Source organism: Rhinolophus sinicus, chromosome 17 (genome assembly GCF_057876585.1).
Source record: "Rhinolophus sinicus isolate RSI-liver-muscle chromosome 17, RSI-T2T, whole genome shotgun sequence".
NCBI classification, from domain to species: domain Eukaryota; kingdom Metazoa; phylum Chordata; class Mammalia; order Chiroptera; family Rhinolophidae; genus Rhinolophus; species Rhinolophus sinicus.
In genome coordinates this window covers 130,640,535-130,770,755 of record NC_142517.1, presented here as the reverse complement: position 1 = coordinate 130,770,755, position 130,221 = coordinate 130,640,535, and the positions used below count along the sequence as shown (strand labels likewise).

At 36.0% G+C, this 130,221-nt stretch overlaps 1 protein-coding gene across 9 annotated transcripts; it reads right to left on the bottom strand.

Annotated features, from left to right (window-relative positions):
- Positions 1-12,513: 12,513 nt before the first annotated feature.
- On the bottom strand, positions 12,514-124,183 carry R3HDM1 (R3H domain containing 1). Of its 9 annotated transcripts, XM_088794108.1 has the most exons (26): positions 124,045-124,183; positions 122,364-122,574; positions 108,215-108,256; positions 107,661-107,750; positions 102,778-102,892; positions 101,477-101,555; positions 94,813-94,872; positions 94,589-94,729; positions 92,816-92,929; positions 90,888-90,996; positions 90,697-90,792; positions 88,650-88,687; positions 88,520-88,570; positions 88,187-88,413; positions 85,860-86,114; positions 82,834-82,979; positions 77,006-77,293; positions 71,214-71,337; positions 54,300-54,454; positions 51,712-51,863; positions 29,009-29,112; positions 26,784-26,956; positions 20,417-20,561; positions 15,146-15,228; positions 14,598-14,682; positions 12,514-13,857 (listed from the first exon to the last, which is right to left on the bottom strand). In XM_088794108.1, the coding sequence occupies exons 2-26, from the start codon at positions 122,532-122,534 to the stop codon at positions 13,502-13,504; spliced, it is 3,399 nt and encodes a 1,132-aa protein (XP_088650234.1). In that variant the 5' UTR covers positions 122,535-122,574; positions 124,045-124,183; the 3' UTR covers positions 12,514-13,501. The 9 variants fall into 9 exon arrangements, with proteins under 9 accessions (XP_088650234.1, XP_074191726.1, XP_074191727.1 ...); XM_074335625.2 differs by lacking the exon at positions 92,816-92,929 and having other exon boundaries at positions 77,006-77,296; XM_074335626.2 differs by lacking the exon at positions 92,816-92,929.
- Between the last annotated feature and the right edge of the window lie 6,038 nt (positions 124,184-130,221).

The following is a 130,221-nucleotide window of genomic DNA, read 5'->3' as shown; positions in this document are numbered from 1 at the left end:
GTTTACAATTTTATGTGAGAATGTTCTCTAATGAAGGTATGACACTTTATGGTTGGTTGCCATTAAAATGAAAACTGATCTATATTTCATACTTTCAGGAAATTACATGGTCTCTAGTAACTACTAGCTAAAGAGGCTTGTACGGTTTATTTAAAGTTACATACACTAGTCTCTTATACATTCTACATCAAATAAATTTCTCCACCAGTATAACATTTGACAATCTTTGCAGGATTAAGGAGGTGCTGTATCTGAAAACACCCCTTTTCTATAAATATTTAACCTAAAAATAACTAACAGATTGCATTCCAATTTTTATTTACTTTTTTCCAATCAGGCCTCTCATATAATGTTGTTATAAACTGAAACACAATACTGATTACAGACAGTTGCTACTTATATAGGACACCATTCCTTCCTCAAGAAGAATTAGAGTCCATCTTCACCGTCACCTTTAAATGGATTTCTTAAAATTCAATCATCCTGTAAATTCTTTCAGTAGAGCAATGTCTTTAATTGTTCCTAATGTTAGAATTAAATATAAGAATCATTCATAGCCTTTCATTCATCCATCAAATGTTTATTGCTCTTCTGTGAGCTAGGCCTTTTATCTGGCATTGATAATAGGAAGATAAGGCAGTCAGATAAAGGCCCTGCCTTTGTGACTTAGGACTATTCTAAAGAGGAAGGCAGACCCTGAACAAGTGATTGTGAGTGATGATGAATGCCACAAGAGGGGTAATTCTGAGCACTTCAGAAGTGTGATGATTGACTAAACATGGATTAGTGGGGTTAGAAATGGCCTTTCTGGTTGACGACATAGGAATGGCGACAGCAAGGCGGACTTCTTGAGTTCTCCTCCGGAGCATACCACAAATTGAACATCTATAACCCATCAAAGGACTCTGCTCATCACACAGAACAGCTAAGAGACTCAGGATGATTTGAAAGTGGACAAATTGGGCGAGCAGGGGAAGAGGGAAGGGAGCGGAGAGGAGACGTGGTCCAAATCCACGGCTGTGGAGAAGCAGGGTGTCCCAGGATGGAACAGAGACTACAAAAGCCAGGAGGTGGGCTCTTTCCCTGTGTCCCACAGCTGATCTCTCCCACAGAGAGAGCAGCATATCCAGCATTTGAGGCAGTAACCTCAGGGGAGACCTCCAACTGGGCCCTAGGTTGGACAAAGGATGTAAACTCCATACCTGGGCCCCTCCCCCCACTCTCCCAATCCTACCCTCGCCCTTCCAGAGACTTAAGCTGGCCCCTGAACTGAGGAGTAGTGTCCGACTGCAGAGGAGCCATAGTGCTCAGGATCTGGGAAGATAAGGCATGCAGTGCAGCTCTGACCCAGGGAAGAGGCTGGGAAGAGTGTGATACTACTGGGCTGGGAGAGAAGAGGCTCCTCCACCCCCAGCCCCCACCTTTTCTGGCCTGAGGGAAGAGTGTGACAGGGCTGGGCGGGGAGAGAGAAGACCCCTCCATCCCCAGCCTCCACCCTTTCTGGCCTGCCTAGGGCAGGGCAATTATAACTGCAGACGAACTCCCAGGGATCAGCAGTAGGTGGCAGATGCAGCTCTGGGCTTTCAGCAGCTCAGAAATCTCCCGCCCTAGGTGCGCGCGCGCGCGCGCGCGCGCGCGCGCACACACACGCACACACACGCACTGAAGAAGTGCCCTAAGACTCAGGAGACCTGGGCACTGGGCTGGTTGTGTAATTCTCAGTGTGCATATGTGCAGGCAAGAGGAGAAACTGCACTGACTTTGTAGAAACTACCATCCAGACCCCTCAGCCCCACGCATCTAAATCTGCAGTCCCAACGTCACTCTGGACACCAGGTGACCGGCTCTGCCTGCACAATATACAGAGGACTCTTTGGTACAGCAGAGGACAACCTGGAGATTACTTGGTGGGCTTAAGCCAAGACTGGCGCTGCTTTTTTTGTTTTGTTTTATTTTTATATCTTTGATATTTTTGCCTGTGTTGAGTGTGGGTGGTCGGTTGTTTTTACATGTGAATGTATTTGGTTTTTTCTTTGTTGTTGTTGTTGTTGATATTGTTGTGCTTGGTGATTTGCTTTGTTCTGAAATTGCCCTAAACCAGGGTCCAGTTCAAGAGGCACAAGATTCAACACACCCAGAGGCCAACTCCAGACCAAACAAGAGTACTACCGCTTTGACCTACAAGTGACACACCCAGAGGGAATTCTCTACAGGCACAAGAGCCCATAGAAGCCAAACCACATTTAAGCAGTCAACCCTCACACAGCAGAACACCCTGCGGTGGGCAGAGCCAAGTCTCACAACTAGTCAGCCTAGGAGTCAATCCCACCTACTTATGAGCTAAAAGCAATTAAAGATCAACTTTAACAGGACAATATACACAACACAAGAGTCACCTTTGGAGCACATGCAGAGGAGAAGAAGGAAGTGGTGCAAGTCAAATATAAAGGACACATACTACATAAGATAACCCAGCAAGAACTAAGAACTCTAGGGTATCTACTACATCGAAGCAAACACAGAGAGTCAGCCAGAACGGGGAAACAAAGAAACATGTCCCAAATAAAAGAACAGAAGAAACCTCCAGAATTGGAACCAAATGAAATAGCGGTGAACAACCTATCAGAGACAGAGTTCAGAACACTGATGATAAGAATGTTTAAGGAGCTTAGTGACGACATAAAGAAGTGATGACTAAAGAATACAATAACTGAAATAAAGAACACACTTGAAGGAATTACCAGCAGGTTAGATGAAGCAGAGGATCGAATCAGTGACTTAGAAGACAAGTTAGCAGAGATCACCCAAACGGAACAACAAAAAGAAAAAATAATAAAAAACAATGAAAGTGATTTGAGACCTCTGGGATAACATCAAGTTCAACAATATGTGCATCATAGGAATACCAGAAGGTGAAGAGAGGAACCAAGGGATTGAGAACATATTTGAAGTAATAATGTCTGAAAACTTACCTAACCTGATGAAGGAAACCAACATACAAGCCCAGGAAGTGCAGAGAGTTCCAACCAGGATAAACCCAAACAGGTCCACACCAAGACACATTATAATTAAAATGGCAAAGGTTGAAGACAGAGAGAATCCTAAGAGCAGCAAGAGAAAGACAGCGGGTCACTTACAAGGGAGCTCCTATAAGACTATCAAATGACTTTTCTACAGAAACATTGCAGGCCAGGAGGGAGTGGTAGGAGATACTCAAGGTGATGGAAAACAAAGGCCTACAATCTAGATTGCTTTATTCAGCAAGGTTATCATTTAAAATTGAGAAGGAGAGATAAGGAGCTTCCCAGAAAAGAATAAGCTAAAGGAATTTATTACCACCAAGCCAGCATTGCAGGAAATATTAAAAGAAAGATGAAAACAATCTATCTACAAATTTAAAAAATGGCAATAACTATGTACCTATCAAAAATCACTTTAAATGTAATGTAAATGCATTAAATGCTCCAATCAAAAGACATAGGTGGCTGAGTGGATACGAAAGCATATGCTGTATACAAGAGACTCACCTCAGATCAAAAGACACACACAGGCTGAAAGGGAAGGGTTGGAGTAAGATATTTCATGCAAATGGAAATGAGAAAAAAGCTGGAGTTGCAATACTTCTATTTGACAAAATAGAGTGCATGAAGATGTGAGTTCAATATTAGACATGTATTTGGAGTGCTGGAGAGATATTAAAATGGAGATGTTAAGTAGGCAGATAGATAATAGATTTGGAGTTCAGAAAACATTTCTTAGTAGAGATAAGGGTTTGAGATTTCTGTCCATACGGGGGATAATTGAGGCTGTGGAGGATGCCGTCACTTACAGAGCACGCCAAGTGAGGTTAGAGAAGAGTACTTGACTGAGTTCTTAAGATTGCTAATATCTGCAGGGTTGTATAGAAAAGCAGAAAAGGAGACTCAGGAAAGTTCGGGGAAGAGGGTATGTGGAAGAAAATGGGAGAGTATGGTACCAAAGAAGACTAGGATAGAGAAGTTTTGAGAAGAAGGGAATGGGAAGCAGCTGTACTGAATGCTGCTATTGGGTCAACTTACATAAGATTTTTAAATGGCCATTGTTTTTAGCAACATAGAGGTGATTGTCAACTTAGCAAGAGGGGTTTTGGTGGGTTCCTCTGTGTGGAAGCCAGATGGCAATGGGTTGAAGAGCAAGGGGAAGGAAGGAAGGATTTCAGTAAGTGTAAGGGAAGGAAGAAAGGACATTCGATGGTCAGGGATTTGGACTGGGGAAGACAGCTTTTTTAAAGATTGGAAGGACTTGTACATAATGAAACTGATGGAAAGGAGCTAGTCTTGGAGAGTGTTTGAATACACTGGAAAGAGGGAGGTCCCTGGGGTGATGGAAGGGAATATGGGATATGTGGCACATTCTGCTAGTAGCCCACTCAACAATCCTTCTTCTACCACACTCCCATTATTCTTTGCCAGCAGAGAGGGGAAACTGAAAGGGACTGTGTTTTTTGTTTTTAAGATTTTATTGGGGAAGGGGAACAGGACTTTGTTGGGGAACAGTGTGTACTTCCAGGATTTTTTCCAAGTCGTTGTCCTTTCAATCTTAGTTGCAGGGGACGCAGCCCACCATCCCCTGCAGGAATTGAACCCGCAACCTAGTGGTTGTGGTTGAGAGGACAAGCTCCAACCAAGTGAGCCATCCAGGAGCTCATTGACAGCTCAGCTCAAGGTGCCATGTTCCATCTTAGTTGCAGGGGGAGCAGCTCACTATGCCTTGCGGGAGTTGAGGAATCAAACTGGCAACCTTGTGACAAGTTGAGAGCCCACTGGCCCATGTGGGAATCGAACCTGCAGCCTTCCACATTAGGAGCATGGAGCTCCAACTGCCTGAGCCACAGGGCCAGCCCCTCCTTTTTTTCTTTTTCTTTTTCTTATTTAACTTCCCCTTGCAGCCAGGAGGACCTTGTGGTAAGCAGGGGAATCCCGTGGTGGAGGAAAGCACAGCCCTTCTTTGCTGGAGACGGCTGTGTGCCTGTGATGCGGGTACTGCCGCTGCTCTCTCCTGACCACGAGGAAGACATTACCAACACTCTGAGACGGTAGGATAGAATGCGGAAAGCACTCGTGTCCTTGATAACACAAGTTTCATGAGATAATAAATGTCCTCATTGGTTAGGCTGCTGTAAGTTGGATACTGCTTCCTGTAACCACCACCATTCGAAACAAGCGGGGATGGGATCAACAGCACAGGCAGATAGAAGAGAAACCCTTTCCATTTTAACAGGGACAAGAGAGGAAAAATAATTTTTTTTTAATTTAAATTTATTGGGATGACAATTGTTAGTAAAATTACATAGATTTCAGGTGCACAACTCTGCATTACATCATCTATAAATCCCATTGTGTGTTCACCACCCAGAGTCAGTTCTCCTTCCATCACCATATATTTGATCCCCCTTACCCTCATCTCCCACCCGAAAAAGAATTTTTGACATAAATAAGTTTGTAAGTTGCAAGACAATAAGAAAACGGTAAGTTTTCATCTAAAGGCTGAACTTTTTCCTATGAAGGAGAGGTCATTGGCTGAGAGTGATTGGGGGAGGTAAGGAAATTGGCACCTTGAGGATAGGGGACAAGGTTTGAAATAATACTAATGCATGTTGGAGAGCAAGGACAGGGTGGGGGGGCGGATATAGTGTGCCAGGCAGTGCTAAGGGCCAGGTGAAATTGGTGACCCTGAATTTGCCCAGTGGTGTGATTTGCTCCAGTGGCCACTCGATCCCTGGGCACAGGCACTAAGCAAGTGGAGACCTGGACTTATCCAGGGCTGGGATGAGAAAGAACAAAGGAACAAAGGAATTCAGGAGATTAGCAAGAGTGAGCAATGTAATGGAACACGGAATCTAAACTGACGGGAAGAGAAGTGAATGCAGACGGGACAATGGATATAAAAAAGGGTGGAGGGGAGGCAATGACTTGGAGGGCAGGGCGGGGAAGAGACTGGGAGTTTAAAAGGTTAAATTTTCTGGGGAAAAAAAATCAGTCAGGAAATAGAGAAATTCCTGATTTCTTTGAGACTCTTCAGTTTTGAAGTCCAATATTGTCAAATTCAATTAGAACGTATTCCTTCCTGAATCCATACATCCTTCTTTCATCCATCATGTAGAGTGAAACCAGTCTCCTCCTGTTACATTTGTGTGCAACCAGCTAGAGCAACCTTTCAGTTCTTCTGTATTATCTTAAATCCTTCTAATTTCAATGTAGTGGATATGAGGTGCCCCACCCAGAGCCCTGCATCAGAGCAAGGGCACACACTCACCCCGACTGCTGGAATGTCGTTTGCTAAAGGCTCAAATCGTGCCCTTCTCTGAAAGTTTCACTCAGCTCAGGGCACAAAGGCCCGGGTTCCTTGCCTCGGTTTGGCTTCCAAAGGGCCTCCTATCTCCAGCTGTCCACCCGGGGTCATCCTGTTATATGTGCATTTTACCAATGTTATTACCAACATAGTTGAATTCATTCCTTAATAAACTTCCTGCAAGCAGATCTCTCAGTGTGTTTCTGTGAGCCCAAATGAGACAGAAGCCTAATCACTTGAAAGATGCTTACAACTTTCCTAACTACTCTTTCCATCTTCTCTCCAGTCTATCCAACAAAATGATATCATATCCATCTTTCCCCCAAATTACTTTCAGTGTGTTGGTTCCTGCTTAAACAGCTTTACTGGCTGTGTAGTGCCTCCAAAAATAAAAATTCTGTAGTCCAACACTCAAAATCCTCTACAATTTGGTTCTGACCTACTTTTTCAACTTTCATTTCTTTTACTTCCCCACCTGAGCTCTCTAGGCCAACCTGATTAATTTACTCACTGTAAATAAGTATCAGGCCCTATTTCTCACCATCTCTATTTTTGTTTGCACTGTACCTCTTGCATGGAATGCTCAGTTAACAAATATTTAGTAGATCAGGTGCTGGGAAAAAACTATGTTAGTTCATTAATGACAGATACTATTTTTGTCCTCAAACAGTCTTGTTTGTCAGTGGGAGAGACCAATATAGGAAGAGGAGACCATGAAGTTGCTTTGAGTAAAATCAAAGAACCATGTACAGGGATTGCAGAGAGGAAGGGAGGGACAGGGATGGCCTCCTGGAAGAAGTTTTTCAAGTGGACATGAATCACTGATGGAAAGTTAAGCTGTTTTACAATCAGACCCTTCTAACAGAAGTTGGTTTATTGGTGTGCAGCAGGCAAACTAAGAAATGAGTTATATCCTGTTCTTTTCCTTCTCACTACCACCCCTCCGTTCGAGAGATGAAAGATTTCCCATGAGCTGGGCTCCAAGGTTTTATGGGCTGCTTTGATACAAAAGAGTGGTTTCATTGCAATGAGCTCTTCTTTGAAGGATCTTAGATATCAGATCTAAGCCTGTTACCAGATCTAGAGGCAGTGAAGACGGAAGGTCAGGTTTCAGCTGGTGTGTACTTGACCATTGGAAGAATTCTCACCACAGCAACGTAACCCACCTGCGTGATCCTAGTGTGAAGGCAGAAACTTGAGCTTCTTGTCATCAAAAACGTAAGAGGTTATTCACAGTGGCTCTGGGCTGAGATGGGGAACCATCTCATTTGGCTGACCATAAACCCTCTGGCCTTCCACCTCTCAAAATCTCGTCTGTGACCGAACACCACTTAAGGTTTGATTAACAGAGATCCTGCAGGACCCAAGAGAGGACCCCGAACTCTTCGTCTTGGCAATGTGGATCTTTGGACGTTTTGCTTCTGCATTTGTGCTGGAGCCCATGGACTGTATCTGGTCTCCTGCTGTGTTTATTAGGCCTGTGCAAGGTTTTAGAAAAGTCCCGTGCATTCTAGTTTTCCACCTCCCCACCTGCCTCTAAGCTTCACTTTCTTTACTCTCTGGCAGCATCAAGTATTTGAGTGAGTCTGCTCTGTTATACACATTCAGTTGGCATCAGACAGACGTAAGTGTCCAAACAACATTGGCCGGTGTTACACCAATCTGCTCAGTACCCCTTCTACCTAAGAACCTGAGACAATTGGTCAGGTAAAGTGACACATCTGGAGACAGTGCACAGTTCCTCATGGTTGTTTTATCTTGTGAACACTTTATAGAGTTATTTCAATTTCTGTATAAAATATGAAATTTAAATTTCTGTATAAAATATGTCTTCTTTCCTTCAAAAGATGAAAAGCAGCAACTCTACTTAATGTTCTTTCTATCCCCCACAATGCCTTGTTTCCTTTGCAAACCGAATGACTTATTAGTGTCTTGAGGCCCAACGTTCGCTACCACAAAGGTTCTATTTCAATTTGCACAGGTCAAAACCCATCACAAACTGAATCCTTAACTCTGGTCACTCAAACATATTTAACGTTCATAAGAAGGTAAAGGACGCAGTGCCAACCCTTTACCATTGCTTGAAAAATAAATAAAAGGGCTTTTTTTTAAAACTTAAAAGGGCATTTCTCACTGATGTTGGATTGGTAACGTCACCTTGAAATATAAAATCCTACACCATGCTTTAAAAAAAAAAAAAAGACATTTTTTTCATTCCGTAGAAGTTTGTTCTTATTTACCACTAGAGGAGGCTCTATGACTTAATATTGCAAAACTATTTCTATACAAAACATGATGCAAAGGAAAAATAATATTCTCTGTTCTTTTTTCTTGAGTAAAGGAGTGAAAAGTGTAGAAAAAGTAAATTGTTTATAGAAAGCATAATCACTCACCTAGTGACCAGTAAGAGAGTAGTTTAGTTACTATGTAAGGCTTATGGATGCACATAAGATTTTAAAAGGAGGGAAGGAACATTTAAATATATTGTAAACTTCACTCATAACAATTGAATTTTCTAAGTAAAGATAAGATGGCACTTCTCTCTGGCTTCTCTTATAGATCGAGACAAATAAAACAAATCTTTTATCCTTGTACGCCAAGATAAAAAACATTTACTTTTAGTAATAGAAAGCCATTGAGGGATTTTTGGGAGAATGACATGAGCTGATTATCTTTCAGATCTTTTTGCTCTGTGCAGGTAAGGGGAACAAGAGTGGAAGCTGGGAGATTGGTTAGCAAGGCCATTTGTAGTTCAAGCACAACGGTGGTGGTAATGGAAATGGAGAGAATCCTGGATATCCTGAGAGAAACTTCAGGATTTGGTTTGCAGGCAGTCAATGGGACTTTTCGTGTTATTTCTTCTTGTGTTAAACTGTTTCCAAAGACGGCTGCAACCAAATTCTACATGCCTTTTATCCACTTCTCTCATCAAGAGATGGGGTTTATTTCCTCTGCTGTGGGCTGGCCCTATGATTTTTTTTTAACCAATAGAATGCAACAAAAATGACATTCTGGGACTCCAACACTAGATTTTAAGAGGCCTTTACTTATTCAGCCATTAAGGAAAAAAAAAAAGGGAAATCCTGCCATTTAGAACAACATGGCTGAAGCTTGAGGAAATCATGCTAAGTAAAATAAGTCAGAGAAAGAAAAGTACTACACAATCTCATTCATGTAGAATTTAAAACTTACAAAAACAGAGTAGATAGTTGGTTGCCAGGGGCAGGGGGTTGGGGAAATGGGTGAAGGGAGTCAGAGTACAAACTTCCAGTTAGAAGTTCTGGGGGTCCCGAGTGCATCGCAGTGACTATAAGTAAGTCTGGGCTGTGCCACTGGACAGAGAAGCCACGTGGATAGAGCTGCCTTGGAGGAGACAGCTTGAGCAGTGTCCCCGTAGGGAAGGAGGCATCATAGCTGAGTCAGCACCTGGCCCCAACGTGTGAGATCCCAAGCATGTGAGTGAGGTCATTTTGGAATTTCCAGCCCAGCCCAGCCTGGCCCAGCTGTTATCAGCTGGAGAAAAGCCTAGCCACACTCTGAGCCCTGCCCAAATTCCTGACTCACAGGATCGTTGCTTTAAACCACTAAATTTTGGGTAGTTTGTTAAATAGCAAGAGATTGCTGCAACAGTGCTGCTTTTTGGGGGGTGGGATTATGTAGCTAATGACCTATTTCGATACTTCTCCTTCTCCCTGTAGAGACAACTTTCATCAGTTTTCTGATTCTGAAGTTCCTATTGTCTTTTCCTTACACTCCTCCAATTGTCTTATGCTGGTGAAATCAAACCAAACTGAATCCAAGTGTAGACACTAAAGGGGACAATAACTAATAAATACACACTGTGCAGCTCGAGCCTATGTGGGCTTGGGGGTAAAGGGCAGTTGTTACCTACTTGTGGGTTGAATGGGTACACGTGAGCCTTTCGTGCTTTTTCAGCATCAGCTCATCAAACACTTCTAGAGTTCCAAGAAACATGGGGCCAGTTTGAACCATGCCACCATGTATAGAGCACCTTCATGCCAGCACGGCACTGGGCACCGGAATAGAGCATCTGTGCTCTCGGCCTTTTGTCTCCATACACATCTCACTACTTGTTGGGCGGGCAGTAGACCAGGATCCGGGGATGTGGCCACCTTCCCAAAGGCCCTGTGGCTGGTCTCTGCTGAGGTCTTCCACTTGGGTTTTTCTCTATTGCTGACATGGGAAACTCTTCAGCTGCTTCCTGAGGTTACCGCAGCTATGCTGGCTTAACTCTTCCCAAGCCACCGGCACTGTGGGTTCTATTGAGACTTGTGTTTCTACACTATTCACAGGCCACAGGTCCCTCCCTGGTAGGATCAGAAAAATTTTTAGCTTGGTTGGGGGTGGGGTGGGGTGTTCAGATCTTTGTCGTCAGCTCAGATGACAAGCTAGTTATTTTTAATCGCTGCTGGCATCATGGCAAACACACTTTGTGCTCTAGATTCACAAACATACCCAATGTATCCATGTTCTCTGTGGATCAATGGTATAAACACCCTAAGTCATATTCTCAGTTTTATAATGTATAAAGTAGCAGAAGTGGACAGAAAGTTACGAAGTGACCTGTCATTCCCAAAGAAGGGGCTGCTGGAGCTGCTAATAGGCACAGGTAATAGCCCATTTTATTAGTGAAAGTACTGTTGCCCCTAAATGTGGTCAGTGCTCTGGGGGAAACCACAGCTGGGGAGGTGGGACATTTGAAGCTGTCCTTAGGAACATTTACAGTCTGGGTCAAATCACATCATAAATGCCTCCTGTGTGTGCCTCCTCTTCCCACCAGTTTTCTATAGGTGAAATCAGATTCTAGAAGAACAAAAAGAACAGGGTAATATAGTCTAGGGTATGTGTGTATATTTTTGTAATTTTTTCTTTTTTTGGCAAGTTCATAACTATTTCCACATGATTATCAGGAAATGGGGTGGGGGTAGTGGTGGTAGCTAAGAGCTGACTTAATAACCTCGTTCTGATTTCCTCTGGGAAGGTTTAAACTCCTACAGGGTGAGCCAGGGGTCTAAAGCAAAAATTTAGATTTTAATGTACAGCATGGTAACTATAGTTAATAATACTGTACTGTACATCTGAAAGTTGCTAAGTGCAGATCTTAAGAGTTCTTATTACAAGAAAAAGTTGAAACTGTGAGGTGGATGTTAACTAGTCTTACTGTGACCATTTTGCAATGTATACAAATGTTGAATGAGAATGTTGTACACCTGAAATGAATGTTATATGTCAATTATACCTCAGTTAAAAAAGAAGTCCCATTTAGGTTTACTAGGATTCTTACTGCAGGAGGTAAAGAAAATATTCAGAGAATTGAAATAAACCACAGGGCTGTGCTTTTTTTCCCCATCTCCATCCCCATGTGTGACTGAGTAATAATTTTGCTGCAATGTTGGCCCTAATTATGTAACCTTTTCCATCTTTGACTCCCTACAGGAAAAATAATAAAAATTCAACAGATCTTGGGAATGACTTTTCAGTCCTCACTCTTCCTCCTCTGTGTATGGCTCCCTAACCCGACATGGTTCAAAGGCAGTTCCAACGTGCTCTCCCAGGAGTACAATATTCATAATCGGGATGCACCACCTTGTGGGGAGGCCTGGGGTTCCCAGGGGCCAAGTGGGACTTGACAAATACTCTGCAGTGAGTGAACCTCTGGGCCGGTCTGATAGCACCTGTGGGTCTTGAGCAGCAAAGTCAACTCGCCTCCAGGGCTGGAAGCAAACCAGGCTCCAGGCAGGTTGCAGAGGGCAGACGCGCCCCACCTCTTGGGTTTCCCAGCACTCTCTGCAGCTCACAAAAGGGGGAAGCTCCCCATGGAGCATTTGAGATAAACTGGACAATTGGGTGCTCAGTCTATTGGCTAAAAACACAAACGTGTTATCTCACCAAACAACGTTCTATTTTTAGTTATGTAAGTATGTTCCGACTAATAAAAACTGTTTACAAATGACTGGTATTAACTTTGAGAGAACAAAATCACACGGGTCATACTCACAGGATTCACTCCCACAGAGAAAGCGATGCTCTGTAAAACATTTGTACAATGAGGGGTTTCCGGTCATTCTTTAAGTCTGAAATTGAAATTTTCAAGACAGGTTAAGTCTTTAATGCTGACACTCATTTAAAAAGGTGATTTTAATTTACAAAAGACAAAGTGGGTCTATATTTGTAAACATTTATTCTCTTGAACTGAAAAAGGCTTGCATCAGCACACATTGTACAGCCTTGCAAATTACACAGAAATTGAAAAAAAGGTTCCTTGTTCATAAGTGCAATGAATCTTTGATGTCCAGTGATCCGCTGCAAACAATGAAAACATTTTAAACCACTTAAGAAGTTGCCAGCACTCATCAAATGTATTTTCTTAGGTGAAAAGAAAAATCCACAAGGAAGGGAGGGGAATGCAAATAAGTGGCAGTTATTGGAGGGACACCTAAAAAAAAAAAAAAAGTGGATTTTCCTGCCTAGAATGATTCCTATTCCCCTTTGAGTCTAAGTGGTTTGATTAAGAGGCATTAAGAACATAATTTACTTTACACTTAATGTTCATACCACCTAAATGAATAAGGAAAGGACCCTATGAAGGAATTCTGTATTTCCTGGAAAGCGTTTCTGTGTTTAGAGATACAGGGGAAGAGTAATCTATTTGTGGGTTCTCCTTAGTCACCCCCTTCAGCCCCCCAAAAAGATAGCACATGGTTTTGACTTGGTTATCCCACTGCTGCATTCTTTTCCCCCCAAATTCTATGTTGGGTCACACTGTGCTGGATGCAAAAAAGAAATACAGGTTGCAACTGGTTGTATCATTTTGAAGAATAATTTGCTGTACAATAGAGCTTTGGATCTGATACAAGAATTCAGAAATATAAAACAAAATAACTATAAAAGTTAGGAGGCATTTGAACAGCATTTCCTCAGAAAAAGCTGCTAACTCTGTATCATTCCGATGTGGATTCCTACAGTCACTTGGGGTGAAGTGTGTATGCCCTCCCTTTGCTGGAACACTGGCCTGTCTTCAACAAAAGCTGTAACGCCGTAACCGCACATCCTAGGCGTCTCTATTATGTTAACAGAAGCTCCAATACCAAGCCAATTAAGGATGGGAGAGGGCAGGGGAGTCACAAAGGCCAAGGGTCCAAGGTGGCTGTTACTGAGAACTCGCCCTTTCCAGGATGTGAAAGTCATAGTGCTTCTTGCTTGTTCTCAGTTTAAACTTGTTAACCGAGTTAATTTGTTTCTTCAATGCATTCTGCGCAGCGGAAATGGAGGGGAATGTGGCTAAAACGGTATACGTGGAGGCCAAGTCACTGGGTTTGGAGCGTTCAGAACTGACAGCATTGTCCCCACTGCCACAGCACAGGGGGTGACGACGCGGCTGGGACTGGGGGTCCCGCAGCCACCGGATCTTGGCGCCAATTTTAAAGAGTTCCCCAAAAAGCTTCTCTGCTTCCATGCGAGTTATTCCATCAGGTAGTTCAGTAATTTCCAAGACCTTCCCAACAACTAGAATGGAAAAGGTGTACATTAATAATCCCTGTTACCAAGGAGGTGGGCAAAAAATACTGTTGACACAGACATAACATAGAAATGAAGAGAATATTATGAAGCCATTCAAATCCACCAAACTGTAATAGTTATGGCTGCCTTTTAGTTCATTGCTACTTATCCCTTAGGCAAGGGGTGCAGAGCTCATGGTGCTAAAGTACCCATTTCACAGTCTTCAGTGATGGCTGCACATGTGAAAGCCAGCACTATACTCATACAGTGGCTTCTCTAAACAAGGCGTGTGATCTTGGGCAGTTTCTTGAACTTCACATTCCCACTGTAAAATAAAGACAATAGCACCTACCCTAACCATAGCAAGGAAGTTAAGTAGAAAATTAAGGTGATATATCTGTTCATTCAGTCTGTCTCCATATGGGTGTAAGCACTACTTCCTTTCTCTAAGAATACAGGGGCAAAGTGGCACACTACCTGTCCCTCTCACACACATCTTTTCCCTTTGGTCCCTTCAGGCCTCCTGAACCCACCTGTACCTGACTACACTCTGAAACCTGAAATGAGATAGAATTAAAAGAACATATTCAAGAACCCTGCATTAGAGGTGGCATAATTTTCTGACATTTCGCAGGACTCTGGGAAGAAGAAAACTCATCTCCGCGCTGTGGTATGATTTTACAGACAGACCATCAAACTGGTCAACAGTTCATAGAACCGCCCCCAGCTGCCTCTCAGGGACACACCTGCTTCTCCTGCGCCAAGATCAGTGGATGCAGCTTTTTTAGCTTGTTTCCGTCCTCGGCTTCCATGCCGGTTGCCAGACTGACCCTGAAAACCCACAAACAGATGAGAAGTAGTGTTAATAATACTGAAAAATGTGTTTGTGGACTGTTTAAAACCTTACCACCTAACCATATACAGTCTAGATTTTGTATTTCAGCAGAAGGAATTCAACCCCAGGCTTGTGAATCGTGCCTCTGTGGTGATGGCACTCCTGTCCGTCACTATGACCCGTCTCTTGCTGAGTAGCTGTTGTGAGCAAGAGTCCCTCATGCCCGGTCACCACCCGTCCCGGGCAGCATGTGCACTCCTGCGGAGCTGAGCAGTGCACCACCTTCTGCCCGTCTGCCCTCGATGGGGTCAGGGGTAGCACTGATAAATTAACTGGCTGAGGCACAGAGCCCTCCCTGTACAGCCCAACAAGGAGGGCCCAGGGCGCCCACGCTGGGGAGCAGAGGGGGAGGTTCTGCCCACACGCCCGCCTGGGAGGTCACACAGCTGGCTCGCACACCTGCTGGGCTGGAATATGTCCGTGCAGGACGGCAGAAGGGTTGTACTGCAGTGGCTGGCCAAGTAACGGGTATCTGGCATCTCCTGAAAGTCAACAGAAACATTTTCACATTTTCCTCTACTCAATTATAAAGCATTTCTTACAGTTTCCTAAATTGTCTCAGTTAACATAAGTAGGGGACATATTTGGTAGGATAAAAAAGTGTAGGCATTGACATATTTAAAAAAAAAAATTAAAAGTTCCATATATCCTTTAAAGAGGTAAATTTCTGAAGGACTAAGGAGTAATAACAGTGGTTATGAAGGAGGGTAAGTGGTGGGAATTGGGTAGACAGGATAGGATGAAGAGAAACCCCTATATCCATTCACATTTCATATGAAATCCACCAAAATAACTATACTACCCACTCCACCCACTTTTTTAGCGATGCTGAAAAAAACCACATTTTCTCTGATGATTACAAATTAATATAACTTACATTCCAGGGGAAGGAAAGGACCCTGAAAAAACATTAAGCTCTCCATCTCCCCAAATTCATGATTAACTACTACGAATATATACATGTATACTTATTTACATATATGCATACAAATATTTTTACAGTCTTAACCAATGGGTATATTTACATTCTAGGTTTTGGGTCAGCTCTCAAGCTCTCTTTAAATGAAAATTTGTGTTTATAACTTCAAGTTGTTTAGAAAGAGTGGCACAGTTCTTAAGTGCTATTCATGAGCAAGTATCCCCTTCCTAAGTCAACAAGTGTGGTGCAGTCAGAGTGGAGACCCTCCGATTATTTTCTCTCACTCAGGGGTGCCTGAAGTCATTGCGTGATAAGGGCTTAATAAATGCTGACTGCAAAAACCTTGTTCTGGAGAAGAATGTTTTCATTTGTTATATTCTCATTTTATTTTAACCGTTAAGTCCCCAAACTCAGCACATTCTGTATTTGGAGGAGGGTTATGGGCAGGTGCTAGGAAAGCATTTTCAGGAAACATATACCCCACTCTCTCAATAGTTTCCTAACAGAGAGAAGCGAGGCGAGAGCTTCCTACCACTGTACGGACTCTCTTGTGATGAATACCAGGTGGGTACGAGGGCAGCTCCCTGGCAGGGCACACCCATGACATGTTTGCTCCTTTCCAAGCACTGGCTGAAGGGCAGATATGACAGGGAGGCTTAGCCCTGAGATCAGAGATGCAATGTGAAGCGTGAAGATGCATAAAAAAAAGCTGCAAAGAAGTAAGAGTTAAGTTGAGGTCTATGGAGCAGTATTCTTTTCAATACGGAGATGACACTGTAGTCAGGACTAACCAGGGACCCAACAGACCATGCTATGTGCTTCTCGTGGGGCATCATACAAGCCCACGCATCTCGATATGACTATATTGCCCCACAGTTGCAATCCACATGCTGTTTAATTTTTTTTTTTTAATAACATGCTTTATTTTTCTAGATTATTAAAGTCATGGTTTTGTAGAAAATTTGGAAATACAAAATTACAAAGGAGAAAGTAAAAACAACACTAGTAATTCTATCACTTCTAACATTTGGTGTGTATTTTTTTTTTTTTTTGGTCTTTGTTCTATATAGGTGTGCTCACACGTGTGTCTATGTATATATTTTATAATTCTTTAAAAAAAATTGGGATATAATTAACATAAAACAAAATGCACATCTTTAGTGTTAAGTTTGATGAATTCTAACAATTGTAAAAGTCCATGTAACCATGACCTGAAAAGATAATGAACATTTCCCTTTCCTGAAAAGTTCCCTCAAGCTCATTTCCAGTCAACTCCATATCTCATTCATACCATTATCTGATTTCTAATATCATAGTTTAGTTCGCCTGTAGTTGTTTTTTATGTAATTAGAATCATACAGTATGTCTTCTTTTTGTGTATGGTTACTTTTAGGTTTAACATAATTCTGGGATTTATCTATGTTGTTGCATGTCAATAATTTGTTTTGTTTACTTTCATTGCTTAGTATTCCATTGCAAGGACACACTACAAACTACAATTTTGTGTATCAGGTCTCCACTGGTGGACATTTTGGGTTATGTCCAGTTTGGGCTATCATCATAAAATAAGGTTGTTGTAAATGTTCTTGTTCAAATCTGCATAAACATGTTTTCATTTCTCTTGGGTAAATACCTAGGAGTGGAATTGCTACATTGTGAGGTAAGTGATTAGCTTTGTAAGAAACAGTCAAATCTTTTCTCTGAGTGGTTTTATCATTTTACACTCCCCCACCAATGTGTGAGAATTTCAGTTGCTCTGTATCTTCATTAACATTTGGTGTTGTTAGTCTTTTTGATTATAGCCATTTTAGTGGGGACAAAGTGATATTTCATTCAGATTTTATTATTCCTTTCTCTAATGAATAATGATGTTGAGCATCTTTTTGAGGGCTTATTGGACACCTTGTTTGAAATGTCTATGTAACTTGGTTTTTAAAATAACTCATGACACTGTGACTATTTCTCCTTTTAATGATTCTTTAAAACATGGTTTTTAGATAACTGCATAGTATTCCTTCTATGAATACACCACAATCTAACTAATCCTTACTGATGGACATTTAGGTTGTTTTTGGATTTTTTTGCTATAAACTCTTCTGTGCTTAAATCAATGTGTGCATAGATTGTGTGCATTTGTCCTGACGATAAATTCCTGGAAACAAAATTAATGGTTTCAATATTATTTTATAATCATCCACTTATGTGTCTGTTCCTTCAACTAGTCTGAGGATTGGTGATGATGAGGACTTCACCTTATTCACTTTGTACATCAAGGGCAAACTGTATTTCCCCGAAAGTAAGACCGGATCTTATATTAAGTTTTGCTCCAAAAGACGCATTAGGGCTTATTTTCAGGAGATGTCTTATTTTTTTCATGTACAACAATTACATTCATGTACAACAATCTACATTTATTCATTAATTCATGTACAAAAATCTACATTTATTCAAATACAGTCATGTCATCTTCTTCTGGAACATCGTCATAACTCTCCAAACCCCGAATTCCGGCTTGAATTTCTTGTGCTTCCATTTCCTGTAGAACCATTGGCCCCAATCTCTCATGTCCAGCAATAGAGCTCTCCTTAAATGAGCACTTCCTGTCCATGTAGCCTGCTCGTAGTGCATTGGCAACACAGCTGTCAGTGATTTTATCCCATGAATTCTTCACCCAAGTCACAACCTCTTGCAGGCTAGGCCTCACAAAGTTTCCACGCTGATTTCTTTCCATTCTGTTTTCAATGTACTCATTGATTTCCATGCGCAAATGGTCCTTGAATGGCTTGTTTATTGCAATATCAAGAGTCTGGAGATAGGCAGTCATTCCCGCAGGAATCATTATTTGATCTATTCTTCTCTCTGCAAGGAAGTTCTTCATGTCTTTAGTGCGGTGAGTGCTGGCTGAATCCCAGACTAGCAGACCTCTCTGGCCACCTCGCAAAACAAGTGGCAGCATTAAATCGACCCACTTCCTTATAACTGCTTGTGTGCACCAGGGTTTTTCGGTTTCAAGAACATAAATGCCTGAAACACGTTCAACCTTATCCTTCTTGCCCTTTGTGATGATTAGAGGTGGGGCTTTCTTTCCATCCAGACGAATTGCCAAAATACAGGTAACACGAGCACTTTTGTAACCAGTGGAGGGAATGTAGATTGACGAGGCACCCCTCTGATCAATTGCCATTTGAGATCCTTGGCCCATAAACACTGCAGTTTCATCCATAGCAATCATGTTGGAGAGCTGGTATTTAGAAAAGTCGATGCCATCAACAAAGGACTTGAATGCAAGTGCACGTTTAATAACTTCAGTATCTTCCAGCTTGAACAGTGTTGTCGATCTTAGCGACAGTTCATATCGCTGAAGGAAGCCATCCAGCCAGTGCTGCGATGCTTTGAATTCTTCTGGGGATACTTCTAACTGTGGTGCCAATGCAAGGGCAAATGCTTGAATATCAGCCCTGCGTACAACCAAAGCCTTTGCTCTCCTGTCAGCAATCCATTCACAGATGATGTCTTCCAGCTCAGGAAATAATGGTTGACGACCTGATCCACACTTGCGCTTCTTAGCATTTCCCTCCTCCACCTGTTGACTGAGGTTATCGTACTCTGCACGCCATTTTCGGACCATTCGGAGATCCAACTTCTTCTTTTTGCAGAAAGCTGTAAGATTCTTGCCCCGGGAGTCTTCCACAATTCCTTTCTTGTACTCGATGGAATAGCTCTTTCTTTTTGCACTCATCTTGTCTGGGGGTCAAAATATTATTCCCTTTAAATCTACCATTAAATCAATTGTTAATTGAAGACTTACGAGACAGGAATGGCAACAAAAATGATGACAGTTAAGAATGATGGTCCACACAAAAGCGACGAAAAATTGCAGGCACCAAAATTCAGAAAATGTTTCTTTATTTCACACGAGTACATTAAATACATCTGTTACAACACACGACGTATTGAATTATGAAGATTCATATTAGGCACAACCACGTCAGTTCATTATCAAGTACGCACATTATTCGTATGTTGTGTCTACTCCAATTGGTCACTCGGCAATAAGTCTCGCGTTTGTCTGTTTACATAGGCTTTTACCTCTCATCCAACTGCACCCGTTTGAGTATTTACAAATACTTAATTATAATTTATCATATCATTTATTTTAAGTATTAATGTCAATATTATTATTTATTTATATTCAGTTATGTATTATTTTATAATTCAATATGTCCGTCGTGTGTTGCAACGGACACATATGTCCGCCTGGCTGACGATCTTAACCGGGGCTTCTTTTTGGGGTAGGACTTATAATTACGAGCATCCTGAAAAATCATGCTATGGCTTATTTTCCGGTTAGGTCTTATTTTCGGGGAAATACGGTAGTAAGGCCTCAATAAATGCTTCTTAAATAAATTTTTGAATTAACTCTTGATATATATTACTCTAATATAGAAATTAGAAATATGGAACAAATATTGCATACTACTACAATAGAGGAAAGGAGTCTAAGGATAAGTTAAAGTCATTTTAATTCTGTTATGTAAGTAATTATTGAATTAAGTAATTACCAAATTATTAATTAGTGATGAAACACTAAGGTTAGGAAAGTACATGGTAATAAACAAATATACCCGGGTGGAGGTAAAAATGTCGTCCTATGGAAAACTGAAAGGTAGCAGTACCAAGTAAATCACAAAATTGCTGAGATTGATGTCTTAAAATTGTATGAGGCTGTGACTGGTTTTGGGCACACTTACCTTGCCCAGGAATAAAAGGTCTAGAAAACTGGGGTATGATGGAAAGTGGCGGTCCAGAAGGACGGACAGCTTTCAGGGTGGATAGCTGAGCTGGTGCTGGCGACTGAGCTGGTGAAGTAATGGGGCTGCAGAGTTGAGGGCTGTGCTGCAATTACATCAAGAAAATGGGTCAGCATTTTAGTCAGGCTTTTTGCAAATTTCCTTTTGCACAAAAAATTTTATTCTTTCTTTTTACAAATATGTACTTGTTATACTATTGCAACATATACTTGTTATTAAAAGAATTAAAACATTATAGAAATTTATAATTTCCAACTCTCAAACATATGCATAGATTGCCTCTATGCATATGGAAATAGACTATACAGTCTATTTTTGAATCTTGTTTTTGTGTCTTGACAATAATGTATTTTTCTTTTTTTTAATTTATTTTTAAAAATTTATTGGGGTGACAATTGTTAGTAAAATTACATAGATTTCAGATGTACAATTCTGTATTACATCATCTATAAATCCCATTGTGTGTTCACCACCCAGAGTCAGTTCTCCTTCCATCACCATATATTTGATCCTACTTTTCCATGAGAGAATATTTACATCTACGTCATTCTTTTTTTCACACTAATTATTTTAACATTTCATTTTTAAACAATTCATCCTGAAGAACAGAGCAAAAATAGCACAAAGAATTCTCAGACTTCCCAAATGTTAATATTTTATTATACTGGTTTTCTCTCTCTGTATATACTATTATTTTATTCTGAACTATTTGAGAATGAGTTGGTCGTGATACCTATCTATCCCCAATTATTAGTGTCTATTTCCTAAAAACAAGAAAATTTTCTTACATAAATAAATACAGAATTGTCAAAATCAGGCAACTAACAATAAGGTAATATTATGTAATTACTGTCATAATAATATATACGTTTATTATAATATTATATATATTTACTGTAATAATAATATATCATGATATATATTTGGGGAAGGAATACCCGGGAAGTGATGTTGTGTAATTTACAGAGTTCATTCAAATTTTGCCAACTGTCCCACTAATGTACTTTATAGCAAAAAGAAAAAAAAGAAAGAAAAAATCCCCTTCTAGTCCAGAATCCAATCTAGAACCAAGTGTTTCATTTATTTGTCATGTTCCTTTGATATTCTTTAATCTGGAACAGAAACTCAGTCTTTCTTCTCTTTCATGACTTTGACATTTTGAAGATAAGTTATTTTGTGAAATGTTCTTTAATTTGGGTTTGCCTGCTGTTTTCTCATCAAAAGGTTCATGATATACATTTGGGGAAGGAATACCAGAGAAGTAATGTTGTGTCTTTCTTAGTGCATCATATGAGAAGGAACATGCTGTCCATTTGCCATCACAGTATTGGTGATTTTTTATTTCAATTACTTGGGTAAAGTGATGTCTGCCAGGTTTCTCCATTGTCACATTACTATTTCTTCCTTTGTAGTTGTGTCATGGGGAGATCATATTATCTGCGAACAGAGATAATTTTACTTCTTCCTTTCCAATTTAATGTCTTTTATTTCTTTTTCTTGACTAATTGCTCTGGGTAGAACTTCCGGTACGATGTTGGTTGAAGATACTTTGTATGACATCTATCTTTTAAAATCTATTGAGATAATATGTGGCCTACTATACAATCTATGCTAGAAAATGACCCATCTGCACCTGAGAAGAATGCATATGCTGCTGCTGTCGTCCGGTAGAGTATTCTGTATATGTTATGTTTGTTAGCTAATTTATTGTGTTTAAGTTCTCTTTTTCCTTACTTATCTTCTGTCTGGCTGTTCTATTCATTATTGAGAGTAGGGTGTTAAAGTCTCCAACTTTTATTGTAGAACTATTTCTTTCTTAAATTATGTCAGTTTTTGCTTCATATATTTTGATGGCCTTTTATTAGGTGTGTGTTTCTAATTGTTCTAGCTTGTTGCTGTATTAAAACTTTTATTGATATACAATGCCCTTTGTCTTGATAACACTTGTGATCTAAAGTTTATTTTGTCTGATATTAACATAACTACCCTTGCTCTCTTTTGGTTATGATTTGCATGAAATACCTTTTTGCATCCGTTCACTTTCAATCTATTTGTGTCTTTGGATCAACAGAGTTTCTCGTAGACAGCATATAGTTAGAACATGTGTTGTCCCTACCGTTTTTGGTTGCTGGTGTTACAATTACATTTTTATACATTGTGTATCCCAAAACATAAACTAATAATTCTTTTAAATGCATCAGTCTCTTAAATTATATAGAAAACAATGTGGAGTTACAAACCAATGTTATAATAATACTACCTTTCAGATAATTTTAAAAATATATATTAGTCTCTTAAATCTTGTAGAAAGCAAAAAAGTAGAGTAACAAATCACTGATACGATGCAAGTAGCTTTTATAATTGACCATGTATTTAACTTAACTGACTGCTTTATTTCTTCATATGGCTTCGTATTACTGTCTAGTGCCCTTTTGTTTTACTTTGCAGAACTCGTTCGAGAATTTCTCACAGGGAAGGACTCAGCTTTTACCTGGGAATTCTTAATTTCTCCCTCTCTTTTGAAGGGAAGTTTTGTCAGATGTAGGATCTTAGTTGACAATTTTTTTTTTCTTTTAACACTTTGAATATATTGACCTGTTGCCTCTAGCGTCCAAAGTTTCTGATGAAAAATCTGCTGATAATCTTTTTGAGGATCATTTGTATGTGACGAGTCATTTCTCTTGGTGTTTTGAACATTCTCTGTCTTCGTTTTTCAAAAGATTGATTATAAAGTGTCTCAATGTAGGTCTCTTTAAGTTCATCTTAGAGTCTGTTAAACTGCTTGATATTTACACTCATGTCTCTTACCAAATTGGGAAGTTTTCAGCCATTATTACTTTAAATATTCTCTCTGCACCTTTTTCTCTCTCATCTCTTTCCGGGACGCCCACAATGTGTATGTTGGTCCACTTGATTATTGTCCCACATGTACCTTAGGCTCTATTGGCTTTTCTTCATTCTCTCTTCTGTCTCTTCCCTAGACGCGGTATTTTTCATTTTTTCATTGTCCTATCTTCAAGTACTGTGATTCTTCCTTCTGCCTGTTCAAATAGGCCACTGAATTCCTTTAGTGAATTTTTTTCACTTCAGTTATTGTATTTTTAACTCCAGAATTTATTTTTGGTTTCTTTTAGGTTTTATCTTTATTGATATTTCCATTTCATTCATACATTGTTTTCTTTTTTGTTTTGTTTTGTTTAATTAAAGTTTATTGGGGTTACAACTGTTAGTAAAGTTACATAGATTTCAGGTGTACAATTCTGTATTACATCATCTATATATCACATTGTATGTTCACCACCCAGAGTCAGTTCTCTTTCCATCACCATATATTTGATCCCCTTTACCATACATTATTTTCTTTTTCCACATCTTCTTTTAGTAGTTTGAGCATCCTTTAGATAGTTGTCTTAAAGTATGTCTAGGAGATCTGCCATAAGATATTTTTTTAGTGGCAGTTTCTTTTATTTTTTTATTTTATTTTTCCTTTGAATGGGTCCTAATTTCCTGTTTCTTTCCTGTGAGGATTGTTTCTTGTTGGAAATTGGCTATTTGCATCTAATAATGTGGTTAACTGTAGAAATCAGAGTCTCCCCCTTTCCCAGGGTTTGCTTTTTGTTGTTGTCATTGCTTTCTTTTATTGATTGTTGTAGGCTGCTCCTGTACGAAGGATCAGCCTGAGGTGTAACCTTCTTCTCAGAGCCTGTGTCTCTCCCTGGGCTTGTGTAGTTACTTTCAGAGCCTGTGTCTTTCCCTGGGCTTGTGTAGTTACTTTCTAATTCTTCCTATATATTCAGTTCCTTTTGAATGTCCTAGTCCTTAATGTCCAGTTCCAAAAAAGGGTTAAAAGAGAAAAATGAAGGGAGGAGAAAAAGGGCACTAGCCCTTTAAATCCCCGCAAAGATGGAGGGGGGCAGGTTTGCAACAATGTGGGGAGGTACAAAAACAATGGCACCGCCTCTTTGTGTACACCTCTGTGATGAGTAGAAATCCATGATCAGAACACAAATCCTCTGTATTTGGAGGACAGGGTCCTTTAGGCCCACCCTGGCTCCCAGAAGCTGCTCCAGGAACATGTACACAGCTGCCCGTCATGGGGTTGGGGGGTAGGGGATGGGTAGCTGCTACTGTGCTAGGAGCTGAAATTGACTGAAATTACTGCAATTTATTGCCCAGGCTTTTCCCTGGCAGTTGCAAGCCTTCTAGAATAGATTCTAGAGTTCCAAAGTAGTTACATCAGACAGATTCTGCAGGTGCAATTATTTCTAGGTGGGGAGACAGATTCTTTGTGCTTCCTACTCCACCTTGCCCGAATCCTCTCTCCTCCAGTGATGATTCATACCTGGTGATTTTCTTATTCCATCATTCCTTCTATATGTATCCGTCCACATTCTACTGTAAAAAAGAGCTTCACACTCTCCTCCTTTTATTCATTTGTATCAGTAGGGCCTTGTGGATTCTTATTTTATCCGATGGTGATTATTCATTTCCTAATTATTTTATGCCCAAAGCTTTCAAGCCTGATGCTATCCTTTGATACATCCCCATCATTCTTTGGGTACTTCATTACTTTCTGGCATAGCAACATGTTCCACGGTCATCTTGTACTTTCCCTGATTGAACCCAGGCAACAGTCATTTCACTAAGCAGCCCTGGTTGCTTTTAGTGGAGAATGGAATTTAGAAAGTACCAGCTGGGCAAGTCGGTGTATCCCATTATTTTTAGTACATACACTTAAGAGTTATTTTCCTAAATGGTATAGTAGTTTATTCAATCAGTTGCCTACTGCTGAATATCAAGACCATTTCCAGTTTTTCAGTGTTACAAAAGGGAAGAAAGAAATATCCCTGAACACATGTTTTGTACGGTGATTCCACAATTTTTACTGCACAAAGTTCTAGAAGTAGATTTATGAATCAAAAGTTATGGACCTTCCACATTTTAAAAAAATGTCACTAAACTGCACTCCAAAAAGTACTTTATCAATTCATAAAACCACCAAGACTATACAAGAGAGTTTATAACTAGATATCTGTCAACGCTGTAAATTATCCTAAATTTTCCCAATTATATAGATAAAAAATATTTTAATATTTTCACCTGTTTAAATGCCCAATGGCCATTTATAGTTTGTGAGCTAGCTTTTAAGTGACCTTTGACTTTTAATTCTGTTATGATTTTGTTATACGCGTTGAAAATATTTTCGTTTATCTTTTAAAAAAATTTCAAAAACTTTTTAATGCTGTAAACTTTCAACTATATAAAAGCGACGATAGGCAAGTATAAAAAACTTCTATGTACCCATCATCTAACTGTGAATGTGATTTCCCCTGCTTTTTCCATCCTAAAGTATTTAAAGCAAATCTCAGATGCAACATTTCACTTGAAAATATTTCAGTATATAAATATTTCTAAGATATAAAAACGATTAAAAAAACCCACTGTTATCATACCCAAAATTAACATATTTGAATATTGTCTTTTTTGCTCAAAAATGTCTTTGGATTGTTCAGTATCTAAGAAAGATTCATACGTTGCATCTGATTGTTATAACTCTTCAGTTTCCTTTAATCTATAACAGATTTAACCTCCATTTCAAAATGCCATTTGTCTGTTGAAGAAGTGGGGTCAGTTTGTCCAGTACAATTTGTCCAGTTGTTTTTTTCTCCCCCTTCGTTTTCTGTAAATGAACAGCTAGACTTAGAGACTTGATTAGATTCAGGTTGAATATTTGTTGACAAGTACATCACAGAACACTGTATATTTCCTCTACATCACAGTAGGAAGCAAATGATGTTTGGTCAACCTACTTTTAGTGATGCTACAATTGATCAATTGTTTAAAGTGTTGTCTGCCTAATCTATCCATTTTAAAGTTCCCCATAAACCTTTTCCTATTTTTGGCATGTGCTGATGATTTTTCCTTGATCCATGATTTTCACAGGATTCTAAAATGGTGATTTTAAGTTCTACCATTGCTTTTACATTTATTAATTATATTCTATGATGAAGAGCATTCCCTCATTAACTTTCTGGTTACACTAAAATATAGTTTATATGGAAAAGGTAGGATAACTACTTAATTCTTTTTCTTTATTACATTTCAGATCTAATTTATCTTCTGATTTTTAAAAAAAGTGTTTTGAGCATGCAGAAGTTGGGTAATAATATTTAAATACTGAAAGAAATTGCACATAAATATTCAAACTTTTTTACTAATCTGTTTGAGATTTCAAATTCACTGTCAAGCCTTTTAGGTCAATCGTCTGTGACTAAAATATTGAAAGTTTTAAAATCAAGCATCTTACCTGAACAATATTGTCTACATTGCTAAATTCCACACACTTCTGTCCTCTCTGGTGATCACTGTAATACTTGTTTTGTTTCCACTGAGGGGGTGAGTGGGCACGAGACTGTGGATTGTTTGGTACATTGAGCTGCATCATCACCATTCCTCCACCAGGTGGCGGAGGTGGCACAGCTGAAAATCAGAAGTAGGATACTGCAATCAGTATGCTTGAGCAACTAGCTTTGGTGGTGTCTTTAAACACCAAGACAACGGCCATAATTGTACATTTCTGAACAAAATTTTACTATTATATATGTAAGGCAGATTTCAACTCTAGTACTTCTTGTTTAAAAAGGCATTAAAATTGACTCTGTAGACCTAAATGTCTCACTTACCCTAAAAATAATAGGTTTATAATTATTCAGGGAAGTCCAATTATTTACTACAGGAACCAGTGGAGAGTATCACAATTGAGGTATGATTTATAAAAGTACTTAATTTTTTAAATGAATTAATTTTAAAAAGGACATTTTTCTAAAACACAAATAGAAGTTCTGGGAAAAATTAATATCCACAGAAATGTTGACATACAGCAAAAAGTCTTTTTTATTTCACGCAGTGGAAAAGTTTGGGACATGGGAATTAACAAAACACGATTTTAGTACCCTGAAATGTCCTATGACTGGGAAAGTTATTTAATCTCTTTTATTGTGTTTTCTCATCTGAAAAAGGAGGCTGGCCAGATCTCCTTGGCTGACTTGAAAGATCACATGTAACTCTGCTAACAAAACACTCTGCTAACTGTACAGTAAGGACAAGGGGACTCCTGTATCTACCTTCTTAGCTAATTTCTTTCTCTCATGTAGCAGGACTGCAGCACCGCTAGTAGTAGGCTTGTACTTTGCCTGCGACACTCTCCACTTCAGTGCAAGGTAAGGGAGGTCCTGTGACCTGTCTGCAGGCCCACAGTTTGCACTGCAATAACCACGGCAGTTTCCTGTTTCCTAGAAATAGAACCAGCCTGACCTGGCTGGGCAAACCACAGAAGGGCTGACCACTCAGGACATCTCAAAGTTCTCAGCCAGAGCAGACCATGCAGGATGCAGTCACTGTTAGTCATTTATTTGATAATATTTATTATTTCTGTTTCTCATAGATGACATAACAAATTACTACAATAAAATATGGTGTTATGAGAAAAGGACTGTTTAAGAAGCTACAGAAGGACAGTAAAAGAAGCAACGAACTGTTTTAAGGACTGGGGAAACCTTTGTAGAAAAGGTAATTTTTGAGTCAAAATTTAAGGATGATCAGGATATTGGCAAACAGAGGATGGTGGATAGGCATTCCAGGCAGAGGGAAGAACAGGTACAAAATATCTTTGGTGTAAGAAAGCATAGTATATACTGGAAACATAAGTATAAACAGGAGGCTAACTTGCTAGACAGTCTAGAGAATCCATGCAAATTTATTTATTCAGAGGAATGACATGAAGAGACTTTGTTTCAAGACAATAATTTTTGAACTGTCTGTATGTGTGTTTGTGTGTTAGTGAGGAGAAAAGTTGGGTGTAAGGGAAACACGAAATAAGCAAAAACCTAAGAGATTACTACAAGTAAGACATGAAAAGAATTGACCAAAAGGAATAGCAGTGAGGAAGGAAAGAAGATATCAGATTTGAGGAAATGGTGATGGCATGAATGTAAAAGGGGAGAACAGAGACAGTTTATTATGACTTTGAAATTTATTTTAGTCCCGAGATAGAAGGCGAGGTAAAAAATGCAAGAAGAGGAAGAAATATTAAATCTAAAGTGCCTTTGACACATCTGGCTCGGGATGTAGTAGGCATGTGTGGCTATATGGTCCTGTCTCAGCGGAAGTAATATTTGGGAGGTGTTGGCAAAAAGCTGCCTAGGAGGTGCTTGGATTACCCAGGAAGAGCTTGAAGAGCAATGACACACTGCCTAAGAAAGGATCCTAAGAAACATCAATATTTATGAGGCAAGGAAGGAAGAAGAGCCCGAGGAGGAGACACAGATAGCAGTGTGGTAATGGCAACGGTAGAAAAGGAAGAAATGGACTGAACCTGTTAACTCTGATTTTGCATGCATCCTAAATATCCTGGGTATATCTCGCACCATAACAAATCGAAAACCTTTTTCTAGAAATGCCTAAGAAATTCAATTATTTCTCAAATGGATAAACCATTATCTTTTTATTTTTCCCCCAATTATCTATTCATACCTGCACACTGGTGGCTTTGAAGCTGCTGGGAATTGCATGGTGAAGTAGTTCGAGGAAATTGTACTTGTTCTGATCCGGGATGTTGCAAGTAACCTACGGATGAACTATGGGGGGCAAAAAATCAAACAAACACAAAAACACAGCACAATGAGATGGAGATGACTGTAAAGATACTTTGAACAAACAGTCCTTCATATTTATTTAAATGAAATATTGGTTAGCAGTACAAGTCAAATGTAACTCTTTTCTTTGCGAGTTATAAATGATTACCTTTTGGATAAAGTTACTTATGTTTATGGCAATAATACTGATTTTTTAAATGATGAAAAAACAACTAATTCCATTGCTCTTACTCTTTTACAACTTACTCTAAACATGGCTTTTGTATTGTTCAAATAATTATTTAAAAAAGAATAAACTAACTTACTGACTTTACAAAATAAAAAGATAATTTATTTGGATGTCATGAAGCTGTATTTTAGAAGAGAATATGCAGTTTGACAATGCTGAGACTCAGAAAAAAATAGTTTATTGCTGAAAAATGTATTATCTAAGAATAAAATAAACAATAGAACATGATTCTGACATATTCTAAAATAAATACTGACATAAACAAGGCTGTTAGTGTAAAACCATTAAGTTATTGCTGTATTGTTTTTCAAAAGTGAGTCCTTGAGACTAACATACAATTTATCATAATTACGTCTGAAGTTTTCTCTTTTTAGCAAATTCTTTCAGGAAAATAGTTTCAAATCAGAGAGTGATACTATTAATTCTTTACGGGACTTCTCAAGTAACCAGCAATCTTAAATTATACAAAACATCCTATCAGTTACCATTCATTTCTTCATCATTTAAATAAACTTTCTTTACATAGTATTGTTTCTTAATCTAGCTTTAACGACTTTTTATACTCACATCTCAGGTAATTACATTAAAAATACTACGCTAAACGCAACTACTGAATTACAGAGAATACAGGGAGGCATGTTTAACACCATGATGATACAATCAGGAAAGTCCAGACTATGGGACGCTCCACAAGACAAATGTGTAAAAACATAAGCGGTATTTGTGGGATAGTTGGAAATATAAATACCAACTAGAATTTGATATAACTAAGAAATTAACTTAATTTTTTTAAGATGTAAAATATTGTAATTACGTGGGTTTTAAAAACACTTTAGGGATACGTAAAACTGAAATACTCAAGAATGAAATGATATAATATCTGGAATTATTTCAAAATCAAATGGGAGGATGATGAAGTTTAGCTAAAAAGAGATCATTGGTTAATAACTGTAGAAGCTAAGTGATGGGTACATGGGGAGTCAGAACGCTTCTGTTTACATGTATGTGTATTTAAAACTGTTCACAATAAAAAGTTAAAAAATGATTCTCTAAATTCAGGGTGACAATTCTTTAATTAGTAAGGATTAATAAAATTGTTTTTTAATGGATAACTCAGTGCGTTTCAATGAAAGGGAAAAGAAATGTAAAAGGAAGATTTCATAAAATGATTTTTGGATCATATGACAAAAATGTAAAAATAGTACTTTCTGAAATGGATGTTACTTATGATTAGAATGCATTTATGAATATTAGCTATCTGTGGAAATAATACAGCTTAAGACATGGTTTGTAAATGTGCTGTTACTGGGGAGAATAGAAAGTTTTACCATAGAGTGAAACGATTTTTAGGTTCTGTTCTAACTGGGACATGTGCCCTGGGTCACGCAGTGCCCCTCACTCTGACCTGGTTCACTAAGCACATTCTAATGACCCACTCAAGTGCTGAGGCATATGGGTGACAGGAAGCCACCCTGAGTAGAATATTCAGGTCACTGAGATGAATGATATACCCCATACTACTAAACTATAAATTGTCACTTCAGTTTACCACTATAGTGGGTTTGAGTTTTATAGTTAGGATAAGTTGGTTTTCCAACACTAGATTATCCTTTAGGTAAATAAATTACAAAACTCAGTTCCAAGTCTCTACTAATCTCTCCCAACAGACAAAAAGACACTTCAAGGGACACAGAGTGGGCAAGGAGCAGCCCTCTTAAGTCTCTTAAATGCTCTATTTTCAATTATCATCTAATATGCCTTCTACAAGGGCAGAACTGTAACACATTAGAAAAAAGAAAAGCATAACACTCAGCTTTTAAATACCACTCTCAGTTTAATAATATTAATACTTATAATATACTCGAAAGATATTAACTTCAAAAACTCCTTTGGGGCCGGCCTGGTGGCTCAGGCGGTTGGAGCTCCGTGCTCCTAACTCCGAAGGCTGCCAATTTGATTCCCACATGGGCCAGTGGGCTCTCAACCACAAGGTTGCGCCAGTTCAATTCCTTGAGTCCCGAAAGGGATAGTGGGCAGCGCCCCCTGCAACTAAGATTGAACACGGCACCTTGAGTTGAGCTGCCACTGAGCTCCCGGATGGCTCAGTTGGTTGGAATGCGTCCTCTCAACCACAAGGTTGCCGGTTCGACTCCCGCAAGGGATGGTGGGCTGTGCCCCCTGCAACTAGCAACGGCAACTGGACCTAGAGCTGAGCTGCGCCCTCCACAACTAAGACTGAAAGGACAACAACTTGAAGCTGAATGGCACCCTCCACAACTAAGATTGAAAGGACAACAACTTGACTTAGAAAAAAAAAGTCCTGGAAGTACACACACTGTTCTCCCATAAAGTCCTGTTCCCCTCCCCAATAAAATCTTTAAAAAAAAACAACAACCAACTTCTCCTTTGGAAGACAGGATAGAAAAAGAAAGGGGGACATTATAAAGTAAAACACCAGGCCTAATCCTTGAAGAAGTATTCTACCCTTGAACAGAAAAATATCAATTTCATGAACCCATTTGGTCCCAAATTTTCTGAAAAGTCCTGACTTAAAACTATGAATGTGTAAATTAAAACTAATTAATAATATCAACTTTCAAAAGTATTAAACATTGCAACAAATATTAATCTGGCCACTTATACCAATTTTCTGCCATACTTTTTAGGAGCTGCTGCTTCTCAGAGTAGGGAATAGCCTAATTGCTGCAAATGCCTCTCTAGGATCTATGGAGATTGATAAATGACCTGATAAAATACCCAAGTTTCTTCTTCTGGGTTTTCTACAATGTTCACTTTAATCCTATAATGTTCTATGATAATTCATAAGTAGAAATTCCTCTTTCCTCCAGTTATTTATTTCATTTTTACTGTATTTTGGAATCAAAACCATGATGGAAAAAATGATAAACATATTACATATTTTTAAAACCAGAAACCTACTATAGTCTACCAAAGCGTGAAGAATTAAAAAAAAAAAAATGTCCTGACCCTTCATGAATACTTAAAATTGGTCTTTTAAGGGGTAGTATTGTTGCAGTTTTGATTAGATCATAGTAATGTATCTGATATACATAGTATGAGTGAAAACTAATGGTTGGTATTAAGACATATGCACTAGATAGTCTTGCAAATTCAAGTGACGTTACATTGCTATCTATTTTAATGGCTTTTGACATTTAATACCTAGTGGAAAGTACCAAAGATTTTGGTGTCAGAAGGCAGCACAGGTTTGAGTCCAAACTCCACGTATTTGTTATAAAAGTTTAAACATGTTATTTGAATGAGTTTGGACATATTATTTGAATTTCAGCTCTTTCATCAATAAAACATGTGATTAACACCTGTCTTACCCAACTGTGATAAAAGACTTGGTCAAATAATTCAAAATACAAATAATCAAATGAAAAAATATACAACTTCGTTAATAATCAGAGTCAAGTTAAAACAAGATTTGTCACTATTTATGAAACATGAAAACAATAAAAATGAATCACTTGGTCAAAATGTAGCAAGGACCTTAAAAACACATATCTTTTGACCTATTAATTCCCCTCTAAGGACTCTATGCGAAGGAAGAAATTCAAGTTGCCCACAAGATGTTTCAATAAAATGAAAAAAATGTGTATGATCTATATTTTCTACAACAGGTTAACTAAATTATTGTATATTCATAAAATTGAACATTATAATCATTGAAAATTATATTTAAAAAGAAATTTTTAATGACAGGAAAAAACACTATAACAAATGAGAAAAATATATACAATAAGATCTCAACTATGTTAAAACTATAGGTTGATGCAAAAGTAATTGCGGTTTTTGCAATTATTTTTAACTTTTTAAACTGCAATTACTTTTTTACCAACCTAATATACAGGAAAAGAAAAAAGACTGAGAGAAAAATATGAACATGACAACAGCAGTCAACTCGGGGTTGTGCAATATGGCTGATTCTTGATAATTTATACTTTTTTGTATTTTCCGAAAAGGCATGCATGCATTTTGTAATTATAAAAAATATACACTAAAAATATCCTATGAAAACTGCCTGAAGAATTCCACTTTTAAATGTTGTATCAGGGATTTAATTTCAACTAATAATCTGAATCTCCTTCAGAAACCGTAAGCAGATGTCTGAGTGTGGCCCGAAGATAGTTCTACTGATTTTCTACAATATAAACCTTCATTTAATTTAAGGGTCAGATGCTTGCTATCTGGATGCTTTCCAGGCTTGCTGTCTTTGTAAAAAAAATATCAGCTTTCTGCCTTATAATCTTTTTGCAAGCCAAGGTGATTTCCATCTTATATATTTTAGTAATGAGAGTATCTATTCAGGACAATATAAACTCTCCTGGGAGAATGACTGATTGTTGAGAAGGGCCATATTCTGTCCAGCACACTAAGATGAACTAGCTGTCATCAAGCAGCTGTGTTTGTGGACCTGTTGGATATATAACTTTTGTAGCTCACTGAAGTAGTGGAAAACATCTGTCAAACAATAATTTTAGTTTTAGTAGAGCTGAACCTAAGCTGCTCTTTTGGGCAATAATTTAGCTACTTATTAGATCTGCTCCTTGAGTGAGACCATAAAATCGCCATTGGCACCAAGGATGATGCTCACACACCTGCGTGAGACAGCCAAGGAACAAGCATCCAATTCCCCAAACAGCTTCATCAAATCTTTTCAATATAATTTCTAAAGATAGGATGCCAAAATACTATAATTTCCTAATTTTAGAATCAAAATTTCACCTATTAGAGACTAACTTCTGGCATGACAGCATAAATTTTGTTGCCCTGCACCCCAGTGAAACTAGTGCAAACTATCAAAATGCAATTACTTAGAGTCTCTGGAAATGATCCTAAGGATGAACAGCAAGTAAGAACATCTATAAGAACCTGGTAAGAAAGGTGAATCTGGTATTCAAACCAAGACTGCTCCCTCTCGCCCCACCCCAGTTTTTGCCAGGTGCAGAGGCTACTGCAGACAGCTGCAGCCAGGAACACAAAGCTCCCTCTCCCCGCAGTACCCAGGTAAAAGGCTTTCTTCCTAGGAGGAGTGACATGTCAACTTTCTCATCCTGCCCCCAAGTACCTGTTGCTGCAGCTAAGTCCAGGGCTAAGTGAGACTCATAGTTGGGAACTCCTTTTCCCATAACCTCTACTTGTGGAAGAGGTCGACTGTGGGTATGACATGCTGAGAATCCTGGGGACCGGGCATGACAACTTTTGCCCCAGTTCCTGAAGTGGTGAGTCTATGCCAGGAGAGGTAAGCGGAAGATCCTGGGCTGTGTTCTCCTCACCCTCCACCAAATGCTCAGCTCATAGGAGAGGGTGCCACTTTGAGAGAAGCTTACCACTGTCCCTATCGCCAGCTCCAGATACCTGGCTGAGATTTTTCTGGGAGAGAAAACAGGCCATAAAACAGATAGCACCTAATGTCTTCTGAAAAGAACCATCTTCAGCTGCAACAGAGAGGGAAGAAGTTCAAGCCTATAGGTGCTCTCAAGAACAGTATAGGTTGTAGGAAAGATTCTGGCTAAACTGTAGGCTTGTTAGTTTGAAGGCGGGAACTAGGTAAAAAGACAGCTAGAAGGAGCCTTCCTGAGGTCAGAATAAAAACCAAATACTGACCCCAAAAACTTTTCCTTCAAAGGAGCCATATTTTAATTGGATTACTTTGTACAGCAATTTACCAACCAGGGAGGGCATTGTTGAAAACAACAGAGCAATCAGCTGGCAGTTAGTGGAGTTTAACAGTTGGGTGTTGTCAAGGAAGAGAGGGAGAGAGTACTGCCAAAACCACTGTCATCCCAGGATGACTGTGAGAATATCCAAAGCTTTCCCTGCTTGAGAACAACATCAGAGGCTGGTGGTGGTTGTGGTGGTGAAAGGGAGGTTTAAATAGACTTCACTAAAATAAACTTAATTTGACTTCACTGCTTGTGAGAAAGAACAGATTTTTCACATCAGAAAAAGACCATAAAGTAGCCATTATAAGCATGTTCATGGAACCAAAGGAAGCCACGGTTAAGGAAGCAAAGAAGGAATGTTGCATTGACAAATACAAAATATTAATAGATAGAAATTACATATCTTGAATTGATAGAGATTATATAAGCTGAAGAACAGAGAGGAAAAAAATGGATAGAAATAACAATCTCAGAGAAATGTGGAACATCATGAAATACACCAACACACGTGTAATGGGATTACTGAAGAAGAGAGAAAGGAGCAGAAAAAACATTCCAATAAATAAAGGCTGAAAGCACCCAAATTTATTGAAAAACAATAAGCTATTTATCCAGGAGCCTCAAGTAACTCTAAGCAGAATAAAAGCAAAGGAATCCAAAGACACATCACAGTAAAAATGCTGAAGGTCGAAGACAAGCAGCAAGAGACAAATGACTACTTATAATGGAACCCCAAAAAGGTTAACAGTTGATTTCCCAGTAGACAAGGTGGAGGCCAGAAGGCAGTGGGATAACATATTCAAAGTGGTCAAAGAAAAACAACAACTGTCAACCAAGATTCCTATATCCAAGCAAAGCTAATCTTTCAAAAATAAAGCTGAAATAAAGACTTTCCCAAGTAAACAAAAACTGAGAGAATTTGTTGCTGGCAGTCATACCTTACAATAAATAATAATTAGAATCCAGACAAAAAGATAAAAGACTAGCAGTGTTATGGACTGAAGTTTGCATCCCCCCGCCCCCCATTCTTATGTTGAAGCCCTAATCCCAATGTGATAATACCTGGAGAAGGGCCTTTCAGAGACAACTAGGGTTATAACTAGAGGTCATGTGGGTGGGCTCCTGGTCCTATGGGATTGGGGCTGTTATAATAAGAGACATCAGAGAGTTTGCTCTCACTCTCTCTGCTTATACATACTGAGGAAAGGCCATGTGAGCAAACAACCAGGAAGTGGCTGTCTGCCACCCTCGGGGAGATCTCTCACCAGATACCAACTCTGGGCACCTTGAGCTTGCACATCCAGTCTCCAGACAGTGAAAAAATAGATTTCTGTTGTTCAAGACACCCAGTCCATGGTACTTTTTTTATTATTATTAGTTTCATGTGTATAAAACAATGTAATAGACCATTTCACCCCTCATAAAGTGATAACCCCTCCCCCAATCTATTGCCCCTCTGACATCATATATAGCTGTTACAATTCCACTGACTCTATTCCCTATGCTGTACTCCCTATCCTGTGACTATATACATTAAATTATAGTTGACATACAATATTATTCAGCTTGAGCTTCAGGTGTACAGTGCAGTGGTCAAGCATTTAGACTGTTTTGTTACGGCAACTTGAGCAGACTAATACAACCAGTACAGGTAATTATGTAATTTATTGAAAAACAAGTAGTAAAAGACAGTAGACATTCATATTTTCCCTTCTTTTTTCTAATTGATTTAAAAAGCAACTGTATAAAGTAACACATATTAATGTAATGTTGGGCCTATAACATATAGAAATGTAATATATTTGCCAATAATAGTACAAAGGAGGTGGTAGGAGCAAAACTGTATTGGGCTAATGAAATTAAATGCCTACAGATGATAAGGAAATAATTAAAACAACATATTGTGGTATATAACATTAATATGTATAACAATAATACCACAAAAAGGCGGGAAAGAGAACAGAGCTGTATAGGAGTAACTTATCTATGTATTACTGGAATTAAGCTAGTATAAATCAGCAGCTGATTTGGATTAAGACGTATATAGTAAATTCTGGAGAAACCACTAAAAATACTCAAAAAAGGTAAAAAAATCGTGCTCGCTTCGGCAGCACATATACTAAAAGGTAAAAAAATCATCAAAAAAAATTAAAATGTTACATTAGGAAATATTCACTTAATGCAAAAGAAACCAGGAAATAGAGGAAGAGAGAAAGAAAACAAATAGAGGAAGAGAGAGACAGAAAACAAAAAGCAAAATGCCAGACATAAGTCAACTTCATTAACAAAAACATTAAATGTGAATGGATTAAACAATTCAATCAGAAGACAGGTTGTCAGAAGGATAAAAAATGATCTAACTATATGCTGTCTACAGGAGACACACAGGCTTAAAATAAAAGGACAGAAAAAGATATATCACGCCAACAGTAACCACAAGAAAGCTGGAATGTGTTAATATCAGACAAAATAGAATTTAAAACAAAGAAAATGTTTGAGAGGTAAAGAAAGCATTTCATAAAGAAAAAGGGTCAATAAACCAGGAAAATAAAAGTAATAAACATATCAGTCGCTAATAAAGAAGCACCAAAATACATGAAGCAAACACTGACAGAAACGGAGAGAAATAGACAATTCAGTGATACTAGCTGGATACTTCAATAATGGACAGAACAACAATACAGAAGACCAACAAGGAAATAGAAGACTTGGACAACACCAGAAGCCAACTAGACCAAACTGACACCTACAGAACAGTCCATTCAGCAACAAAAAAATACACAATCTTTTCAAGTGCACACAGAACATTTTGCAGGACACAGCATATACTAGGCCATAAAACAAACCTCAACAAATTTAAAAGGACAGAAATAATACATAGTATGTTCTCCAACCACAATGGAATGAAATTAGAAATCAAAAGCAGGAAAAAAAATTGAGACAAATACAAATAAGTGGAAATTAAATAACACAATCCTAAATAACCAATGGTTCAAAAAAATAAATCAAAAGGGAATCCAAAAACTACATTGAGATGAATGAAAATGAACATACAACAAACCAAAACTTACGGGATGCAGCTAAAGTAGTGCTTAGAAGGAAACTTACAGCTGTAAATGCCTATATTAAGAAAGAATGAAGATCTTAAATTAATAACCTACACTTCCATCTTAAGACATTGGGGGCGGGGGAAGAAAATCAAGACTAAAAAGCAAGTGGAAGGAAGTAAATAATAAAGATCATAATGGAAATAAACAAAATAGAGAACATAAAAAGAGAAAAAGCAATTACAACCAAAAGCTGGTTCACTGAAAAGATCAACAAAATTGACAACCTATTTGTTAAATTGACCAACAAAACGAGAAAACTCAAATTACTAGAATCAGAAATGAAAAGGGGAGATTATTACTGACTCTACAGAAATACAAAGAGTAATAATAAAGGAACACTGAAAAACTGTATCAACAAATTAGATCAAATTCCTAGAAATATACAAGCTACCAAAATGGACTCTAGGAGAAATAGATAATCTGAATAGACCTATAACAAATGAAGAGTTTAAAGTAGTAATCAAAAAACAACTTACACACACATACACTCCCTGCACAGGTTTCATCACTGAATTTTATGAAACATTTTAAGAAAAATTAACAACAATTCTTCATAAACTCTTCCAAAGGATAAAAGAGAACACTTCCCAACTCATTCTATGAGGCCAGTATTACACTAATACTAAAACCAGATAAAGGAATCACAAGAAAACAAGACCAATATTTCCTTCGAATACAGATACAAAAATCCTTAACAAAATATTAGCAAACCGAATCCAGCAATATATAAAAAGAATTATACACCAAAACCAAGTAGGATTTATCCCAAGAATACCAGGGTCATTTAATATCTGAAAATCAATTACTGTAATACATCATATCAACAGAACAAAAAACAAAAATCATGTGACCATCTCAATAGGTGCAGAAAATATACTTAAAATTTAACACTCTTCCATGACAAAAATAATGAACTAGGACTAGACAGAAATTTCTTCAATCTGATAACAAAGTATCTATGAAAAATCCACAGCTAACATCATACTTAAGGTGAAAGACTAGACGCTCTCTCCCTAAAAATCATGAACGAAGCAAGAATGTCCCCTCTCACTACTTTTATTGAACAATGTACTGAGGTTCTAGCCAGAGCAATTAGGCCAAAAAAAAAAAAAAAAAAGAAAAAAAAAGAAAAAAAAAAAAAAAAAAGAAAAGAAATAAATGTATCCAGATTGAAAATGAAGTAAAACCATCTCTTCACAGATGACATGATTATGCATATGGAAAAACCCAAGAAATTCACTAAAAAGGTATTATAACTGGTAAATGAGTTCAACAAGGTTATGGTAGACAAAGTCAATATATAAAAATAAATTGCATTTCTATACACTTGCAATACAGAGTCAAAATGAAGTTAAAACAATTCCTTTTATAGTATGTATCATCAAAAAGAAAATACTTAGGAATAAATTTAATAAAAAGTGTGAAATTATTACTTTGAAAACTACAGAAATATTGTTGAAAGAAACTAATGATCTAAATAAATAACTGGAAAAAACCCCATGTTCTTGGAATGGAAGACCTAACAGTTAAGATGCCAATATTTCAAATTAATCTACAGATTCAAAGCAATCCCCATCAGAATCCCAGATGACTTCACTGTAGAAATGGACAAGCCGACTAAAATTCATGTGTAATTGCAAGGGACCCAGAAGAGCCTACACAATGTTGATAAAGAACAATGTTGGGAGAACTCGCACATCCCAATTTCAAAACTTCGTAGGTACAGTGTGGCACTGGCACAGGACAGACATGTAACGTAATAGAAAAGAAGTCCAGGAATAAACCCAGACATCTATGATCATCTCATTTTTAATAAGCGTGACATTCAATGGGAAAGAATAGTCTTTTCAACAAATGGTACTGGGACAAACAGATAGCCATGTGCAAGAGAATGAAGTTGAATGCTTGTCTCATACCATAAAAAAAAATTAACTAAAAATGTATAAAAAAATCTAAATGTCAGCTAAAACCATAAAATTTTTGTAAGAAAATATAGACACAAAGACGAAGATAAAAATTACAAGATCTTTGTAATTGTGGATTTGGGGTAATGAATTCTTTGAAATGACACCAAAAGCACAAGAAACAAAAGAAAAAGAGATAAACTAGACTTCATCAAAGTTAAAACCTTTTGCACGTAAAGGACTGCATCAAGGAAGTAAAAAGACAACCCACAAAATGGGAGAAGATATTTGCAAGTCATACATCTGCTAAGGGACTTGTATCAGAACATCTGAAGAATTCTTAAAATTCAATAATAAAAATACATATAGCCAATTAACTTGGGCAAAGGATTGGAATAGATATTTCTCCAAGGAAGATATAGAAATGGCTAATAAGCACACAAAAAGATATTCAATAGCATTATTCATAAGGAAATCAAAATCAAAATCACATTGAGATGATCATTTCAGACCTACTGGAATGGCTATAATAAAAAAGTCAGATAATTTAAAAGTGTTGGCAAGGATGTGGAGAAATTGGGTCACTTAACGCATTGCTTATGGAAATGTAAATGGTATAACTACTTTGGAAAACAGTTCGGCAGTTCCTCAAATGATTAAAATAATTACCATATGACCCAGAGATTCCACTCCTAGATATATACCTAAGAGAAATGAAAATGTAGGTCCACATAAAAACTAATGTTTATAGCAGTACTATTCATTAACAGTCAAAAGATGGAAACAGTTCAAATGTTCATTACCTTACAGATGGATAAACACAATGTTGTATTCATACAATGGAATATTATTTAGCTACCTTAAAAAGAAATGAACTGCTGATATATGCTATCACATGGATGAAACTTAAAAACCAACCAATCTTAAGACCACATGTTATTTCATTCATATGAAATGTCTATAACAGGGAAATCTATACAGACAGAAAGTCAGACTAATGGCAGGGAGATGCTGGTGCTGGGGGTGGAAGGGTCAGGGTGATAGCTAAAGAGTAGAGTTTCTTTCCCTTTTTCCTTCATCTACATATTCATACTAAAAAAATTTAATTTTGGTAAGATGTATATAACATGTAATTTACCATCTTAACCATTTCTACGTGTACAGTTCAGTGCCATTAAGTGCATTCACATTGTTGTACAATTATCACCACCATCCACCTCCAGAACTCTTTGCATCTTGCAAAACTGAAGTTGTACCCATTAAATAGCATTTCTTCATTCTTCCATTCCTCAGTCCCTGGCAATCACTATCCTACCTTCTGTTTCTATGAATTTGACTACTCTAGGTACCTCACATAAGTAGAATCATACACTATTTGTCCTTTTGTGACTGACTTATTTCACAAAGCATAATGTCTTCAAGATTCATCCACAATGTAGCATGTGTCAAAATTTTGTTCCTTTTTAAAGCTAAATAACAGTCGATTACATGTGTACATTACATTTCCTTTATCCATTTATCTGTTGATGGGAACTTGGTTTGCTTTCATCTCAGGTTTCTTTTGAGGTGACAAAAATGTTCTAAAATTGATTGTGGTGATATACCAAAAACTATTAAATTGTATAATTTAACTGGGTAAATTGTATGGTATGTGAATTTTACCTCAATAACGCTGTTTACAAACAAGATAAATAAGGAAATGGCAAAGGGGAAAAAATGGTGTGTACAGAAAAAGTATTCACAAAGAAGTCTTATTATATGAAGTTGCCCACAAAAAGATGATGATTTAGGAAAAGCAATAGTATGGGAAACTACATAAAAATGTTATTGTCATCAAGCCTCTCTTTTCTTTATGATTTTGAAAATATCATGATTGCTATTTTAATTATTATTTTTGATGGGAGAGTATGACTGTGTATTCTTCTCAAGCAATAATTCATTTGAAAAGCAACCCCACATCTGCTACACCTTTTAGTGACTACTAAAGTTGATATGTTGAACATTTATGAATAATTGGCAAGGTATGCTAGGAAGTCATTTGGTTTTCTGCTTTTTTTAAAACATCTGATGTCCTATTGCCAATGACAGTTAAACAAGCTTCTTGAACTTAATAACATTACTTGGTAAAGTGCTGCATTCTCTAAAGATGCTTTATTTAAGTAATCAATATTATCCATTCAGGAACTGTAGTAGTCTGAATATCACACATTTAATTCTTCTGTTTTAGAGAGAGTGAAGCATTTAACTCTTTGAAAACACTTTGAAACTCATTGGTCCCAATGATTCACCATCTGTGACAAATGAGCAAATTTTACTATAATTTAAACCAAACTTAATCAGTCTAGCAGAAAAATAAAAAAAGGAAATTGGAAGCTTAAATTATTCAAAGGTTACTCCATATTTCTTTTTATAATTAAAATTTATTGAGGTGACGATTATTAAAATTACATAGGTTTCAAGTGTATAATTCCATAATACATCATCTATAAATAAAGACGATGTGGTATATATACACAATGGAGTACTACTCACATAAAAGATGAAATAGTGTCATTTGCAACAACAATGATGGTTCTTGAGATTATTATGCTAAGCAAAGTAAGTCAGACAGAAAAAGTAAAAAACTGTATGACTTCACTGATATGTAGGATATAAAACTGAAAGCAACAAATTAACAGAACAAACAAATGAAGAAACAAAAACTCCATGTTTTGTTTGGATCATTTTTGTTGAATTTTCCTGTTAATAACAGCAGTTATTAATAGTTATTAATAACAGTTATAACTTGCTTTGCAGCAATTTTGATTTGGGGGTGGATTATATTTGCGGTAAACTTTTAGAGGTAGACTTAGAGAAAAAAAGCATAGCAGTTTTGTATTTTGTTAAATAGCATCAGACTGATTTACAGAAAATGGGCTTCATATGTCTGAGCAACCACCGATGTTTGTCTCTATGCACAGTACTATTAACTAAGTGTCTTACCCTCCTTTGTTTGTTGTTAAAGTTGCCTTAATTCTCATTTTTTAGAATGCTGGTGAGAGTGAATGTTTTCTCATGTCACCATTCATTACTAGTTTTCACCGAGTAAACTATTTATCTCTGTGAATTGTTTATTTGTAGAATCTCACTGTAATTAGTCTAGAACGTACAGAAGCGACAAAAATGTTTTATATAAGCTTTTATCAGACATATTTGCCACATTTCCCTACACCTGGATGCTTTCCTTTTGAAATGTAATTGTACTGGATCTTAGAATTAAAAACAAAACAAAACTTTAAAACATTAATCTACTCTTTAATAATGCACTTCCCATCTTGAATCCTAAATCAGTGAGAAAAGCAAAGCAATCAGAAAAGAATTTTCATAAATTCCTCACCACACCTATTCACCTACCAGTATCTGTGCCCGTGTACTTTGCTCTTCCTCTACTTCCCATCACAAATCCTCTGCACTCTTTATCTACGGCTAACCCACTTCCATTTGAGTGTTGGCTCTCACTCTCCTTGGGGACCTTACAACTCTCCCTTCTCTCCTGTACCAGCAAATCTCTTTCTACTGTTTTCCCCTTCAGGATACAAACACTTGTTTTTTTCAGTTAAGAAAAGGATGCTCTCTCTAAAAGTTAACAGTGATTACCTCTGGGTGGTAAGAATGTTGTTGATTTGCATTTTTTTCACATTTTGAAACTTTTCATATTGTCAAATTTTCTACAATGACTATATCATATGTATAATCAGAAAGACCCAAATGAGTTAAACAGAGAAAGACTGTTTTAATAGACAAAATACAGATGTAGGAGAAATATTTTGGATTTTATTCAACAGAAACTCGTTGAGAGAGACTGAGGAAGAGCCTCAAATATGATCAGTTTACTTAAGCATAAAATGAGACCTTTTTGCATGAAATATCACTTCCCTCCACCCCATTCTTTAAAGGTACCTGTTAAATATTATTATTTTAGACTAAAATATTACTAGTACCGCTCATTTTTATTGAGTTCACAAAAAATGAAATAGCTATAACATTCTCTTCCTTTCCCATTTAACAACATTTTTGTTAGTAAAACTTCACTTACTAATTAATTTTGCTGATAAATACATGCCTACAAAATAGTAAAAAGCTGTTACATCCAATGAACATAAAATGAATGTTCTAAGAGGCAATGTTTCAGCACTGAACGTAACTTTCTAACTATATTTTATTTCTCTAGGCTAGCTGTTAACAACATCAACTGTACATATTTTTTCTTATGTAAGAAGCTCTGAAGAGATAATGTAATATAGATTTCATCTCTCACCTTAATGTTTTTGTAAAAATGTAGATTTCAAATTCAGTGAGGTAAATAAAATGTATTTTCTTAAATCCAAAAAGGGAGTATCATTGAAGAAGTACTGATTTGGCATACCAGAAAAGAACAAAGATACAGATTCTGGTTACATAGAACACATAAGTATATCAGAAAAAAAAAGGCACAGTGAAGAAATTCACATCTTACTATATTTAGTCTATTTGGGAATAACACCTAAAATAAAAACTATTTGCTGCTTTAAGGACAAACTAATGACATTCTATAGTTTCTTCCAGCTTTCTTAGTTGCTTTCCAGGGAAGTGTCTAGCCATTACAATAATCTGGAACACAGCTCAGAACCAGGTAAGTACTAAAGGTACGTGAACTGTTAAAATATGTCACAAATTCCTCTACTATATCACAACCTTTTTTCTTGGTAGAGTTCTCTAGGCTCTGACTCAGTCTTTTTTTTAACAACTCAATTCTGGTAACTCCATTGCAGATTTAAAGCAGCTACAATGACAATAACTGAGAGCAAGGAAAGAGATTATAAGTTTAGAAAGTACAGCCGATCCTCAAACTACGATAGTTCGACTTACTGTTTTTTGACCCTGTGATGGTGCGAAAGAGATAAGCACTCAGTAGAAACCTTACTTTGCATTTCCAACTTTGATCTTTTCCAGGGCTAACAATATGCTGTATGATACACTCTTGTGATGCTGGGCAGCGGCAGCTGACCATAGATCCCAGTCAGGCACGCGCTTACGAGGATAAACAAATGATACTCTATAGTGTATTCATTGTGTTAGATGATTCTGCCCAACAGTAGGCTAATGTAAGTGTTCTGAGCATGTTTAAGGTAGGCTGGGCTAAGCTATGATATTTGGTAGGTTAGGTGTATTAAATGCATTTTGACTTACAATATCTTCAATTTAGGATGGGTTTATCAGGATAGGATATAACCCCATTCTAAGTCAAGGAGAATCTGTAAATAAAAATATCCCCAACATGCTTCAAAATACTGTGGAGGCATAATATAATCACTGATGCTCGACTGTGGCTCTGAATCACCAATAAATTGTTTCCCTATTTTCAGTGTACTCTACTTAAGAACATAGGCAAGTATGTATTTTGGAATACGTACTTTCCATATACGAAGTCCTAGACATGTTATCCTTCATACCAATTCTGTGAGGTATTATTCTTATTTTGTAAATGAGAAAACCAAGGTGCAAAGACTAATTTGCCTAAAGTCACAAAGGCTTGAAATCAGGTTTTGATTCCAACCCATGTTCTTTCTAACTACATCATGCCATCTGACAACTAACGCCGAATGGCACAATATTCAGTTATCTAAAAAAGTAGCTAATTTAGACCATCTCGTGATCTGATATAAGATCAGTGAGATTCCATGATGAAGAGCCTCAAGGAATATGGCATACATTTGGACTTCTGAATAAATGGCAAAGTGACCAATCAAGCATGTAGTTGTAAGTAGAGTGCGGTTAAAATAAACAAACAAATGTAAGGTGACAGAAAAAAAAATCTATTATCAGTTGTAATACTAAGTTTGAATGGACTAAATTCTCTCACCATATACAAGTACCATAACCATATACAGAAATATATATAACCACATAAAAAACAAAACCAAGTTGTACACTGATTTACATGTAAAATTATTTATAAACTCCATTTCATATGTCTATGCCAATCAATCTCGCTCATGTTTCCACACCCATATTTATGTTAGTATGTGATTAGGCGCAAAAAGAAAAGTGAGAGAAGATACAAACCAGGATAGAAACATGGGTTACCCAATTTGTGGGAAATGATCCAAGTGGAAGGGATGGGGAGAGAGAAGGAGCTTAGAATAACAACAAAAACTGACTATGACACAATCCCATTTATGTAAAATTATGTTTGTGAAAAAATTAAAACAAAAAAAAAAAGACAACAAAACAAAAAAATAAGCCCACAACAGAATGTTTTAGACTAATATTTACCCATCTGATATTCACAATATATTAATAGGGAAAAATTTTACTAGAACCTATCAACCAGTTCTAATATACGTGCATGTATATGTGTATATGTTTGTACAAGCAGGAGGCTAATACAACAGAATGCACACCAGCTTGTAAGCACTGGTGACATAAAGGTGGGGGCAGAATGGGACATGATGATTAGCTTTCCTTTTACACTTCATTGTACTAATTGTTTCACATACGTCAACAGGCATAATTTATTTTGTAATATAAAAGTCTAATGAAAAGTTTAAAAAGGACATAGAGGTTACAGAAACTAAATAATAATATTAAGTCCAATAATATAGCACATAAATGAGAACTAATTACATATATGTACAAAAACATATGTGCAAGCTGCCCTATGTCATTAAAGAAGTGTGTTCAGAACGGCCAGTCCTCACAACCCATCAGCCTGAAGGTCAATCCCTCCCACTGACATGTAAACAGCAACCAAAGCTCAACTAGAACAGGAGGGCATACACAACCCACACAAGGGACACACCTGGGAGTATCTGGCTGAGGTCATCAGAAAGACTGTCACTGAATCCCACAGGACACCTACTACACATGGCCACCCTACTAAGACCGGGAGAGATAGCAGCCCTACCTAATACATAGAACCACACATAGGGAGGCAGCCAAAATGGGGAGACAAAGAAACATGTCTGAAATAAAAGAACAGAACAAAGTTCCAGAAAAAGAACTAAATAAAATGGAGACAAGCAATCTACCAGACATAGAGTTCCAAACACTGGTTATAAGGATGCTCAATGATCTCAGTGAGAACCTCAACAAAGATGTAGGTAAAAAACAAAAATGAGATAGAAAACATAAAAAAGAATCAGTCAGAAACAAAGATTACAATAACTGAAATGAAGGAAACATTAGAGGAAACCAACAACAGATTAGATTAAACTGAGGACTGAATTAGCGACTTAGAAGATAAAGTTGCAGGTAACACCTAATCAGAACAACAAAAAGAAAAAAGAATCCAAAAAAACTGAGGACAGTTTAAGGGGCCTCTGGGACAACATCAAGCGTACCGACATTAGCATCAGAGACGTACCAGAAGAGAGACAGCAAGCAATTGAAAACCTATTTGAAGAAACAATCACAGAAAACTTTCCTAACCTGGCTAAGGAAATAGGCATACAAGCCCAGGAAGCACAGAGGGTCCCAAACAAGAAGGACCCAAAGAGGCCTACACCAAGATACATCATAATTAAATGCTAAGGTTAAAAACAAAGAAAGAATCTTAGAGGCAGCAAGAGACAAGCAGTTAAGTTACCTACAACGGAGCTCCCACAATACTATCAGCTGACTTCTCAACAGAAACTTTCCAGGCCAGGAAAAATTGGCAGGAAATACTCAAAGCAATGAAAAGCAAGGACCTACAACCAAGATTACTCTACCCAACAAGGCTATCATTTAGAACCAAAGGACAGATAAAGAGTTTCCCAGAGAAGAAAAAGCTAAAGGTGTTCACCACCACCAAAACAGAATTCCAAGGAATCTTAGAGGAACTTCTTTAAGACAAAAAAACAAAACAAACAAAAAACCCAAAAATATGAATAAAATGGCAATAACTACATATCTATCAACAATTACTTACAATGTAAATAGATTAAATGTTTCAATCAAAAGATAGGGTGGCTGAATGAATAAGAAAACAAGATCCTTACACATACTGCCTACAAGAGACTCACTTCAGATTGAAAGACGCACACAGACTGAAAGTAAAGGGATGGGAAAATGATATTTCATGAAAATGGAAATGAAAAAAACCAAAAAAAGCTGAGGTACCAATACATATACCAGACAAAAATATATACTTTTAAAACAAAGGCTATAACGAGAGACAAAGGACCCAATAATCCCACTTCTGTGTATTTATCCAAAGAAACCCAAAATGCTACTTCAAAGGGACATGCGCATCTCTATATTCATTGCAGCATTGTTTACAGTAGCCAAGATGTGGAGGCAGCCTAGGTGTCCATTGACGGACCAATGGATAAAGAGGAGGGGGTACATATATACAATGGAATATTGCTTGGCCACGTAGGACAATGGGTTTTTGCCATCTTTGGTGGCATAGATGGACCTGGAGGGTACTGTGCTGAATGATGTCAGACAAAGACAGATACAATGTAATTGTGCTTATATGTGGAATTTAAAGAACAAAACAAACAAAACAGAAACAAACTCATAGATACAGAGAACATTTTGATGTTCACCAGATGGTGGGGGCTTGGGGGTTGAATGAAATAGGGGAATGGATTAAGAAGTACAAATTGGTTGTTACAAGTAGTCATGGGGATGTAGGGTATAGAATAAGGAATATAGTCAATAATATTGTAACGACTATGTATGGTGTCAGATGGGTAACTAGATTTATCGAGGTGATAGATGGAAGGGGGGTTGGAGACAGGGTAAAAAAGGTGAATGCATTAAGAAGTACAAATTGGTAGTTACAAAGTAGTCACAGGGATGTATAGTAAAGCATAGGGAATACAGTTAATAACATGGTAATAACTATGTATAGTGCTAGGTGGGTAATAGACTAGTCAGGGGGATCACTTAAGATTATATAAATGTCTAACTCCTCTGCTGTACATCTGAAATTAATATACAATAACACTGAATGTCAACTGCAATTAAAAAGTAAAAAAGTGGGGAAAAAGTGAAGGGGAATAAGAGGTTCAAGTTTTCAGGTATAAAACAAATAAGTCATGGGGATGTAATGTACAGCATAGGGAACATAGTCAATAATATTGTGATAGCATGGTACAGTATCAGATGGTTGCTGGATTTATCATGGTGATAACGTCTTTAGGTATATAAATGTTGAATAACTATGGTGTACATCTGAAACTAATATAATATTGTATGTTAGCTATATTTTAATAAAAATCTTAAAAAAAACCAAAATACAACTGTGTTTATTCAGTACAGATTTACCAAGCTTCTACTCTGGGCCAGGCCTGTTGTAGGTATGTGAGTATTCAGACAAACCTCTGCTCTGCATGTAAATATTCTGGAAGATGTAAGATAAAATATAATGTATACAAGCTTGCAAATCTAGATTTATGAAGGAATAGTCTGTATATATTAGCCCTCAGATGGTAATTCAATGATCTGATTAATAATAAATGCCAACAGTTGATCTTTAAGTTGGAAATCTGAAATATTATGGCAATTTGTTTATATTAAATACTGCTCAGAATAAAATTTTCTGTAAAGAATGCTGTTATAGTTTGAAAAAGGTCATTAGTTAATAAATGTTTTTCACCCAAAAGGGTCGTTAATTAACTCTGTATGTGACTTGAATTCCTACCAAATAACTAGTCTAAAAGGTGACAGGATACACATTCCTGCTTTTTATGCAACACATTCTATTTCTCACATTGGTAATCTACAGGAGGAAGAAATCAATGCTAGTTTGTTATATGGCAACCATCACTGCTGTCAATTTACAGCTAGCTTGTCTCAAAATTATCTGCCTCATCAAGGTCACAGTTCTAAACTGAGAGTAATTTTAAAGACTTCCTTAAGATTCCAGTTGGAAGCTGTTGGGGAATCTCACTTTTAATTGCTGTGTTTCAAGCTATTCCTTAGGCCACGGCTAGGTCTCTAAATTTTTATTTTCCTTGCAAAAGCAGGCCCAGGGACTAAAAGTTTGTATGAATTATTCCTAAGTATAGCCATCACCACCTCCTTGACAGCTTTTGGATTCTGCCATCATGCTTAAAATAAGGCTGAAAGCAGAGGGGGATCCAGAATTGTGCTCTCTCTCCTTCATACACACTCTCAGGGCTAGCTCCCTCAGAAGTCGGGTAGACAAGATCTTTCTTGTTTCGAGGGATTGATAAAAATAACAAACACGGTTAAGTTTTAAAGTCTAAGATCCTGTTACACACGATCTTACAGGTTTGATCTTCTTTCCTCAAAGCCCTCCTACCCAGCATGCAGGCCTATAGAAATAACTTATAAAAACAGGTGTCTGTTGGTCTTAAATGAGTCACTGTATTAAGTCATACCTATTTCTCTTAGCCTCTGCCCTACAAAGGAATGATTACTTTGGTAATTTTCTCTCAAATAAACGAAAGGTTACACTTCGGCTTAAAAAGTAGATAATTCAGCACTTTTCACAATATCCACTTTACCTGTTTTAGCACAGAATTCTGCCTCTGATTGACAACTCAGAACCTGAATTGATATTATAGACCCCCAAACTTAACATAAATTCGAAAAAGAGGCTCAGACTAAAAAGTATAGAACTTAAACTCTCACAACGAATGGGAAATTTAACCCAGTATACATTTCTGAAATTTTCATGGTGTAGCAGCTGTATTTCAAAAGAGCTGGAGCCAACACAAAACTCCAAAGCTACGGTGAGACTCACAACCAACAGGCTATTTAAAAAGCCTAGGCTTCCTCGATCTGTGGCAGCCACAGAGCCACGTGAATTCCTCTGGTGTATGCGTATGTGTTTCTGACAATAAATAAACTGAGAGCCAGGGCTCCATTTCCTAGCAGATTCAATGAAGCAAGTATGTCAATCTCCTCTTCAACCCTAAATACCATCTGCAACCATAACCGGGTGACAACCTCTTATCAGCCATTATAACTAAGGATCCCTTCTTAAAAAGAGCAGCACGGCCCTTCTGGCAGCAACCTTACAGGGATGTCATGAGAATTAATGAAGGACTGTAATACGTATATTCTGAATAACAAACTAAAGACACCCAATTCAAAGTAAGATTACTATTTTTGACACATTAGGTTTATCAGAGAAGATTCTGCTTTTTCAAGCTGAAGTAGCTAATGGAATATTTCACGACTTGCTTTAATACAGTTATTATCATTTGCTTCTCTTGTTTACGTCTCTCCTCTCCTCTCCTTTTCATCTTACTGATGAAAAATGAGCTCCCCAGAGCCTGAAAAATTTCAGCAAGGTATTTTGCTTCTGAGGTTAAATAAAGGGAATACATTCTCCCCAAACTCCCACAGAAATCTTAAATATTAACAAACGCTTTAATCTCCAAGATCTATGGCCAACTATTTTGTCCCACGTGGACAAGTGAAAGGAGATTGGCCTAATTTGAAGAGAAAATTTGACTCTTCTTTAATTTACATATGGAATATTTAGCTTATACTGATTTTGTTAAAAGAAATATTAAAAAAATTAGATGGCACCATAGTTTTTCTATTCTACATTAGAAAATGAGCTTAGGTAATGCCCCATAGGCAAATTTAAAAGTAGCAACAGATCATAATCCTGATAAACACTGAGAAGCTATAGCATTAGGTTTCTTAGTCATACTCACCTTAGACTATTTTGTTGGCCGGGTGGAATGACACTATAGTAAACTGGCATTCCTGTGGTGGGCATAGATCCTTGATTAGATTGATTAGGGAAAATAACAGGCTGTTGATAAGTCTGATGGGTAATTCCTTGAGAACCTTGAGGCAGTGAAACCTAAAATTTGAAAGACAATTTAGAGGGGAAAAAAGTGCTTGAAAACCTTGCAAATGTTAATGTCGCCAGCCTTCATAAACTTTCCAAGTATGAACAGTTAGGAACAAGCTAAAAGTGCCCAAAGCCTGTCCGGAAAAGGTGGCCACAGCACTACCACTTTATTTCTATGCTCTTTACAGCCAGGTACTGTTTTTTGGCTAGCATTTATCAATTGTACACTAGGATAGATGCGTTAGATTATAAGAAAAAAGATTCTTATGACCCTAAGTAAAAGCTATTTTAAAAAAGAAACTTTCCAAATAAGGATGACCACATGACATGCTAAGTAAAACTCAGGTAGGGTACCAGTGAGATACTGGATCGAAAAGAGTGTGAGCTTTGCAGCGTAAGGTATTTGGATGTGAGATCAGCTTCATCACTTCACTATCTATGTGTCATCGGACAAATGACAACTATTGTGAGGTCCCACAGTTCCTTATCTGAAAAAAAAATGGGATGCCAACTCCATTGCAGGGCAGGTATGATCTCTATTATAATTTCCATTTACAGGTTCTAGCACAGTAGGCATTCGGTGAACAGTGGATCTTTCAATTCTTTGTGTTCTGTATTATCTACATAGAGACCACATGAACAAAATGGATTCTTCAATTCTGTATTTTGGTGCTCTGGTTTCTAAAATAGAAATGACATAGGCATAATGGGTTCTTAATGTACAAATGTGCCACAACATTACAGTTGGACAACAGTGATTTTGGTAAATAAAGCCAATATAAAAGTTTCTGATTATGATGATAATGTTAGTAATAGTAGTCTCAATGATAATATTAGTAATAGTGATGACAGTGAAAGTTACTTTTACCAAGTACTTACTACCATGTTTAAGTTCTGTTCTAAACACGTTAGGTATATTATTATATCAAGTCTTCCTAACAACCCTAAGAAGATACTTTTATCATCCTTGTTGTATAGATGGGGAAATAACTGAGGTTAAGAACTTGCCCGAGGTTGTACAGCTAGGAAGTAGGGAAGTCAGGACATGAACCTAATGGGCCCTATGGCCCCAGAATCTCAGTTCTTTACTACTTCACTTTTCTCTACATCTGGGCTCTGTGATTTCTAGGTTAATGATTAATTTCTCAGTCTTATCTATATAGCATGTTTCTGAAATGTAACTAGTCTTTCCAAAATACACAGTAATCTATTACTTTCAATTTGGCTCAATTGTTGCAAAGAAAGTTACTGGTTTGAGTATGCAACTCAATACATTTCAGTTTACCTACTGAGGCAGTATAACATTCTGAGATTATTATTTTTGGTTTTATCTAGTTTCATGATGTATCTTTTCTTTTTGTCCTGTTGCTTTCTGTAATGAAGAGGCTTCAAAACTAGACATACGCTCAGTGCTCAACAGTCCTTGATAATTCCACATTCTTACATTTTAATTTTTTGGAATTAAACGGAATATGCTAGCACCTTTGCTCATCTACTTCTCCATCCGCCAAATGTTTTCTTAACCAATTTATGCACATAATTTTCTTTTAAGAGCTACTTAAAGGTTTATAGCTTCCCAGAAGACTTCTGTACTGTCTCTAATCTGTTCATGGCTGTATTTCATGATTCTTTCAGTTACCGGTCTGAATACTATCACCAATTTGTTTACATATGTTTAGATGAAATACACGTACATTTATCTTCCCAATTAGATGGTTTTTACCTTGTTGAGATGAATGAAAAGGGCCTTTGGATTTCTTAACATTAGACTCAATTATGGAAAACTACAAGACCAGTAAAATAAACTACTTGCAAGTTATTCCAAAAAGATGAAGGAAAGTGAAACAAATTTCTGAAAATGTGCCATATTATTCTAAAAAAAAAAAATCTGACTTATTTATGAAACAATAGGTATTTCTACTTTAGAAGTATAAATTAAAATCCATGTCATTTTAAATATATGACATGTCATTCTTTTGGGGGAATTAAGGTGGGAAAAAATCAGTTTCAACATGGGAAACTGCACAATCTTCTCTATACTATAGACACGGATTTACAGTCTGTACTCTATCTCACTGCTTCAAATACCTCCCTCCATCTCTGTTTTCCTTCCTATTGCACACTCCTCAAGAGACTTTCTAAGGAGCTGACTTACAGAATAGGCACTTGTTTACATACTTATATAGTTGAAAACATAGACAATGGCAGACAAAATTTACCTGCCAATATCAATGTAGTTCAGTTACTTTTTCAAAAAAATTAATGAACGGAATGAAAAAGCAATAAAATAAGGATAAACAAAGCTGCTATGACTAACAAAATTCTTAAAGACTATAAGCTATATATCATAGAGCACTGTCCCTATATTAAACAAAGAGAGAAAATGCACTGTGGCATCTTTATTCAAAATCACCTCTACCCAAAGTAGATGAGAGTGACACGTACCTGATATGATGGCACTGAAGGATAGGGGATGACGACTCCTTGAATCTGACTTCCAATGCCATTGGGTTGGCCACCAATGAGGTTCTGACTCGGGGGCTGCTGAACTCCAACTATTCCTTGGTAGTTTTGTTGCTGGTTGGGCATAACTTGATAACCTGTAACGGCACAATGAGTTAAACTGCGCTTTGAATTTATTTCATTTAATAGGATGTTTCTGTATTTTAAGTAAGTACTTTTGTGTTCTAAAATGACAGAATTTTGTTTAAACAGCAAATCTCAAAATGTCCCTCTATGATGAGAGCTAACATTTAAAAGGTGTACTATGTAGGCAACCCAAGTCAGCTACATTTTTTTCTCCCACATAATACATTCAAATAAAATTTGTGTACAAAGACTCCTTTGCAGGTGAGCAAATTTATAGGGTCACAGATAGAGAATTACTATTCACTATGTACTACAATCTATTATGACAACTAGTTTCTGGAGACCAGGACTGGCTACATAATTTGTGGGGCCCAGTGCAAAAGGAAAATGTACGGCCCTTTGTTAAAAAATTATTGAGAATTTAGAGTTGGGAATATTACACCAAGCATGGGACCCTGTGAAACTGCAGAGGCTGCATGGCCATGAAGCTGGCACTTCTTGGAGGTCAAAAAAAGGGAGAAGGGGGGACTACGTTTATATGATGGTCTTAATGTTTAAAATAAAATAAATAACACTAAGATATAAATCCTCACATTAGGGATGTGTCAAAGGTACAACGAAAATGGCATTATTTAGTAAAATTTTAAGAATATTTCCTTATTGTATTAAGGTAATTAGAGAAATAGATACTTAAACGATTAAATAATCTGCCAGAAATCACAGATCAGTCATCTAAGGGACAACTCTTCCCTAAGCTGAAGACCTTGTTAGTAATTTAAGTAGTCTGTTAAGAATACAAATTTACTTTTAACAAGTGAATTTATCAGTTATTTAAATAAAGAATCCACAATGATAAGTTTTGAGTAGTGAATATGAATTTCCTGATCCTAAGAGGATTCCTTCAGGTAAACCATTTAGTTAAAGACTTATATAAACTACTAGAAGTTACAACAAATCTTAAAAAAAAAAAAAAAAAAAAAAAGAAACCAGATAATAAATAACTAAGCTTCTAGCTTCAGGATATTTAAAATGTTTCTACAAAGATGAACCAAACTATGGCACTTCCGGTGCATAACATCATGAATGTAGTTTGCTATCTTATAAGTTATCAGTTTTCACTTTCATCCTTACTAATCCCTAAAGCAACAGAAATGGCAGAGATTCCATCTCAGGTATTGATTATATACAACAGCATCACTGTAGTTGCCTGGAAGCCTCCATGATTCTGCTCAATGATGACATAATTGAATAAAATCTAGCATCAACCTTCTCTGAAGACATAAATACAAAGTATATCTGATAACTAAGCAACAACAAAGTATAATGCAGTTCTAGTGAATACTTTTAATAGTGAAGCGTTTTGTAAAATGCTATTTGTATGGCAACCGTGCTTTATGGCCACGTTTCAAATGACTTCACACCAATCTAACTTTGTACAAAAAAATGTATATTTTTGTCATTATCTGTAATAAAAGTGATTGATAATATATGCTACTTCATAGACCATTCTCCTTTTGAATGTCTTATAATACTTAAGTTTATCTAATGACAAGTATTTCAAATTCATACCCTAAATTCTGAACACTATCAAAAAATATAGTTAACACATTTCCACCCCTAGGAAAATAAAGGGCAGGAGTGAAAAATGGTATGTGAATATAAACTGTTTTCTTGTGTTGGAAATGCCACCACTGCACGTGCGCGGACACACACACATACACACACACACACACACACACACACACACACACACGCATATATATATCACAACATTAGAATTTGGGCTCATTTCTTTATAGACTGGGAAAGTAACTTCTTACAATAGACTTGTCAGAATTATAGTCCACTGGAATTAAAAAGAAATGTGTGGACATGTGGCAGAAATCAGTGTAACATAATCTGACTTAAAATACCATGACTTCAATAGTAACATCCCCCTAAGAAACTTCAAATGTTTTTTTTTTTGTATTTCTTTTGTAGTTTATTCATAATATATACAAAGTTGCAGGTTGCTTTGAAAAAAAAAACAACCACAAAGAAACTTTGAAAAAGAATGGAAATTTATGTGCAAATGTGGTTCTCACTTTAAATTTACTAATTTTTAGAGATTCACATTGGAGGCCTCCTGCCTAAAATTCTCATGAAAAGAAAGTCAGACACAGAAAGTTTTCAATAGCTATAGATTTCATGTCACAGTGCTGTAATGTGGGGTCACTTGGACACTATACAATGGAATTTGCATCTGTGAATTCCCAATAGTATTTCAGATTTCTTAATGAAGCCAAATCTCCATTTATATCAATGCCAACACACACACACGCACTCTCCACATAAACACCATGTACATTTTGAAAATGTGACAACAAAACAAAATCTAAAACATTTGACTCTAGCACCTAGTCATTGGTTACAAAGGGTAGTAAAAAGGCTGCTGTGCGCCCAGGATGTGCTGGTGAGTGACATAAAGATGAATAAGCCACGGATACTATATTTGAAATTAGGCATAAAGGCATTCTTAGACACAACACCATATTAGAAAAGCAGAATAAATTGGGTCTTACGAAAACAAGAGAAATTAATCCTGACTGATACTCATAGCTAGCGATATCTGAACTTGGACTTAAAAGAAAAAGTCTGGAAAAAGTGAAAAATGAGTAATATATTTGAGGAATAAGGAATAGTCAAGAGTGGCTGGATATGGTATGTGGGGTGGAAAGTAGAGAACTGGTGGAGAACCAATGATTTTACAAGTAGAAGAGCAATGAGAATTAGCCGAAACTTCTCGATTTTAAGACTGTGAAAGCAGAAAAACGACTCATATTAGTACTTCATTCAAAAGTAGCATAAAGAGGGAACATGATCTTAAATAACAGTGGAGCTATTGATAAGAATGCCAACCACTTTAAATGTTTTTGCTAAGAAGCTATTGTACTAATCCCATAATTTTTGTTTATTGCTTTTTAATGTTTACTTTTCAATTACAGTTGAAATTCAATATTATTTCACAACAGTTTCAGGTGAACAGCATAGTGGTGAGATTTATACAATTTACACAGTGATCCCCCTGCTTAGTCTAGTACCCACCTGGCACTATACACCGTTATTACAATATTACTGATTATAGTCCCTATGCTGTACTTTACATCCCCCGTGACTGTTTTGTAACTACCAATTGTACTGATGAATCCCTTCACCATTTTCACCCAGCTCCCCAGGCCCCCTCCCATTGGCAACCATTAGTTTGTTCTCTGGATCTATGGGTCTGTTTGGATTTTTTTGTTCTTTAGATTCCACATACAAGTGAGATCATATTGTATTTGTATTTCACTGTCTGACTAATTTCACTTAACATAATACCCTCCAGGTCCATCCATGTTGTCGCAAGATTTCAAGATTTCCAATGGCAAGATTTCATTCCTTTTTATGGCTGAAGAATATTCCATTGCACATATGTACATCTTCTTTATTCAATTGTCTATTGATGGACACTTTGGGTGCTTCCTTATCATAGCTACTGTAAATAGTGCTGAAGTGCACATGGAGTGCACGTATCTTTTTGAATTAGTGTTTTGGATTTCTCTGGATAAATACCCAGAAGTGGAACTGCTGTATCTTAAGGTAGTTCTACTTTGAATTTTTTGAGGAGCCTCCACACTGTTTTCTATAGTGGCTGTACCAATTTGCAATCCCACCAACAGTGTCTGAGGGTTCCTTTTTCTCCACATCCTCACCAACACCTGTTTGTTGATTTATTTTGATGATAGCCATTCTGACAGGTATGAGGTGATATCTCATTGAGATTTTAATTTGCCATTTCCCTGATGATTAGTGACACTGAGCATTTTTTCATATGTCTACTGGCCATGTGTAGGTCCTCTTTGGAGAAATGTCTATTCAGGTCCTCTGCCCATTTCTTTAATTGGATTCTTTGGGGTTTTTTTTGGTGTTAAGTTGTATGAGTTCTTCATAAATTTTGGAAGCTAACCCATTATCGGATATATCTTTGGTGAGTATCTCTCCCATTCAGTAGGTCATCTTATCATTTTTATGGTTTCCTTTGTTGTGCAAAATGTTTTTAGTTTGATATAGTCCCATTTGTTTTAATATTTCTTTTGTTTCCCTTGCCCAATGAGTTATATCAGAAAAAATATTACGAAGCAATGTCAGAATGTTTACTGCCTATGTTTTCTTCTAAGAGTTTTATGGTTTCAGATCTTACATTTAAGTCTTTAATCCATTTTGAGTACATTCTTGTACATGGTATCAGAAGGTAGTTCAATTTAATCTTTTTTTTGGCCATGTATCTGTTCAGTTTTCCCAACACCATTTATTGAAGAGACTGTCTTTACCCCATTGCATATTCTTGCTGCCTTTGTCATATATAAAATGACAATATAGGTGTGGGTTTATTTCTGGGCTATCTATTCTGTTCCATTGATCTGTGTGTCTGTTTTTATGCAAGTACCAGGCTGTTTTGATTTTTATAGTCTTGTAGTATAGTTTGATATCAGGTAGTGTGATACCTCCAATTTTGTTCTTCTTTCTCAAGATTGTTGTGGCTATTTGGGGTCTTCTGCGGTCCCATATAAATTTTAGGAGTATCTGTTCTAGTTCTGTGAAAAATGCCATTGGTATTTTGATAAGGATTACACTGAATCTATAGATTGCTTTGGGTAGTATGGATATTTTAAGGATGTTAATTCTTCCTATCCATGAGCAAGGTATATGTTTCTATTTATTTGTATTATTTTCAATTTCTTTCTTCAGTGTTTTATAGATTTCTAAGTACAGGTCTTCTACCTTCTTGGTTAAATTTATTCCTAGGTTATTTTTGTGTGCAATTGTAAAAGGGATTGTTTTCTTAATTTCTCTTTTGGTATATAACAATGTAACAAATTCTGAATGTTAATTTTGTATTCTGCTGCTTTACTGAATTCATTTATCAGTTCTAATAGGTTTTTGTAGTGAAATCTTTTTTATTTTTAAATTTTTTATTGGGAAATATTGCAGAACAGTGTGTTTCTCCAGGGCCCATCAGCTCCAAGTTGTTGTCCTTCAATCTAGTTGTAGAGGGCACAGCTCAGCTCAAAGTCCAGTAGCCGTTTTTCAATCTTAGTTGCAGGGGGCACAGCCCACCATCCCATGTGGAATTAAACCGGCAACCTTGTTGAGAGCTCGCAATCTAACCAACTGAGCCATCTGGCCAGCCCTCTGAAAGTTCAGCGGCAGCTCGTTGTCTTCAATCTAGTTGTGGAGGGTGCAGCTCACTGGCCCATGTGGGAATCGAACAGGCAACCCTGTTGTTAAGAGCTTGTGCTCTAACCAACTGACCCACCCAGCTGTTCCTGCAGTGGAATCTCTCTATAAAATCATGTCATCTGCAAATAATGACAGTTTACTTCTTCCTTTTCAATTTGGACGTCTTTCATTTCTCTTTTCTGTCTGCTGTGGCTAGGACTTCCAATACTATCTTGAATAAAAGTGGTGAAAGTGGACATCCTTGTCTTATTCCTGATCTTAAGGAAAATGCTTTCAGCTTTTTACTGTTGAGTATGTTAGCTGTAGGTATGTCATATATGGTCTCTATTGTTGAGATATATTCCCTCTATTCTCACTTTGCTGAGAGCGTTTACCATTAATGTATGCTGGATTTCATGAAACATACTTTCTCCATCTATTGATCATGCTTTTTATCATTCATTTTGTTTATGTGGGGTATCACATTAATTGATTTACGGATATTGAACCCTGCAACCCAGGGATAAATCCCACTTCATTATGGTTTATGATCTTTCTAATGTATTGTTTGCTGAATTCAGTTTGCTAAGATTTTGTTGAAGATTTTTGCACCTACGTTCATCAGGGATATTAGCCTACAATTTTTTTTTTTGCAATGTCTTTGTCTGGTTTTGGAATCAGGGTAATGGTGGCCTTGTAAAGTGAAGTTGAGAGCTTCCCTCCTCTTGAATTATTTGGGAATAGTTTGAGAATAGGTGTTAATTCTTCTTTGAATGTTTGGTAACATTCACCTGTGAAACCACCGGTCCAATGTTGGGAGTTCTTTGATTACTGATTCAATTTCGTTTGTAGTAATCAGTCTGTTCAGATTTTCTGATTTTTCTTCACTAAGTCTCAGAAGATTGTATATTTCTAGTAATTTATTCATTTCTTCCATGTTGTCCCATTTGTTGGCATATAATTGTTCGTAGTATTTTCTTTTCCTTTTAAGGAGGGCGTAGCTCACAGTGGCCCATGTGGGTATCAAACCAACAACCTTGGTGTTATTAGCACCATGCTCTAACCAACTGAGCTAACTGGCCGCCCTGTTTGTAGCACTTTCTTATAATACTTTGCATTTCTGTGGTGTTTGTTGTCATGTCTCCTCTTCCATTTCTGCTTTTATTCATTTGGGTCCTGTCATTTTTCCTTGATGAGGGTGGTTGAAGGTTTATCAATTTTGTTTCTCTTTTCAAAGAACCAGCTCTTGGTTTTACTGATCTTTTCCATTGCTTTTTTTAGACTCCATTTTGTTTATTTCCCCTCTGATCTTTATTATTTCCTTCCTTCTACTCACTTTGGGCTTTGTTTGTTGCTTTTTCTCTAGTTCCTTACAGTGAAAGGTTATTGCTTATTTGAGATTTTTGTTTCTTGAGGTCAGCCTGTATTGCTGTCAATTTCCCTGTGAGGCCTGCTTTCATTGTGTTCTGTAGATCTTCGGTTGTTGTTTTTTCCATTTTCATTTGTCTCAGGTATCTTTCGATTTCTACCTTGATCTTGTTGTTAACCCGTTCATTGTTTAGTAGCATGTTATTTAGCCTCCACGTGTTTATGTGTTTTTCAGTTTTCTTCCTGTAATTGATTTCTAGTTTCATACCATTGTGGTCAGAAAGACGCTTGATAATGATTTCAATCTTCTTAAATTTATTGAGACATGTTCTGTGGCTTAACATGTGGTCTATCTTGGAAAATGTTCCATGTGCACTTGAAAAGAATGTATATTCTTCTGCTTTGGGGTGAAATGTTCAAAAATATATGAATTAAATTCATTTGGTTTAGTGTGCCATTTAAGGCTGCTGTTGCCTTGTTTATTTTCTCTTTGGAAGATCTGTTCATTGGTGTCAATGGGGTGTTAAAATCCTCTACTACGACTGTATCACTGTACATCTATCCCTTCCTTGCCTTATCCCACATTTCTTAAAACTCTACTGGTAACATAAAATAGTTCTTATTAAATTGTTCTCTCCTGGATTGTGTATGTCTTTAAAAAAACTGAAATGTTGTGCTTTTTTTCTTCTTTTTTTTAAAGGAGGGTGCAGCTCACAGTGGCTCATGTGGGGGTCAAACTAGCAACCTTGGTGTTATTAGCACCAGGTTCTAACCAACGGAGCTAACCAGCCACCCCAATGGTGTGCTTCTTAAGGGTAAAGTTAGAAATTTAAAAATGATCCCCATCAAAAATGAACAAAACAAAAACAACCTAAACCTGTATCAGCTATCACACTGCTAAGCCAAAAAACTGGGCACTCCATTATTTACACTCACTGAATATACAAAAGGGAAAAATATATTCTTAACACAATGGAGTGAAAATAATATACGCTTCTACACAGAAAAAGGAGCTTCCTATGTGCTGACAGGCTAAGAATGGCCAGTTTTCCACTGTCTACAAGTCGTGAATGGCTTCTGATACCAAAGCTAAACTTAAGTTTTAAGGTAACATGTTTATAATAAGGTTAAACATATTTAATTGCCTTTTCATTAAAATGAAACAATCCTATGAATACAAATCACCTCAGTCTGAAATTCATGGATCACTCATTAAGTTTCTCCTGAAAAAATGCACAGCAGCTAAATCAGATTTCATGTAATTAACCTCAAAGTGCTTACTTGATAAGGAAGAACACAGAAGTGTTTTAGTTTATATCTAATATGTAAAGCTGGAAATGAAAGTTTTATTTGAACATTTCCGAAAAAACTGGACATTAAAAGCCTTTCAAAAAAGCTTTATTTTATTATAAAATAGTTCTTTATGGAAGAAAATTAGAAAAATACAAAAAAAGAAAAAAACACTTTGGAGAAAAACATTTTTGTAAAAACAATTACAGATAATCACATGTTGCATATATGGGTAGCCTTACTTTTTGTGCACAGATAGTAATGTACATACCCATTCACATTTACAGAAATGGGAGCATATGACACACAGTTTTTCAAAACCTTTTTCCATGTAATGTTTCCAGAACTGATTAATAGGGATTTTACAAGGCTATGGGAAGGAAGCATTTAAGTAAATATTCTTAGAACATATTTAGATCTCAAGTTAATAATAAAAGGATGACAAAAGAACTTAACTGTTTTGAACTCTAAGGAAGAAGGCATGAACTCTAAGGAAGAAGCTAACAAGATATAAGATTAAATACTTTAGAATATGTCAGCTTCCCATGTCCACTCTGGAATTCAGCCCAAACACAGATTTAGCCCCAAATTCCTATGCCTTTTCATTTAGAATACTACCTAATTTTCATTTCTTCCATAGTATGACAATGTAATATTCGTAGCTAATATTTACATGACATTTATTAGGTTTCAGGCACTATTCTAAGCACTCTGCATATGCTAACTCATTTTAATGTTCACAGCCTCAAGAAAGACGTACAATTATTATTCCCATTTTTCAGATTATAAAACAAAAGTACAGAGACGTGCATACCTTGTCCACAGTCACCAGCTAGTAAGTGTTGTAGCTAGGATTTGCACACAGCAATATGATTCTAAACTTTACCTTTCTCAAGGACAAATGTTGAAGTAGAAAGAATATTCCAGTAATACTGCTCAAATAAGTGGAACACTAAACACCTGGCCTCTTTTAATTTTCTGAGAATTCTGGTTAATGAAGACTTTTACTGTAATTTAACATACCTAAGTCTCAAGATAAATTTAATTATGGGAAAACAGAGAATTATCCATCAACCAGGAAACTTCTGTCATTTGAGTTGAAGATTGTTTGTGAGTATAAGCATTGCTATTCGCATTAGGAATCAGAGTGAAAGGCTGAGCAGTTAGTCCAGATGGTAACTATATGCACTTGGGAGGCTGAAAAAAGACCAGACATGAGAGTTTATATGATCGGCCAATAATGTCCTCTCCCTGGGACAGCCTCTCCTTCACTTGTTCTGCCCACTACTCCCAAGAGGCATTGGATGTGACATCTGCATTTCAATGGTTCCACTTCCTTGCCTTATTATAATTAGATTTCACCTGTATTCAAAACAACTAGGAAGAGGAAGAGGATGCCCAAATGGTGATGTATTTCAGGTTTCATCTCCCTTTGTCTGTCTCTCTCAGCTTGAGTATTTCCATGTCAATCTCCAGTGTTCCTCTTTGGGTATTAGCTTTGCTATTTTGCCTCAAAGGCAGCCCCTGCTCAAAATGTATACTCTGTTGCCATATCCCACAGAAGATTCCTGCAGAATTTTTATATTATTTGGCTTTCCTCTCTACAAAGGTGAGTTGCTTTGCCAAGAAGTCAGACTTTATCCAGTGGGACAATGCCAGCTTTAACCTGGACACCTGCGTACGAGGGGTTGTATTCTGTATTATGGGTGAAGTCTTTAAGTTCTTGTGAAGCAATGGCTCTTTTTGATACACTCAGTAGTTTTACATTCATTTTTACACCCGAGGCAGGAAAACCCACCAGGTTTGACCCACAATGAGCAGGAAGCTGTTACGGCCTGAGGAATCTTTCTAAGGCTGTCACAGATTTAAAAAAAAAATTTAAAAAGCGCATCATTTAATATTTGATGTTTTGTATGACTGGTACCCCAGGAGGCAAATTCTACTGGCATTAGGACAGCACCTAAACTGTTTTTCCAGAAGTCAAGATGAGATCATTTATTCCAATAATTACAACAACCCAGTAACTGGATAAAAAGTATATAATTTCGGAGTATACTCTCTAAAGAGCAGGATATTAAAAGTTGCAATAAGGTTATTGGACTTTTTCGAATGACATAAGACCATATGATCTGTGATGGTTAAAGTTACCATAATCATAAGCAAAGCTATAAATATTCAGTTGGAAAGCACTAAAAACAAACAAAATCTTACATTCTACTCATCAAATTAAAAATAAGAAGAACCTAAGTATTGTCTATGTAAGACAAAAACATTAGTAATTTATTAACAACATGAAAAGGATCATCTAATTATAGGCATGCCTTGCTTTATGCACACTTCCTGAATAAAGTTTACGTCTTAAGGAAGTGTTCAAGTTATTCACAAATTCCTTTGAAACTGTGTTTAAATATTCAGGATGCTGAGCATCAACTGTTACAGACTGTTACTCAGAGAAGCGGCCTGGTGGCTCAGGTTCATTATCTAATTATTCAGACTAAGGAAGGGGGAAGGACATAGTCCTAATAATTTCAAAAGTATAGTTTGAAGACTGCCAAGTATGAGAAAAAAAATCCCATGATCTGGAAAAGAGGGAGAAGGTTGAAGATTAGGAAGGATGAAATAGATTTCTAGAGAATGAAAAGTATTACACCATTACGTTTATAAAATACTACGTTTATAAAATACTACATAAGAAGAGTATTTCCAGTATTCTGACACAATACATCACCAACTTGGCAACTACCTAAATTATTCTTGTTTCAATTAAAAAGTGTGTTTCAGTATATCAGAATTTAAAAAAAGACCATTCCTGTGATATGGCTGAATTTAACCTAGAAGTTGGAGGAAAACAGGATATCTTTCATAGCAATTTGTGTCAATATTGTGGGGAAGTATCTGTTTTGTAAAGTAAGCAAGGCCAATTTGATACTAAACTACAGAATATACATCCATATCTCAGTATCGATGCTATTTAACACTGCCATTCTCCTTTGTGAAAGGACTGCACTGTTGCAATATTATCCCATTCCATCCAGCACATTCAGGGAAACATACAATCGATTCTGCAAGCTGAGAGAACTAGGACAATATAAATTGATGGCTCAGGCCCTTCCCTGGAGGGCTCCAAAGAATATTCTATTTTTAACTCCCTTTCACTTGAATAGAGCAGAGAACAAGAAGGAAATACAGTGTTTGGCAGAAAAGTATTGCCCAGGCTATCACAGGCTAGTTTTATTTCACATAGGTGAACGTGAACTAGCATTTGTGTTAAAGGAAAGCATTCTTAATGCAGGTTAGATATAATCAGAAAGATAACACACAGAATTGAAGAAGTCATGACAGCTATAAATCTAAGGTTCATTTAACAGTATTATTAATTTTTTTTCGAGACTGAACTTGTAGCACTGTGAGGGCAGATTTTTTTTTTTTAATGAGCCATTTTGCCAACTCTAAATTTTTTGGTAACTAGGTATTTAAAAGACAATTTAGAAAAACTGTTTCCAAATCATCTAAACCTCAAGTCTGTAATCCTGGTCCATCTAATGTCTGTGGCACTATTTTAGTAAGCAGGGAAGTTCAAGTAACGATAGCCCCTTCGGTGAATTTGGAAGAAGACACAGGGCCAGCTCGCCTTCACTATTCTTTCTCCTCTATCACCCTCTGCTCTCCTACTTCTGTGCCTAAAATAAACAAATACAAACACAAAAAACAAATCAAATGAAAACAGTGACATAGAGGTTACAGCTCACAGCTATTATATTTAAATGACAGTCCTATGAAAGAGTCTGTACAACTCAAGGAAATCTATGGGTACTTACCAGATACATTTGGCTCCAGATTTCAGTGGCGGCAGGTTAATGGAGAAGGGAAAAGGGAAATAGGTGGATTTGTAGGTATTATACAATGTCTGAATCTATGCTGGTCACACAATACTAAGAAATGCTCACAGAATCAATGAAATAACAAGGATAGCCAGGGCCACCAGTCCAGTAATATAAATACAAAACTCCTATTACTCCAGTCCAAGTTGTCAGTAAAGAAATTGACTTTGTGCCTAGAGCCCCTATTTGAGATAGCTAAATCCTTTATCAATATCACCCCTCCCCTGCTTATCCAATAGGCTTGCCTTTTATATCCTAGTTACTTTTAAATGTGTGCCCTGCAATGCTGCCAATATTCTGTGCATCTCAAAGATCACTTATCCTAAAATCTTCCTCCCATGGTGTAGTTAGTTCATCAGGACCCTATCATAGTCTGCAGGTAATAAAAGCTCAATCAATTCGGAACCACGTGGTTCTGAGTTATTTGAAAAGCTAAGACTGAAGATATAATGCATTGATATTTAGTTTTACAGTCATTTTGCTTCCCACATGCATGTAACATCACAGTTTGGGGGGTGGGGAGGAAACTGAATTATATCCTTGGTTGGAGCCTAAAGTAGCTTCAAATGCCTTTAGGTGTCTTATTTGATGGCATGCTTTAATGTATAATACTGTTCCTAAAAAGTTATGTAGCAATAGGAAAAGAGATGTATTTGACTTTTGCTAATGCGTTTGGCACACTTGAGACATTAAACTTTTAAGAAAAGCTCCACACCAAACTGAATCTGTCATCCAAATCTGCTTTGGAAAAGAAATTAAAGCAATAGCTTCCGTGAATTTTTAAATGGTAAATTACATTAAGCCAAGGTTATCATTTAAATTCAAATCCCTATTGTTGAGTATGATGCATGATTAAAAGCCATTACAGTTAATGGAAAATACAAGCAAATATTAATACCTTAATATAGCATTAAAAAAAAAAGAAAGAAAGAGAAGAACAGAAAAAGAAAAAAAATAAAAGGCAGTGGAAACCTGAGTAAAAAGAAGCCAGGAAGCAGCTGAAAAAGAGACCGGTTCACTGTGAGAAATGTAAACCTCTCAGACAGTGCTACGGCCCCGAATCCAACAGCTCAGGAACAAGGCCAATTATTGCAAAATATTAAACATATATGGTGAGGCTGCAAACTTTTCAAAAGAGTCATAAGAATGAAAGCAGCTACACAGAAAACAGCCAGGGCTTCACAAACCTAAAATCTCTGCTATAATGACTCCCTGCAGTATACCAAACTCCTTGTATGTAGTATACATTACGGTATTCAAGCTGTAAATTATGTGGTAAAGCGTTAAGATAACAGATCCTTATTATTGGAACACGCAAGCAACCAGATCTTCTGAAATTGTTACTTATATAACTCCAGTTCTTGACAGTAAGTCACTAAACTATTGCAAACCAATTCTCTAATATTCCACCTTTCTGAACTAGAAATGACTCACATAAGATCAACACAGAATCATGGAATTTTAGGGTACACAGAGGCTTCAACAGAGAACACAGTAAAATTCCCTTACTGTGAAAATGAGTAAACTGAAACCCAGAGGCTTTAAGGGATACGCCTAACACCAGTTAAAAACAAATAAGGGCTGTCAGGATTTGACTCTTATTTTGTTTTCTTTCACATTATACGATACATTGTCTGAAAAGCCTTTTGTAGCCAGAATTTCTTTTCCTTCTGTTGACGGGGATTGCCTCAACCTTCTTTGGAATGACCATGGTAGTTTCCCATTTACACAAGATTTGTATATTCATTCCTTAGCAGTAATGTTAGTACTGATTTCAGTTCAGTTCCCATAGCACACTGGAGGTTACTGTCAAGGAGATCAGTAAAACTATTGTGGTCCTCTGGCACAAACATGGATGGAAGACCAAAGAATTTTCTCCTTGAGATATGTCCCCCACTTTCTCTCTGCTTCCAAATGGGAAAAATAAGAGAAAATCTTATATTTTATTGCTCATACTCTACCTGGGCTAAGAATACTTGATTCAATTGGGTGTGTTAATTTATGGGAAAATTTCTTTAAATTCATATACAAACATTTAAAAATTATTTGTGTCTTAGTGAAGAAAAATTGTTCCAAATCTATCAATGCTTTCATTATTTGGTCGAATAATTAGTTTCAATCTTTTATGTAATAAAAGAAAATAATAAGCTTGACTAAATGTTGTTTGACAAGAAAAAAAATGTTATAATTTCTAATTTTAATCAGGTTTGGGTGGTGGAATGTAGGGAAGTATAAGGACAAAAAAGAAAAAGAAATCCAAAAAGTATGATGTTTACATATAAAAATGTAAATTACTAAGACAGGAATTGCTATAAATCTGTGAAAATAAATTAGAAACAAAAAACTGCCTTGTCTATTCCCCAGTGCATTTTACTTTTCTATCAGGACACATACAAACATAAATGTACATTTTTTTCTCTAAGCTCTTACATTAAAAAACAAAAACAAACAAACACACAAAAAAATCACTAACTACAAAAAAAGTCTGTAGATTGTAACTACAACAAAAGTCTTTAGATTGTAACCTTTTTTTTAAAAAAAAATTTGTGACTTTGTGTTTTAATTTTTTTTTTTAACTTTTATTTATTTTAAATGTGTTTCTCCAGGACCTATCAGCTCCAAGTCAAGCAGTTGTTTCATGGAGGGCACAGCTCACATTGGCCCATGCGGGGATCGAACCAGCAACCCTGGTGTTACGAACATCTTGCTCTAACCAACTGAGCTAACCGGCTGCCCGGATTGTAACTTTTTAAAATATTCAAATCCTACCAATTCCATAAAATTGTTCAATATAACTTCCAACATAATATTTGGCACTATCAAATTTTTCTTTAAAGGAAAATTTCTATTTTACTTATTAGCATAAAATATTTCTTTCCCTTTTAGATAAGGATGCTTTGAGGATTTATTTCTCTTTATTTCTGAAACTAAATGAAATTCAACTAACTTAAGCTATAAGTTAAGAGAATACAGCATAAAATAACTGGAAGGACCAACTCTAATTATAAAGTGTTACGACTGACTCTATGAGTCAAACACAACATCAGCTATTCAGATGTATTCTCTTTTTGTGCCTGTACTATCCAGATGCAACCTATCTTATATTTGCTTCCATAAATAGCATTCAAAAAACCCCCAAATTAAAATATGACTGATGATAAACACATGCTATCTGTCACACAGACATTTTGGCCTCAATTCGAAGTGTCATTTTCTGCTATTTTGCATTAACTGGGTATATTTTTTGCAGAGATGTATTTGTACAAGCTCAAAGATCCAACCTGTGGTTAAAAGTTTTAATTCTGTAGGCAATTTGACAAAAATTTAACCTTAAAAAAGAACAAAACTAATAAGCTCACACAAATATGGACCAAAGGATTTTGCTTGCCTCATTAATAGGGTGTACTAACAAACTACATGAATTAGTCACATACGAGGTACTTGAATGGGGAACATGAAGGTAAATTTGTTTTTTATTATTATCATGACATTAGCTATGAAGAAAAAAATCATGACAAAAATAATATGAAAAGTCAGTCACAGGCCGAGGAAAACTCAGAAAATAATTTCTACAAGAATAAAACGTTATTAAAGCTAATGATCAGTGTCACAACCAATGTTTTCTATGTATAAAGAACAACTTTTGATGCCCTTCAAAATTATAGCATACTCTAGTTTATATTATAAGTGGACTGTATTATTAAACTTCAGGAAAACCTGAAACTAAAGAGTCATATTTGAGAGAGAGGACAAATTCTATGTTGGCTAAAATGACTAATGTTTGTACTAAACATCCTTTGGAAGAACATCTATCACACACACGGGACAATACAGGGCTAGTAGCACAAAAAAAGGAAGAACCTACATACTACGTACAAGACAGCTCCTAGGAGCAACAGATGAAGGACCTGGAAACCCCATTGCAGGAATGATAAGTACGAATTGTATCTTGTAGGAAGTTGCTAAGTCACTATGATCACTGAAGACCACACAAGTGAGGAGAAGCAAGGACACTTCTCATCAGATTGTTCAGCGTAGATGTCTTCCTCCTGAAAGTGCAGCACCCATTAAGGTTCCACACAATACCAAGAGCAAGAAACTGCTTAAGTGGAGGGTGAGGGTTATGTGGCCTCAGTGAGTCAAGCTGACGTAGTCTGAAACCTTTCATGGTGACAAGCAGCTAAAAAGGATCCAAAGAAACCAAAAAAATTGTACTTCAACACCTAGAGTTATGAAAGGCTGAAAAAAACACCTTATTAAACATCTGGGGCAGAAGTACACATCTAGGTGGGAAGCACAGAGAAATGAGTTCGGTAAAATTAGTAAGATAATCTTATGCAACACTGAGATCAATTGTTTTCAATGAATGCTTAAAGAAAATTTGAAAGGAGCAGAAAGAAAATAATATTGAGTTTGGATTCTTTTGATATGCCTACGTTTCAGATTGCACTTGGTTTAAAAATACCTTTCACTAGACACCAGCAAACTGAAAAACAAAACACGAAGAAGATGTGTAAGAACATCAGTCTTTTTAAAGGCATTTCCACTGAGACTAAGACATAAAGAAAATTTCAGTAGGCAAGAGTTCCCAATCAAAGCTAGGCTGTCTTGGTTAGCTGTTCAGGAGACATCTTAACTTGCTTTGCCACTCTTCTGTTGTAACCATAGGTGGATTCCAAGGCTGCAGAGAAGCCTTCAACTACGACAGCAGGAAGCTTCTCACCACACAGCGCAGCCCAGTACCATCTCCTTATTATGCCCCCAACCCTTTTGCATATAAACCTGACTGTGGTATTTTCCAGCAGGTGCTAAGATTTGCCCACTCTTTTAATCTTGCTGGTTTGCCTATTCATAGGTATGCCTATATCTGAAACCCCGTGTAGACTAAGTGTGGCAGTATCTTAATATTAATAGTAAGACTGTAATCAAGCAGGATGAAAAAAAGCAGTAGCCACCACAGTGAAGAATTAATGACCTCAGACATACTACTCACCTGTCTGCTGGGCAGGCTGTGGCAGTGGTTGGTTTAGATGTGAACTGTAATGAACTGAAGGGACGGGGCGGTACTGAGGCTGACTGGAGTGACAGTGGCCTGGAGCGCAGTAACAGGCTGGCATCTAGGACAAGCATGGAGGGGAAATCAATTCTACTTGCAATAACAACTTTTTTCTGAAGAGAAACATCAGAGTGTAATGAGTAATAATTCTTTCCAACACCAAGCACCTGAAAACTGGTTTTTCTTAGCTTTAAATTTAATCGAAAATTGTTGAAAAAATGTCAAACATACAGTATACGTAACAAAAGACACCTACTGTTACGCCCACCAATCAGATTTAGTAGATTTTAATTTTTGGGCGCTATTTGTTTCAGATTTTCCTCTATCTTTTACAAAATCAGACAGTACTGAAATAGTGAAAGGATTACTCCAGTACTGCTTTGTTTTACATGGCACAGAAAACCCATTATCCTGTAGTTGGAATGTATCATTCCTATATTTTTAAACTTCTATTTTATATGTGTGTGTGTGTGTGTGTGTGTGTGTGTGTGTGTGTATATAAATAAAATTGATTTCAATTAATTTACATTTATGGTACTCAACTATAACTTAATGAAACTTATTTTGCAATTAACATTGTTTTTGAGACATATCTTGGTTGAAATATACACTGCTAGCTCATTCTATTCAACTGTTGAACAGTAATCAGTGTATATAAAAAAAGTCAGTTTCTCCTTTCCAACATTAATGCACAGTTGCACTGGTTCCAGTCCTTAATTTTTTTCAAATTTCTAATGCAAATTAAAATGCCAATACAAATTTTGTCAATTATACCTTAATGAAGGTGAAAAAAATGCCAATAAGAGTAGCCTGCCTTTTTTTCCTTCCAGAGCTATTTATATCAGTTTTGAATTTTTTTTAAATGTAACCTGATTTAGAATAAATAATCCAGTGAGGTAGAAGTATGTGGTAAGTTAACTTTATTAGGTTCATGGGCTCTCTCATGCTCTGCTTTTCTGATTGGGTTACTTCTAAAAGAACAGAGATCTGTAGAGATCTTAAAGGGTGTCCATTTCATCTGGAAACCAGTCAAGGACAGAATTGCTAGATCAATTATTAGCCAAGAATCTCCTAAATTTACTGTAATGTTCTTCTGTCTTTGAAACATCAGACACAATACATATGTGACCCCTTAATTTGGAGATATCAGCAACCAATAAGTATATCCTGATTTCAGATCTTATACACTATCATACTTTTCAGTATGTTCCTATGTGTATAAATAATATTCTTTTTTTCCCTCTTAAATAAAGAAAAGACATCACGGTTTAAGGCAAAATTATAACACTATTTTATAATACATACAAGCAATGTATAACAATAACACAAACAATAGAGGTAAAATAGAATTATACTGCTGACATGACTAGTATATTTTACTTGCAGTTTCTTATGAACGTGAAATAGATTGTGATAAGCTAAAGATACACATCATAGTCCCTAAAGAAGCTACACAAACACACGAATCAGAGGGCTGTAGATAAGAAAGCAATAGAAGAAATAATATGGAACACTAAAAGAGTTCAAATAATACAAAAGGCAGGGGAAGAAGCAGATAGAACAAACAAACAAACAGCAATGTGGCACACCTTCATCTTACCATGTCAAGAGCCATATTAAAGACAAAAGAACTAGACACTCCAATCAGACTGGATAAAACAGCAAAACCCAACTATACTGTACGTAAAAGACACACTTTTAATATAAAGGTTGCAAATAAGAGGATGAAAAAGACATAGCATTTAAATGCAAATCAAAAGAATGATGAGTCAGACAAAATAGGTTTCAAGAGAAAAAAATAGTACTAGAGACAGAAAAATATTTCACAATATGAGTCAATAAATCAGGAAGATATGATAAATATAAATTACTTAATGTAGACTCAAATACTATAAATACTGACTAAATTTAAGGGAGAAATAGACAAACCAACCCACTATCATTTATTCCTAGAACTGGACAAAAATTACTTAAGAATGTAGAAGATCTGAAAGATACCACATTGACTCACTTGATGTTTACAAAATACTAAATGCAGAAACAAAAGAATATAGAAGAAACTAAAGACAACCTAATTAAATGGAAGGACATTGCACGTTCATTAATATTAGATAACTTAATATTGTTAAGATGGCAATCATACTCAACATGATATACAGATTCAATACAATCCCTATAAAAATTCCAATGGCCTCTTTTGCAGAAATGAAAAAGCCAATCCTGAAATTCATATGGAATCCTAAGGGATCTGAATAGCCCAAACATCTTGAAAAAGAACAAAGTTGGAGGACTCACACTTCCTGACTTTAAAACTTACTACAAAGGTACAGTAATAAAATAGTGCAGCACTGGCATAAAGATAGAATTACAGAATAGTGTAAAAGTGAGAGTACAGAAGTAAACTTTTGTATGTATGGTTAACTGATTTGACAAGGATACCAAGACTATTTAATAGGAAAAACAACAGGGTCTTCAGTAAATGCTGCTGGGAACAAATAGATATACACAAAGAATGAAGTTGAACCCTCTCCACATAGCACATATAAAAATTACTCAAAATTGGTACATGATCTAAATCTAGAAGCTGAAACCATAAAACTTGTAGAAGAAAAGTGATAAACCTTCATGACTTTGGATTTGACAATGGATTCTTAGATATGCACCAAAAGCATGAGTAACAAAATGAAAGAATGGATCAAGTGGACTTTATCAATGTTAAAAAAAAACTTTTGTGCATTAAGTACATTGTCAAGGAAGTGAAAGGACAATCTACAGAATGGGTGAACATACCTGCATATCACACATCTGATAAGGATCTAGTATCTGAAATACATAAAGAACTCTTACAACTCCACAACAAAAAGACAAGTAATGTGATTTAAAACTAGGCACTATGGAAAACAGTTGGCACTTCTTAAAAAAATTAAAAATGTGATCCAGTAATTCTACTCCTAGGTAATAAACCACAGCACTATTCACAGCAGGCAAAAGGTGGCAACATCCCAAAACCATCACTGGTTGAAAAGATGAACTCCTACAATGGCATATTATTCAGACATAAAAAGAAATGTAGTACTGCTATTAGGTTGGTGCAAATGTAACTGTGGTTTTTGCAATTATTTTTAACCTTTTAAAATTACTTTTGCACCAACGTAATACATGCTACAATGTGGACTAAACCTGAAACATTATGTTAAGTCCAAAATGCCAGACACAGAAGGTAACATATTGCAAGATTTTGTTACTATGAAGTATCCAGAATAGGAAAATCCATACAGACATAATGCAGATGGGTGATTGCCAAGGGCTGGGTGGTGGGAATAGGCAGCAACTGCTTAATGGGCACCAAGTTTTCTTTCGGGGTGATAAAAATATTTTGGAACTAACTAAAGAAACGTGGTGGTTGCAAAAACACTGAATTTACGAAATGTCACTGAATTTTTCACTTTAAAATGCTAATTTTGGGGGTGGGGGGTGGGAGATGAGGGTAAGGGGGATCGAATATATGGTGATGGAAGGAGAACTGACTCTGGGTGATGAACACACAACGGGATTTATAGATGATGTAATACAGAATTGTACACCTGAAATCTATGTAACTTTACTAATAATTGTCACCTCAATAAATTTAATAAAAAAAAAAATAAAAAAAAAATGCTAATTTTATGTCATGTGAACTCCATTTTAATTTAAAAAACAAAAACAAAAAACCACAAAACACTAAAATGATAGAATACAAATTCTTTTACAGTGCACATGGATCATCCCCTAAGAAACTCCGTGCTGGGACATAAAATAAGACTCAACAGATTCCAAAACACTGAAATCTTAAGAGTTCTCTGACCACATGAAATTAAAATAGAAATCAATAGATATCTACAAAAGCCCCAAATGCCTGGAAATTAAATAATACACTTCCAAATTTATCATGGGTCAAAAAGTCACTCACAAAAAAGAGAAAATATATTTTGAATTAAATAAGAAACACACGTTTACAAATCTGTAGGTTGCAGCTAAATGGTGCTTAGGAAATTTATAACATTAAAAATCTTATAATGAAAAAAACAACCATCTAAAATCAACGATCTATGCTTCCACCTCAAGAAACCAGAAACAAAGGGACATATGAAACCCAAAAATAAGTAAGGAAAAAAACAGTAAAAGAAATAGTTTAAATAGAAAATGAATAAAATTAATAAAACCTAAGTTGGTTTTTTAAGAACATCAATAGAATTGATAAATCTCAAGTTAAACTAGTAAAGGAAAAAGAAGAGAGAAGACCAAAATTAATAATATCAGGGATTATAGAGGTGATACCAACATTAATCCTAAAGATACTGAAATATAATAAGGGGTTTTATGAGCAACTTTATGCCAATAATTTTTACAACATAAATGGAATTGAAACAAACTATAAAATCTGACCCAAAAAGAAATAGGAAATTGGACTAACTCTGTATCTACCAAGAAATTGAATTTGTAATTTTAAATCTTCCCTGCAAAAAAAAACTCCAGGTGCAGATGGATTCATTAGTGAAATCTAGCAAACATTTACGAAGAAATAACATCAATCCTACACAAACTCCTTTAGAAAGTAAAGAAGGGAAAAATATCCAACTCATTTTGAGGCCAGTACCACCCTGGCACTGCCACCTGAAAAAGACATTACAAGTAAACTACAGACCAATATCCTTCATGAACATACAAGCAAAAATCATTCCGAAAATATTAGCAAATTGAATCTAGCCATATAAAAAAAACACATACTGTATCATGAAAGATTAGTTTAATATTCAAAAGTCAGTCAACACAATTCACTGTGTTAATAAAGGGGGGAAAATCACATGATCACTTCAGTAGATGCAGAAAAAACATTTTACAAGATTAATAACCAGAAACTAATATACTGAATGTCCACTGTAACTGAGAACAACAACAAAAAATACAAGGAATCTAGGGATTTTACTTCTCCTTCTTGTGTTGTGAGTATATTCAATATTGGAGCTCTTAGCTATATAATAAGGCAAGCAAATGCATATAGGTTGGAAAGGATAATGCATACGGAAATGATCTCCTATTTAGGAAATCTTAAGCAGTCTATCAAAAAAGTACTAGAATAACTGAATTTTTAGAAAGTCCACAGGATAAACAAAACTCAATTGTTTCTACAAATTATGAATAGAAAATTAATTTAAAAATAATCTCCTTTAGAATATTTAAACATTAAATACTTAAGGGTTATATTTAATAAAATATGTGTAATACTTATATAATGAAACTACAAAACCCTGTTGAGAAAAATTAAGGAAGATTTAAATAAATGGAGAGAGAGAACATATTCTTACACTGGAAAATTCAACAGTGTTAAGATGTTAATTCTCCCCAAACTGATACTATTTCTCCTCGAAATGCATCATTTTATTTTTATAGTGCATTTACTTTATTGTGTTTCTCTTAAGCTAATTAAAACAAAACAAACCTCTCAGGGTCAGAAGGAAACCCAAAGATCACATAGTTTAACTATCCAACTGAAGTGTCGACCTGTCGTGTGGTTGTCTAGCATGAACTTGAAAATCTCCAGAGACAAGGAAATGATGACATGCTGTTTATAAATTTGCACAAATTCTTTCTATGTGAAATTAAAAATTAGCTGTCTAATGTTAAAACTGATCTTACATGAGAGGCTTCCATGGGTGGGGAGGCGGGGGGGGGCGGGGGGAGTGATGTACCTGTGGTGAGGGCTGCTGAATGTATCCTTGCTGCTGGAGCACAGGCTGGCTGACAGGATGACCAGAAGCAGAGTAGGCAGCAGTAGGGACCGGCTGCCCAGGTGGCAGGGGGGGCGGAGGGGGAGGAGGTGGTGGCGGTGGTGGAGGGGCTGCTGTCACGATATAACCAGACTGTGGCGGGGACTGAAGGACAACGGTGGACTGGAACATGGTAGCATGAGGGTCAGAACCATCTGCAGATGGCTGGCGGGCGAGACTCATGTGGCTAAACTGAGACCCAAGGTTGTCCTGCTAAAAAAGGAGAAAGTCAAATCAGTAAGCCTCTCATTCATAGACCAAAGTCACTAAAGAAAAATACTTCGTATATTATGAGTTGCAGTAGTATATATTATGGAAATCATGTATCTACAACAGACATGATTTAATGAAAGAACAGCTCCAAGAAAATGAGAACTTTAAGGCAGGAAGGTATGCATATTACAATGCTGTCACTGCAAACTACTTATAAAATATATGTAATGGAAATATATAGTGTGCAGAAAAGAGTAGGGTATAAATACACAATAAAATTCACAATAAAAAAGGAAAAAAACCCACTTATTTAAATGAAGATTAAAGGCATGTTAGGATGTGGATGTGACACTTTTACATATTACATGGTTAAAATTTTCTGAAAGGACTTCAAAGACCAGGTAACTAGTCAGGCACAGTGAGAACTGCTCTTCACTTTAAACCATCACCCCTCTTCCTGGAAGGCAAGATTCAGGTTCTATGCATCTTTGTATCTCCTATCGTACCCAGCAAATATACAAGCAGAAATTAAATAAAATTAAAATCTACCCCCCCTGCTCTTCTCTCTAATCTCTCAAAAATAATTTGGCCATGAAGTCTATTCCAACCTAGTGCTTTTCAGTCTGTTCCTTAAGTCAGATGTTAGACAAATGTAATCCAAAAGACAGTTTCCCACTGCTTTTGCGACTTGGTGAGCAAGCAACGGTGCCCAGCCAAGATAGGCTTATGATTTATATGTCGTCTGACAAATGTTTTTGACTCAGCAACAGCATAAGGACCAGTTCTGACTACGTCGTCTAGATAATAGTATCACTGAAATGAAAATAATGGGGTTAAAATGGCATTCCCCCCTCTCCCAAGGACTCAGAGATTGGCAACAACATATACACTTTGCTAAGAGGAAAATTGTGAAAAAAGTTACTTAAAAAATTATAGCAATTGAGTTGTCAGATCAAAGTTGACAAAGTTGACAGCAATTTCTACTACGTGCTGGTTTTTGCAAAGTAGATTAAGGCTACGCAGAAGATAAGGGATTGAAAAAGGGGAACTGATTTAATGATTGAAGATATGTGGTTTTACTCCTCCCAAATGGCTGCTCTGAAACACTCTAGCACTATTCTCCCTAAATCAATGGTTTCAAAATATACCTACTAGCTGCAGTTACAAAGTAATATGGCCAAATATTTTAAAAAGAGATACCATAACTACACGCCACCATTACAGTCATCTTGACAAAAAGTTACTTCTTATTCCAATGAGCTGCCATTTCCCAAAACATTGAGGCTTTTATGCTATTCTTTTTAATGTTGTCCACTTTTTCAAAGCCTGCAAAATTTCAGTTTTTCAGACTGGAAGTGATTTTTTGAAAATCATTCAGTGCCAAGGCTGGCAGATAAGGTTGTTCCCAGCTCAAAAGACAAATATCCCCAATAAAACACAACATTTCTAAAAAAGTATTGAGTGACTTTAAGACACAACTTGTAATTTAAGTTGGAAAGCAATTTCAAAATGTAATGGCTATTTAGTTAGAATAACAGCATCACTGGGAAAAGCATGTAGGCTGTTAGGCAGACTCATTGTAGGGGAAGGAAATGTAACATTTATTGAATATCTAGTTCATGTTCGGCGCTCTGCAGGAGGTACTTTACATCGATGTCGCATATGTTTAATAACTGTAGATGGTCACACAGAGAACACGTGGCAGTGGTGCGTCTGACCTCTTACAGAGGAGTGTCATTTGTGATTAAAGAAGGTACCATTACTTTAAAGTCACAGATTAAACAGTTTGAGGCGGTCCTTGAAAATATACTTAGGAGGATGTCTTATGGAGTTGTAAGCTTCAATTCACTCCGTTAACTAGTACTACGTGTACTAGACCTATGGCACTGGGGAAAGAACAGGAAGCCTAAACCCAGATGAAAGCTGCTACCTCAGAATTGTAGAGAGCTGCACTGGCCTGAATAAGAAAAGTAGCTAAGACATGTCAGCACTAGCGTAATCAACCTGAAAATTATTTCATTACGAAAAGGAAGGAGAAGACTAAGTTTTACGCAGTGACTGTAATAAGCTAATATAACAAATATTTCAGGGAAGAGAATGAATTTATTCCTAATAAGGCTAGAAACACCTTTTTTCAGTATACTCATATGTATCCCTCACTTAAAAAAAAAATCACAAAAAATCGTATCACATGAATCACATTCACGAGGCTTCATCACACATCCACCCACAGGAACAACGCAGGAGCTGAAGAGAGGTACAGTACCATGGAGTACTGCCGGGTGGGCGAGACCGGCAGGGGCGGGCATGGGGAAGGGGCTGTAGAGTACTGAGCAGGCAGAGCACCCATGGGCTAAGGGATAACAGGTTGGCAAACAGGGCTAACGTCAGAAGTATTGCACAAAATGGAAAGTTTCCATTTTTTTGGCAATAGCTTAAACTACATTTATAAAGTCATCTTAAATACAACACAGGAAACAAAAACAAAGAAACTACATAGTAAAATTTTTGAGAATGTACCTGTGCTTAAATTTAATATATAGTGAGGATAATTTTTTCATAAAAAGATTTATTATATTCACTGAAAACAGGTAATTTAGACGTTTCAAATCCTATTATCTAACTAAGACCTCTGGGTTAAGCTGGTAAAAGCAAAACCACTTGTCCTCACTTCCTGATCTGATGAAGAGGCTGCTGTATTTAGTTATGTAACACTAAATAACAAAAGAAAAACAGCACTTATTTTATTATCAGACAGCAGTAACTTACATAATATCAATGTCAATTACCCTCTCTATCTGATAAGGCACAATGAGATACTCTTTTGCGACCAAAATGTCTCAATTTTAGCAATTTTTAAAGAAAAATGTACCGTGGGTATCATTAACAGTCTAAAGCGCACACACACACACACACACACACACACACACACACACACACAATCTCTTTTATATACGAAAGATAAACACATTTTTCTTGTAAGTAAAAATTTTTGTTAAGAGAGTATGTGTTAGGAGCTGAGAAACTAGTTACTTGAAATTTTTCCACTAATGGAATACTCCTACATTTCAGGGGGAAAAAAAAGTTCTGTTTCCCAGGGGCACTGAAAAAACAGGTGTTTTAGAAAATGAAAAATGTTTTAATCATTTCTAACTCTTATGGAATACAGCTAGACATTTATAGGCTAACACTGGCATCTGATTTAGCTTCCCAATCTTGTATTTATACAGTTTATTACAAAGGGGGTGATATACATATTGGCTTAAAAACCACCATCATCCATTTTATGGATGGCAATCAGGCTAAGGTAAGTCAAACGACCTGTAGACAGCCATGTAAGCAAGCACTGGAGGAACCCAAGAAATTGTATCTAATAAAAACTCTTACTTTTGGTTAAAATGTATACACATGAATCTCCCTGTGGACAATATTTCCAAAGAGAATACTTTAAAATTGCAAAATAAACTAAGTAAGATTACCCATAGAATAATCTAAACGAGAAATTCTTTTGACAATTAAGATGTGCAAAATCAACACAATTGTTTTTAAAATTATGAAAGGCTTAGATTAGCCTAGAATCCTACAAAAAAACTAGAATTAAAGTAAAAGTACTAAAAAAAAAAGTATAATCTGAAAGACCTATAGAGTAGCTACTGGTTCTTCACTAACCTCTCAACTAGAAGTTAGCAAGCTTCCTAATGGATGACAGCACACATCACAAGAAACGAGATACAGTAGCTTTAGAACTTCCTAGCGCAGGCTATTCGATGTGTTAAGTCAGACAACCTGACGTACTATGTAAGTGTCAGATGACACAAAGCTTTAGTCTGCTGGGGGATAAAAGGCAGAAGGGTACTGTGAGCAGCCAGGGTATGAATTAACGTCTGCCAGGGTGGCAAGTGGTAACGAGAAAAACGTGGGCTACAAGACTGGCTGATCAAAGTGAAATTCTGGCATCACTTAGAAAAAGCCTCAGCACTTCCTTTTCCTACTTAAATTGCAACTGGTTGCAAAACAAGACCCACTTAAAGTGATTGGTTTCAAGAAATGCAGCCTATCTGCAGGCTTTGGAAATCATAGCATTATTTTGTTCGGTTATTTGAAATTTCATGGATGGATTATCTCAGTGCGTAAAAGATAATTACTGAGTATCATTTTTCCCATCAATTCTCTTTTTTTGTATCTGATGATTAATTTCCAGAAACACTTGAAGCAACGTGAGGAAAATCAGCCATGGAGTTTGATGCATACCCCAGGATTTCAAATTATAGCCTAATAAGGCATTTATTTCTAAACTAAGATGCCTACACCTTCATTTAGGGTTGTCTCATAACTAAAGTTATTTTTACGAGATAATAATCTGAAACATGTAACAATAGATAAATCCTTAGAGTTTTTTGAAGTTGCCAGACTAACAATATTTTCACTGAATGAAATGAAATGGAATCAGTCCTAGTATAAAGCTCCTAGTGAAACAGTGCTGCAAAAACAACCACATGATAGTGCAATGCATGAAAAACACTTCAGGACCAAGTTCAATGAAGCCAGGGCAGAGAAGAATAGGGAGGGAGTTTTATGTAGTCCAACAGGTACTTGAGTGTATGTAATAAATTGTGGCTGGGAAGTGGATATGGGAGTCTTTGGAGAGAGTTTTAGGCAATTTCCACTACACACATGAATTCATATTTATGGTTTTAGAAATACATCAAAGACCTAGAAGTCCTTCTCCTTCAGGTAAACTGCTTTGCCCAGTACGGAGTCTTAAATGCCAGAGGAACAATTATTTTCCTAACTTCCAAAATATTTGATAACTTTATCAAACTGCTCATCCATTCTTCACCCCTGCAGCACAAATGATATAACTTGTGAACAAAACTAATGAACTTTCTCTAGTGCAAGTTTATCACCATTCTTTTTTCACAAGAAATTACTCTGTATGTTCTCACCAAGTGGGATATTTAGATGGTCTTACAGGGAAAACAAGGTGTAATTAACTGTACAAACTGTCTTTGATATGTGACACAACCTTTAAAGACAGAATGAAATAGAAGTTCACACTGGTATAATCCAGTCTGCAAGGATGAATAACATCTATAGGAGAAAAGCCTGAATCTTTCATAGGGTAGGTGGGATGGCGAGTACATTGCAGAGCTTGAACAACTCAGTTTCTTCAAACTGCTTGATCTGTTGAATCTTAAAACAACTCACTTTGCTCACTGGAATAATGAATAATCTTAGCTTTGTTTTTATTCCTCTCATCCATTTCTTGCTGTTGTGAACTAGGGATAAGGTACTCACCACACAGGCTCATGAGATATAAAATTCCCTTCTTTTCAATAAATATACTGTATTTTTTAGCTGAAAAGCCCTTGAAGTTAACCCCTCTTCCTACAAGCAGTGAGTGGGACATCACTGGTGGAGAATATTAAAGTTCTAAGAGATATTTATGTGGGCTGTCTTAATTATAATCAGTGAATTTAGTCCCAAATATGCAAAGGCAGGTGAACTTAGCATTACGTAATCGTGGACATGTGCACCTGTGAGAAAATGTGGTTAGCTGCTTGTTGTTGAGGTGGCGGCGGTGGCAGAGGGGGAGGTCCAGGCACTTGGGTTCTCACTGGTTGTTGAGCCATTGGAGGGTTATACACAACTGGACTCCCATCTGGGTTTATGAAGGGCTGACCTGAAAAATTAAAAAAGGAGGGAACAAAAATAATTTACAACAGAGTCTAAAAATCGGTCATTCTACTAACAATTTATAATACACGTTTATAATCCTTATTCACAATTTTGAAGCTTTTGAAAATAAAAATGTCCTTAGCTTGGGAAGAAGCAAAGTCTGACCTTATAGTATTAGTCTTTATTTTCCTGCTTAGAGTACATATTCAGACATTTTGCTACAGAGTTTTACTGAGGTTGCTGATCCAGAATCTACTGAAGTTATTTTATAACACATAGATTTTTTTTCTGAAAACCTCTGAATTCTGAAACACACCTTGTTCAAGAGATCAGTTACAAGTCTGTGGTGCTTTAGTGCTGTAATACATTTCAGTTTCCAGAAAAAAATACTTGAGTTGGGGATACAGGAAATTTATTAATTAGCCTCTATTAGGTGTTGGAAAACAGCTACTTTACAGGCCAGAGTACATATATTTAACTAATAAAGCTAAAACTAAATGAAAATGAAAATGGTTGACAGCTTCAAATTTCAAATTGTGGACTTGATGGCAGTGTTCTTGTTTTACAGCTTCTAACTTACAAGTTATAAGTAATTTTTAGATTCTAAGTCATTTTCTAAAGTAATCTTTTTAATTCCAGTGAGATTTATTCATAGGTAAGAGAGAAAACTAGAGAGAACGTTAATATTGATTTTGAGGCCTGTTTTTATTGCTTACTAATTACTGGTGTGTTTTTTTTTTTTAAGTAAAATAAAGTTTACGCTTTACACATAACATTCTAAACAAGTTTTTCTTATTGTAAAAAGTATTAGTAATATATTTATTGCGGGAAAATAACCAACAAATACAGATCAAAAGGAAAACAAATCCCCCATAATCTTATAGTTAACAATTTGGTTGCCTTCTTCTAGGCTTTTTTCAATGCACATATAAATAGATTTAAAAATTAGTATTTTTCCTTACTATGCATTAGATTATTTTTTAAAAAAGAAAAGACTATGTGAAATAAACTGACCATTGACTATGATACCCATTTAGAATGGGAAGAATACATAGGAAAATAAGAGAAATTTGACTTAATAATAGCTTTATACATCCTTCAAAACACCCTTTCTTCCATTATAAAACACCCCCTCTCTTTTTTAATCTATGGCATGTAATAAAATAATACTTGGGAGGGAAGGATCCACTGTTCTATTGTTATTTAGTGGAAAAAGTCCTCCAAAGTCGAATTATTTCTATCAGTTTCCTGATCATTTATGTGTTGGTCGCAAATAACTAAAAAGAAGTCATGCTGGGTATTTGCTGACGGTTAATTTTGGAACAAAAAAATGGTAGAGAAGATTTTGGGTGAAAGCATGTTTATTTAAAAGTGCCTGAAAAAAGTTAGATGTGTTATAAAGCTGTTCTCAAAAAGCAAAGAGGTCACTTTTGAACTCATTTAAAATTAAGAATACAATTCAATTTCAGGTTGATTAGTTTCTCACTCTATTATTCCCTACTCAACTGAATCTTTCATGTTACCAAAAACATATTAACCAGAATGTTTTGAATAAAAAAATAATAGGAAATAGTGAAATATTAAATCATCTTATATCCTGCTCCAGGAAATCAGGAAGTTTAGTAAATATAATAAACCTCAAGGATAAGAAGATAACTATTATTAAGCAAAAACTGACTTTCTGAAGTCAGTTACTTATGCTAAATCAATTCTTATAATAGAAATAAATGTTGGAATACTTTATCTTAAAAAAAGAGATGCAAACGAAATGTGAAGGCAGTGAGTTTCAAGCCATGTTTTCTCTACAACAAAAGGAACACTCAGAGACTCTGACACTCTTGCCTGTATCTATCTATCTTGCCCAACTACTACCATGCTGATGTGACCACATCAGCTCAGTGTATGAATTTTTCAGGAAGGTTATGAAATGATTTAAAGTTGTTTTCATTATCTTACCAAATGACTGGGCTATGTCATTTTTGAATAGAGATGTTTTGTGATCTTTTAAAAGATTGTATTTTCTCTATTGTAAGTCATTTTTTGCCTATGTACAAATGAAATGTACTATGACTGCATCTCTCTGAGGCTGTTTCCTTATCTTTAAGTGGAAATTTAGTCTACCTAGCAGGGTTGTTATAAAGATTATAAACAATGTATTTAAATCACCTAATATAGTACATGAGACACAGTAAATGCTCAACATATGCAAATTATTATCTAATTGCAAAAAATGTGCTGTCAATATTAATTCATAATGACTACCTATTTTCTTTTTCTTTCTTTCTTTTTTTTTTAGCAAGGGCACAGCTAACAGTGGCCCATGTGGGGATTGAACCGGCAACCTTGGTGCTACCAGCAACATGCTCTAACCAACTGAACTAACCGGCCAATCTCCCTATTTTCTTTTACTAATAAGATGTCCTTTAGCTTTCCCTCAGTAGAAAACAATTACCATATTCAAAAGGACAGTTATTTATAGGATCTTTCCAGAGCTGTTCACTTCTTCCTTCTTCATGAAATACATACTATTTTCCCCAGAATAAAGCTTTTATCAAATAAAAATTTTATCAGAGCTTTTATCAAGTAAAGCTCTTTCAAAGGTGGTTGTCTCATTTCTAGGAAACGAATTGTTTTTAATTACACTTAGTCCATTATTTGGCCTAAAAGATGAAGTCATAAATGTCACAAGGAGAAAAATATAAAGATATCTTTTAACATTTTCTAGCATAAGTGTTTTTATTAAAGTTCAAAAAAATGCTAATTGTGCATGAAAAATAAAAAGCTGACAACACATACACAGATAATACAGTTAATGCGTATTCTTTAATTTTCAGATAACTCCTGATATCTCAACTGAAATAAACACCTTTTTCGGGATACCAACCTGTTTGTGGGTTGATCAGAATACTGCCAGGTGGTATGCCTGCCGCTTCCAAGGGAAGCAAAAAGAAGCTAGTGCTAGGAGATGCGACTTGCCCATTTAGGCCACCATCAAAGGAAAGAGAACTATGAGTGCTGACAGTTGGATAGACGACAGGTGCGCCATGAGAAGACTGGCTGAGAGCTGTACCTGGAAGAGGCTGCTGGATGTGAGAAAGAGAGCCCGTAGATGACCCTACACTACCAGAAGACTCAGAACCTAGGGGAGGAGTAATGAAAAATATGGATTTTTTAAACCTCATATAAAAAATGCAGGTTTTAAACATGTAACAATCAAAAACCAAATTCACATTGCATACCATGCAGTTACCATATAAAAGCATTGGCTATTTTTGATTTACTGTACAATTTCATTTTCCCTCCCGACAATGAACAAGTTGAATACAACTAACTGATCACATCAGTTGTCAGAGAAATCATAGCCAAAGCATGCAACTTCAGCACGTTTATAACACCAGCCACGGACAGTCACAAAAAGCACATTGCCCACATTCCCAAAAGGACAAAGTTATATACATTTTACCTTTTAGATTAACACCTAGGATTATACAGATTATAACTTTCCCTGGGAAAAAGAACTTAGCATAGCCAAATGCCCAAACCTCTTATATCAGAAACCCCTTATCTACAAGAACATGGAAAGATTAAGAGTAGTGTAGAAAATAACAAAAAAATGATAAACTTTCTTCAAGAGAAATAACTGTCAAGTTTCATTGCAGAACTTCATTTTCAGCTCATAATCATACCATCTCCCTATAATGTACAGTAACCTTCTGATTTTTTACCATATCAAGGGACAAAAAGAGTATTAACATCAGTTTAAAATTTATTTCTCACTGTCCTTAATAAACTAAGTTGATAATTTATGTCTAACCACTTTTATGTCTGCAGTTGATTTCATTTCCTGTTACACATAGACTAAAAATGTCAACTGACTTTCAGTATAATGGCTACAGGTGAATGAGAAAAGGACAAAAAGGAAAAGATTTCGATAATGTATATAGTTAATTCAGTTTTAAAAAACAGAGTTGATTCTGGGATGGAGAATTAATCTTTAATGAATGAAATAAAACAAATATGATACACTATACAGATTTCCTCTGAAGGATAACTTCTATTTTAAGTTGTACCAAAATGACTATAGACAAGAACTATATAAAAAGTCATTTTTTCCTAGTAAGAGTTAAATTTCTTTTTATCTCTTAAGATAATACAAATAACTAGTACATGTTCTTAAAATGTTTTAATTTGGAAGTGTGTCTAAATGACTTTCTAGTGATATATGACTAACTGGCCATTTTAAAAATAAATGCATCTTTGGTACACATATATTTTATATTCATAAAACTTACCTGTCTTTGGCAATACCATATACACTAGGACATTTTTACTATCCACAATAAAAGTTAAAAATGTGACAAGTGCAATCCACATACTTTAACACTTAAAACACTGAGTATAGTCAGAGATTAAAAAAATACTCTGTGACCTTCAATATACATCTCTCCCTTTAATTGTTATCTGTACAACACCAAATGTTAGGCTAATACAAACAGGTTAAAGAGAGAGAGACATTTCTGCTGACTTTCATGCTTATTTGGGATAAAAATATGGATCAACAAGGATCCCAAAAGAAACGTGAGGCTCTTGAGTATTGATGCCAGTTAGTGAAAGTAAAAAGAGAAAATGTTATGAACCTAAATGTTATGTACTCTAAATGCAAAGAAGCTGGTAGAATTGAGCATGTTACTGAAATTTCCACTCACTGATAGTAGTTACATATTATTTCTCTTTAGTTTTTAAATTTCTCAAAAACTTCTCAGCCATTTTATTGGTCTTTGAATGGCAAATGAAGGACTTTATCATGAAAAATGCAATCGATAATTGACAGTATTAACCGAAAATGCAATCACTGTTAAAAATCCTAGGTGAGAAACTACACCTTCCAACTATAAATAAGCAATGAAAAATTTCCAATCACTTCTGGGAACTCAAAAAAGAGATGACATTTCATTCAATCAACCTGATTAACTATGTCACAAGAGAGGATTATTTTAATTGATGTTTTAAAATCTCTCTCTCTCACACAGAGAATGAATTATAGTATCAACAAACATGTATTTCCTAAGTACTCTGGAGGTGCTCAATGCACCGCTGGTAGGAATTTTGTATTTTAGGATAATTACAGAAGCCATATGCTAACTAAAGAGTTAAGACAACATAGAGAAACTAATGTTTTGACTGCACAGTTTTAGAGACATATTTTTATACCTGTTTTTGAAAGCCTGCCTATGCTTTTGCTGCTTCCAGAACTATCACCTCTTGTCAGGACTGAAATTCCACTGAAGCTGCTGGCTTTGGTTACAGCAGGCTTGAAGTTGCGGAGAGAGCTGTCTGAATCTGTGCTGCTCCAGGGTCGTGGTTCAGAGTACTTCAGCTCGTTCTCAGTGCTGCTTTGATGGCTATTCGTTGATCTCCCTGAAGCATCTTTATTAACTCTGCAATTTAGAAATGAAACTTTGAAAAGCGAACAGAGACAAAAACAGAAAGATGAAGAAAAATGCTTTAATTTTTCAATACTGCATGAAAACATGCTTCCAATACCTAAATATCTGGCGCCTCTGCTGTGTACTACTAGCATCCTCATCTTGGATTCTGTTGGCATTTTAATAACACATTTTTACTTTTATTAGCATCAGACAGTCACCAAAACAAATGTTAAAAATTCCCTTACCTTTTGTCAATAATATAATTCTCTTGGGAACACAGGGACTAGAAAGAAAGATAAAAGGTTAAGCTTTTGTCAAGTACATAATGCCATCTGTAAACTACTGATTTTAACAAAAATCATGTGTAATAATATTTAAAAAGTATCCCCACAAAAATCCCACGTTGGAATAATAGTACACAACTAAATGACAATGGAATTTTTTTGGCTTGGAGATACTATGCTTACTTTTAATAAGATACACATTTTGAAGCCATCATTTTTGTGGTACAAATTATTTTGAAAATAAAAGTCTCTTTCAAACAAATAAATCCATTTTTATTATTACATATTCAAGGTATACTAGTCTGTAGATTCCACCTCACAACAAACATTTTGATCCCCTGTGCTTTGGCTGCGGATGTGGCAGAGAACAACCAGCTACGTTTCAACGCAGCTGATGCCAAACTGCTCTGATTCTATTACCCTACCTCAGGCAATCATCATTTCTGCTTGTATTATTATACCAGTCTTCTAATGAGTGTTCCAGCCACCAGGGGTCACCAAACTATGACCACCCACCTGTTTCTGCAAATTAAGTGTTACTGGAACACAGCCATGCCCATTCATTTGTGTATCATCTATGGCTGCTTTTACATTAAAAAGGCAGAGTTGAGTTGTTGCAATAAAGACAGAATAGCTTGAAAAATCTAAAATACTTATCATCTGGCCCTTAGCTAAATGCCCAACTACCTTAACTAGCTTTCAGGGTCAAGTCATCCATCTACTTCCTGCTTATTTCTCCAATCTAACCTTTCCTTATTTCTTGTGTCATCCAGGCTGTCTAGTCTACCTACCCTGAATCTTTCAATTCCTCATGTGTCAAGTACTCCTTTATCTCTGGGCCTCTGCAAATAATGACTCTCTACTTGGAACACTTCATTCCTTTAGGTTTCGCCTTGGAAGGTAACTCCCTCTCATTCCTTAGTTCTGGTTTGTGGTACTTCTCTGCCACGTCCCATAGTGTGTGATGCTTCTCTGCTGTGTCCCTGTTTCACCTTCATGTCTCTACACAAATCACACACCGTATTTTCATGTCTGGCTACTCATCAAGGGTAGAGACCTCATCTGTCTTATAAACTAGAGAGACAAATACATCTAGTTTAGGCTCGGAGTTCAGAAAACCTGGGTTGAAATCCCAACTCTGTCATTTTCTAGCTATATTATCTTTGGCTATTTTACTTAGCATCTTGGAGCCTCAATTTCCTTAACTGTAAAATAATGATAATATCTACCACATAAGGTTTGTTTGAGGGATAAAATATTGTAACTGTCAATGAATATGTTCTCCAGGGCCCAGCATAGCACCTACTATAGCGGCTCAATAAGATCTATTGAATGAATATTATACATTCTTAACTGATAATCTATATTTTAATGTTATTTACTCTGTTTTTCTTAACATAGAGGAAATTTCTATCTCTGGCAGTGCTAACACAAACTACTTACATTCATATATCCTTGAACAGTTAAGCACAGAACAGGTGTTTAACAGATACTGGTAAAACTGAACTGATTCTCTTCTTGAGTATATGCATAAAATAATTAGACACTTAAAAGATCTCTTTTAAATAATCACTTGTGAAGTGTAAAATAAATATTAATCTAAAAAATCAATTAGCTTTATTTCAAAAGAAGAAACCAAGTTCGTTATCAAGAAAAGCCCACTAGTAAGTAGGATTTAGAATATACATGATTTTGTAGACACTGACCAATGTTCTAAAAATCTCAAGTCTATGAGAAGTCTGGAAGAAAAAAATATTACAGAAACTATATACTTAGTCCAATGTACTACTCCTACAGTCCATCTGCTTCTAACTTTTGAAAAATTCATATAACTACTACAAGTATTACACTATTAACATGAACAAGACAGATCTCAATTATTTCTTAATGGTGACTTTATATGTAACAAATGTGGTTTAAAAAATGTGATCAATAGATTAAGGGAGGAGCCCCTAGAATGCAATTAGTGTTTATTCTAATATGAAGAGCTAAATGTAATAATACATACATCTTGGGAAAATATGCGATCTCTAGCTCTCTGGTACTCTTCTTCTCTTTCTTCTATAGATTTGCTTCTTCTGTCATCTTTCAAACGTATTCTCATCTAAAGAAAAGAGAACAATTACTACTTGGGAAAGTGACTTGCTGGTCTAAGTCCTGCCCCTGGGAAGAATGCTCCGACTGACTGCGCTACGTTACCTGGGGATCGTCTTTGTCCAAGCTGGAGTTATCTCTCTTGAGGATATATCGTTTCTGAAAGTCTTCACCTTTATCGTCCTTAATATGCTCATTAAATTTCTGATCAGGTCTGAAAAAACAAACAACAAGGGAACAAAAAAGACAATATATAATATTTACACAAAAGTTAAATGTAACATTTCATGAAAAGTAATCAAAGTGACCACTCACTTGTACCATTAATAGGAACTTATGTTATCTCATTTACTCCCCACAATAATCTTGAAACAAAATATTAGCCACACCATGTTACGTGTGAAAGGCATAAGGAATACAGCATGGTCTCTGGAATCAGATTGCTTGGGTTCAAATATTCAGCTTTACCAATTTAGTTGCTTTAGGGCTTGCTCAAGTTACTTAACTTTTATATTCCCTAGTTTCCTCATTTGTAAATGGGAACTATAATGTATCTTCTTCATAGGGTTGTTCTGAACATGAATTAATAAATAGCACTTATAACAGTAAACACTCAGTAGAACTTTGTTATTATTATAAATATTACTAAGAAAACAGGTTCAAATGGCTTAGGCAACTGTCCAAGGTCAAAACGTAAGTACATGACTGAGTGATAGCTGGAGCCCTGGTATGTAAGACCCAAAGCCTGCATATCCTCTGCATTGCCTCCTCTAAAAGTAAGAAAAAATTTTGGGACAAGGAAAAAAGTCTAGCACAGTATCATGTTACACTCCTATAGTACCTGGTTTGGTGTTATATAATTGAAAGTAATCAAATATTTTGTGGTTGAATGAACTGTAATTTAAGAGACTACTTCAAAATGCAACCAAGTTACCAAAAATGCTTAATTACAGTAGGGTACATCTTTGTTTTATGTTAACTGAAACCACTTACAAAAGAGAACTCTTTTGGAGGTTAATATTGTCACCTAAAGTAATGATTATAAAATCTTAATATATTTTATGGCTGATTGGTCTTTCCTTTATGGAAATGTTGCAAGTTCTACTGAGATCCAGAAGACAGACATAAATAAGGTTGTGGCCCTTGGAAAACAATTATGTAAAATTTCACTACCTCAAATATATTTTTAGCTTCAACACATTAATTCATTCAACACTCTTGTGACTAAATATCATCCTCTCATGAAATTGGAATTACTTTTTGAAATACATGATACATAAAAATACATTTAGAGGTTATAAAGAAAGTCTCATTGAACGCTCAAGTTGTATTTTTTACATATAGTTAAAAAAATACATTAGTTGCATAATATATTATGAATACCATAAGTAAATTTCTAAACCAAATAAACCTGAATAATGACATTTTCAGCAAACTGACCAGTTATTTCAATATGTAGTACTCAAATAATATTTCTAAATATTTGTTTTAACCTAGTGAATTTTTTAAAAAAGTACCATATCTACTTCCTGTCAAATGATGCCAAAGGACATATAAAATGAGAATTTTCTAAGTTAAAGAAACCTCTATTTTAAAATGTATTTAGGTAAGTGAAACAAAGAGCAGATCCCCACATGAACTTATATGAACTAAACTTAAATAAACTTAAACAGAACTAAAGAGACAAATAAAAAGAGTAAATAGTTTCATGACCAAACTAATAAGAAAAAGCCTGCTTTCTTTAGGAGTTTGAAAGATTGTCTATTTAGTTGTGACAACGGCAGCAGCGTGTTATTTCTATCACATTATTGCCCCATTTACTTATATCAACTATTTTTTTGGCAGCTAAGTCTTATTTTCTTATTCAAGGAGTTTGGACTTGGGTGAGAGACTGTTATTCCAGTGTGAACTATCATTTAACCAAGGGCCTGGCAACTTTTCTGAGAGGTGCTGGATTCCCACACCCAGTACACATCATTGGCAGGCATTTCAGCTAACCTTCAGACTGTCTTACCTCTTTCTTTTATAGATGCCTGAATTTACTGCCCTGCAATCGCCAACTTCCCGCTCCATTGAGACACCCCAGTGGACCCCGGGTTGTTGACCTCCACAACACCACTGGTTCAAGGCTGGAGCGGGTAATCTGCCTATGAGGAAAAGGTAAGTTTGTTTTTATTCAATGTGGAGCAGATCTCTAAGGTTTTCTGGTTTATAACCTTCTGTGTATTCCAGAAGATATAAAATAAGAATACAGTGTAACTTCAATAATCCGAAATGTCTTTACAACTATGCTATTGATCCAGTCTTCCTTGAGTACACCATCAACATCTGTGTTTAGCTAAATGTTGACTCCCTTGATAAAGAGAACCCTAAAGCTTTCTGACATCATTCACAGCGTTCAAACGACTGAAGTTACACTGTATTGAAAACCTTAGAGAGTCACCAGTCAAAATGTTAGTCAAAATGCCTGCTAATGTGCATGGGTATCCAGCAGCTCTGAGTAATGTTGAAATGTACTGGTTAAACGAATTAGAATTCTATTCACCTTCAGTCCAGCTCAAACATAGCTGTTACTATCCTACCTTAGCTGTGATGTAACTAATTGGGAAAAGATTAATTGATGGGGGGGATATTTTAAAAAGATTACGGGATGGGCAGAAGAAAGTTAAATCAGATTCACATTTGAAGGTAAAATTTAATCCCTAAAGAAAGATAGGATGCTTTTCAAAGACACCTATTTTCATTAATTTAATTTTAGTTTCGGAACAATCATTTAAAATACTAGGGTCCATCAATATATCTATTTAGTTGACAACATACTATTAGAAACGGAAGAAAACCAACTTACTTCCAGGAAATAAAATGGCAGCTAGAAGAGTAAAGGCCATTACAACAGAAGGGACATAAGTGAATCAAATATAACCATGCAAACCGAATGGTGCAAATACAACACACTAAGAGAAGTCTAGCTTAAAGAAAGGCAGAAAAATAATGAACTGAAAAGCATTATTTATGGCATCTGAAGTTGAAGCTCATTACCACAGATCCATTGCTGCCACAGAAAAAATTCTTTTGATAGGCAGATCACCACCAAAGTGTAAATTTTAGCTGAACTCAACTAGTTGCTTTAGGATTAGCTTTATACATAGGCAGAAGAGGTGCTGTGAACATGTTATAATTTTAGGTGCCTCTGCATCAGGCCTTTTGCTCCCAAATACAAGCACAGACTATCTATTTCACCAACACTATAAAGCTATCCTTTTTTAAAGCAAATAGCTCCTAACTCCTTAAGAAAATTTCCTCAGTAAATTATAAGAGCCCAGAGGTGGACATGACTGCATGGCTAACACCGTATTAATCAATACACCCATCTTCTTGTGATTTGTAGGAAAAAAGGAACAAAAACAGAGGTGGAAAGGATGGCAAACTGACAGAAGACTCAAAATTACCCCCCCCCCCCTTTTTCCCCCAAATTTGCCTAAGGCTGGCCATTGCTATCTAAATTACACTAAATTAAAAATCCATGAGAATGGTTGTCCAATGTTACTGATACTATGACCCCAAAGGATTTCTTTTGCTTTTGTTTTTTTTAGACCAGTCCTCATTCACCTGCCTCTTTTCAGTTCCGAGTGGTACACTTTGAAACTAGTAAGTTAAATGTACTTTTTGATCCAATCACATAAGGTTATCATGAAGCTTAATTAGGCTGCTAAAACACGTGGAAAACCTCAGATGAAAGGTGCTGTAGAAATATGAAGTATTGTTACATACATATATAACATATACCTACATTTCTTGATACTTACATTCTTGTATTGCTAGTTTTGTTTACTATGACAGATTTCCCACTCTGATCAACATTGTGGTCTAATCCAAAGTAAGCAGCTACTCTGTGTAACAGCATCCTATGGTAAGATGTCATTGGGGGGAATTTTTTACGTGGAGACCTAGAAGTAGAAGGAAAACTAATTTAGTAAACCAAGGAGAACTGTGATGACAATTTTTTTTCTTGTTAAATATCAGGACTTACTCATTATTACCAATGAAATCTAAAATTTCTTGTTCCAATTTCAACAGCATCATTCTGTCCCTGAAACAAAATATGAAGACTTATATGTAAAACTTAAAATGGAAATAATCATAAATGTTGAATTTATACTGCTAAACACATTTTCTTAGAAATTGTACACTGAGGAAGATCACAAGCTTGATGCTAGAATATTTACACGTTTTCTAAAAAAGTAATGTTTTAAAGGAGTGAAACATTTTTTAGCTTAATTTTTTATTATGGAAAATTTCAATGTACACAAATGTAGAGAGAACAGTGTAATGAACATCAATATAGCCATCACCCAACTTCAACAATTATCAGCATATGGTCATTCTTAAAATAGATGTACTTTGATCTAATTATCACTATACTGGAGTGTGTTCTGTAAATATATGGATAATAAGAGCACATTAGTTTTTACTTCCTTACTCAATAAAGCTGAGAGGTAGCAGTAAAACAGACATTTCTAGTTAGGCTCGTGGCTTCGTTATCATGCTGAACTCCACAGAAACAGCACCCTAAAGCATATGCAATGCCAGTAACGACAGGAACACTCCTAGGGGAATCTCACGTTAGTATACGCGTGGAACTGCAGCAGAGCAGTATGAACTCAGAAGGAGAGGACTTTTCAAATCACTCTGTCGACTGCTATTATATATTTTTAAGATTGGGAATTTTCCCATAAAGATCAAAATGAACCAAAAGCCTCCAACATGTAAAATACAGACGAACGCGAGGAGAACGTGCGCGTGCTCCTTCAGACCGCTAGGGTCCCACGTAGTGTGCTGAGGCTGTAACAAAGGAATGGTGCCCCTCTGCAAAGGACCTCCTTGTTCACACACCAAGAACGTGGCTCAAGAGAGTATTCCTGTGCTCACTGGAAATTTCATGTGCTTAGTGGGGGGGGGGGGGGGGGGGGGAGGGAGTGGGACAAAAACAACTCGGAGAACCTTAAAGCTTAGAAGTAGCTTTACAGATCATTCAGTTCTGTTCCCAAAATTGTATAGATGAAGAAAACTAGGCAGGGAGGTTAATGTTTTGTTCCCAATTAAACATTATACAGTAGATCCCTCTCAAATTCTAACAGAACAGACGGTGCTTCCTGCTTAAGTTGCCTGAAAGGCTATATATCAGCCCTGAGTTTGATCCTCCCTCTACATAACAAAAGAAGTCTCATAAAACTGAGTAATATTTGACCATACATTTAAAAATATTAGTTGAAAAATCAAGAGAAAACCATAAACATGCCAACCTGGTGATTTCAAATTTAAAGCTGAAAACAGAATTATCTTTTAACACAAATACCATCAACATTCAATTTTGCTCCCAAATCTGGTTTTCATTTCGTTTTCCCCATCTCACTAAGTGGTGCCACCTTTCACCTAGAATACTGTACTAGAAGGATTTTTGGCCTATTATAATCCTTTTTCTAATCCTCTTATGCAGTTAATTACTGGTGCAAATTTCAACTGCCTTTACCTTCTATCTATTTCTCTTCTGTTTCGACTGCTAGTACCCCGGATCCAAGCAATCAACATCTCTGACTTTACTACAACATAATAGTTTAATGTCTCTGTGTCTTCCCTTGTTCCCTCCAATTCTATCCTACCTAGAGCATCCATAATGATCTTTTACAAACACACATGTGAACACATGTCATTGCCTTGGTTAAATATTTATCACAGGTTTACCACTGCTCTTAAGTTAGAACTGAGCTTCTGTAATGTGGCCTGCAAGGCAGGCATAATCTGGACATTATCTAGTCTAATCTGCTCCCCCTTACACACAGAACTCTTACCGGGTATCATCTTGGTTATCTCTGTACTTGCCAAGCTCCTTCCTTTCTCAGTCTCCTTGAACATGCTGTTTCCTTTGCTTGGAACAACTTCTTTTATTCTTTCATAGACCCTGTTTTATTTCATACTTTTACATAACAGCATTTACCACAATTGTCCTTATATAGTTATTTGGACTATATAGAGAAACTATATTTGCGTGGAATAAATTAATGAAATTAATTCAATTTGAATGGAATAAATTAATGAAATTATTTCATCCAAAAGGTCTTTTAATACTTTTTCCCTTAAATTTTGGGGGGAGGATAAGGAATTTTTACTACACAGGGTTTCCCCCTACAAAAGGACTTACTTAATGATAAGACCCTCTTTTCATCTAACTTTTAGGGATCAATTTGTCTTGAAGTGATATAATTTTCAGTAACTTTCCCGATATATTTTATACACTTATTGTAGAAAAAAAAGGAATCTGAGGTAGACAACTTATTCAGCATTCACAATACAGTGCATTTAAATTGGTTTTCTGTGTCTGAGCTACACAGCAGGCATCTTAAGATATATGAAATGTTCTTCAGTGAATGTACTACCACTGAAAATAAATTTCTGTTGTCTCCATGAAAGAAAACAAAATCTAACACTTTCATTAGTCACTGATACAAATTCAGGTTTCCCCGGCCTTTCACACGTGGTCTATGGATTACAGAGGATTTTCTATTATTATCTGGACCACTTACCATTTAAACTAAGTTCCCCTGCTTAGTTTATTAATCTTTTAGTTACAAAAAAGAACTTGTCAGGTAAGGCTGATAACTTCCCTAAGTTCTTAAGAGTGACACTTCCTGCCTTTTATCCAGCATAGCTCAGTCCAAGCTCCCAAAGTTTCAAATCTGTAACCAAGGTTAGATATTTTGGTAATGTCTGTAAGCTAAAAATGAATGATCCTTTATAGAATACATATGGGAATCAAGTTAATAGATCCACAAATTACTTTTCTTAAGGCATATGAACCCAATAGTAGGCACACTTACTGAAACTGTTACTGTATAAGCTTTAAAAGGAATCAACATAACAAAAGGAACAGATATAATATAAATGTCGAATTCCTAGCTTATACACCTGAAACTAATATAAAATTGTATTGTCAACTGTAATTGAAAAATTAGAAAACAACAAGAACCAATATATGGTGTCTGTTTTTAAAAAATAATGTAAACAAGGATCTCAATCAAACTCACCAGTAGTAACCTACTACCTAAAGAGAAAATGAAGGGGCAACAATCTTTTAGTTATCAGTGTTCTAGTCATTATACCAGAACTAACTTTAGAGAAAGTGTGTGTAGATGTTACACCAGTGGCAAATAAAAAAGAAGAAAACAATAATGCCTCCATCTGACCACCTCCTTCCCAATGTTACATAGGTCCTTGGTCAAATATCCGCAACAGATAAGAAATAACATGATTTTCAAAAAGTATTTCAAATACAAATTACTTTTAAAATATCCATTCTCAGAAGTAATCCATGGGGTTACTTCCCTTCATTAGTCATCTAATACAGTTACCTTTATTATTAGTGTTTCTTTAATATAGATAGAATTTACACAAAATGGGTATAAAATCAATACAGAAATAGGTATAAAATTATGTCAGTGAGCGCAGTCTCTATCGAGGACAACTTCAGATTCCTAGGTTCTAACTCAGCCTCTAAAAATATTTCTTGCAAACAGGAATTCCAGGTAAATTATTATTTAACATCTGAAATTAAGTTTATTTACTGGGCTGAGGACAAGATAAAGATTTAATAATCTGAGGAAAAATTCTGAAAGGAATTCTTTGAGCAATATTTAATCTTGAAAGCTTTAGTGCATTATCTGCCACACTTACCGCTAATTTTGGGCCATGTATATCTAGCAATTGATTGTGTTTCACTGAGAGAACACTGAGCCATCAATTAAGCAAATCTTGTTTCTCACAAAATTTAACATTAGCTAAAACTTCCTAATCCACAATGACATTAGTAATAACATACTTTAGCCGTTACATAAATTATTCATCTATATAATTATTCCAATAAAAATGCGTACATAGAAGGAATAAAGTACTGATACACGCTACAACATGGATGAACCTTAAAAGTATCATGCTAAGTGAATGCCAGCCACAAAAGACCACATATATGACATTCACATGAGATGTCCAAAATAGGGAAATCTATACAAAAAAACTAGGTTAGCCCTCAGGGCATAGGGAGGTGATAGCAGCAGGGTATGAGGTTTTTTTTAGGGGGTGATGAAAATGTTCTATAATTGACTGTAGGGATGGTTCCACATATCTGTGAATACACTAACAATCATTAAATTATACACTTTAAAAATTAATATGCAGACAACTTACAAACTTTCGCATTTGTAGAGGAAAACAGAAGTACACAATAGAAAATATTTTGGAGCGCATAAAAACAGATTTCTAATCTTTGTCTTTACTGATGTCTCTCCTACAGGTTAAGAGGAAAAATTCTGCCTTTTTAGGCCTATCTTGTTTCACCCAAACTAGCTACATATTTTTCTACCTTCCCCTTATTCTTCAAATCACTGAGTTCTGGTTTCCACCATTTTACTCCAGAAGAAACAGCTTGTTAAAATAGCCAACAACTTCTTAGTTTCTCAGTCTAATGAATTGTTTTTGGTACTTCTATTTCCACTACCCTGTTATTTTATCTTTCATGAAACTGTTCTCCCTTGGCTGACTTCTAAGGCAAATGTTCACATGATTCTTTTGCTATCTTTAGGACTCAGTCTCTTCCTTCTCCTCTACCTTTTATATACTGTCTTTCCATAGAATTTTGTCCTTGTCACTTATTTTATCTCTCTGGCAAACTCATTCATAGCTAGCCTCACCTCTCCTGCTAACTCCTGAATCTGGAACTCCAGCCAGACTCATTTACTTGATAACCAGAGCCTCTTAACTGCCAGCAGACTTCATCTCCTGGCTTTTCAGCAGGCACCTCAAACTGTATTTATTTGTAACAAAACATGCCCGATTCCATTCAGGCTTGCCCCTTATTTACTTTGTCAGTTAATGGGACTAGCTATCATCCCAGCCAGAAAGTTAGCAGCTACTCTGTTCTACTCTGTTGTCCCATTACCCTTCCAAATCCAAATGATCACCAGGTCCTGCCATGGTACCTCCTGAAAATCTTTTCAATGTGTCCTTTTCTCTCTCTTCTCAAATGATGCACAATTGGCACTTCAAGTAAGACTATTTTTTTATTGTTCATTACTGTCTTACAGATCTTTTGAACGAGCCTGGCTTCCCAGGAGGACCCCACACTCACTGACACTCCCCATCCCAGCGTGGTGGTACTATCCTATGTTGAGAACAACTGGATATAATCTGTCTTCATATCTCACCATCAGTTTCTAGAATTACTTGCCATATGCCACCCTGCTAGAGCCAGAGTAAACAACCTTGTCTTTCCTTGAATACACCTCTTCCCCTCTCATAATACTATGCCTGTGTCTATCTGGAAAGTCTTTCTCATGCTTTGTATGGACAGTTCCCATTTAAGGCACTCTGAATTCAAGACTTGGCTCAGACACTATCTTTTCAGTGACACCTTCCCATGTCCTCTCCAGCAGAAGTGGATGTTTTCATAGCACCTCGAAAAACTTCTTTTATAATATCTATTCTATTTTAATTATGAATCATGTGTTTCTTCCTAGCACAGAGAAAGTGAACACTTTAGGGTCAGAAATCATATATTGCTCATCTTTATATCTACAGTGTTTAGCACAACCCTTAGCACATGACAGATGCTCAATACAAGCCTGTTCATTGGGTTAATGAATTCATCTTTCTTTTAAAACCAGTGAGGAATAAAGTTGAACTTAAAAAAAAAAAAGCCACACAGAGTTGACTGATTCCTCCTCACTTCAAACCTATACTCCCTTCAATCCCTACGACAAGGAGACCACTTTTCATACTAATAGTTTTCCTTTTGAGGTTCATGTTAAGTGCAAATTAGAAAGTCAAGATGGCACTGAATACAATAAATCCTGAAAGAAAATACACGTTTCTCTTGAGGTGTGACATGAGATAAGTCTGACACTAAAGAGAGTTGTTCACGTTTCCTTCCATGTGCACATACCCAATGAAACTGTTCTATTTTTATTTCAGTGCTTGTTAAATAACTACCACTCTGGGAAGCTAACATCAAACGATGGATTCTTAACCTTGGCATCTTCGACCTCTTATAAGTGTTGATATTTTGTGGATAAGCCGTGTTGTGGGGAAAATGCCTCAAAGGGGTTAGTGACCTGCCAAAAAGTTATAATCTACTTATTCAGTACCCGGTAAAACAAAGGATTACAACTAGTTAGTGACTCAAATAAAGCAGCACCTTAAAAATCTTTGGGTTGAATGTTTATAAACTCAGAGAGACGGAACAAAAGTTCTGCTTTTAACTAAGTTCAAAAACTCATTATAAATGAATACACTAAGTTCGTATTTGGCTGAGTGCATTATTGTGAGGTATATTTTTCTCTTTTTCTTTCATGATTAATGATACCTCTGTATCTCAATTAACAATCAAAATATCTTGGTGATTCTGTATTTCCCCAAATTCCTACAGAATATGAATTATTTTTATATCATGGTGACATACATAATGGAAAAGTATTTATACATGTGCATACAGTAGACCAAGGACACTTTAGCCCTAAGAAACTCAAATGTTTCTGGTGTACTTCAAATATTGCAACTTTATTCTATTATTCTAACTCAGTAATGAAAACATATAGCAAATTATGGTACTCTAGACGCAATGTAAACCTTATAAATTCAATTGTTACCTGGGATTGTTTTTTAATGTATTTACTAAAAATTCATGTAGATCTATGCCAGTTGAATCAGTGTATTCTTGACTGGAATCTAAAAAACACAAAAACCCAGTATAAAGTTGTTTGAAAACAAACCCCTTTTCCATTTACACATGATGCATATCTTAAATAAAATGAGATGCCCCACACTGAAAAAAATTAACAAAGGAAACTTATGATGAACTCAGATGATCACAATTTTTCTATTCCCAGATAATGAGCAGACATGGGTTTATATAACTGCATGTACATGCACTCTTAAAACAAATGTATCTCTCAAACGTGCCAGTTTAATTTACTCTGATTCTTTAAAGATCCTTTTACATACTCACCACAGTCCTCATGTGCAAAAATGCCTCCTTAAGTGAAAAATTAGAATGTTTAGACAATTAACTACAGTTGTAGCAAATTAAGACAGCTTAGTTCAGTTGTGAATATAGGTGGAGAAAAGAATTTGGAGGTAGATTAGGAATTTTAGATCTGAAAAAAATATTTATTTTATTAGATTTGATCAGGTCTATCAGCAAAGGGTTGTTTTCAAAATATTTTTTCAAATATTGTTTTTTCTTCCCCTTAAATGTAATATCCTTGTGCCGTTTATAATACTGGTCAGCATAACTGAGTTTATAAATTAAAAAAGCATTTTTTTAGACTTGCAATACTAGATGATGTTGAAGTCCCTTAAAATTTATTATGAAAGATAAACATTCTGGGTTTCCAGGAATATTATTAATGGATACTGAATTACTTAAGCAGCAGCTCTTTGTATCACAAGGAATTAAATAATAAAATTTTTAGTCGAATTAGTATTCAAATTATAGTGATTCCATTTTTTCAATATGAGAGACAGACTAAAACAGATTAACACAGTTATCTTCCTCAGTGAGTCTGGAATGTGTTGCAGTTTTTTGGCTAAAGCATCTTACTGATGCTCAGAATTACGTTTATTTCATTTTGCCCAGATGAGCAAAACTACCTGGTTTCCCCGAAAATAAGACCTAGCCATGTAAGACCTGGTCTCATATTAATTTTTGCTCCAAAAGATGCATCAGAGCTGATGGTCCGGCTAGGTCTTATTTTCGGGGAAACGTGGTATATTATCTCTTTGGTTTGTTGTGTATCATTTTTAATATAGACATATGCTAGATATATACATATATATTATCTCTCTCTCTCTCTCTACATCCATATATAATTATTTGAGGGATAAAGGATGGAATTATCAACAGTGAAACTAAAATTTTGGTTAAAAAACACAGAAATAAATTGCAAACCTCTTGATAACATTTTTCTGGGCAACTTATCATTGGCTTTTTCTTTTTCTGCTTCATCTTTTGAGGGCTTCTCCTCTTTTTCAAATGATTGTGTTAACTGGATCTGAATTTTCTCCTGTTGGAAGGTAAAATCAGTCAGTAAATGAAAATATAAAGCAATTCAGTTAATACCACACATTTGTATTTTCTGAGTGACACAAAATTGTACAGAGGGGGCCGGCCTGGTGGCTCAGGAGGTTGGAGCTCCATGCTCCTAACTCCGAAGGCTGCCAGTTCGATTCCCACATGGGCCAGTGGGCTCTCAACCACAAGGTTGCTGGTTAGACTCCCGCAAGGGATGGTGGGCGGCAACCCCTGCAACTAGCAACAGCAACTGGACCTGGAGCTGAGCTGCGCCCGCCACAACTAAGACCGAAAGGACAACAACTTGATTTGGAATAAAGTCTTGGAAGTACACACTGTTCCCCAATAAAGTCCTGTTCCCCTTCCCCAATAAAATCTTAAAAAAAAAAAAAAAAAGTGTATGGAGGAAAAAAAGGAAAAAGATTTTTATTTTATCCAATTAGATTCTTCAAAATAGAATACAACTTAAACATAGTTTTACCACTTTTATCTAAGTCTTGATAGAAAATGTTAAAATTAATGTTTTGAGTTGAATAATATATCAATTGAAACATATCCTGTAAATTATTGTAGAGGAAACAGATATTTTATATAATAGTTTAAATGTATCTACTTGTAAACCCTCTGGAGAATCAGAACCAAGGTCTTCCCAACCTATGTTTGCACTGGAGATGCCACGACCAAGCAAACGCATAACAATTATCATCAATCATGACAATAGGAATATATGAGTGTCATCACTTAAAGTATTTTTGAGTATTCATTATAATCTCATATTTCTTCATTCTCTTGACATATAAAAATGTTAGTACATATTTTCCAAACCCAAATCCACATTACTTTCATTATTTCTTATTTGAGATTTATATATCACTGTGCCTCCTTCAATTACCACAAAGATGTTTTAGAAAGATTTCAAACAAGATTATTTTCCTTCCTGACATGTATTAATTCATTGTAAAGTAACCATATTCTTTAAGACTGAAAAGGAGAACTAATTTTACATTTAATTTTTAAAACAATGTCATTACATGCAATTTCAGACCTCCCCCCCCCCCAATTACTGGAAATTAATTCAGATAGCCTAAAAAGGTAAAAATCATATAGCTGTTAATTCAGGCAAAGTTATAAAGAAAGGCAGAATAACTTCAAGACCATTTCTACTAACGATAAGGAAGTGGCCTATTTGTAGACTAAATTATATTGTTCTTCAGTGATGAAAAACATCAGTCAGTTACTTTGCTTCGCTGGGAGATGGGTGGGGGTGGCAGTAGGCACACTAAGTCAATATCAAAGAAGATATAAATTTCAGGATTCTTAAACTTGCAACCACCATGATTTCTACTAAACGTTTTCCCCCCACATTTTTTTTTTTTAAATAGTATTTGGCAGAGCAATTTCAGATCAAATACATGTATTTTTTCCTATAAGGTTGCTGACTATTTGCATCTCTTCTTATAATTCTGCTTCCCCTTCCATCTCAGTTCAGATTTGTGTTCAGAGTCTACAGGGCAAAAGCTATGCACTGGCAACTTTCACTAAAATGATGAACACCTGCCTTATGCCTTCCTTTTGTCTTGCTTACCAAACGTCATACATTCATCAACTTCATACATTCATCAACTGGTAAGCCATCTTTCTCATTATGACTCACTTTCTTTTTGTAGATTAAATTTACCAGGGTCACATTGGCTAACAACATTATATAAATTTCAGGTACAACTTTATACCTTAACATCTGTAGATTCCATTGTGTGCTCACCACTTGCAGTCTAGTCTCCTTCAGTCACCTTGTATCTGACTCCCTTTATTCAATTCATCCTTGTCCCACCCCCCTTTCCCTGTGGTAACCACCATTCTGTTGTCTGTATCTACAAGTTTTTGTCTGTTTTGTTTTATTTGTTCATTTGTTGCTTTTTATTTTAGACCCCACATGAGCGAAATCACAAGGTTCTTGTCCTTTTCTGTCCGATCTATTTCACTTAGCATAATACTCTCAAAATCCATCTATGCTGTATTATGACCCATTTTCTAATCTACTTTCCTTATTGTTTTTACAATTGTAAAATAGATATTTAAAAATGAATCCCAGAACTATGTTTCAAAAGTAGAATATTGAAAGTTTTCCTGACTTACAGTGTCTTTTCCTGTTACTCAAGGATAATCTGTGAAATCCAGGTTGGAAGAAAAGATCTCACATTTAGACTGTCACTAAAAGGCACTTCGAATGACTATTAGGTTTCATTTCTCAATTCTCCTAAAGCTGTACATTTTAATTACAGATATTAAACTATTTATCAAAATGAACTGTATCTAAAAATCTAGTAAACTTAATGTACTGAAGCCTGCCTTCAGTTGGTACTGAGGACTTGTTTCCCGTAGCACACAAACAAGACATATTTTCAATGCTGAAGTCCTCATGTACATACTCTTCTGACTAAATAACTAAAATGATAGCAACATCTCCTAAGGAAGTTGTAATTCCTTTACTCTTCACTCTGTCATTGACATGTTCTTGAGGTCACTTCCCTCTCATAAGCTCTCATCACACACAAGTGATGCCTCTCTTTTAATTGCTTCTCAACCTTTTGAATAATGAGTTTTATTCCAGATTAATTCCTCAAAAATCACATTCTGAAGCAAGCATTATTAGTTGGAAAGTATCTCTACCTTCAAGGAGTTGATACTATCACATTTTATTAGAAATAATTTATTTTCCAATTCCCATTCAGGTGGAATTTAGGTAACTCAAGACTTGGAAAAAAGCTTTCTACTAAAAGGAGTATCTTTTGTTCAGTGAGGGTAATAATAGGTTATTATTCCAAAAGAAAAAAATTATTGTACCCAAGAGAAATTGAGGAAGAATAACTGAATTCTGGCATAACTGCCTTATTCATTATTTATATGCTATAACTCAGCTTTTTGAACTATAAATGCAAAAATTATCATCTGTGATCAATAATATATACATTAATTTACAACACATACTCCTGATACTAATTTTTTCTCATGTAAGTTTTCAATAGCTAAATTTATGTAGCACTATAAAGAATTTTCCCCTATATTTTTCAGATAGGTAAAATGTACTGAATAAAACCAAAGATCACATTATGCTTTTTCTCAAAAAAGAATGCACTTTTTCTGGATTAACAGTCTTATGAATACCTGACCCTTCTTGTTTCCTCAGTCTCCTTCGACTAATTACAGAATGAAGCAATAAGTTTTGAAAAAACATTACACTGCCTGTCACTCCACCTTGAAGAGGCATATTCTTTACTCTGACTTCTACAAAAGAATTTTTTTAAATTGCTATTTCAAAAACCATTTTATTGAATTTTTTTTAGAGTGTACCATAACTCTTCACCCTTATCAACAAACCATGCAAAAGCCAAAGGTTCACATTTGAAAATGTTCTCAGGCAATAATTCTTAATAAACTATTTTGACTATATTTCTGCTTTTTGCTAGAAAGTCTGTTATTTTATTGCTAAAAAAAAAAAATCAATTTTATAGAATACATATAGCTATCTTCTATTTATGTAATTAAATTTTAAATAAAAATCACAAATAAAATTTCGAACGTTGTGTGCCTGACATATGAACACATTTCAAAGGAAACTGATTTTTAAGTATTTTTTTTTACTGACAATATATAATCTATTTTAAAAACTTTCCTTTTCTTGCATTTTGGAAACAAATAGGTACAATGCTTAAAAAAAAACAACAAAAAAACAGAACATATTCTAAATATGTGATGACTATCTTGATTATCTGCCGGTAGGCTTTTGAGGGCATCATCTTCTAAATCAAAGCAAACAAAGTATAACAGTCTTTGTTTTAATCAACAAATGTACAATTGCCATTTATTAAAAAACAAAAAACACACAACTTATCATGGCCTTTTTTTTCCCACTGTTGTTTTTTCAGTCATAGCTTCTTAAATAACCACAAAGTTGCCTCAATTCTCTGGAAACGAATTGTTGGGATATAGGGGGATTTCAGGTTGCTCAAACTCTTAAGTAGAACAAGACACTAACAACCAAAGTTATCAATGATAAACATTTGTAGAGCGTCCAAAACTATTTATGTATAAAATGCCCAAACATAACATAAGGCTAAGGTAAATCCACAGCTGAGATTAACTGTAGCACTAGCAATAAAAAGAATATAAAAGGTAAACCAAACTGTTTGCTTGAACCTCAGTAGTTCTATATTTTAGAAGCACAGACAGAAGAGGAATTAGAAGTATTAGACAACTATTAGAGCCAAGCTAATACGAAAATTGGCTTCACCATGCACTCAGGTTAAGTAAAACACTGTATAAAGCAGAAATCTTGGGTAGTCTCTTTCTCACACAGAAGCGATATTTGACAAATTTCTAAAAGCCAAAATCAAAAGGGCAAATTTCATTACAATTACATGAAGTGGAAGTATTTAGTATTTTATAACTTTCCCATAAAAGCTTATAACTCCCTTACAGCCATATTCCTGGCTAATCATATGATCTGTAAGTCTTTCCAGAAAGAAATCATTATACTAAATCTTAGACTGAAGTAACAAGGTTTCCCCCACTTTTCATGTGTATCTTGGATGCAAGTATTATTCAAAATCAATTTCACTTAGTAAAAACATATGTAACACACACACATGCAAATGCAACTTTTATTTAAACTTACGAAAAAATATTCTCCAAGAAGCAAGTTATTCCACCATGTTTTTAAATAATAACTTTTTGTTTTGTTTTTCGTTTTTGTTTTTTACCTGGTTCTCCTGTGATAGCTCTGTTGTAGGGGGTGGTGGAGATTCTTCACACACCGCAAGGCTCCGAACTAGCTTTAACTTTGAGCTTGACTAAAGAAAAGTATTTAAAATTAACACTACATTTCAAAAATGTAGGCTATATCCAAAAGCCCCCTAGAGTTTCTTAAGTCTTTATAAATTTCTGCCACGTATAGACGTAAGTGAAATGTGAAAGTTAAATATATCATGAATTACCACTAAAACTCTTTAAGGGGGAAAACAAACAATTGTAGTTTTGAAAATTACAGCAATAATAAGAATGGGAATAATTCCAATTTCAAAAACCAAAGAATGGTGAGAAAGCCATTTTTTCTATAGATATAGAATCATTAAAGATATAAAAGCAATGTACAAAAGCAGCTAGGCAAGACAAAAACCCCAAATAAAACAAAATAAGCTTTCTGCCCCAAACAAAACATGACAAAACTAAACTGAATGCAGCGCTATATGGAAACAAGAATTCATCAAGCATGAAGGAAGGCCCTTGGCATGCCAGCACAAAATATTTACTATACCTTAGACCTTTTTCCTGTCTGTCCAAATGACTGCAATGGCCGCTGAATACACAAGAAAGATTTGTATTAAATTTCATACTGAAACAGAAAGTTTTCTTCTTAATTCATAATCCTATACCACAGAAAACTAACTGCACAAAGAACAGAAAATGAGGATATCAAAGTTGGTTTCAAGTAACAAAGTATCGATTCCTCCTAGAAGTACACTTGCAGGATTCTCTAAAATCCTTCCCTGGACTGGCATTTTCTTAAAGTGAGCAAGTGGCCATAATCTCTGTGTTAACTGAGCTAAGTGGACTTTATAAGGTAATTTGTTAGGTGGCAGCAAAATAAAATATACTTCTTCAGTATTTTGTATCACACTTTAGGCAAGGCTAGGGGAAAAAAAACTCCCACAAAAAACCTGAGGAATTTTAAGGAGCTATGCTCAGCAAAGCTCCAACCTTACTAAGGTGAATGTTGCAAATGCACGGTGAGTCAGAGTACAACCACCTATCTACTGGGCCTTCTCAGCACTGTCTGAAGTGCACAACCGGCTTATTAGTCACAGAATCCTGTTTGCCCGGTCCAGGCTAAGGTAATGGAGCAGAAATGAAAAGAGGGCAGAGTTCCAATGTGCATATTCAGCATGATTGCCAAATCATCAATCACTGACGGGGGCAACCCACTGGGACAACTACCTCTGGTTTGTGATACCAGGCTTTGGTTTGGGAAAGCAGCTGAAGTCTCTGAACCAGAGCCAGATGAGTTTTAAACACGCTGTCCTTCCCATCTCCTTCCCATCTCCCTCTCTGATCCCAACCCCACACGGTACAAGGTCCAGGTACCGCGCATTCATGCTCATTAAAGCCAAGGAGCCAGTTTGGTACCAAACATAAAACAGATAAACAGTCCTCAAGATCTAGATTCGTATGCGTCACATATGGGGGGGGAGCCATCCTTTTGGTCTAACATCCAAAAAAGGCTTCCTTGTAGAACCCACAGAAACAGGAACCCACAGCTCCAGTGTGTACAGGCTGTCCCCCATTCTGAGCCCAAGATTCCTGAGATAAGAAATATTGTATTCTTGAGATTTTGACCCTGGATTATGCACACTACCAATCAGCAGTAATAAGAACAAAAGGAAAGGAGAAAAAAATAAAGAAAAATGATTTTCTGGTTCTTACAGAAAACGGCTCGTACGCGCACACATACACACAGGGCAACGCTGCCTAAGAGCTTCTGCCTGTTGTAGTGTCTTCTGTTTCTATTTACACTCTTCTTTAATTTGTTCATGAGGATTTCTAACTGTAATTCATATCTCAAAATAGAATTAAAAGAAGTTATGCTACACAGAGTAAGGACTTGGAAAAAAGTGGGAGAAAATCAATAGATGAGTATTAGAAAAACGCGCACGACTAAATGAGTTCTAAGGCAGCAGAAGGGAAAATAATTTTGGACTTACTCCCTGTTTTAATCCCCTAAAATTCTAAATATCAAGGGTACAAAACTTTCCATTCAAAATTTAAAATAAAAGAGATGATTAATTGACAAGTAAAAGCTGTCTGTATTCATATGAGAGGGTTGAATTTAAATTTCTGGCTTTGCTGCTTATTAGTAGGTGACCCTGGTCAAGTTACTTCAGTTTACTGGTATCTGTATAAAACTTCATTCTATTTTGTATGAATTCTCAAGATTCTTGAAAAGGTTCAACGAGAGAGCAGATTAAAAAAAGGGCTTTGTAAACTAAAGCACCATAATAATAAATAGGTTATTAGAGGTTAGATACCTAGCATGTCAGAAGACCAATGTCCTATTTCTTTTTATGAGCCATGAGGTTTTAGCTCTAAAAAAAATCTATAAAATGGTGATATTGTATATTGTTTCTATAGTGATGGTTTAGAATATTCAGACTGACATATGCATTAATGGCTTCTGTTTTAATTTATAAGGAGCCTTTGATAAAAATGAAGAAAGATTAAAAAAAGACACAGAGAGGTAAAATTATCTCAGTGTGACTTTAATTAATTCGTTCTTCTGAGTTCCAGCTATACACCAGACACTGGAGCTATAAAGATGCATAAGACACAGTTCCTGGTCTCAAGAACCTCGTAAACCAGGCTCAGAGTTACCAAATAGTCAAACAGATCCCAAGACCTTCAGAATCTTAGCCCACTGCACTTTACATCACATCTGTAAAAAACCTTCTTGTGCTGGGAGAATTGGAAAGCCACGTGCAAAATAATGAAACTGGACTGCTATCTGTCACCATGTACCAAAATTAACTCAAAATGGATCAAATACCTAAACACAAGACCTGAAACAATAAACTGCATAGAAGAAAACATAGGTACTAAACTTAGGGACCTTGGGTTCAAAGAGCATTTTATGAATTAGACTCCAAAGGCAATGGAAGTCAAAGCTAAAATAAACGAATGGGACTATATGAAACTTAAAAGCTTCTGCACAGCAAAAGAAACCATCGACAAAATAAAGAGGCCACCAACTGAATGGGAGAAGATTTTTGCAAACAGTGCCTCCGATAAGGGGCTAATATCCAAAATATATAAGGAACTCATGCAACTCAACAACAAAACACAAACAACCCAATTAAAAAACGGGCTGAAGACCTGAAGAGACCTTTCTCCAAAGAGGATAAAAGTGGCCAATAGACATATGAAAAAATGCTCAACATCACTAATCATCAGAGAAATGCAAATCAAAACCACAGTGAGATATCACCTCACCCCAGTCAGAATGGCTATCATCAACAAGACAAATAGTAACAAGTGTTGGAGAGGCTGTGGAGAAAAAGGAACCCTCATACACTGTTGGTGGGAATGCAGACTGGTGCAGCCGCTATGGAAGGCAGTGTGGGGGTTCCTCAAAAAATTACGAATAGAATTACCATATGACCCAGTAATCCCTCTCCTGGGTATCTACCCAAAAAATCTGAAAACATTTATCCATAAAGACATGTGTACTCCAATGTTCATTGCAGCTTTATTTACAGTGGCCAAAACATGGAAACAACCAAAATGTCCCTTGATAGATGAATGGATAAAAAAGTTGTGGTATATATACACAATGGAATACTATTCGGCGTTAAGAAAAGATGAAATAGAACCATTTGTGACAACATGGATGGATCTTGAGATTATAATGCTAAGCGAAATAAGTCAGACAGAAAAAGTCGAGAACCATATGATTTCACTGATATGTGGTATATAAACCAAAAACAACAAGAGAACAAGACAAACAAATGAAGAAACAAAAACCCATAGACACAGAGAATACTTTAGTGGTTACCAGAGGGTAAGGGGGGAAGGGGGTTGTAAATGAGGGTAAAGGGGATCAAATATATGGTGATGGAAAGAGAACTGACTCTGGGTGTTGAGCATACAATATGATATATAGATGATGTAATACAGAATTGTACACCTGAAATCTATGTAACTTTACTAACAACTGTCACCCCAATAAACTTTAAAAAAGAAACAAAAACCCTTGGGAATCAAATACTCCCTATGGTAGACAGAATTCTAAAGATAGCCTGCCAACATTCCCATCCCCTGGTCATTTAAATCAAACACTAATCTCAGTGAGGATGGGGAAGGAATATCAAAATGTAATTAAAGTCCCAAGTTAACTGATCTTAAGATATAGAGACTATTCAGCTGGGTCTGATCCAATCAATGAGCCCTTCAAAAGCTGCTTGTATTCTTAGATCGGGAAAAGGACAAAGGGTGAGGAGGGCCTGACACCCCATTGCTGGCTCTGAAGATGGAGGGGCTGTGTGAAACGGATGCAGGCAGCCTCGGAAGTAGAGAGAGGCCCTTGGCCAACAGTCATCCAAGGAACATGAACCTCAGATCTACAACTGCAAGGAGCCCAGAGCAAATTCTTCCCCAGCGTCCTCAGATAAGGGCCCAGCCTGGCCAACACCTTTCACTTCAGCCTTGTAAAACCCTAAACAGAGAACTCACCTGAGCCCAACCTAACTTCTAATCTAGAGATCTGATATCTACAACTGAGTTGATAATTGGATGTTTTATGCCTCTAAGTTTGTGGTAATATGCTACGCAGCAACAGAAACCTAACACACTGCCACATAAGTAAACTATAAAGTGTCAAAGTGATATTATATATTCAATAATAGTCACATTATTTCATTTCAAACAGCAAAGAACTGAAACTACATAATGTATACCAGAAAATCTGTCATACACACATGCACACACAACAAAGCAGAGAAAACAAGTGTTGCTTATTAAAGTAAGTGGCCTTTCTTTTATATTTTTGGTATCAATTTGGCAGCCAGATTTGGTTTGAAATAGGAATAAAATTGTTTTAAAAATGGATTTAATTACTTAAAGCATACCTTTCACTTTTCCCCAATTTGTTATTGTGGAAAAATATACATAACATATTTAACAACTTAACCATTTTCAAATGTACAGTTCAACAATATTTAATACATTCATAATGTGCAATCATCACCACTATCCATAATTCTTTTCATCTTGTAAAACTGAAACTCTGTTCCCATTAAAAGTAACTCCCATTCTCCTCTCTTCCCAACCCCTGACAACCACAATTCTATTTTCTCTCTCTGATTTTGACTATTCTAAGTACCTGCTTTAAGTGGAATCATATAGTATTTGTCTTTTTGTGACTGGCTTATTTCACTTAACATAATGACCTCAAGGTTCATCCATGTTGCAGCACAGCGCAGAATTTCCTTCCTTTTTAAGGCTGAATAATATTCCATATTCAGGGATGAATATTACTGAATAATACTGTTCAGTACAATGCAATATGCATTCATCTGGCGATGGATGCATTTGGGTTGATTCTGCATTTTAGCTGTTGTCAATAATGTTGCTATGAACATGGGTGTACAAACATCTCTTTGAGATCCTGCTTTTACTTCTTTTGGGTATATACCCAGAAGTGAAACTGCTGGATCATACAGTAATTCTATCTAAAAATGTTTGAAGAACCCTCATACTGTTTTAACAGTGGATGTACCATTTTAAATTCCCACTAAAAGTATACAAGGGTTCCCCATTTCTCCACATCCTTGCCAACACTTGTTTTCTGTTTTTGATAGTGCTAATGAGTGTGAGGTAGTACCTCCATATAGTTTTGATTTGCTTTTTCCTAATGATTAGTGACATTGAGTATCTTTTCATGTATTTAGTATTGGCCATTCACCAGGCATGCAACTCTTCTTTGGAGAAATGTGTATTCAAGTCCTTTGCCTATTTTTGAATTGGGTTGTTTGTTTTTTTGTTGTGTTTTAGGAGTTCTCTATATATTCTGGTTATTAATCTTATCAGATAGGATTTTGCAAATATTTTCTCCTATTCTGTGGGTTTCCTTTTTATAGTTGATAGTGTCTTTTGATGCATACATTTAAAAAAATTTTTCATGAAGTCCTATTTGTCTATTTTTCCTTTTACTACCTGTGTCTTTGGTGTCACGTCCAAGACATCATTGCCAAATCTAATGTCACAAAGCTTTTGTCTGTGTTTTCTCGTTCCCTTTTTAAAAAGAAATAGTTGTGATGATTCTTATTTAGTTTGGTATTCTGATTAGAGTAAGAGCAGTGAGAATTATGCTTTACAAACATTGCAATAACCATATGTGCAAACCAAGCACATTACCCTGTCACAGTCTGTAGTAGAAAGCTCTTCTGGTTAGATGTCACTTGCAATCACTGTGCCCAGGGTCTTCTGACACATCTCACTAAACATGCTTTATTTGTACCAGATCAGTCTCACTTAGCTGTGACTCTGAATTCGAGTGATCACAATGCTGACCAAGGTGGAGGTGTCCGTGCCAGCAACTTTCACAGAATAACAGCCTCTCGGCAAAGAAAGCAGGGTGGTTCGAGGCATACTGCAGATGGCCTTCAAATTTCAAATCGCTTTTGCCATTTCCAGAAAACTCATAGCTAGTACTGATGAACAAATCTCAATTAGCCATCCTGGAATACGCTTCCATAGTAGCTTTCAGCTAAGGAATGTCTCTTGTGGCAAGAATGAAGATAACGCAAGATTCATGTTTCTAGTCTCCCCTCCCCAGCTTGACAGAGACGCTGAGCACCTTCCTGAACCAGCTGGTGGCTTACTTGTGAATGTGAGTGTGTGTTTATCATTTTATTTTACCCTTTCAAAATCCCTCCACCTTGAGATTAACCTGGCTGTCTTATCTCTCATCAGCCAAGTCTCAAAAATCAGGAAGCAGGTCTGTGCTCTGGACAGGATTGCCCTTGGAATGTCCTCATTTCTACTGATGTTTTAGCATCTACAAGACTCAGTGGGAAGAGCTTGAATTCATTGTAAAATGTGCTGAAACACAGATGCTGCTTTTAGGGTAGTTGGGCCCAAATGAATTTGGGGAAGGTCATGATCGAAGCAGTATGGTGCTCCAGAAAAAGCACCCGAGGTAGGCTAGGGCTGAGTCTCAGCTGTGCCACTGGCTCTCCAGGTGACCTTGGTAATTCATTTACATGGGCACAGGTGTCTGGAAAATGGAAGGGTTGCTCACATCAACTTTGAGAACTTTTTAGCTGTGACTCTTTGAGTTCTATGAATCTAACTCCAAAATGGTCGGTCATTAACTTGTGTTCCTCTTGCCAACTCAGGATCTTTTCTGGAAGAAATGTCATCAGATGGATTAACAGAGGGCATCTCTCTTCTGGGGCATTTCTTCCTCAGGTTCTTCTCCCACGAAAGGGTGGAGGTGCTGATGGCACCCTCCACAGATGTCCCTGGTCTTCAGATGAAAATCCAGACATCCACTGTCAGTTCTCAGGGGCGAGGCATGGCACCAGGAGCCCGGGGATAAAGAGTCTTGCCTCAGATCTCAGCACTGACTCTCTTCTGGGAAATGCCATTCCCCCTCTGGTACAAGTGAACTGGCTCAGTGGCTTCCTTCCCATTGTCTGTGGAGCCAGGATCAGCCTGTCACTGCTCTGGGCTGTATGTTTCTGCTGTGCCTGTGCAGGGGCCGGGCTCTTGAAAGATAACCAGAGGGCAAGGAGTCTGGTTTCACTGATCAGTGATTACAGTAGCTTCCACAGCTTCATGGTTTTCCTTCTTAATTAACTTAATACCTAAGTATTTTATTCTTTTAGATGCTACTATAAATGGAATTGCTTTTGTAATTTCCTTTACAGACTTCACTGTCAGTGTATAGAAATACAACTGTTTCTTGTGTGTTGACTCTGTATCCTGCTATTTTATTAAATTCATTTGTTCTAACAGTGTGTAACCTTTAGAGTTTTCTACAGATTGTGCCCATGGAAATGAATGTAGAGATTGTCACGAGCAAAAAGAAACAATTTTATTTCTTCCTTTCCAATTTGGATATTTTTTTTCTCCCCTTATGTAATCGCTCTGGCTAGAATTTCCAGTACTGTGCTGAATAGAAATGGTGAAAGCAGGTACCCTTGCCTTGTTCTTGATCTTAGAGAAAAAGCTTCCAGTCTTTCACCATTGAGCATGATATTCACTGTGGATTTTTCATATGTGGCTTTGCTTATATTGAAGTAGTTTTCCTTCTATTCCTAGTTTTATGAATGATTTTATCATAAAAGGGTGTTGAGTTTTGTGAAACGCTTTTTCCGCATCAGTTGAGCTGATCAGATGGTGTTTTTCCTCCTTCATTCTGTTAATATGTGTTGCACTGATCAATTTGCACATTCTGAACCATCCCTGCATTCCCAGAATAAATCTCAGTTGGTCATGGCGTATAATCCTTTTAATATGCTGCTGAATTTGTTTTGCTAGTATTTTATTGACGATTTTGCATCATTGTTCATAAGGGATATTGGTCTGTAGTTTTTTCTTCTTATCGTGTCTTTGTCTGTCTTTGGTATGAGGGTAATGTTGGCCACATATAATCAATTAGGAAGTGTTCCCTCCTCTTTAATTTTTCTCTAACAGTTTAAGAATTGGTATTAGTTCTTTAAATGCTTGGTAGAATTCACCAGTGAAGCCATCAGGGCCAGCGCTTTCCTCTGTTGGGAGATTTGGGATTATTGCTTCAATCTCCTTACTTGTTATAGGTCTATTATTATCTGTTTCTTCATGATTTAGTGCGGGTAGATTTTGTATCTAGGAATTTGTCCATTTCAACTAGATTATTCAATTTATTCACATATATTTGTTCATACTACCCTCATATAATTCTTTTTATTGATAGAATTCATAGTAAGGTCCCCACTTTCACTTCTTATTTTAGTAATTTGAGTTTTATCTATTTTTTTCTTATCCATCTAGCTAAAGGTTCGTCAATTTTGTTGATCTTTTTGAAGAACCATCTTTTGGTTGCATTGATTTGATTTTTTTCTATTGTATTGCTTTTCATTTTCAACAGAATTTCATTGTCACAGTAAAAACTTTAGCTGCTTGTTTAATGACCGTCACTATTCCAGAAAGATGATAATTACAATTTTGAAGGCTTAGTGACAAAGCTAATTTATAATTTATACTGCTTGATACTGCAATATAAGTATTAAGCTAATAAATGAGTATAGAATAGGAAACATCTTTAATGAAATTTCAGTTTGAAACATGTAATATTAATATATTGTTGGCGCTAATAGCTACTAGCTTAGAGGAAAACTATGGTTCAATAATGAACGTTTATCGTGCAATATTACAATAAACATAGACTTTTTAAAAAAATGTACTGCACTGTAGATGTGAGAGCAAAGAGAAATATATATGGTTAGTGATTTTAGTACCTTAGTCTTTTGTTTATAATAAAGGAGCTTAAAACAGATTTTATTTCAGAATATGAGTCTGAAAGAATCCTCAAAACATTATCTGTACCTTAAATGCTACCCCAAACCAGAGAACTTTACAACTACCATGTTTCCCCAAAAATAAGACGTAGCCAGATAATCAGCTCTAATTCGTCTTTTGGAGCAAAAAATTAATATAAGACCTGGTATTATATTATATTATATTATATTAGACCCGATCTTATATTATAGTAAAATAAGACCGGGTCTTATATAACTTTTTGCTCCAAATGATGCATGAGAGCTGATTGTCCAGCTAGGTCTTATTTTCAGGGAAACACAGTAGTAACAAAAGAAACAAAAACCTAAACCTATGTAGTCAACTTCATATAAAAGGATGGTATATAGGTTGTATTTTCTAATGTTTCTTTGCTTATCATAATGTCTCTTTGGCCTAATATTTTCACTGATTGTCTTTGTTCTGCTAAAAAGAAAGCTGGATCGATTTAATGTTTCTTTATTATCAAAGAAAAACAAAAGTACTGAAATCATAAACCATGAGATTTATTGTAATGCTAAGAAAGAACTGAATAATCTTTGAGTTATATTAGCATCAAAATAACCAATTCATACCACTTAATTAAGAGGAAATATAACTTATTTTAAAAAGAGGATCAATTTTTATTGTAATTATTATGAATAAAATAAACTGTAATGGTTGACACATTTCAACTAAGGCTCTTAATACACTTTGAAGCGCTTAGTAATTCTCACTATTTTTCAAGGCAACAGTAAGCGTTAATAGTAATTATGTGGGAGAAGGTAATGAATTAAACTGTTAACTGTCTAGCTAAAGGTCAGGGGCAATAAAAACAACAGAGGCCAGGTTGATAATTTCGCCTGGATTAACAGAAGACAAGTTTTCTGAGTTGGGAGAATGGACTTTTTAAAAAGTTGAACTTATTAAATATTAATGAAACAATAAAAGTAAAGTATACTGATAGGGAACTTAACACAAAGAACAAAAACTACTGCATTGCAATTTTGGGGAGCTTATGTCAAGAAATAAATTTTCCTTTTTATTATTACTAAAGAAAAAAATCTATGTTGTATAATAATGGAACCAATATGAGGAGCTATATAGTTGTGCTATTGCTAATAATAAATAAAACAATTATGATTACAAATCTTATATTATTAACAACATCTACCATTAGTAGGCTCTAATTATGTACCAGGTACATTACATATATTTCTTTTATCTTTGTTAGACAAATAGGAAAATAGTTAAGAATTGTATGATTTTATATAGACAGACCTTTATTCAATACTTTAAACAGAGAGTTCTTCACGTTTCATCAATTTAGGAATTTGATGCCCATTAACCTCACTGTTGGAGAAGTACGGCCTGTATCCTGAGTTTTTCTAATAACATTATTGGATTGTCATTGTTTTCTTGTCCCTTACTTGCTCTATTTTCCCCTTTTAAAATAAATGCAACAGAACTAACTTGGAAGATACAAAATGTAAAAGTCTCATCCTGATTATCAAAGGGATTGTTACATAAACTCAGAATATACTAAATACCTACTTCAACTGATAATGTATGGAAAATTCACTCATATAGGTCTATTACAAACTGTTATGCACTCTAGCACATAAAGCCTAATTAACAAAAATCAGTTCTCTTATTTTCTCTGCAACAAGGGTTACCAACACAATTTGGGTTGTCCATCCTAATGTTCAATAAATAGTTTATGGGAAGAGAAATTGTTGTTTGAACTGCTCAATTAATAAAATGTTTTGGCTTGTGTTTATATGCATATATGTGTTTATATTCATATATATATATATATATGAATACCACTAGACAAAGTATTTGTTAAGTAAAAAGATACAAGTGTAAAAAATAAAAAAGGGAAATTTGAACCTTTAATGAGGAAGCAGAACACAAGACTCCTAATTTTACATTTCAAATAAACGACAGCAAAAACCAACACAAATAATTTACCTAATCTGAGAAATCTATCCCTGAGAAAAATCAGAGGCCATGTAAGAAACACAAACCAAACACTGCCCCTCCCATGTATCCTTTCATAAAAATTAGTAGTAGTTTAACAAATTAAATTTTTTCTGGATTTAGATTAGAAACCAGATACCTCACCACCCCAATCTTCCAAAATACGTAATGAACATAGAAAAATCCAACATATAACAAGATTTGCAATAAAAATAGTGTGTGGCAGTAGCAAAGTTACTAAGCAAAAATGCTTTACACAATTATTTGGGACCATTATCAACAATTTTGTACACCACCACAGCAATTATGTGAGAACATTAAACTCTTGACATTAACGCACACAGACTGCTTGAATTAGCTCTAAAGTATTCTTAAAAGTAGTCCTAAAACTTATACAAAAGATTCTAGTCCAAAACAAAACTTTGAATAAAAAACACAACTAACATTTTTTAAAGAGTAGAGTGTCACACAAGCAGAATTATGTATAAAAGAAATGGTGAAGGAGCTCGAGGAGATAATCTCTACCTGGAACCATCCAAGGTGATGTCTACTGTCTGTTGGCCTCTCTCTAGTTTGATGAAATTATTTTTTTGTGTAAAGGCTATACTTAACAGAAGATCGTAAGATTTCTCCACAGTATTAAAGAAATTACGACATCCCTTCATTTAAAAATCAGTTTTTCTAGATAAAAGAGTAAGGGGATGGTTTGGAAATTAAGACTTGGAAATGGATGAAATGTATGTTTCTTTAGGAAAACATTACCATTTTCCTAAGTCATTAAAAATATTACTATGCTGAAGCAAGACAACAGACTTAAGTTCATGGTAGCTGACTTTCAAAATGATACAAGGGAAATCAGAAAATATACTGGTTTATTCTAAATTCTTAATAGGAAACCTACATTAATTGGCACCTACATTCAAATTTGAGTGAAAATAATAGTTCCTATTTAAAATTAAACCTTTAGTCAGTATCTTAGAGGTACCGAAGGAAGATGAAATGTTTAGTAGTATGTTAGAAAAAAGATATTTCATAATAGTTAACTCCAAATTAAGTTAAAAGGTTAACTCTGTATTAACCAGACTCTTTTTAAGAAGATACTCTATCCCCTGTTCATGTTTTAAAAAGTTGACTTTATTTTACATTATATTAGGAGAAAAAAATTATTTCTAGTTTTATAAATTAATACTTCCATTTCTAATTTCCTTTACTGAACTCTCTTCTGTGTAAGTTATTTGGACTCTAAGCCCCTTGCCAGACACCCTGCACAGAGGCATCTTGGATCTCAAAAAGCTCCAAGCAGAGCAAGTAAATTCTTAATAGACATTTGAATAAACAATGAATATACATTCAATGGATTAGCATAAAACAAATTCTCGTATTCTCTGTTCCTCCTTCCAATCTTTAGAATCACTATGACGTATGGAGTATGACGTCAGAGGCCACGCCCCCTTTTGCTTACTATACTATTTCCTTGGCACAGAATAGGTTTTTATAAACGTTTGGGAAATGCATGAAATTTTCCTATCGTATGAACAGCTGGGCCATACTACAGTGGTCCATCAGACAGTGGTCATCAGAATGTTTTTGTGCTTATTGCCAAAGGCAGCACAACAGACATGGCAGGAGGTGCAGTAATCCAAACTAATTGCCTGTTGCTAAGCATGACCTGGAAGAGTGAATACCAGGTATAGAAAAGAGATTACAAGGAAATCTTTTAGTATTTTAATCACAAATGCCACAGAATTTTAGCAGATTTTCTCTGATTTCATCAGGATACTGGCATGCTGCCATCACTGAGTGTACTGATTGCATGCATGGCAATTTTTTGTTATAAAGTGCTATTACTAAAAATGACTAAAAAGAAATGTCATTCCTCCCAATTTCTTACATAATTACCACTTGACTATACTTAATCAGTGGGGCCTAAATGCTTTTTTATAGCTGTATGAGTTGCTATCATTTTCTAACACATTTCTGGCACATAATGGGGGAATAAATGAAATTTCTGACTGAATGAAGGAATAAACTAATCTTTAAAAAAGCCTTCTTTACTTATCACAAAAAAATGAAGCTACAATTTTTGGCATGTAGACCGCAAGGTTTTTAGGATATATTAGGTTGGTGCAAAAGTAACTGTGGTTTTTGCAACTATTTTTAAGCTTTTAAACTGCAATTACTTTTGCACCAACCTAACAGAAAGAATGACAGGAAAGTCCTCCTAAAGTAGATTCTTTATTCATTGGGCAAAACCAAAACTGAAGTGTTAAAGACAGTATTCTGAGATAACTTTGTGGTAAAGGTGTGTCCTACTGAGAGGCAGAGTCTAATCCCCCTGCCCTTGAATCTGGGCTGGCTTTATTGACAGGGTCATCAAAAGACAACAATGGAAGTGGACATTCTGGGACTTCTCAGCCTAGTTCAAAAGAGACCTTGCAGCTTTGCGGCTCTTAGAACATTCTTTCTGAGTCCCCTAAATAAATCTGACTCCTCTGGTGCCTTCATGCTGGAGGGAGGGACCATAGGTAGGTGCTCCCAGGTCCAGCCAGCATAGGTTCTACCCATTTGCACCAAGGTGCTAGATATGTGAGTGAAACAGTTTCGGACCATCCAGGCCAGACCATTTGCCAGTTAAATATCAACGAGGGCCTTCTTTTATCTCTTTGTATGATAGAAAAATTCACTCAGCCAAGCACTTGTTCCCATTTCCTAACTCACAAATCACAGATATTAATAAAAATAAAATGCAATCAAGTTTTAGCAAATTCCGTTTTAAAACTGTTAGACTTCTGTGTTGTGATAATTTGTTACATAACAGATAACTGGAACACTTAGAACTGAATACTGTAAGTACTACTTCAAACTCATTTTTACCTATCTTAAATCTTTGACCAACTCCTCAATTTCAATCTGTGTCCGGAATTAAAAGCCTTTTCAGTTTTTAGTTCTAAATTATCATACATGGGTAACATCAAAAGCCTCAAGTGACTTATTTCCCCCACCAATCTTCTTTCTCGGTCATGACTGACTGCTTCTTCTAAAAGCTGTTTTTGCCAATAGAACTTCCGCAGTTTTCATCTCTCTATTCTTCTATCCTCTAAGAGCTCTGAGGTTAAATTCTGGACTCTCACAATACTGATAGGTGCAGAGCAGAATGAAAAAGCAGAAAGCCAGTAAAAAATGTATTGGCCACATACAAATGAAAAGAATTATATTACCTGATACAAGCAAATCAAAGAGCTAGTCAACAAGCTAATCTCAAAAACCAGCTGAGAAGCATGTTGCAATGGGTCAACTTACCCTTTTAGAATTCAGAAAGTGAGTTCTGCATAAAGAGTACAACTATATGTTGAATATTCAGTATTTGTAGTCAAAGAGAAAATCCTGTTTACCTGCAAATCAATATTGTTGTCAATACAACGTTCATTCTTCTCTGCCAAAATCTTCCCATAGTTTTCTGATTTGGTAATATTTTCAACTCGGGTTGTGTCTTTCACTTCTGCCTCCAAATCCTTCATTGTTTCAGTTTCATGTTTTATAGTAACAGTATCAGACATCCTCATCAGCAAAGGTTATTTTAGAATTCTACAAGGAACTTGAAGCCTTATCAAGAAAGAAAAAAAATATTTCATTTAGCCTGAAACATTTACCTTCAGTACTGCACAACATTTACTGCATATTCTATGTTCCAGGAATAATGTTGCGTATACCCAGATAAAAACAAAATTCCTGCTTTCAAGGAGTTTAGTGGCAGACATGTTGAAATAAAAAAAAAATCATAATACAATGAGGTAAGAGCTATAATAATGGTACGAGGTGATTTTGATGCACATACCACTTATGAAAGTTCTTAAGAAACATTAAGGAATGAGCAATATCGAGATGGAAGGTAATGGTTGGAGAGCTATAAATGTATATTTAGATCACATTAAAAATCTTTTTCTCTAAAGGGATATTATGAATATTACCCTGTGAGAAAAGTGTTTTCCTATCATAGCTTTCATCTAGATTTCTAAAATTCCAAACTTCTTCAATTACTCTGGAATTCTGAAAGGAAATAATTTAAAAAATAAACAGCAACATTCTATATAAAACCCAGTTGTGAATCTGTATTAGTAACGTTTTGGCATTATGAATCAAGCATTAAAAACTCTCCTGACTTATGTGATTTAGCGCCAAACAACATATACTACCAGACGCTCTAGTATATGGACTTCACACAAGGGCAAACACATAAGGTGTCAGTATGTTTAATGTCTTTAGTGAGTTTAAGAAAACAATGGGGGCTTCTTAAGCTAAGCATCAAATAGAAATGTATCAGGTGGCTGTCATTTTAGGAAATGTGAACTGGAAGAGCAGATCTTCATGTACAGAATTTTTTTCCCTAGCTTTATTAAGATATGATCGGCATCTAACAATGTATAAGATAAGGTAAACAATACGCTGATTTGACACATATGTATCGCTAATTACCACAACTATCACCTCACATTAACTACAAATTTCTTTTTGTGGTGAGAACAAAAAAAACTTATTTGGAAATGCATCAAAAAAAGTTAATATAAACTGATAGCTAGATAGAGGAATGGGCACAGATGGGCAGATACAGGTTAAATTAAGTATGATAAAATGTTAATGGTGAAATCTAGGAGTGATTATATGGTTGTTTACTGTAAAATTATTTCAACTTTTCTGTACTTCTGAAAATTTCATGATAAAATCTTGAGGGGGGGGAAACTAGAACTTGTTTTCTTTATATAAATCTGGAAAATTCAAGAGTTCTTCTGAAGGAATGTTTTACAATTAAATATCTAAATAGATTTCAGAAATCCATAAATACACCTGAAAAGTTTAAAAAAAGAAATAAATTCTAAAGTCACAAGTAGACTCAATTAAAGAAAAATCATGTCTTCCTTAATTATATTCCATAACAAGGTTAACTGGTTCATTCTCAAAACAATAGGTTACTGGGGGGAGAGGGTTACTTGAAAATACTCTAGCTCCTTGCTTTTCAATATGTAAAATTTTGAAAGAAAAAAGGATGTGTTTTTCTCAAATGACAAGATAGGTTACCTGATGTGTCCTGTGGATTTGGGATTGTGGTGTCCCACAAAAATAAAATAAAATAATCCAAGGTTCTTTTTCACAGTTGTCAGCCAGGATGTCAATTGTATTGAACCATCTGGAAAACGGCAGAAGGAGTCCCATGTCCCTGTCACCACTGTAGATTTCTGGACTGAAATGGACTGTCTTGGCTCAAATGTATCATACCTTTCAGTGGCCTAAAATTAAAACAAAAGAAAACATTATAACAAAACAGTCAGGTGAAATGGAACACTATACAGTAGTTTTAGAAATTAAAAATATTACTGTTCGTAGTTTTGTTATTTTCTTGCTCTAAACAAGAGTGAGAACACTTAGTTACAAGTAATTCTGACACGTATTAGTTTTGTGAGCCTGAATACATCCCTGAGGCCACCTGGAGAGTTCAAAAGTAAGAGTTCAAAAGGAAGAAGAAAGCAGAGGAACTAACATATAATAAGAACCTGGTATGTGGTCAGTATTGTAGGGGAGATATTATCTTCACTTTATAAAGGAAAAAACGGTTTGTCCAAGCTCATAACCAGAAACACTTAACTCCAAAAATTATGACTTTCAGAGTTTTCTTCCAGAACAACTCTGAGGAGTTAAGACTGTAATTGTGAATAATAATCACACTCTAGATTTTTAAAAGAACAAAGGGCTATAATAAGTCAGTTAACATTTTCAAAGAAATGCACATAGTCTGTTAAAAGCAAATGTCTATAAAGGATGGAATGACTATTTTTAAAGACATCTGAAAGATTAATGCCAAAATTCTCTCAGTGTCATCTGCTTCTAAAGTCAGTTTCATTTTATATTTTTTTGGTGCAAGTGAATACATCATAGCAAATAAACAACACTAAAAATCCTATATAGCTCTTCCATCTTCCTTTGACAATTTTGTTGTCAATAAACAGAACAGTGCAGTTTTAAGGTAAAACAGATGAGCATCAGGTCTAAGCACCAACAGACAGAATACTAATACTGTCAAGTAAGCATCATAGAACAATTCACATCTTATACGAACTTCAAAAGCTATTTTGAAATGCAATTATTTAGAGCCCTGATACAGACTCACGTTGGCTTTCACATCTCTATTGCACTGTGTTTGACTGAGGGATAACAGAAAAGGAGGTATCATAAGCAAATGTCAGTTATGTTTTAACTGACTATGTCATCTCAGTCTGACCAAGGTTACTGGGCCACTAAAATCAAATGACTAGTTTTTTGTTGTTGTTTTTTCAAAGTTCCACCCTGAGGAAAGAGTGAAGAAATAAAATGGAGTCACTCTAGTTAAAGTGATAAATTACTAATACCAAGTAGGCTGAGGCATGAAGAAACTATTCCATTTCTGCTTGAACTAGCCTAGGAACTTAAACTTTTGGACTTTTTGGTAATGCAATGCCTGGAGATGTATGTAAATCCCACAGCTAACCCTCTGAAGAACTTAGGAAAGAACTTTCACGTGTCCAGAATGCCTGACATCATTATCCAGACCATGGAACCTCTGAAGATTAACCATCTCAGACCAATCCAGAAGCTAACAATGCATTCTTGATCCTTCTCAAGAATGTACTTTTTACTATAAGAACTCTCAATTTTTCTTTGGAACACTCTAGGTGTTATCAGGTAGTGTTTCCGATTTGCAAATTTCAGACGCTTAAAAAAATCTTTGCCATTTACTTCTAGCCAAAGTCTCCTGACATTTTGTGCTTGGTTGACGACCAAAAACAAACAATATAAAAATTACATCAATCACTTCTCGCCGTTCTGGCTAAGATCCAGTGTAAAAATTAGTTCAATGTAACTTTTCTCATTTAAAATTTTTTCTCATAAAACGGTAGACACAAGATGGCAGTATTCACTAAGCAGCCAAATTTTTTGGTGTTCTCTGTAAAGTGACTTACTTTGTGATCTAGTCAACAATCCTTCAAATTTGAAATTCTAAAAAAGCAAGGTTGTAATCCATTTAAGAAATGAATCACGCACAGGCTAAGGCAATAACTGCAAGGGGTAACGAGGGAGATGCACAATGTGGAGAGGTGAACGTGAGGAATTCGGTCCTCAGACTTCTAAGAGGATCGAAAGTACCTCTTAGGACCCCAAGGAGCCGTAGAGACTGGTCCAATCTCATAATTTACCATGCAAGTTACTAGCATCCAGAGGTCAAATGCCTTGTCCGAAGTTGTACAACCAACTGGTATGACCAATACTTACTAATATGCCATATAACTTGACCACAAAGAAATAAATGAACAATTCTGAGCCAAAATGGCCAGTTACTGCCTGGGAAGGTACTGCTCTAATACCTTTCACAATTGATTCATTTACAGTTCACAACAATTCTAAAATGCATGTCCTACTATTCCCCTAGTTTTATAGATTAGGAACAAAGGCGGAGAGTGACGACGTGATTTCTCCAAGACCACAAAGCTAGTAACCAGGGAACCAGGACACTGAAGGGCAGACAGGCTCCGCTCCAGGCTCCTGCCCACAGCACTGTATCAGTTTTCACAGGTCCCCAAAGGAGGAGCCATTTGGGTTCATACAGCACCTTTATTTCCAAACTACTTGTAACATGTGGTAACTCCTTAACATTATGTTCAAGACAGAAAGTAAACTTATCCTTTTCACATCGGTGCTATGCGGTGCGCTTTGTACAGAGGAAGACGGCATGTTAACTTCATACTGATGGTCCGTAGGACTGGCTAATCGCTACTGAATTATCAGAACCATCCAGTTTTTCTTAATCTCAATCTCTTTTTCAGTATCTCTCTCTCTCTCTTTCTGTCTGTCATCAAACTACGTAAACCTGGCTGGCAATAAGGATTCAGTCTGTGGATAAGGAACAATGTGCGGTCCAGTAGTTTACAGATGATAAATATGCATAGTTAAGTACCTTCCTCAAGGTAGCGAGGCAGGCCAGAATAGGCTCAACATTTGGAAAGGCAGGCTATGCGGTCTATGAATGAGCAGTTCTAGTGAAAATTTCAGATAAGAATTTTCCGGCAGCAAAAACGCAATTTTGATTATGCTAATTCAAAGAATCACTTTATTAGGCCTAGGGTCTAATTTTTGGTTCTATACCACAAAAAGTTGGACAATCAAAAAAAACAAACAGTCTAATTTCACACTGTGAAAACCAGTTTACTCTAGGTTAACAGAGTATCAAAAGTTCATTTAAGTTAATTTTTTGTGTGTGGGAAAGAAATCTGGCTCCTACAGGTAAAAATAAAGTATTCTTCACATAAATACTGAGGGGGGGAAAGAGTTACATTACTGTGATTATATGAATAGAATTTGGCAGACACTGCATTGTTCTTCCCTTACGACCATCTAGTTATTCAATGTTACTTCATTAGGTGGAAACAATGCTGTATTTCTCCCCATTGAGAAAAAAACGTAATCAGGAAGGCACATTTATAAAATAAACCAAATGCACAATACCTCCCTACACATCGTATCAACTTCTCCTAAGGTTATAAATGGACACAATCAATTGGTCAGAGGCCTCCAACAAGAAAGGCAAGGAAAACTGTTTATGCTTTATTTTGAAATAGTGGAAATTCACATTCTCAGAATCAATCACTTGTCAGCTACTTGAACAAGAATATAAGCACCGACATTTCAAAGTGGTAAATGTCTATGTGATTTATAAACACCTACTGTCATCCAACAAAAACTTAACTGACTGACCACAGAGAACAAGACAGCTGCAATCAATGTTAGCTGAATTTAAAAAGCGCAAAAGATAAATAACTACCTTGATGTGAAAGAGTCTGTTAAACCCAAAAGAGGAGGTTAACAATGACATTTACTTACAAATATATAACATAATTTTAAGAGGGGAAAACACTTTGGGCAAGTAGAAGAATGGGAGGATAGAATTTTTTAGTGGGGTCCTATAAGACTATGAGACAAATAACTTTTAGAAGAAAAAGTTTAGAAGAGATAAGGTTTTACATGAATGTGTAGCATTCTGAGTGGAGAAACGGGGGAAGATAAGAAAAAGAAGTCCATTTACTGGAAATAGAGTATGTGAACTGGGGATGAAGACAAAAAATATGATTGTACGTAGGGTTGGCAAGGGCCTGGGGAATGGGAACTCTCAAATACTGACAATCTGTGATCTTGAATGAACTTTTAAATTCCTCATATCCTAGGGCCCAACATTTCCACTTCTGGATCTATACGCTAAAGAGACTCACACATGTGCATGAAGAGACATGCACAAAAATATTCACTGTTGTTTTATTTAAAAGCAAAGAATGGAAAATACCAAATGTCTGCCAATAGAGAAATTAATTTAAAAAAATACAAAAAACTGTTGTGTGCTCATTTTGCACAGTGTGATAAAACAATTAAAACGAATGAACTGAAGCTGTGTCAACACAGGGCCCCAAAAGAATGTTAGAATGCTTCGTGAAAAAGCAGAATTATTTCTACAATACAATGCAATTTATGTGAAAATTTAAAATCTACACAAGCATGGATAGGAAGGGTATATACCTATTTCATATTAGTAATTCTCTCTAGAGAGGAAAAGGGTTTCAGATGAGATAAAAAACAGAATTCAGTGATGACTTTATTATTTTATTTCTTTTTTTTTTTTTAAAAAGACCTGTAGCAAATATAAGAAAAGGTTAGCATCTGCTAATTCTTAGTAAGTAATGAATGTCTATTATAATGCTTTTTCTGGTCTTGACATTTTTCACTAAAAATGCTCTAAAAACAACAAAATAACATCAAAGGGTGGATATATTTAAAGTTAAGGTTAGAAGTTTAGTCTTGATCTCTGAGGGACATGAAAGCCTGAATAACAGAGGAACTTATTTTAAGAGAAATCATGGAGAATTATTTTAGCTACACTATAGATAAGATTCTGCTCAAGGAGGTAAAACACAATGAGAGTTATGATAGAAAGTGAGTCTAGATAGAGGAGTAAGAGGTAAAGGCTGAAAAGGAAGCAAGAGATTTCATTCATTCATTTATTCTAACCTTGTGATTGGATACTGTGTGCTCTACGTACTGAGAATACAGCAGTGAACCAGGCAGACAGGATCCCAGTACTCAGGTGCTTACATTCAACTGCAGACAAAATGTACACGATAATTATTGATGATGATGTATCCTTTAAAATCAGTAATCTTAATGGCAAACTCTTAAATAGCTACTTATTATTCAGTAACCACTATTCCCAACGCTTTCACTATATTCATTCATTTAATCCTCGTAACAACTCAACCAGGCAGGTGCTCTTACTGTTTCCCCAAAAATAAGCTCAGTTAAGATCGTCAGCCAGACGGACGCATTTAGTACCTTATGACGATGTTCCAGAAGAAGATGACATGACTATTTGAATAAATGTAGATTGTTGTACATGAAACAATTAAGACACCCCCTGAAAATACGCCCTAATGCGTCTTTTGGAGCAAAAATTAATATAAGACCTGGTCTTATTTTTGGGGAAATAGGGTATTATTCCCATTTTACTACTGAGGAAACTGATGCAGAGAAAGATTAAGCAGCTTGCCCAAGATTGCAAGAATAGTAACTAGCAGAGTTAGGATTTGAACTCAGATGGTCTGGCTCCAGAGCCCTTGCTACATTAGCCACGACCTGTACGTACAGCCACTAAAAATGAAAAGGTAAATATCACAGAAAGTAATCGGGGGAAGCCAACTAGATACAGGGGTGGTCGGGGAAACGGTTAGGGCTGTGACGATTGGAATAGTTATGACAGGACAGTGAAGGCGTAGGCGGTACCTGCTACCCACTAACACAGGCAACATACGGGGAGGAAAAAAAGATTCAGTGCAGACAATGATCTCAGTTTTGTACACAGTAAATTCCAGGTGCCTTCATGTCATTCAGGAGGAGAAATCTAACAGGGAGTTGGATAACCTCGAGTTAAGGAGAGAAGGCAGAGCTGATGCTATTTATTTGGGTGGAATCACTGTACAGATGGAAGCTTTGAATTATCAACATAGATGAAGTTGCCCAGGAGTCAGAGGAAGAAAAGTGGGTTTGGGATAGAATCCCCAGGGACACCAAACCCTAAGAGATGAGCAGGGAGGTGGAAGACCAAAGAGTCCCCTGGATTTGGCAACAAGGTTAGCAGGAGATCCAAGTTAGGGGAAGACCGTCAGGGTGGAAAGTGCATAGGCC

Excerpts from the sequence above, each read along its gene's own strand:
- R3HDM1 (XM_088794108.1), bottom strand. The coding sequence starts at position 122,534 with ATGAGGATGTCTGATACTGTTACTATAAAACATGAAACTGAAACAATG. Across the intron at positions 88,571-88,649 it reads AATTATATTATTGACAAAAG|AATCCAAGATGAGGATGCTA; the intron begins GTAAGGGAATTT and ends AAATGCCAACAG. Across the intron at positions 15,229-20,416 it reads ACCTTTTATTCCTGGGCAAG|GAGATGCCAGATACCCGTTA; the intron begins GTAAGTGTGCCC and ends GTTGACTTTCAG.